General features: G+C 33.0%; 6 protein-coding genes and 1 non-coding gene across 9 annotated transcripts; 4 read left to right on the forward strand and 3 right to left on the reverse strand.

Moving 5' to 3' along the window:
• Positions 1 to 19,761: 19,761 nt before the first annotated feature.
• Positions 19,762 to 22,295, reverse strand: EDA40 (Zinc finger (C3HC4-type RING finger) family protein). The gene is made up of 2 exons (XM_047306962.2): positions 21,671 to 22,295; positions 19,762 to 21,508 (listed from the first exon to the last, which is right to left on the reverse strand). The coding sequence occupies exons 1-2, from the start codon at positions 22,010 to 22,012 to the stop codon at positions 19,847 to 19,849; spliced, it is 2,004 nt and encodes a 667-aa protein (XP_047162918.1). The 5' UTR covers positions 22,013 to 22,295; the 3' UTR covers positions 19,762 to 19,846.
• Positions 22,296 to 44,093: 21,798 nt separating this feature from the next.
• On the reverse strand, positions 44,094 to 48,762 carry LOC124832694 (auxin-responsive protein IAA8-like). 2 transcript variants are annotated; one of them, XM_047306963.2, is made up of 7 exons: positions 48,550 to 48,755; positions 47,483 to 47,941; positions 47,215 to 47,393; positions 46,857 to 47,086; positions 46,589 to 46,730; positions 45,006 to 45,067; positions 44,094 to 44,444 (listed from the first exon to the last, which is right to left on the reverse strand). In XM_047306963.2, exons 2-7 carry the CDS (start codon positions 47,903 to 47,905, stop codon positions 44,407 to 44,409), a joined length of 1,074 nt encoding a protein of 357 aa, XP_047162919.1. In that variant the 5' UTR covers positions 47,906 to 47,941; positions 48,550 to 48,755; the 3' UTR covers positions 44,094 to 44,406. The 2 variants fall into 2 exon arrangements, with proteins under 2 accessions (XP_047162919.1, XP_087950604.1); XM_088094478.1 differs by lacking the exons at positions 44,094 to 44,444; positions 45,006 to 45,067 and adding an exon at positions 45,267 to 45,560 and having other exon boundaries at positions 48,550 to 48,762.
• Positions 48,763 to 64,843: 16,081 nt separating this feature from the next.
• Positions 64,844 to 65,842, forward strand: LOC124832689 (uncharacterized protein At5g65660-like). Its single transcript, XM_047306957.2, has 2 exons — positions 64,844 to 65,143; positions 65,231 to 65,842. The coding sequence occupies exons 1-2, from the start codon at positions 64,934 to 64,936 to the stop codon at positions 65,396 to 65,398; spliced, it is 378 nt and encodes a 125-aa protein (XP_047162913.1). The 5' UTR covers positions 64,844 to 64,933; the 3' UTR covers positions 65,399 to 65,842.
• Positions 65,843 to 75,714: 9,872 nt separating this feature from the next.
• On the forward strand, positions 75,715 to 80,472 carry LOC124832695 (uncharacterized). The gene is made up of 2 exons (XM_047306967.2): positions 75,715 to 76,602; positions 79,654 to 80,472. The coding sequence occupies exons 1-2, from the start codon at positions 75,799 to 75,801 to the stop codon at positions 80,392 to 80,394; spliced, it is 1,545 nt and encodes a 514-aa protein (XP_047162923.1). The 5' UTR covers positions 75,715 to 75,798; the 3' UTR covers positions 80,395 to 80,472.
• A 1,720-nt stretch (positions 80,473 to 82,192) lies between these two features.
• Positions 82,193 to 83,131, forward strand: LOC148196109 (uncharacterized). Its single transcript, XM_088095369.1, has one exon. The coding sequence runs from the start codon at positions 82,193 to 82,195 to the stop codon at positions 83,129 to 83,131; it is 939 nt and encodes a 312-aa protein (XP_087951495.1).
• A 1,622-nt stretch (positions 83,132 to 84,753) lies between these two features.
• TRNAG-UCC (transfer RNA glycine (anticodon UCC)) lies at positions 84,754 to 84,825 on the forward strand. Its single transcript has one exon. It is a non-coding gene; the product is annotated as a tRNA-Gly (tRNA).
• Positions 84,826 to 85,562: 737 nt separating this feature from the next.
• Positions 85,563 to 87,397, reverse strand: LOC124832696 (transcription factor bHLH93-like). Of its 2 annotated transcripts, none has more exons than XM_047306969.2 (4): positions 86,679 to 87,397; positions 86,309 to 86,461; positions 86,025 to 86,192; positions 85,563 to 85,915 (listed from the first exon to the last, which is right to left on the reverse strand). In XM_047306969.2, the coding sequence occupies exons 1-4, from the start codon at positions 87,246 to 87,248 to the stop codon at positions 85,829 to 85,831; spliced, it is 978 nt and encodes a 325-aa protein (XP_047162925.1). In that variant the 5' UTR covers positions 87,249 to 87,397; the 3' UTR covers positions 85,563 to 85,828. The 2 variants fall into 2 exon arrangements, with proteins under 2 accessions (XP_047162925.1, XP_047162924.1); XM_047306968.2 differs by having other exon boundaries at positions 86,291 to 86,461; positions 86,679 to 87,391.
• Between the last annotated feature and the right edge of the window lie 34,292 nt (positions 87,398 to 121,689).

The following is a 121,689-nucleotide window of genomic DNA, read 5'->3' on the forward strand; positions in this document are numbered from 1 at the left end:
TACTTCCGGCTGTTGATTATTCTTTTTCCCTCAGGTAATAAATGGCGGTTGTCCATGTTGAGTCTTCTTTGGAGTCGTCGGGCAGAAGTGGCGGGGGTTTGACGGGCGGTAATGGCGGACATGGTTCTCCGAGCTCGGTGTCATCCTCCTTTCTGGAAGAGTCCGATCGATCTCTGGGGTTAAGCTCTCCTGTACATAATGAGGATCGATCCTCGGAGCCTACCTCCCCTGCGTATGCGGAGAAGAGGATCGTCTTCGGGATTCCCATCCATCTTCTCAAGGGTGGTATCCCCTTAGATGATGCGCCCTTACCACTGGTCGGTAATGTGTCCTCTATTCCAGGTTACGACTGGGCTCCGCACGATGCCAACTTATTTGCATCGGAATACGGTACTAAGAAGGCGTTGACGTGGAGGGTCGGCTTCCTCTACATTGTCAAAGATGTGGAGGACTCTCGACTAATACGGGCTGACGTGAGCATGAGGAACGAGCGGGTTTATCATGGGAAGGGGTCAAGCCCGGACGACTTCTTCTTCATGTACGCCAATTTTTTCGATCAGCTCTGCTTCTGGATACCTTTCACCATGTTTCAAATGGCCTTTCTCCGGGAGTTGAACGTTGCTCCTACCAACTACATCCAAATGCTTGGGCGACCGTCCAAGCGTTTACAACAATGTGTTTGGCCCTTGGGATAACTCCGACCATCCCAGTTTTCTTGCATTACTTTGAGGTTCGCCCGCTCCCCAAGGGTGGCTGGGTTTCTTTGACATCTATCAAAGACAGGACCCTCTTCCGTCCACATTCCAACTTGTACAAGAACTTCAAGAATCAATTCTTCAAAATCATCATTAATGAGGTTGGCCGTCACGAGTTTCACGACGCGGCAGGAAATCCCTTGTTCCCCTTTTATTGGACAAGGAAACCCAAGAAAATAAAAGCCTACCCGGTCGGTTCGATGAACCCGGTCGACTTGGAAGCCATTCGAGTTATCAACGCTCTCTCCCGCCGCCTTTCTGCCCGCAACTTAGTCGAATGTCTTCGTCATGAGGATTGTGAACGAATGGCGTTCGGTATGATATTTTATGTTCAATTTGTCTTTTTTAATAGGTCGGTGTTAACTTAGCTGAATTTTCGTGTTTTTGCCAAATATCATGTCTGCTCCTCCTCGCTGCAAATCCAACTTCATGGCTTCCAAGAAAGGAGTCTGTGCCAGCTCCTCGAGCGGGCGGGAAAAGGTCGCCCCGACTGCTCCTCGTCCACCCGTCGTCAAACGCGTCTCCTCCGCCAACCGGCTATCGGTGGCTTCTACGACCGGCGCTAAAACTTCTCCCGCCGTCAGTTTGGCGGCTCATAACAAAAGTTTTCCTTTTCAGTGATAAACACTGTCTTCTCCCGATCAGGTTCATACATGGGTATCTGGTTATACCCAGAGTAAGTGTCCAGGAAGCTTAACATCCGGTGGCCGGAGGCACCGTTCACCAATGCATCTGTGCTCGGCAAAGGATGAGAATCCTTAGGGCAGGCCTTGTTTAGGTCAGTGTAGTCGGTGCACATACGCCATTTCCCGCTGGCTTTCTTCACCATGACCACATTGGCGAGCCAAGTGGTGTACGTCACTTCCCTGACAAATCCAACCTCCTTCAACTTCCTCACCTCCTCTTCTACAGCTGTTCTCTTATCCTCCCCAATCCGCCGCTTCTTTTGCGCTACCGGCCGCGCCTCTTTGAACAATGCCAATTTATGTGACATGACTGAGTGATGGATCCCCGGCATATCGGCGACCGTCTAGGCGAATAGGTCTTGGTTCTTCCACAGAACGGACCAAATTTCTTTCTCCAATTCAGGCTCTAGCCCACGAGCCTTAGCGGTGGTCTGGGAAGCGCTTCTTCCTATCAAGACCGGCTGCGTCTCCCCTAGGAGCTCCAACCGGTCTTCGATGTTTGTTCGCGGGTCGAAGTCTGCCATAGCCACTTCAGATCCGCTTGGCCTCCTCTTCACCGTGCGGGTGTGAAGCTTCAGGCCTGCTACATAACATTCCCTAGCCGTCTTCTGATCTGCTCGGATAGTGTAGATTGTTCCTTTGTCAGAGGGATACTTCATCGTAAGGTGGGGGATCGATACAATTGCCCCAAAGGCGTTCAGACATGGTCGGCCCAGTAACACATTATAGGAGGTGTTGGCCTCCACGAGCAAGTATCTAACCCTTCGCTCCTCATTGTCCCGACCGGTCCCCAATCGAGTGCGTAAATTCACATACCCCCTAGTATCCACCCTTTCGCCTACGAAACCTACTATCTGCTCGTTGTACGGAACAACGACGTCGTTTGATATGTCCATCTGCTGGAAGGTTTTCAAGTAGAGGATGTTCACTGAAATTCCCTGGTCAACTAGCACCTTGCTCACACCGTAGCGAGCGATCTCTGCTGTTATCACCATTGGATCATCTTGATCGGGGTCGGGCGCATGAAAATCTTCGTCTGAAAATGTAATGGGCGGCATCGTCCTCCGGGGTTTGTCAACCGCGTGAACGGATCCTAAGGCCCGTAGATGACGCTTCCGGGCGGATGAAGAAGATCCTCCCCCGGCGAAACCGCTGGATATTGTGTTGATATGTCCCCGCAGAGGACGATCGTGGCTCCTACTACAGCTTCGGCTTCGCCGCCTCTCATATTGTGGGCGATCTATTTGGTCCCGTCGCGACCTTTCTTGTCTTTTCGGTCTTTTAGGACTGGTCCGCCGTGGACTTGGTCGATCCAAGGGTACATGGGGATGATCGATCCGCACATACTTCTTCAGGGCCCCTGCACAGATTAATTCTTTTATTTTATCCTTCAGGGTCACGCACTCCTCCGTGGTGTGGCCCATATTTTTATGATACAAATAGTGTTTATTATCGTCCGCCCCTAGCGGTGCGAGTCGTCTCTTTGCTTCTGGAATCAGCTCCGCACTTAGGGCTTCCTGGAAAATTTTTGCCCGAGGGGCGTTCAAGGGGGTGTATTGTTAGAATCGCGGTCCTCGGGGTGGTTCTCTTTGCTTAAACCCTCCGGACTTCCCAGCCTGACCGCTCGATTTCCCTCCGTCGGTTTTCTCTCCTTTGCTCTCCTGGTTTTACTTCTTGTATGATAGCTTCATCTCCTCTACCCTTATCTCATTAGTCACCCTCTCTCGCAGCGCTTCCATGGTTTTGGGCGCTCGTCGACAGACGCTGTCCTTGAATGGTCCGGGCTTGAGAGTAGGTAGGACGTACTGCACAGTGAGTTTCGGGCTTAAACCCTTCACCCGCCGGACGGTCTTCTGATAGCGATCCATGAATGCTCTCAAAGTTTCTTCTTTCCCCTGCTTCAGGGTGACCAACTAAAAAATGGTCAAGTCTTGAGTGCTACTGCCGTGCGAACTGATGATTGAACATGCGCTGCAATCCAGCGAAATTCTCGATGAAGTTTGGAGGAAGTGAGTTAAATCATTCAAGTGCCTCCCCCTCTAATGATAAAGAAAACGCTCGGCACCATATGGCGTCGTTGCCCGTATGGAACGCCATTGTGTTCGTAAAGGTCTTGATGTGGGCCTCCGAGTCCGTCGTCCTGTCGTATATCTTAAACTGGGGCGGGACGAACTACTCTAATATCTGGACGTCCATGATTACCTAGACAAAGGGGAGTAATGTTGACGAGGTCTCAGTTTTTACCACTAACTGCTTGTCCCCCGCGGCACTCTCCGCGTGTACTGATTTGACTTTACTTCCCTCGACCTCCGGTTTCGTGGGTTTCTACTTTTTGTCTGGCCCACTGCTATGTTCGGCTTGATCTTCCAATGTGGCCTTGTCACGTTCCTTAGCCTGCTCTCCTTCCCCCTTCTCTCCTGCCTCCTCTCGGGAAATCCGTGCCGAACATTAGTCCTTGACGACTATGAGTTTTGCCTCATGGCGTTGCTGCATCTCCTCCATTTTTTACTGTAGCATCCGGATCATCTCCACTGGGTCGTCAACGCTAATGTTTCTCATGGTCACCATTTGGCTTTGCAAGTAACTCGGCCCCACGGTAGGCGCCAAAATGTTTCGGTTATGGGACTGAGTCACCAAACTCCTTCACAATTTTGTCTTCTCGCCGTCCGATCTCACTCCAAGCTCCATTGTCTTGCTCTTCCGTCTGGGAGGGAACCTGTCAAAGATCCTCCGATGCCAAAGTCAGTATACGAATCGTTCGACAATTCAATAGAACAGTAATAAATGTGTAGAAAATGCAACCTATCTACTACTTACCTTTGACCTGTATTTATAGTTTTCGCCATGGGTGTCACAACCGGGATCGCGACGGGACGGCGAGCCGAAAACAAATGAGTTTGGGAAAAAGATTTTGGAGTCGCCACCATAATTTATTATGGAAAAACTATGGAAAACCAAAAAATAAGACATGGTCTGCGAAAAGTAGATTTTAGGTTCGGGAATCGGTTACGAGTAAGGAAGGTATTAGCACCCTACTGCGTCTGCCTAAAAGCAGTACCTTTAATTAAATGTATAAAGTTGACGTGGTTTTGATAAATGTTTAATTTTCCCTTAAAAAAAATAAAGAAACTATTAATAAACAAATTTTTTTTTTGTTTTATGAACCCGACAAGGATTGACCTTGCTCCTACGTATATCCATTCATGATGGACAATCAAGGATCGCGTAGTTCTTTATGTAGAAAAAAGTTTGTGAGTTTGTTTTAAAAATTATTATAGATTGATTTAAATTTTTGAAAAACGAACCCAACAAAGATTTGATTTAAAAAGATTGACATTTTTTTTGGTTTTAAAGATCTCGTCCTTTTTTATTATTTAAGAATGGTGGGAAAAAGAAAGAACCTGGCCATAAGTCGACACATACTTATAAAAAATTTATGATTTAAAAAAAAACATTAATTGTGTGTAGGAAAAATAATAACTTTAGGAAAAACTTCAGAGTACGATAAAAAAAAAAAGAATGGTGTAGAGGTGACATACCTTTTTAGCTTTCAGTACTCTCGTATCGTTGACAGAACCTCTCATGCGTGAGAACCTATTTTTCTCTATCCTCTCTTTCTCTCTTTTTATTATTTTTGCATGTTTCTGCTTCTCTTTTTTTCGTCCCCTTTTACTATGGCAAATGAACAAAACAGGGAAAGAAATGGTCTTGGTTGTCAGAAAACAAATTAAATAATATTCAAAGCATTAATTATCATTATTGTCAGAAAATCATATTTTCCTCTTTAAAAGCAACTGACGCAACAAATTATATTAATATACTATTTTAATTATTGTTTATAATTATTAGCATAATATTAATTCAAATTATTACCATATTAAACTAACATTTCAAAAAAATATGGTATTAAAGTTATTATTTTATCCCTTTTTACCGACCATTAATTATTATTATCTTATTTTTTATTATTTTTAAATATTTACTTACCCAGACGAAATTGAGTGTTGACAATGGGTTTGGGATTAGTGAAGAGTTAATCACAGCCCAATTTTAGTCTAATAACTATAATCGTTGTTTACCTTAATCATAGTCTTAATGATCGAGAAAACTTTCTAATCAGTCTTATTAATCTCAATAAGAGTTAACATTGTATACATTTAAATACTTTATTTTGAAATATTGAATTAGTATCTACATAAAAACATCATGAGAATCATTACATTTGGATAATAACAGTATTTGGTTGTTAATAATTGATTATATTAGGAAAGGTGAGTTAAGGATATAATATAAAAATATAACATTAAAATGGAGAAGAAAAAGAGAAGAAAGAGATAAGTTAAGAAAGTGCTCAGTGGAGATTCGGTAAGTTGAAATGAAGTTTCGTAGAGTAGTTGGAAGCTGGGGAAGGGAATATGTGGTAGAGGCCGTGTCTTGAGGAGTGTTGTGTTGTGAACTTCTGTCTTCTGTTCTTACTTTCTTTGGTTCTGTCTTTCACTCTGATTTTCCCATTCCCCTTGATGTTGATGAGTCAAATGAACATCTTAAAGTGCATTGGGGTTGGTAAGGCATCAGAATAATTTGTTCCAGGGGAGGTATATATATACACCTTGGGAGAGGTAGAGACTTAATACAAAGTACTAGTAAAATGTCATTTTTGTCTCTATCTTAATAAATATAACTGTTTAATAATTTTTCAGTCACGTCTTCTCCTAACAATCAGACTACTCGAAGGAAGTGACCATACATGTGTAAGTGAACATACAGAATGGAACACAAGATTTTAGTAATTTTAGATGTGAGAAATCTTATTTTTTATATAATTTTTTCATTGTAAATGAATGACAGCAACAAAAAGTAAAATTTGTACGAGATATGAGACACGCTTATTGCAAGTGTAACATATTTGTTGTTACAAGTGTAACATATTTGTGAGACATAAATTTTATAATAAAGAAAAAAAGTAATAGTTTATTTTTAAGCACTTTTATCTTATATTTTAAAAATAATTATGTCCTTTTCTCTGATCTTAATTTTTTATACATTCACAATTTTTATTTTTTATTAGTTATTTTAAAAAGTAGTAAATAATTTATATTCTTTACTAGTAGTAATTCCCGTTGGTTATATTCTAGTCAAAATACTAATAATTTGATACATCAAAATAATTAAAATAATAAAGATAAAATATTAAAATTTTATGTAAAAATCAATTTCACTAATATATTGTCTTTATTAATTATCATTGCACTAATATATTTTTAAAAGATATTTTTTGTATTAATTAAAATGGTGGTGGAGAAATGAACACAAAAAATCATGACTTTCAACTTACATGATACTACAAGAAAAAAATAAAAATAAAGTAGTAGCTTACTCTATAAGACAAGATTATCTAAAAATATTTTATTTTGAAGTTTAACAAAATGATTTATCAAAATAGTGTTTTTGCAAAAATCGTATAAGATACGTTATCTAAGTGTTATAGTAAATTGTTTATTGTTTACATCCAATGTTCTCAATCATTAGATGAATAGTTTTTTTTTGTCTTTAAGTAGTGTTTCTTGTTTGTGTAGATCCTACTAAGGAAAAGATATTTTATTAAAGTTTGTGTTGATCCAAAAAGACGTTAAGAGATATAGGGATATTCTAGGAATGTTTCCTCGTTGTTTTTTTCCTAATCATTTGTATAATAACACGATTTTTCTCTACAAAAGAACAAAATGTCTGACAATATACAAAAGACTACATCAACTTTATCAAAAGTCATTGGCTAAGTGTAACAGATAATTCTTGAAACTCTCTATAAATTGGAGACTACATGAAAAAGAGAAAAAAAGGATAACATTACAATACCCTTACGCTACTGAAATTCTTTCTGGTTATGCATCATCTACCATTGGTAGTACATTTATGTAACAAGTTTCTCAAATTTGTATTATTTTGATCATATCCTCTATAAGAGAGTTATTATTGTATTTGCTTTAAACAAACATTTTCTTTTTGGATACTCAAAAGTGATTCAAAACACTCTATTTGTTTAGCTTAGGGGGAGTTAAACGTATTTGGCTAATTGAGTTGTTGTAAACTAGGAGTGGTGAAACTCGTTTGTAACTTGTTGAAGTTTGTGGAATCCTTTAAGAGTTCTTAAAAGAGAATTGGATGTAACTCAAGTTGAGTGAACCAATATAAAATGAGCTTTTGTCTTTTCCCTCATTTTACTCTATTTCCAAATGCTTCTAAAATAAGTGTTCAAAACTGTATGCAGACCATCTAACCCCTACAAAAAATGACTAATACTTTTACGAGGAGTTTTCAAACTCTATTGAACCTCCTCTTTCTAAAGTTTGCCTGTTATTTTGATTGGTATCAGAGCGAAGCGAACCTCTCGGAGTTAGTTCTTCGTTAGACTAGAGAAAAGATCCTACTTGTAAATGGAAAACAAAGGATTCACTATCAACCACCATCTTCATTTTAAGGGGAAAAAGTTTAACTACTGAAAACAAAGAATGATAACATTATTTGAATCCTATCACATTAATATGTGGGATGTAGTCGAAAATGGAAACTACATACCCCTTGATAAAGAGGGTGAGCCCCTAAAAGAAGCTTATGGTCAGATGACAAAAAATAAAAGTAGCTTCTACACTCTAAAGCCATAAATTCATTAATGTGCTCTTTATATGAAGAGCATTACATAAAGGTATATGTGTACAAAGGCGCTAAAGAGATATGGGATACGCTGATGGTCACCAATGAAGGTTCAAACGAAGCTAAGAGAAACAAGCTCAATTTGCTTACCAGACAGTATGAGTTGTTCACCATGATAGACAATGAAGGTGTTCAAGCAATGTTCAACTGTTTTCAAACTATCCTGAACGAGTTGGTCTTCAGCCAAGACTTATGAAAACTTTAATCATACTGATAAAATTCTATGCAACCTTCCTCGTTATTGAAGACCTTAGGTTACAATGTTGAAAACGTATAAGAATATTGTCGGTCTCAACCTTTAAGAGCTGGTTGGCATCCTAAAGGTCCATGAGTTAGAGCTTTAGCACGTGGGCTAATCAGAAAAGAAAAGATTATAACTCTCAGAGCTCAACAACCCATAAGGAAAATGTTCATTAAAGCCCTCAAGTTTGAAGAACCTTTAGAGGAATCAAATGTTGACCATGACTTTGCAGATGAAGATGAATTGTCGTTCATCTCTAGAAATATTCATTCCTTGTGGAAGAAGAAGAAGAATATACCATTCAAAGGTAGATGTGTTGAATCCTCATCCAGAAACGAGAACAAGAATAAACACAAGGAATGACCCGCTATGTGCTATGAATGCATAAAGTCTGGACATTTTAGGTCAAAGTGCCCTGATATTGAGAAACTAAAAAAGAAAGTTGTCTTCCTTAAACGAGATAAGAAGAAAGTACTCATGAGTAATTCGGAAGACCTATACTAGTCTGAGTCAGAGGAAGAAGAAGCCAATATGTGTCTAATGACTGATTCTGTTGAATGCACGTCAAACGACTTTAATGAAGAGTTAGATTTTACTGATCTTCACTATGTTATTGAAGCATAAAATGAGTTGTTATCTAACTCCTCCAAACTTTTAGAAGCATTTAAAACTTTAAGAAAACGGTTTCAAAAATGCTCCAAAGAAAATGAGATTTTGAAAGAATATTTCTAGCATTGAAAGATGTCATAACTTTCATAAAATAGTAAAACAATGACCTTGACAAGAAGTTGTTCCAGTCTAACTGATGGAAGGGAAAACTATTTTCGAAAACTTAAATGTTGAAGAAAACACTAGTTACTGAAGATTTTAAATGTGTTAACCTTCTACAATGTGAAATTGACACCTTACTCAAGGTGTTAACAAGAACAATAATGAACGTCTAGGACTTCTAATAAAGTGTTTTAAATGTTCATTTGACAAAATAGGTCTAAGATTTAAAGGTAAATCAACACATTATATGCTCTCTTCAGAGTTTATGAAAGTTGAAGAGGAAGTCTCCAATACTACATCTACTTATGAAAAGAAAAAGATGCTAAAACTAATAAAGTAGGACCCAATGCGAAATTGGTACCTAAAGATAAGATCATCACTCTTGCAGATTTGCTTGATGACCAGAAGGAAACCCTGGTCATGGTACCTGGATAGTAGCTACTCGCAACACATGACAGGAGAAAGGCCTATGTTCCAAGACTTGAAGATGAAGAAGGGAGGAATAATGACTTTCGGAGGAAACCAAAAAGGCAAAATAATAGGTATTGGCAAGAAGTATAAACGCTTCCCTTTCCATTGAAAACGTTTTATTGGTTGAAGGCCTTAAATATAATTTAGTGAACATAAGTCAATTGTGTGCCAGCGGAAAAAAAAGTTTTGAAAAAGGCCAATTTAAAGTCTAGACGACTAATGACAAACAATATTTTGTTGATAGATAAGGGAATTTGTATAAAATACATCTTCATGAATTGTATGTTCAACGTGTTTAATCTCTAGTATGAATAAAAGATGAGATTAAAATCTCGCATAGTAAATGTGAATACGCAAACTTAAGATTAACCTCTAAGTTACAATGATTTCGTAAAAGGATTATGACAAGATATTTTGTAATTGAGACAATTTTACAACACATCTATATAAACTTTTTGAAAATGATTGAAAAGAAAATAAAAGATGAACTACTTTATAATAATTTCTATTAGAGAAAATTATCGTGTTTTAAGTCAGAACATGTGTGATGAACTCTAATTGTTTTCACTCACATTTTTGTAAAATTAGTTTTAAATATTTAAATATACGTAACGCATGTATCAAAATTAATTTAAACTACAAACTCGGGATCATGTAATTTAATAAAAACTGTTATATTTAATTTTAACTCAGTGAACAATTTACCACACAGGGATAAAGAACCAATTGTACATATATTTTCTTTTTTCTTTGCTTATATTTTTGTTTTCTGTTATATCCTGTATTTCCAATTTTCAAAAATAGTTTTAAGTATTATATTTTTTTTTATCAAATTTTATAATTTGATAAAAGATTTTTTCTTATCAAATTTTAAAATTTAATGATTTTTTTTATAAAATTTCAAAAGTTATTGAAAGTGTTGTTTTTATTGAATTTTGAAATTTAATGAAAGATTTTTCAAAAACTTTATTAAATTTTGAAAAAATAAATATTTTTATTGAGTTTCGAAATTTGATAAATGAAAAAATTCATGGAATTTCAAAATTTAATGAACTTTGAAATTTTTTTATCAAATTTTAAAATTTGATGAAAAAAATTCTTTAATATGAAACATTGAAAGAATTTGAAAGTACATAATGAAATGAATGATGAAAGATGCAAGATGATGATTCATTTGGTTGTAAAAGACTAGTAACAATTTAACCATTCAAAATTAATGCGCAGTATAATAAATGTGACTTGAAGAGAGATAAATGAGTCTTTTCTTTAAGCGCATAAGAGAGAAAAAAAAAAATATGACCACTATCAGTATGAATTTAAGGTCGTTGCTGTCAAGACAAAACCTTATTCATACACTTCTCATAACATAAAGATCCAATATTTTCATTTTTAAAACCGATACTAAACAGAAATTGACCTCTTAATATGAAGAAGTAAGCATTTTAAGTTTTTTTTTTTATCACGGATGTTGTCAAAAGTTGTTACATACCTTATGTCCACATTTTCATATAACCAACAATATGTAAGAATATCTCAAAGCTTGCCTTTAGATTAAACTTTTCATTTTTCACATTGGCGTGTCAAATTTGAAACCGGGTTGGAAATTTTCAAACAGATTTCGTGGACTTTTGAAGAAAAAATAGAAAAGAAAAAAAAAAGTTTAGCATCATTACTTCATCCGAAAATTCTTATTTTGAATTTTGTCATTCTTTATACTCTTTTACTGATTTGCAATAGTTTAGTACTCAATTATCCATATCATACTTCTTTTAATATATAATATCAAACTGTCAATTTTCTTTTCGTTCTAGTAACGGTGATATTTTTTAATTCATGCAAGTTAGTCAGGGAATTGAATATTTAATATCTTCAAAATTGACTCTATTACAAAATTTTTAAAAAATAATATATTCTTATACATAAAATTTTAAACATATATTTATTGAATTCTCAGAGTAGTTTTGTTAGTTTTGAATTAATAATTTCTATAGTGTTATATTTCAACAATATTACAAAAGAGATGGAACAAACTAATAGTCAAGACTAAAATAATTTCTTTATCAAATATTAAATATAAAAAAGATTAAATAAAATTCAAAGGTGTCATTCAATACACACCAAGTTTGAACATATAAATTATTAATTTAACTCATTTAAAGGAGGCTTATATGTGTGTGACTTTATGTAAGTTTGCTTTTATTTTCTTTTCCTAAATATCAATTTTATTTTTAAAATTTTCAGTTTCATTTTATTTTAGGATCATAATAATTATTTTTATTAATTATACTTTTTAATATTTAAATAACTTACAGATGTATTTTGTAAGACTATCTATACTTTTAATATAAAATTTCAAAATGAATTAGATATGACGTTTTTCACATTTACTTTAAAATTTGTAGTTTTCAAAGTCTCATCTTTTTCATCAAATCGAAGCCTTGAGAATGTGGTGAAGAATAAAATAGTTTGGACCAATTGAATTCTGGTTGTGGTAAGTATAGCCAATTTTATCTCAAGTTGTTCTTTTTTTTTTTTAGTTTATGCTAAGGGAAGATACTACCTATATATGGTTGATTTATTCAAAAGCCTACTTAGATAGCTCAAAAGATAATTATTGGATAAAATATGTTTCAAAAGGGGTTGATATTAATTTTTATCATGTTAGATTTTTTAGTGAGTGATATGTATATATATTAGTTAGTAAATCTTGTTTTTTTATATAATTTAAAATATTAAATATGTTTTTATCTTTTAATTTTAGATGAAAATTAAAATTAAATATTTTTAAAATTTTGGATCAATTTAGTTTTTCATCTTTATAAATATATAAATTTAATTTTTTTAAATTAATTTTCAAACACATTTCTCAGTTAATATTAAAACAAAAATATATCAAACCGTTTAAACATTCAAATATAATGTTAAATATATTTAAAACGTCAAATAAATTTAACAAAATTTAAATAACAAAATTTAAATTAATTTCAACTTTTACTTAAAGAATAAAAATATATTTAACATATACAAAATACTATAAGTTTAAACCAAACAATATAATTCATTGGCTTAAATAATGTGTATTTTTTCTTTCGTTCCTAAAGAGTATAATGAAACGTATCGTTGACAAAGAAAAAAGGATGGCTGAGGGAAAATCAAATTCATTCAAGTCAAAGCTAGAAATCAATAAGGAAGAAATTTCTCACGGAAGACATTTGGTTGATTTAAAATAAGTAGAGCAATGAATAACTTCATTCCTTAATTGAATTTTTTTATTATATTAATACATCTATTATTTGTGGTGCATATCTACTCCTATTTGATTTTCTGTTTAACAATTTCGATTATTTATTTTACTCAGTAATACTTCCTTACTTTCATAACTCAGACACCTTTATATTTTTGTGATCTATGCATTAAAAATAAAAAAAAATGTATTTTAATTCAAAGCATTTACTACGCAATAAATGAAACTTTACCGAGGGACTGATTGTTCTCTTCCTTGTCATTCAACCAAAAAAAAGTTCTCTTTCAACCGATATTTTCTCCATACACGACTCAAATGTCACTTAAATTAATTATAGTTGATTTTTAGTACTTCATTTTGGTTAAATGTTTTTTCTTCCTCCAACTTTCATTACACCTATCTATCTCGAAGGCTCCAAAATAAGCGTTATTATATATACTGTTAAAAATAATAAGTAGCATGGATAATTTTAAAAAGATTTAATAAATTGAAAAGAAAATGCATAAATAGTATTTTTTTTATTATTGATATGCATTAAGAAAATATGAAACTATATTCTAAGATGATATAAAATATCTTATTTATTCCTTGAATGTGCAGCAAATTGTTGATAATTTAGGGTGTGACGAAAGAAAAAGGAAACTCACAACTTGGTTGTTAGATACCCGTGAAAATGCAATATATGCTCATTGACAGCGGAAGAATGGTCACCTTTTTCATTCAATGCAAGCAAGATGCATGGTAACATCACCAATTTGCAAATGCAAATTTCGAATAAAAAATATATTTTTGAAAACTATAATTATTTAATAACTCATCTTTTATTAAGATAATAGCTAACACGATAATTTTGTAATTGTATTATTTAGAATTAATAGAATAGCATATAAGTAATTATAAATTAATTATATTTTTTAAAAGTGTAAAATTATCATTATTTTCTCCAATTCCTCACTAATTGGCAACATGCGTAATTACTCACACGTAACCAATTTGCGTGTGCAAAACTTTGGTCCAATATTATTGGAAATGTTTCATATATAGGTTTCTTTAAATAAAAAGTGTGTATATATATATATATATATATATATATATATATATATATATATATATATATATATATATATATATATATATATCATTATTTAATATATTTATAAAGTTCATATCCAAGTTGCATGCAAATTGATGTCTCACAGGTCAACACACCCCACATGAAAGTTGTGTGGAGTTTAGTTTAACTTTTTTTTAAAGTACAAGAATTGAACGAGTAATTGAAAAGCAGTACGGAGTTTTTATTTTTAGACGATTTTTTTAAAAATAAATTCGACAATTAATTTTACCAAATAATTTTTCTTAAAAGGATATTTGAGAAGAAGAAACACATGAAAACCTAAGACAGAAACCACTTCTCTCGTCAACATATATTTGTTTAGTCACGAAATCTTCGTGATCAATTTTGAAAATTTGACAAAATTGACATATTTTAAAATAAGTTTTAGTTAGTGATCTGATTTTAGCAAACGCGACATTAAAATTAGGATAATTTATAACTATTTAAAATGATGTTAATATAAAGCTAAAAATACATTAACATGTGTCATGCAAAGTTTATGAAGTTAATTTTTATTCATCGTTCTTTTTTTACAATATCAAAATTAAATTCAATTATTTCAAAATTTAAAGGAATAAAAAAATCGAAAAAATTGATAGTGAATGGAGGTAATCCAACAGATTTTCGGAGGTCTGTGAGGAATTGAGCGACCAAATATAAAGGACCAAGCTCACACTTCTTGCAATTAGCCCAAACAAATATCTACTCTGAGAAGTTTCTTCAAGCACCCCCATACATTTCTTTTTGCACCCTCATAAAGTTTTGTACTTCGGAAAAGTTTTGTACTACGCAGTCTGAAATGTAAATTTTACATTCTAAAATATATAATTTAGAAGTATTTTTTACTTTATATTATATAACATACAATGTGAAATACAATTTTTTTATTCTAAACAGCATGACCAAATATAAAATGGTATTCTAAATTATACAATTTAAATACATTTTTTTCATCGAATTATATAATTTCGAATGCAATTTTTATTTTATATTCTGAAATATGCTATTCAAAATATAAAAAAATGTATTTTCAACTGTACATTCCAAAATACATAAATTTACGGGGAATGTAGGTTAAAATTAAGGAGGTGCAGACTGATTGTATTTTTTGGGTCCTAAGCTATTGATAGGCCTAGCAGACTAAATAAATGGTCGGTGTTGCTCCCTCCACCGCTACCCCTTCTTCTTCTACCTTCCCATAAAATTTTTAATGACAAAATTACTCTTTAATTTTTAACCATTTTACTTTTAACCTTATATTATTCCTCACTTTTACTCTTGTGCAACCTCCCCTCAGCTTTCTTTGAGATCCATTTCTTTCCACCGTCGTCTCACTCTCTCATCTCTTTCGGTGAGATCTGTTTCTTCTCACCCCAACTCTCCCCTTCTCTCCGTTTGTGGTGGTGCGATGGTGTGGCAGTGGGTACGATTGTGGTTCGTTAGTAGTGACTGGTGCGTGTAGATCTTCGTTGGTCTACCCTCAAGTTGGTTTTCTTTAACCTATGTGCCCCAGTGCTCTCGAATTGTATAGCCGCGGCCTCCTCCCATCACATCACATCACACAAGCAAACCAAAGGATATGTAAGATATGCTATGGATAGGGTGTTCTCCTCAGTCGACGAAATCTCTGATCACTTCTAGCCATCGCCGCCGACCCCATCTCCTTCGCCGATAAGGCCTCCAAGATGAGACGCAATGCCTCCGAGAAGGCCTTCCAATGCTTCATCCAGAAAGCTCCCACTAACGCCGCTGTTACTACTCGCATTTTCCTCCGCAATTCCACTGTTAGTCGTCGTTGGATCGTCTTCTTCACGCGGGATGTTTGGCACACAGCGCTGCCGTCGCTCGCCGCATGATCTCCACCATCCTTAGCGGCCACCGCTCCATCTATTCTGACGCCTTCCATTCCCGCCATCATATCTCTCTATCACTTGTAAATCCTGGAAGAGGATAACCACCAACCCCGTGCCGGGATGAATCTCATCTACAAGTTGATGAAAAATGTAGTCTTTCGAAAGGTCGTAGTCATCATCAAATGCAATGTATACTCTTTCTCCAACTCACTTCATATCAATTCATATGAAGGAACCATCTGCAACTGATAACAAAGGTAAGCTCCCAAGGAACTCCTTCTCCAATCCGCAGGGAAGACCCAATTCAGAGTAGTGCCTCCATCTCCTTCGCAACAAACACAATGGGAGTACTCACCCCTGCAGAAACTTCAACTTCTGTTTCACCTTCCATCAAAGTTATTATTTTAATATATTTTGGTCAAAGAGAGAAAGAGATTTAAGGTTAAAAGTAAAATGGTTAAAAATTAAAGGATAATTTTGTCATTAAAAATTTTGTGGGGAGGTGGAGGGAGAAGGGGTGGTGGTTGAGGGAGCAACACCCATAAATGGCTTAGGAGTTTCTTCCTACAGTTCCACGTATTTCTTTCTGCACTCCAATTAATTTTTATAATTTGGTTTGTGTAATCTAAAATATAAAATTTTATTTTGGAATGTATGATCAAAAATTTATTTTTTAGTTCTTATTTCAAATTATATAATTCAAAATACAATTTTTAATATTCCAGAATACAGAGTCTTATGGAGGTACAGATAGAAATTATGGAGATGCAGGAAAAAGAAATTACCCATGCCTCATAGTCCCAATCGTGCATGGGTGTTGCTCCCTCCACCACCCCAAGTGCTCCTGCACCTCCCCACTATTTTCTTTTATTCCAAAAATACTCTACATCTCCCCACTATTTTCTTTTATTCCAAAAATACCCCACACCTTCCCACTATATTCAACAATCTTTCTCTTTCTCTCTCCACATTAATGGAGCATTCACATGGCTTAGATTTAAACTCATGATATATTGCAAAATAGTGGGGAGGTGCAGAGTATTTTTGAAATAAAAGAAAATAGTGAGGAGGTGCAGAAGCACTTGGGGTGGTGGAGGGAGCAACACCGATCGTGCATTGGTGTATGTGGTTTGGAGACTTTGGGCCAACCAAAAATCAAAACTGTGTTTTTGGGACTGGCAATTCATATCCAATAACCAAAGAGTGTCACTATAAATTTTAGCATAAAGACATTTTTCCAACCTTTGTAATTATGATTTTTGACTCTCAATTGGAGACTTAATCATCCTCAATATTTCTTGCCCCTTTTTAAAAGACGTGTTATGTGAAAATTGATCCAAATTCTTCCCAATCCCTTTCATACTTTTTAGCAAATTTGTCTTTTTTTCATACACTCTTTATCTATGCTAAAAAAGAAGAGGAAAACAGTTTCAATGTAACAAACAATCATGAGAAGGAAGGTTAAAACATAGAAGAACTAAAGTTAAAAAGAGTAGCATATATTTGCATGTAAAGTTTCCTCTTGAAAATTTTACAGCAGCATTTGGTAGAAGCAAATTTAGGCCAAGTTCACCTAGTTTTGGATCTGACGGGGTGAACAGGATTTGGCCACCAAAAGTAAAACCATGGAAGTTGGATGATTGGTGAGGAAGAAAAAAGTTATTATCCCCACAACGTTAGCTGTTGATTGTATGGTTAGATGCAGAAGCTAAGAACGTGGCCTTTTCGGGATTTACATAATAGAAAATTTAAGAAGGAAAGATTAAAGTAAGAAGTAACGGGAAGCACTCATGAGCAGCACTTAAAAAGGGTTCTAAAAGTGTGCGCAAATTAAGGAGTTCCTCAGTATCCTCCAAAAGTGAGAGGAAACGACCACTGGTCCAACCAAAAGACTAAAATTTTACCAAATGCATAGAAGGGGACCTCCCCCTAAGCTAAAATTCCTCTTCTTCATCATCAATTTTCTCATTCTCTTTTCTCTCTTTCACACACATTCAGACTTCATGTCTTGCCTAAAGGCCAAAACCTCTTTCTCCATACCTTTTACAACGCCTAGCACAGTCCAACTTTGTTGCACCCATGAGTGCCAATCACCATCAACTAAAAATTTCTGTTATGTAATAGGATAAAGATATTCGTTTAAGATAAGGACGCATCCAAAGTTTTTACCTTGCTCAATGAAGATACTCTCGGTTAAAACATGCACAAGTAAAAGCTTAGGATTACGGAGGAAATCATCGTTTTATCATGTTAATAATTCGTAGGTCCAATTATTGAATCCATGCAGCCACCCCATTGATTTATCATATAATATTTTGAGTAGATGAGGTAGTTAAAACGAAAAAATGGTGAAGGAATATTAATGAAATTAACATGGAGTTGTTTTTGTGTGGAAAAGATATAATATTCTTACTTTTTTTGGGTGTGGCTGAGCTAGTTTGGGATGGGGTTTGCAAGCACAGAGATCTAGGATCCCAAAAATCGCATATCAAGTCAGCAACATAAATTCGTTGCTGACAGAATAGCATTCATGATTTGACGCACCATCTTATGATTTGTCTGTTTCTATTCTTCAAAAAAGATAAAGTTCTCACACGTGCCACTACTCACAACAGGCCAAACCATTTTCATTCTAAAGTTACATGCTACATGTAAGCAAACTGAGAAATCCACACTTTGTATAAAATAAAAGGTTCAAGAGAAAAGAGAGAATACATACAAATTCTAATAACTTCTATATGTACCTCTGAAGAATTCCAAAGTATTCAAAGATTTGAGTTTGTTATTATTCCTCAAGCAAATGTGTTCATGTATTTCCTTTTGCAATCTCTTGCGATTTTCCAAAAAGAGGGGTTACTCTCTCACACAAGTCATGATCGTTGGTCGTGCACCATAACTTTTCATCTTGGAAGTGCTTGTTTGGCATGGCACCGTCATGATCCTGCTTGCAAAACATAACTTTGCATATTGGAAGTACTTGTTTGGCACCATGGAAGCAAAACCCCACCAGCTAGTGCTCTGCATATGAGAGCACCACGGTAAATCCAGACAAGGTTTTTCATCGATCCGCAATATGTTTCACATATTATTTCAATTACATCATTTCACATTTCAGAATATTTGTTTATTTTAAACCAAACATCATTTCTTTTCTGAAATGTCAAACGGAGCATGTTATAGTGTTATAAGATATATAGCCAGAGTTAGTGTAAAAGATTTTGCTTCATTAATTAATTAAGACATAATTTGAGTGTAACTACGTACCAAGGTAGCTGGTAATAACTTGTAGTTAAGTGTAAACGAAAATGACATGAGTGAAGATTTTTGTGTAGAAAGAATTTAGGGAAAAGCAGTGGAGAAAGAGTGAAGATTCCATAGAGTGTGAGATGGCACATGCATTGGGTTTGGATAGGCCGAAAGATTGATGCCAAATATTGCCAAGTTAAGTAAAGGGGAAGCACTTGCATGGCATTATCCATTGTATGGACATCTAAGCAGTAACGAGTACAGGGCCCCAACATTCTGCTTCTATAGACTTATTAATACACCTAACAGCTCATGCAACCAAACAAAGTGTACTATTAATTTTAACGTATTGGGTATGATTAGACCCACCAACTGTGAATATTATTATTATTTTGTGTTTTGAGAAGAAATAAGGAAGTATTTTTAAAAATGATTATTGTGTGGATAGTGTTTGGATGGAGGTGATAATTTGCATAGATGAGATTTGGGGTTATCGAAAATGAAAAGGGGAAGTAAGAGAGGACAGAAGAGAAGAAACACAGGCACAGTGGTGAAAGAACTAAAGTGGGTTCACTTTGCCATCGCTATCATCCTTTCTTACCCAGAAAGCCTCCACCCGTCTGCACCCGCTTGTCCCTATTATCATTGCCTGGGTCAGGATCGTTTCAATTTTTAACAAACAATTCTCTATTTAATATTTTTTTTTTATCTATGCACAATATTATATTTAAAAAAATTAAAATCAAAATTACAACTAAAATCTCGCATTCTCAAATCCATGCAAGTCGCTAACTCTGTTCATAGACTTCCTCATAATAGCAACCTTAGCCAGTCGCTCAGCGGCTCGCCAAGCCGAAGTCGGCGTCAGCGGCTCTATTTTTTCTTCGGCGCGACTGTTAGTACGCGTTGGTCTCTGTCTGCGCCGCTGAAGCTCCGCTTGCTCAGCTTCGAGCCACCGCAGGAACTCCTCATCCGGCTTACTGGATTGCATTAGAAGGGCTCGAGCCGAGGAGAGCAAGTGAAGAGCCCCAGAGAGATCGTTGTGTTCGGCCAGCCGCGTCGACTCGGCTACGGCTCTGGCGGTGACGTGGAGGTTTCGTAATCGTTCGATCTTGGGGCAGGAGGATCGTACGGTGTGGGGACGAGGAACAAGCATTGCCTGCTCAACGGGATTCAAATACTCTCGAGTGAGGGGGTCCCGATAAGAGGATCGTACGGTTAGAACGTGGTGGGACCCAGCGGAGGCGGCAGGCACCTTCAGTTCCACCAACAATTCTCTTTCCTCCTCCGCGTAGAGATCCCCAATTCGGATCCAACCAGAACCAAGCGAAACGGGTCGACCCGCTAATGAGTACACGCCAGCGATCTCCACTGCTCGCGATCGCGACACCACCTCTAACTGAATCCTAACGTCCTGAGCAACCACGCTCAACAAACCACCCACGAATTTCGCGAGCGCGTCGTCGGAGAGCGCGTGAGGAGAATCCCCCAGGCGCACCGCGTGGACAGGGACTTCGAGGTGCGAGAGGCGAGTGGTGGACACCAGCGAGGGCTTGTGAATACTGTTTCCGGCACGTGATTCGGGGATATCGGATAGGACTATGATGCTCGCGACACCGTTCTTCTCGCGGCGGTCCTCGAGCACCTTCGCGGCCTTTTTGACGGCGTCGTTCTTCACCGGAGTTCCTTCTCGGGACTGGTCGATGGAAGCAAGTGCGTCGACAATCCGACGCGCCGATCTCTGGCCGCCGCCAGTCATTCGCCGCAGCGGAAGCAACCGCTTGGATCCGGCGGAGAATGCAACGATTGAGAGACGATCCGTTGGGCGGAGCGATGAGATTACCTGTCGCATGGAGTTTTTCATCAGGCGGAGTTTGTTGCCGGACATGGCGCCGCCTACGTCGAGCACGGCGACGAGATCAATTGGAGCTCGACGAGGCGGTTTCGGAGCGTGAGGTGGCTTCAGCTTCAAAACGACAACGTATGTTTCGTAGTTTCGGTTGGCAGCGACAATGGCTGCCTCCGGCAGCAACGATAGCTCGAGGTTCCTCCGGATTACCGGTGAGGAAGGTAAATTGGGAAGCGGAGCAACGTTGAAGCCCTGAAATTCTGTTTTGTTGTTGTCATCTTCCTCCTCGTTATCGGACTCGGGAATGGGGTTGAAGCGAGACAGTGAAGTAGGAGACATGAGGGGTTCGTCATCGTTGTAAACCTTGAAGGTTTTCTTGTTGTTATCGTCATTGTGGTGGATGGAGAGTACTGGAAGTTCCTTCCAGCTAGTGTTGCACACGGGGCAGGTTAGGATCGGGTGCTTCTTCACTATGCAAGGGAAGTGGAACGTATGAGAGCATTCGGCCGTGAAAATTGCAGTTCCTTGCCCACTCCTCACACTCTGAGTACAGATTCCACATCGACTCTGCAAAAGACAAACCATTAAAATTCAACCGTAAGACGGTGATTGATTAGGATAACACGATTCGTTGGGTTTAAGAAACTACTTAAGAATTAAGGAATCGCGTATGAGAAGAAAAAGCTAAAAAGAAGAAACCAAACTTGGTATATTGATGTTGTTGCTTACTTTGGATAGGCGTAGAGTGGCTTTGAAAAGTGAGAAGCTGGATGGTGACTTGGGGGATGAGGGGTTTGAGTTATGGAACAACCTTGGAGTTTTGCATTGAAGTTTTGGACTGTTAGGGACTGAACAGGTGGTTCGACACCGGAGGGTAGGGGTGGGTGGAGGTTGAGATTCGCAGCGGGGGGTTGATGGGTTAGAGAAAAATCCAAACTTGGAAGTGATTTTGGGACTGTGATTGGTATCGTTGTTATTGTTCTGGCAATGTTGTTTTCTCTCAGCGAAGACTTTGGGTTCTGTATCTTTGGGGATGGATGTGCAGAAGGCTCTTCTCCACCCAGTAACCATTCTCACAGTGTTGTCAAAGCGACTTTAGGAATTGAAGTGATGATGAATTGGATTATAGTTATAGAGGAGAGAGGAGTTTGAACACGAAAGATGATTAGAAAGGGAAAAGGAGGAGAATAAGAAAATAAGAAAGAGGAAGAAGAAACGGATTAGATTGAGAGAGGGTTTTCATGTTCCTCTTTTCCTTCTTTCTATTTCCATTGAGCAGCATGTATTTATCCATGTCTTGACCAAGGTGAATTTTCTATTTTTCTGTTTGGAGAGTCTAAAAAAGACGACCTGAATGGAAAAAGGCTTGTGTGTTGCTTCTAAATTGAACACCCTATCTGTGGTTGTGTCCACAACAGTGTACAATAAAAAATGTGAAAATCACGTAAAATGGTAGAAAGACAAAAGGGTTTGGGTATAGTTGGGAATATTATTATCCGGGTAAAGTGAAAGTGGGGGTGGTGTTGGGATTAACATGTGCAACTGGCAAGTGGAGGTTTCTAACTACAGTAACAAGTCAACGGGTTCCCTCCTCGGAATCCTGCATCACTGTCTCATTCCCACGTTATGGTCACCGACCCATGCAATAGTGTGAGCTCCAGAAGCGTCTCCATCTCTCCATCTCTCTCCCTTTGCACGCACACACCTTCATTCATGGTTACTCCCATTCATCCCTTTCGCCTTAATCTTCGTCACTTTTCCCTTTTCCCACAAATCAAAACCCTCCAAACCAACCTTTTGATTTTTTACTTTTTTATAATACTAACAGAAAAAATATTATTGGTTGGTTGAAATGTGCAGGAATTAGAGAGTCTGATTGGGCATTAAGTTGCCGAGCCAACTTTGGTACCTATCATCTGGTTCCTCCGTAGTGGGCTCCATTTCGTTGGCCATCGATATTAATGGTGTGGGAAATTGTGATGTTCAGGACATAGACCACTCCTTCTCCGCAGAAGGGCCAATTCGTCATTTCATCTCTGCAATCCATTAATTACCATAACAATGCATTATTAGTTTGGGTTCTAGTCAATCAATTCAATACAATACCATAACGGCCATTGGCTGGCTGCATCGTATATATATTTTTTTGTCTTTTTTTAATTTCCTCATCAATCCCAAGAAAATGCCTAACCTAAAAGAATTATAATTTAAAAATGATACCCTCACTGTTTTCTTACACCAAGTTAATGCGTTATTGATGAGGATAATTGTGGACTAGTGTGGTTCCAACCACTAATGGCACAAAGTTACTTTAGAGAAGTTATTGTTGAGATTTGCAAATTGGGGCATGTCTTAATTACGCATAACTACTCTCTCACACTTGGTTTATGACTCATTTCATTATTCATAGATAAGATCAAACTGTGTTCCAACCAAGTACTGTGATCAGAACAAACTCACCTCAATGTCGTCAAGCATTTATTTATCAAAATTCTTCATCATTATTCTTATAATGCTAATAAATTATAAATTCAAAATTGCTTTCCACTTATTAATTATTTTGTACTATAAAAAGAGTATTTGATGAAAATTTTGTGTGGTAAAAATAGTTTGGACAAGATAAAATAAAAGTGAGACAGTGTTGAGATTTCACGAATAAGGAAATGCAGAGTTGGTTTGCTTATGTATGTTCTCTCGTAAAAAGGCAGGTCTAAGGGGGGCAGGTTTCACCTCACTGTGTAAAGTTCACACTCAGATTTCCCTGTAAAGTTCTCATCAACATCATCATTATCATCATAAAGGTTTTTTATAATTTTTTATTATAATTTAAACCCTTTCTCCTTCTCCCTTATCATCATCGTCACTCATATTTTTACCTTCTACAGTTCTGCAACATATGATGTCTGATCTAAATGCTGTAGGTGTAGTGTAGCTAATTACTTATAGCTCAATGAGTTGGCTATTATATTGTTATTTGTATCATTCCAACAGTTGAAAGTTATTGGTAATTGATTTATCAATGTCTACCAGTGCCCATGGTGGGACTATTATTCACAACTATATTTCATGCACCATTATTTCAAATCAAACCAAAGATTCCTGACAAAGGTTTGCTATTAGTCACAGATCAAAACACCCAATGGAGTTCGCTCAAAGGAATTGCATTATACTTTTTATTCATTCAACATAGAGTTTGCGGAAGGAGTAAAATGAAGGACTTACGAAGGTTACAAATTCATTGAATGTCTTGGTTCATTTTTTGTGTTGCCTGAATTTATCCCTTTTCATGATGAAAACTTTATTCTATTATTTGGTTCTCTAAAATGGAGAAACAAATAGAATCACATGAAGTGGAGTTTTCTTAAAATAGAAAACTCTCAAAGACACAGTTGAATTATTTCGCTGAACCAAACCAAAACAGTCGTAATATCCATTGCACTGCATCAATGAGCATAGCCTGTGAATCGGATTGCTTGGTCTCAATTATTGGCAGAGAACGACATCCTTGTGGAAACTCCTTTCTGTTTCAAAATATGCCTTTCTCCTGTCAAAGCTTAAAATACATAATTTGATAAATAATTGTGATATATAAAGTATACATTAAATAGGTTTATTTCATAAAATTCATTATATATATATATAGTTTCTAGACATATTCAAAAGTTACAATAATACCAAATACTTGCTTACTGTATAAACTTTAACAACATGCAAGATGTAAAGTTGTTAAGCTAATTTGCTTATTAAAAACATTATTTTAGGATTTTTATTTTCTTATTCTTTTTTGTTTCCTCTTCTATCTAAATAAAAAAGCATCGTAACGAGAATAAATAAGAATTTAGTATAAATGAACAGATATTTCTGTAACTAATATTAATATACATGCATTGTCTGAAACAAATATGTATTTATGTACATTAAATATAAATTGTCACATACGTTAAAAGTTTAACAATGTAATTTTCCAATGAATTTTAAATTTAACACTTTGTGGAATATAAGTTTTTACAGCAGTTTAAATTGAAGAGATAAAGACAAAAATAAAATTATGGATTTTTTTTGTATTTTGTTTTAATTGATTAAAAACGAAAACTAAAAGCATATTGAGTGTCTGAAAATGTGTTTTACTTTCACAAGTATCGAAGAAACTGAATAAAGTAGTGCAGTAGGGATTTGACGCCGTTAGGAAGAGTCATTTACGTACCATTGAGAAATGCACACATAAAGGACGGTGTCAGTTAGTCAACTCTCGTTGTTTAGCGAACTCACTCACCTGTCAACATTATCTCCGTACACCACTCACATCAACCTTATGCTACCAGTAATTCTTCAATTCAAAAATATAATATCACTTTTCGAGATTGCTTCATAATTTTTTTATTTCCATTGCAATTCATAATATAAGTATATCTTAATCCAAAGTTATCACTTTTAATTAAATTTAGGAAAATGATACTTGAACAACTATTTTTAACAACATTTAGACACGTGCACAGGTGTCAAAATCTGAGTGGTCCAGTTGGAAAAATTAAATGAAAATGGACCACTCAGATTTTGACACGTGTGCGCGTGTCTAAATGTTGTCAAAAATGGTTGTTCAAGTGTCATTTTCCTTAAATTTAACCGTCAACATAATTTTAAACTATGATTTTAATTTTAAAATAATGCTAAAGTGAGATAATATACAAAGAAAGAAATATACAATAGGAAAAGTGAGCTTAGATTCACAAAAAGAAAAGTTGGAAAATTGAGAAAATGTCTTGGTGAAAAGCTTTTTATATAAACATGAGCTAAAAATCATGAAAAAAATGTAATATCACAAATCATGCTAAAAGGAAAGAAAAAAAAAACAAATATAATTGATTATTTTTATATGAAATTTATTTTTATAATTTCTTTTAGGATAATTTGTTTCACGCATGTCATTCACCTCGTTTCTCTCTCATAGTTTTTACATGCATACATTCTCTTAACTTGATATACTAATTACTGAATATTAAATTAATTACAAATTTAGTCAAAATTCCTTTAGGGTTTGTTCTTTTGAGTCGATTTGAGAGGATTTGAAGGTAATTTTTTTTGTCGTTTTTTTGAGCGAATTTGGAGGTAAATGAGAGTGAATTTGAAAATATTTTTTTTTAATTTGTCACGTCAATACAATTCTATACTAATTCTCACAAATTTTATTTTCAAATTCACTCTCATTTACCTCCAAATTCACTCAAAAAAACGACAACAAAAATTATCTTCAAATCCTCTTAGATCCCCTCAAATCCATTCCCTCAAATCCACTCAAAAAAAACAAGGCCTTAGTTTTTCAACTGGTCTACCGTCTTTTTCCAATATAAATTATGTTGAATTGATTATTTTCATCAACATGTAACAATATTATTGAAACAATAACTTTAAAATTTTCTATAGAGTCTATTTTTAAAATCATAAAATTTGAAAAGACTATTAAAACAAAGGACACTTAGATTACAATACATTCACTATACGATTTGAAATAAAAAGGGGACTATTTTAAAACATTAAGATAAGAACATGATAAAATGTGTATTCCAAAATTTTGTGAATACAAAATTTAAAAATAAATAAACGCGTATTCAAAATAATAGATCTTAAATTTTTTATTTTAAATGAATAATTTTCTTTTCAATATTTCAGTATAAATTAATATTTTAATCATATTGTCTTTGCCGCATTGATGAAATGAAGAAAATATAACTCGTTCCGTTGATATCCATTTAACCGTTTCTATGTTTTAAGATTTTTTTTTAAAAACTTGATTGTGTATTAAATTATTGATTAGAAGAAAATAAACAAAGAAGAGTACACTACACTAATATGAAAATAAAAATCACATATTTATTGATGAAAATCAACTCGTAAGAACTTTGGTTTTATTATTTACATTAACTATTAATAAAGTTTAAAAAGCAAAAAATGAAAAACATTTTTATAAATAATATGACAACCAGTTTTACTTTATGTTGACAGCTCATTGACTAACTAGTAGCCAATCTCATCTTACAATCTAAAAGACTAATTAGTTAAAAATCTTAATCCGACACACTTTTTTTCTATAAGTTGACGAATTAGTTTGTCACTCCTATATAAAATTCACCTAACCTTTTCACATGTTTTTACACTTTTGTAAAATTATTAATTATGAAAAAAGATTTTTAAATTAATGATTACGATGAGATTGTTTTGAAATGACAAAAGTCACACAAAGAAGATAATAAATTATGGTAACTTGTGTTTTCATGATATTCATAAAATGAACCTTGAAACAAATATGTTTGTTTTCTTTCCCTCTTATCTTCAACATTTTCACATGTTCAATCTCAAATTTCATGAGCATTTAGTGGCTGTCCACGTTATTGATTGTTTCCTTTATTAATAATTGATTGAGATTAGATGTGCGTTAGTGAAAATTTATTTTAATTTTTGCTACTGCTTATGAGTTAGCTTTTGGTCAAGTAAATATTTCCTGTTTAAAACAGACTTTATTAATATATATATATATATATATATATATAATATATATATATATATATATATATTAATATTAGTTGTGGATACATATTTAATTAGATGATAATAAATCATTAAAAAAATATCAACTTTGTGTATTCAAGATTTTTGACGATCATAATTTTTTTAATGATGAACATTAATATTATAATTTAAAAAAAAGTTAAATATGTTTTTATTTTTTAAATTTGGATGAGAAATTAGAATTCAATACAAGTTCTAAATTTTCATATATTTTTGTTTTCAATTTCAAACAAATAAATCCTTTTAATTCATTTGTGTTAACTTTGTTTTATGTGCTAAATAATGTTTTAGGTTGATAATTAAGTTGGAACAAATTAAATGATGCAAACAACTTAATTTAAAATGTTAAAAAAATTACGAAATTGAATAAGTTTGAATGTATTTAAAATATAGGCAAATTTCAATTTTGCATTCAAATTTAGAGATTACAAACCTATTTAACCTATAAATAATAATTTGTTATATATCATATATATATATATATATATATATATATATATATTATTTATTAAATAAATTAAATTTTCATTTGAAAAAGAATAGGTATTTAGAAGTACTATATTATTAATCCATATTTTTTATGAGATTAAAAGTAATTTGTTTAAATATGAAAAATAATATCGTTAAAGTTAATTTAAAAGTATTTTCATAAATATTTAATAAAAATGTTAATTTAATATGAATATCACTGAAATATTATTAATGTAAATAATAAATTTGGTTTTAAAATGGAGAAATTAAATTGAAACAGAATAACAATGACGTGTGATTGATGGTGTCACATATCATTCCATAGACTTGACTTGTGGTAACGCATTTTTTTATTTGCAAAATAAATACAAAAATTAAAGTAAATAAATGAATAAATTTTTTAGAAAAAGAAAAAGACTATAAACATACACATTACATGTCTGTAATGTTATTGATATAATGCTAACAAAATAAGTTTTTGAATAATTGGACTTAATTACAGGAAAAATGGAAAAGGAAACCAAATTAAAAATTTTCATCCAAAATTGGGTCCAAATGTCTAAACAAGTTAAAATCTTAAGAATATGTGATGCAATTATGATTACTTACAATCTATTTGAAAATTTGCCAAAAGATAAAAGACCCACCAACGCTAAATTACTTTTATTTATTTTTTAAAATTGAGTTATATTTAACTATTCATGAATTATAATCATGATTCAGGAGGCAAAAATATGTCTCGATATTTATTGATAAAAATAACCGCTGTTATTTTTTTTCCCTTATTGCTCTAGTGATTAAGCATAACATTGACAAATCTTCCATTGAACATGTGATGCAATTCCTAGCTATAGTGACTGAAATGTTCAAACCATAATTGTCCTACACGGCACTGTTTTCAGCATACATGGTGTCTTAGAAATTCTAGTTGTTTTAAAAATAATAAGGTGAAATATGATGAAAAATAGAATCTACCGGTGCCAATTTTGCTGGAAATGTTTGAATGGATGAACCAGACTCATCTAATAAGTGATTAATGTTTTTACAAGCATGAATATTAAACTTTGAAGATAAAAAACTGTTGAATGAAAATGGATTTTGGTTTAAAATATAGGTAGGTATATAGAAAGCATAAAAATGAACAAGTTGGCATGTTATGTATCCGTTCCTTAAGCAAGTCTCATGATCATTTAGAGAACAGAAGGCTATGAGGCTACTTTGTTAACAGCCAAAATAGCATATTATAATGCACTTTAGATTCATTGACCTTTATCCCTCATCACAGATTCATTCAAATCATTCACTGTACATCACACAATTTCATCATTTTTTAAACGTTTTAGTTATTCAAACTTCTCTCACTCACCATTAAATCCTATCCTTTCCAACGTCACCACCAAACCTACCTCCACCTCTTTTTACGACTTCATATATAGTACTACATTATTTATCAATTTGAAAACTTCGTCTGAATAATGTACTTAATAAATATTTGCATTATAAAGCTGAGAAAACAAGGCCTATTGAAACCTAATATGAAGTTAAATAAGTTGGGGATCATAGGTTAGGATGATTTTGAATTGATAGAAAAATAAGAAAGCAAAAATTCCAAATTTCAATGCAGCTGAGATAATAAGACATGTTGTGGTAGCTAGTTTGATGGTCCTCATCATAATGGTAATGTGAAGGTGGGAGCACAGATGTTGGTACAACGTTTTTCAACGTTTTTATCTTTGATTTTTCATACAATACAAGACATATCACGAGTACACCAAGTTTTAAAATCTGAAGAGAATTAAAGAAACCTCTTTCCCCGAGAAATTTGGACAGCCCCATAAGGATACGACTGACCCACCACAGCACAAGGGCCTCCATATTATTTATTTACTTTCTCTTTTTCAAGACCAAGATTTTATTTTAAATTTGGAGTTAAACGTCATTGAAAGTTTGAATAAACTTCTCTGCCATCCCAGTAAGTAGCACTGAGAGAGGATCAAGCATGTTGCCACCCCTTAAGGGTTTTTTATTGTTTTTTTTCTCAGAGACAATTGGGAACACGAAATCTACTTGCTTTTATTTACTCCATCTCTGATATGTTATTAAATTTGACTAATTTACAGTGTTGTTTTGTTAGAACTTGTTGAAAACATTTTGGCAGCATTAGGAGTCTAAGAAGATTGGTTGAATGAATGAATAATAAGAATCCAATCATCCACGACATGGTTGCCGTGTGAGATCCGTTCACAAACGACAGAGTCACCAATGATAGGACTCAACAAATTGCTTGACCTGACATGTCTATGCACCAAACACACATAAACTAATTATAATCATAATAACATTAATTTAGAATCGTCTTCTTCCCTTCATCCTTTCTTTATTTTCCATTAGAACGCACATGATTAGCGGTTAGTGCTGTTAAATTGATATTCCCACCACAGACTACCATTTAAATATTACTATAGTATATACTAATTTGCACTCACATGCAGAAGATGGATAGAGAGCAACAGCAGAATTAATACCACAAATCTAATCATTTTATATTTTATGCAGAATGAGAGGCTTCTCTTTAGGACGGCGAATGCTGTGATTGTGTGACCACCATAATTGGGGCACATGCCATCACCCATTAGTGTTAGGATCCCCACCAACCAATTTTAATAAATCCCACACTGCATATAATGTAACATTCTAACAATTATCATACACGACATCACCATGAATTATATAAGAATGTTGTGTATATATAGTTTATAAAGCATATATAACAACAATTCTCAATAATCAAACACATTATTCTGGTTCCTACTTTCTACCCTTTTCATCATTCACTACGTTATGGGATGTGCAATTAAGAAATGAATCACTTATGAATGAGAAAGTCCAGATATGGTGGTGTCAAGTTGCTCTCAAGCATTTATATGTGTGACAGTATTTCTGTCCTATATACCATAATGATGTAAACAAGGAACTGTTTTCTCATCAAAGTTCAAACTACACCACGGTTGATTCAATCCCTACTAATTATGCCACATCAAAACGATGCATGTGTATAGAATGTTTGTATGGCTCTTTAATTTCTGATAATGATCACAACGTATCACAAGTGACACATGCCTTCTACAGTAGTGGCAGCTGAAGAAACACGTGGAGTCATTATTGAAGGACTAAAGGTACTAGAGAAAGAGAGATTTCGAGCCTTAGCTTAATTTACGCTTGGTGTTACGTAAAGCTGTAATGGCAATGTGGCTGCATGAGGTACATACACCAATGAAATATCAAATATACGTTTTGATGAATGTATATATATATATATAATATGTTTCTGTATGAATGATATTCTGATCCTAGAGAGAACAATACCTGAAGGGTCCAATGTTTTTTCAATTATTGTGACTTTGTTTAAGAAAAAGGTTGAAATTTTCTCAAGAGTGGGAATGGTAAATGAAGGAACATCACAGATTTTCAGCTCCTCTGTTAGATTTTTTTTCTTCTTAAATGACATTGAAATGAGGCTAGGATTTCAGAACTTGATTGAAAGAGATTGATGAAGCAACCTAACAAGTTTCCTTGTTGTCCTTTTGCACAGTTGCTTTTGATTCAGAAACATTATCGTCTTGTCATTTGAAACATGGACAAAAAAATGGGCATGCTATTGCCTACTGGGGTGTAGATATGATAACGTAACAATTGTTGCTAAGCACATGTATAATTTGTCGCCAGTAGATAAATAATTAGCAGTGACTCGAAAGGAAGATACAACCATTTCAAACCTATGGGGCCATTGTTCCTCAAATGAGAAGGTAAATGTCACGTACCAGATAAGCTGTTTCATCACCATTTCTCCTTCTGTCATTCTAATGTGAGGACTTATGCAGAACTTAAACAAATATATTCCATTAACATATAACTTTATCTAACCAAAATACATATATTTGGTGAATAATGCTATTTTATATTACCAAAAAATGGAAGCTCAACTTTAAAACAAAATTAAAATTAGAGAAAACTAAAAATACATGAACTCCGAGAGATATGTTTGTGTTTATAATCTACGTATTATTTTCAATAGTGCTCACTTGCTTATTTACACAAGTCCACTTTTTATCCTTTTCTTTCTTACTAAAGTATTTGATTTCATAAAAAAATATAGAAGAATACAAATTAACTAACGTAAAACTATAAATATAACCATTTTACATCTATAGACTAGTTCAAAAATTAACTTTTCTAAATAATTTTTTTTAGTAAATTAAGTGTTAGTTGTTTTTTTACTGAATCAACTATAATGCATGAACAAGTGTCGTATCCACATCTCTAATATGTCACCGACTTGCAATAAATTTGTAAAACAAATAATAACTAATATATTGTCTTCTTCAACTCTACTTCTATTGATTTAATAGACATTAATGCATTTATTTAGTATCATTAAAAGTTCATAACTCATTCTAAATCAATTTATTGAATTTAGAAAACAAGAATTTCAATATAGAATCCTCAAATAACTATGATTAAGTCTTTACTTTAAGTGTAAGACTTGATTAAACTAAAACATTCAAATCCATTCCTATCATTCAAATATATTAGATAATTTGATTATACTTCTTTATATTTAAGATTAGTTTTTCAATTCTCTCTAAATCAATTAAATAAGATGAGTAATCAATTTTTCCAAATATTCAAATACAAACTAAATCATTAATATTGAATAAAAGACTTTATATTTGAAAGGATTTTATTTGGACTCAACTCCTTATCTTGGTATAAGCTTCTCAGATTCAATTAATTTAGTTTCTCTTCATGGAGTCCTTAGCTCCACCCCAAGTCATGCTTAACTGTGACGATTAAATTTTTAATCTTGCTTAACCATTTTTAAAGTTAAGCTACTAATTTTGAACCAATAATTAATATTATTTATTCTCACTCCAATAAGATCATAGTCCTTTCCCACATGAAATTAAGTAGTGGATGTGTTTTTTCCTGCGGGTTTAGGATGGTGGGGGAGGTTATGAATTTGCATTCTATTATATGATGATTGAAATTTAAGGTTTTATATCAGTGCCAACTGGCATTATATTATTCCTTGCAACAATTTATATGAGGATTTATCAAAATCATAGTGCTTCTTTTTTATCAAAATCACACAATCTATCTCTTTCCAAACAGGCTCTATATATAGTGCTGTTATTAAATCACATATGGTGCTTTTGAATAAATGGAACTAGGTAATATATTTTGTCACTAAGTCCACACTATTAATAAAATCAAAGTAGGAATATGAACATTGTTTACCACTGAATTGCTCACTTTCTATGGTTCTCAAGCATCTTCAAACTTCTTTTTCCTTTTTTTTCCTGTTTTTCTCAGCATATTGAACTCCTAATATTCAAATAATCACTGCTGCTGCCATAGGACTTCAATACCTCAGTTATCATTGTCTACTTTTTCTTAGATATGAAGTTACAACCTTAATGACTATGACACTGTGTCACCATCCAAAAATTATAAAGATTGGCTCTACAATGCTTGCTTATTTATCAGAGCTAGGTTAATCAAACTGGTGGTTACTTGCCCTTGTCACCGCGGCAAGGAAGGAAATCTGATCTTACAATCTTGAACATGATCATGTGCATTTGGATTATTGCTTTTCCTTTTAATATTCTTTTTCACCTAATGAGCAAGTGGCATGCTAGCTTTTTCTATATATACACACATGTACAGTGAAGACAAATAAAAAAAAAATTAAACCTAAAATCTGGTATAGTGCATTTAGATAAACCTAAAATTTCTATATATACACACATATCTAAACCCTGATTATAGTGCATTTAGATAACACAAAAAAATATTAAGGTGATATCCTGAAACAAACGAAGCAACTATGAGTTGCTTTGTCTTCATCATTAAAAAATAAATAATGCTATCTTATCTTGAATCTAATCCAAAAACAGTGACAGATTTGGAGAGGTAACATGCTGGGGGACTATATTAAAACAGGGTTAAATAATCATAACAAGAAACTTACTAGTGTAACTTTATATCACATAAGGGTAAGAATATTCGAAACAAGTGACATCTAACTTCAATAAATCTATAATGGATACCAAACCTTACCACTACAGCTTTTCTCCACTATTAGGTAATGATTACACTTAATCCTTCCAACACTACTAATTTCCTTTTGAGATTCTGGATTTGGATTATTATATCTCTCTCTTAGACACTACTCCAATCTCCCAAAACAACAAAAATCAAGTTCAGTGAAAAAGGGGTATCTGGTTTTAACCAACCCAGTAACTTCAACTATAGAGAAATCAACCATTAAAGGAAATTTTTTTTACTCAAACCACAAAGTTGGGCGGTTTGACATACACTGAATTGTACCTATCTACCATTTTCTTCACGATTCAAGCTAACTCTAACAGGCTATGCGCACTAAGGTTTTAGCTTTATCATACATATGTTATGTTTCCTTTAGAGGAAACGCCATCATATTAGCATATGCCATTTAGCAGAGCATGATTAAATTCAAATGAACATTATAATCCATAGAATCTGGAAGAAATGACAAACTACCATAAGTGTACTTCTATTAATTATTTAATGCTTTTGGTCAATAATTATTCTTGCACTAACCTGGGAATATTATTACTAACAATGCTTAAACTAATAAATCATAAGATATGATCAATATTGACAACCATAAAGTTCAACGGTACTAATCAGAAGTCAAAAGAAGCTGATAAAATGAAGTTATGTATATGTACGTATATATATATATGTCTTGCAATAAGATGCAAAAACCTGCCTAAAGGTGGCAGTGCTCACCAACTCTAAATAAGACTGCTGCTTCTATTGCTAGAATCATCTTTAAAACAAAATAATGAAAGATGTGTAATAGGATTTGATTAGAATCATACCTTAAATCTATTTTCCCTATAAAAAAAGAAGCACAATTATTGCATCAACATATTTTTAGTTTTTATAGCATTTTCCTCGTTTTGCGTGGCTTGTCATGTTTGACCATATATCAAATTATCTCAGGTAAAGACAGAATTTTGACTATAACATTCATAGAGATCGATTTATTGTGTAAAGAATAATATATCAGGATTGCCGTTTTCGTAATAAAGAATGAAAATTATGCCACCCACTATCAATACAAAGTTTGAATTTTTCAATATTTTGGATAAATGTTTTTCTACTTTTGCCTCCCTTTCCAAATGCTCGCTAAATTAGTTTTCAAAAAACCATTCACTATGATTCTTTCAATAGACAACTAAAGATAATGAGAAACAAAAAAAAATTATGCCATCAAACCATTCAAGGAATGAACTCTCAACACCATTCAATGAATTCGATTAAGCAATTTGATTACCACCAAAGCATTGATGAGATTCTGGTTTCAAAATGAAAATCTGCAGTCATGATATATGGCAATTGGAAAACATCAACAGATGAAAACAGAAATTTCCTAGTGACCTCTGAAACTTTATCATTCAAATACAGACAAGCATAAATCCATTGCACATCTCCTTAAAGTATCGATATAAGCCCAGATCAGCTAAATTCTAGATCTGTTAAGCAACAACATTTAACTTAACGTTAGATTGTATTCTGGCCCAATATTTTAGACTGGAATTCTCAACAAGCACTGATTGTAATCTCCTAAATAACACAACGGAAAAAAAAAAACAGAAGATATCTTTGATTCTTAATGTCCCTCCGTTAATTGAATACATTATGTTCTTAGAGAAACCGTGTTAATGAAAGCTAGAAAGGTCACAGATCATATTCCGTGTTAAGGTAGATAACTAGAAGGAAGAATGAGCGATGAAGAGAAGAAAAATTAGAAGAAACTAGTATAATGTGAGTAAAGTGAAAAAATAAATAAAATTCGGTATAAGGATAAAGTAAACAGTTGAGCAGCATAATTATGTTGATGGTAATCATAGACCGAGATAGAGTAAACTACATTGCTCAAATCAAATGACAAAGCACAATATAGATTACTTAAACATGCAATGTCATTCCAGTAGGTGAAACTCAAATTTTCATTTTATTTGCTATCTTAAAACCTGCTGTTAATAGGAATCATAACATTATATCCTTTTAGCACCAAAATCAATATTTTGCAAATGCTATACGACACCAGGTTAAAAACTTCAATTTTTTTTTCTCAATTTTGTAGATGTTATTTTCTAATAGGACCACGAAATACCTGTGTTTTATGCTGATTGACTATTATTGACAACATAACTGATTGCACCGATAATCAATGTATGTTAACAAAAACACTCACATTGTGAATAAGATTATTTACATATCAACAAAACACTACAAATTATAAGAATTACATTTGGCTTTTCATCTCCAAGTCATAATCTTTCTAATTATTACAAAACATAATATTATAATGACCATTAACATTCAAAGTATAACACACTAAGACTAGTACAAAAATCGTGTACAACGTCGAATATTTTAGGCTTTTAACGACGAAATCGCGAACGATGTCATATCAGGAGACGTTAAATTTACGTCGAATTTAAAAAATTCGACGAATTTGATCAATATTCGACGATAAACTTAACGTCGAATTGAATTCAATATTGGACGTTAATAAGTTGTTTTTGTTTTTTTTAATTAATTGTAATCCTTTTTTACAACTCTACGAGACCTGAAAAGTAGAAAAATAACAAATTTCAGTCTTTGGTATTTTATAAAGCATGAACTATGAACGTGCAGTATCAACAATAAACAATAATAACCAACATCAAACAACAACAATAAACAAGTTCAATCAAACAACAACAACAAACAAGTTCAACTAAACAACAACCACAAACAAGTTCAACAAAAAAAACAACAAACAAGTTCTTCAAAATGAAAATGAAAACTAACCTTCAAAAGGTGGGTTCGTCAGAATAAAGTTTCGTCACAGTAAGAGAAAATAGAATGCGCCTACGAAGGACAAGGGCGCAAAAATAATCGGTTCAAACAAACAAAAATCATACATAAAGTAATTAATTAACATGCATTTGTATCAAATGAAAGAAAGATTACATGTGATGCTCGTCAAACTTCGTTCGAAAAAAGTTTGAGAAAAGAAAAAGGGTATCACGCGCTAAGATAAAGGGAACGAATTTTCAATCTCCCGCTCAAATTTTTATTGAATTCACTAACCTTTTGACGTCGAATTTAAAAGTCATTCGGCATTTTATATCCTTTTACGTCGAATTACAATTATAAACGACGTTTAATAATTGCATTTATTTACAAAAATGTCACCGCTCATTTTTAACGTTGGTAATTCAGTGGTTAGACGTTAAACACGTGACGTTATAAGTTGTTTTTGTACTAGTGCAAATTCCTAATAACTTTTGATCTCCTAAAACATAACTCATCATTTAAGTTTATCTTAACAAAACTCTCCGTAAATTTAAATACATATTTCATCCTTCATTGTAAACAAATTTGCAATTTGATCTTGACTTCCCACGTGCACCATCTCCACATTGCCTTCCTTCACTTATTCTCTAATGTGAAATGAAATTTCATATCAATGTGCTTGCTCCTCTTATGGTTGACAGGATTCTCTGCCAACTCACTATATGACTTGTTATCTACACGAATTATAGTCCTTCCTCCTTGTTTCATCTCTAGTTTTCTTAGAAGATTTCTATATACTCAATGATGTTGCAACATACTTAGCTTCACATGTAAACAATGTCATTATAAGTTGCTTCTTTGAGAGCCAAGTAAACGTCGTGTTGCTAATGAAGAATACATAGCCAAATGTGCTTGTCAAGTCATCTACATCTCCTTACCAATCATTGTTTGAGTACCCTACTAGTCGGTAGTTGTCCAACTTAGTTTAGTATAAGCCGAGTGATATTGTTCCCCGCACATACCTTAGTATCCTTTTCAGTGCTTTCCAATGTGTGTAGCACGACTCCTCCATATACCAACTACTATTCTAATGCTTAGTAGTAAGTCTGACATTGTACTTGTCAAGTAACGAAGATTTCCAACCATACTTCGACACTTGCTGGCATCTACTTAGTCTCCACCATTGAACTTTGAGAGTTTTGTACCCGATTGCAACTTGTCATCTTGAACTTGTTTAAGATCTCTTCGGCATACCTATCTTGAGACACAAAAATGCCAGTTTCAAGTTGTTTGACTCCCAATCCGAGGAAGTACTTCATGTGTCAGAAGTCGATCATTTCAAATACTTTCTCCATGACACTTTTGAACTCCTTAATCATCTATGCATTACTTTTAATGAAAATAAGATCATCAACATAAAAAGCAATGAATATCACATTATCTTCATGTTTCTTTATATATAGGGTATGTTATGTAGAAAATAACATGACAAACACTATGGTAGGACTCTACAATTCACTGTGATTATTTTCATTGAACATTGACACCCTTTAAATAGGTGCAAAGAGAGCTTTGAACCAAGTTCAAAGAATAAAAACTTAAAACAAAATATCAATTGACTCAAAATAAAAAAAATATTTAATCTATATCTACTTATATCAACAAAAAAAATAATATTGCACCTAAATAAATGAAAAACTAAAACTATCCATCCCTATTTAATCTTTATCACAATCAAACTAAATATTACTATACCCAAACTAATGAATAAGGCTAAAAAAAATTACTAATAAACCCCTTAGATTTAAGTTTATCCTAACAAAACTCTCCCATAAACTTAAATCTTTCCATCCTTCATTCTTGCACTCCAACTTTCCATCATCATCCCGCATCAAGCTTCCTTCTTTCAACCAAAAATTTGGATTCTTCATTTTGTTCATGTTCGCCGTGTTGTTTGTCACCTTAGCCGAACTCTCTAATGCTTTGGCCAACTTGTTCTTTGTTCTGTGCAACTTCTCAGTAACCTCGACCAACTCATTTCTAACTTTAGGCGACTTCTCAATAATCTTAGCTGAATTCTTCATCTTGTTTGAAACTTTACTTATAATATTTTTTCCTATCTCAGAATCTGAGTTTCTTATACCTTGGTTCTTCTCAACATCTTCATCTTCCTCTTTCCTGTTTTCATTTGGTTCAAGAACATTAGATGTTTCTTCCTTCTTTTCAATCACCTTCTTTATTTCCTTAAGCTCAGTCCTCTGTTTATTCATAATCTCATTAGCTTCATCTAGAAGTCTCCTTATCCGCTAAATCTCTTCATCTTTTTGTCTAAGTTTCTTCTTTAGGTTTGCCTTCTCCACATCTTTCGCTCCATTTACTGAGCTTACTTCATCCATTGTTGGGACCAAACTCTCCATGTCCACACTCTCTGCAAAGCTTTGTAAGTTATCCAAAAATCCCAGCAAGTTGGTCGGGCTTGTCACATACTCACCCGAGATCCCTTCATACTGCTCTGAGTTATGTAGAGGCACCACCAAGCTAATCTGGTTGTTCTCAAGTTCAATCGGGCTAATTAGTCTCCATACAGAAACATCTAGACTCTCAAATATATAGATCGAGCTTCCTACTGATCTCTTCTCAGTATCCGACATGTTCTTCACCATAGACCCTAGGTTGAACTCCACAGCCAGTCTCATGCTCGGCAGGTTAACATCCGAGCTCTTTGCCATCAACAAGATTCCATACTCTTCCTCTGCATCTTCAGTAAGGAGATTTGTCTTCCTCATTGTCTTAGTTTGGCAATAGTTTGTAATGTGGCCAACGTTACCACAGTTGTATCATTTACTTGATCGACACTCATTTTCTGCAACCCGGTTAAGAGGCATCTCTTCTCCGTTCATTCTGAGTTAGTTATTCATCTTCTATACTCAAGCTATAAACTTGGCAAATCCCTCCTCTTCATCCATCTCCACATGTTTTAATTCTCTTCTGAGAGCTTGTACTTAGACCTTCCTCACGTGAATATCTCCTTTGTACGCCACCTCCAAAATTTTTCAGGCTTCTTTTGCTGACTTCGAATTAACTATTTTCTCGAACACCGATTTATTCACTGCATTGTATAGAAAGTACAAAGTTAATATGTATTTCACTCGTGTCTTTTTCAATGCAGCAATCTTGGTCACTGTCGAATGTTCATCCTTTGTAGGTTCATTATACCCATCCTCCACTATGTCCCATACATCTTGGGATTCAAGAAGAACCTTCATCATCTGTAGACACCAATTGTGTAATTGATCTTTTTCGACAAGTGTGGCATACTCATTCCGTTGACTACCTTTGACATCTGTCCCACAAAACACTTAAGCACTCACTGTTTTCCTTACGGTGTTTGACTTTCCTCTCTCTCTTCTTTTTTTTCTCTCGGTACTCAGAGCATATAAAGCTTTGGTACCAATTTGTAGAAAATAACGTGACACACACTATGATAGGACTCTTAAATGCACTGTGGTTATTTCATTGAACCTTGTCACCCTTTAAATATGTGTAAATAGGGCCTTAGATACAAAGAATAAAACTAAAAACGAAATATCAACTGACTCAAAATGAGAAACTACTTAATCTATCTCTATCTTATATCAACAAAATAAAATAATATTACACCTAAATAAATGGAAAATTAAAACTATTTATCCATATTTTATCTCTATGAAAATCAAACTAAATATTACTAGACTCAAACTAATAAAATAAGACTCAAACAAAATTACTAATAAACCCCTTAGATTTAAGTTTATTCTAACATATTCATATGGACACTCTTCACATCTATTCTTCTTGAATTAAGTGTCAATGAGATGATTTCATGCTTGAAGAGCTTGTTTCAATCTATATAGTGTCTTCTTCAACCCCAACACTTTCTTTTCTTCTCCTATTCTCATACACTTGAGTGGTTGTTAATATAAACTTCTTCCTTCAAGACTCCATTCAAGAACGTCGACTTCACGTCCAATTGAAATATCAGCCACATGTGTTGAGTTGCTAATGAGTAGCCAAAGAGTTTCCATTCTTGTGGCTGGCGCAAACACCTCAGCATAGTCTATCCCCCCTTCTGTTTGTAGCCCCTTGGTACAAATTGGGCTTTGTGTCGCTCTATCTCACCTTGAGGGTCATCTTCTTTTTGTATACGCATTTTACACCTATGGGTCGAGCTCTTTTAAGAGGTTGGATAACTTCGATGTGTCATTGCACTTTATCATACTTATCTCCTCATCCATTGATATACACCACTTCTCTTAATTCTTTGAATTTGCCAAAAGACAAAGAATATGTACCTCTTTAATAGACTCATACATATCTTGCAAGGTTCACATTCTAGGCCGTCATGGTTCATATTTGTCATCGCTCTCTGAATTTGTTATAACTGGTGGTAAAACAATTGTCCTGCTAGTACTTTCATCGATCTCTTCTCCTGAGTTGTTGCATCTCCATTCACTTTCTTTATCTACTCAGATATCATGACTTGTTACCACCTTTTGGTTTATTATGTTAAAAAACTTGTAAGTTTTAACATTCTCATCATACCCAATAAACACAAATTTCTTTTGTCTTCAATTTTTGTCCTTTGTTGAACCGATACATGACCATATGCCATGCTACCAAATACCTTGAGATAAGATACACTCGACTTCTGTTCATACTTATTCTGCACATATTCTTCCCTTTTAGCATTATTCGAATCATATCTAGAATTGTTAGGTTCTTCCTCTCAATTATCCCATTTTGTTGTAGCGAGTAGGGTGTTTTTAAGAGTTTTCTTATGTCGTGCTCCTCATAGTACTTCATGAACATGGCTGATTTGAACTTGTATCCTCTATCAGACCGAACAACTTTAATATGTTTGTTTGTCTCCTTCTCAACCATCACTCTAAACTTCTTGAATATTTTGAACACTTAAGATTTTTCTTTCAAGAAGTATACCCATGACTTTCTTGAAAAATCATCAACAAACAAAACAAATACCACTCACCACTTACCACTAAATGATTCAGGGCTAATTAGTCTAAACACATCAGTATGTATCAAATCGAGTTGCTCCCCTGCTTAGTTCTTGGCACTACTTGAAAACGATGTCCTCGATTGTTTGTTAAGTACGCGTTCTTCACAAAACTTTCCATCAAACTCAATGCTCGACAATCCACGAACCATGCCTTTCCTCACCAAGTCGGTCAGTCCACCAAAATGTAAGTGACCAAACAAAAAATACCACAACATTGCTTCATCTTCCACATTAACTTAAAGCATCTCTCTTTAATAATCTTCAAGTCTAGTTTATACATCTTGGTTTTCCTCATTTATACTCGGACAATCAAATGTCCGAGTTTGTCCTTCGATTGTAATACTCAATCTTTCATTAAATTTGAGTGACCCTTCTTCATTAGTTATCACATGCTAAGAATATTGCTTTTGAAATCAGGTACATAGTACATGTCACAAATCTCCCCAACTTGATCAACCTTATGTGAGTACTAAATTGTTTTTATGCCTTTTACTACAACCTTTGAATCATATCTAAAAGACATGTGTCTGACATCAACTTTAGTAAGGCTTTGAAAAATTATTCGTCTCCACACATATGGTTGCTCGCTCCTGTGTCAAGGTACCACACTGAGTTGGTTGAATGGCTTGGTTGTACTATCGAGTTTAATAGTTCAATTGTTTTGTCTGAGATACTGATCAATATGAAATCAATTCCCAAGCTTTGTGACATCATCAACAGACCGACCTCATTCTCTTTGACTTTCTCTCTAAGAAAGTTGGTCAGCACATCCTTCCTATTTTGAGATTGACACTCTTTTGCAAAGTGAGTGACCTTGTCATAATTGTAACATTTGTTCAATTTACAATCATTTGCAGAATGATTGTGCTTATCACATTTGAAGCATTAAATGTTTGTTGTCTAGGTTGACATCTCTCTTCTTCATGTCTTCCTTGACCTTGCAACCATCTCCTTTACCTCTTGACTTTTTCGTTTGCTTCGAGTGTTTTAGATGTAATATTGCTTATCCTTTTTAATTGTTGCTTTTAATTAGAACGCATGTTAAGTGACTTCACCTTCTTCTTCTTCTTCCACTACTTATGAGTCTTAAAGGACTCGACAAATGTTTCAATAGTAAGCATTCATAGATCCTTAAACTCTTTAATCTCATATACCATATTTTCAAAGTCATCAACCAATAATCTCAAAATCTTCTTCACCACTCAATTAGATAACAACACCTTTATTATTGAGTTAGTTCGCCATAGTTTCGATTTGAGTAATGTTCTTGACTAGTTCCTTTCTCTCCTTCATTCTCATGCTCTTCAATTTTGAGTGTTTATAACCTCACCTACTTCAGTAGAACATTTGCCTTATACACATTTTCTATAATATCTCACAATTCTTTTTATATTATTTGCATTTACAATATTTTCAAAATCAAACTTGTTCACACCTTAGTATAAAATGTACAAAATTGTCTTGTACAAAATTGATATGCGATTATAATGTAATCATCCGAACATTCGATTAAGTTCACTTTTTTTTCTTCACAATACCACTTTTTACCCGCTCTCAATTTTCTTGGATGAGCCTCCAATTGTCATGAGACATGAACCCACAAAGAGAGGTCATATATTGTATATTTCATACAAGAAAAAAATAGTAATACGACACATTTTTACATTTATTTAACACATAATATAAAGATAAAATAACCATAAAAATATAAAGTTTTGTATTTTATTATGAAAGAAAAGTGAAAAAGGTAAGCAAAGATTGCGTTGAATGTAAAAAAATTTATGTGTGAAAAAATCATTTTTCTAATTTAAAACTTACATTTGACTTTTCATCTACAAGACCCAATGCCTCTTGTTATTACAAAACATATTATATTGTCCATTAACCTCCAAATCATAATGTACACATAATGACTTTTGCTCTCCAAACCCTCATTTAAGTTTACCAACCCATCATTTAAGTTTACCCTAATAATGTATTGAATATTTTGGTTCATACGTAACATAATAAAAAACAATAATAATAATAATAGTATAAATGCCAATGAGGTGTCAACAAATATCAGACCAGATTTTAAAAACTCTACCCATATCCATTTTCACATGGTAATAGGAGACACGAAAGAATGCTATTGAAGAAAATGGAAGAAAATGAATAGGCGAGTGAGACACAAATCACAAACATAGTGTTAGAACCGTATGATGGCTGCAACAGATATTCGATTCATCCAAACAAACAGATTCCTATATTGATTACAGACTCCACAAATACTAATCTTCCAAGTAGCTTCATATGATATTATAGTGGTAACAAACTAACACAAGACCAAGAAAGACTCTTAAGGGACTCGAAAACATAAAAACAACAGCTGAATCGCGTTAAACCATTGATCTCAGGGAATTCAGTCATCTTCCTTTTTTCCCACTCTGGATCCAGCAATAAAGCTTTGATTAGACAAAAGGCGGTCCCGAATACCTTAAGTCCTGCTTTTGGACTTTTCCATGGCCCTGGGAGCTGAGGCAAAAAAACTCCACTTAAGCAAACTGAGGCGTAATTATTTTATATAAGGTAAACAGTATTATTATTGTTGTTAATATTTAAATCGACATTGGCTGACGAGATAGATCATGCTATGGAACTAAACATCAAGTTATAGAGTTTCAAAACAAAAAGGTCTATATGCAGTTCCCTTGACAACAGAAATGATCCAACCACTAAAATTTTGTGGTAAAATTGCAATATGTTAGCAGACAAAAATTCCTTTTAAAACTGCACCCAAATATCCAATATATATTGACTTGCAGCATTTAGTTTAACGGTTAATCGACATAAGACCGAATTTTACAGTGACAGAACCACACGCAATTTTGCATAAATGAATATATGAAATATTCCTCAGAAAAGCATATACAGATATTCAAGTTATCTCTTAAGAACGTGTTAGAACACAATCTGCTGCAGGTATAGTTCATATGTCCGTCTCAAATTAAGTATGTCAATTTAATAGTTCACGTGAATCTTCCACATTAGGCATAGCGAGTGACGGTAAAATAAATCATTGGTGAGAATACACACCTAAGCCAATGGCATCAGAACCCTTCATAATTTTCAGCCTTTTGCAAGTATCAATGAACATTCTGCAACAATTTGTACAAATGAAGTTGAGTGGAAAAGGGATGTAAACCAGTAGAGGAAAGCAAAAATCTCAAGCCATTAGTCAGTTCATTTGTTGGTACAAATATTGACTAATTTGCACCAAGACCTGATGATGTCTACATAGACAGAACATAAAACATACGAACAAAGTATATGGCAGAATTAACAGTAAAAATCGTATTCAGCTGAAAAAGCCCTAGCCATGATAAATTCTTTAGATTGATACTACTGTTCAAGTCTATACATACATAAAAAATGGGAAAATAATAGAAACGGTGCTAGAAAAGATAAAAATAAATCCCTACAGACTAAACGAGGAGTATACGTATGCTTCATCACTTCCCAAAGGCCCCATACCTGAATTAACCATTACAATCCCCTACTTTCCCCTCCCACTCATTAGCCACTGCCACTCAGGCATTCTGTTAAGAAGCAAGTCATCCCTTCGCTATCCTCCATTTTACCCTTCCTCACCTGCATGAGCTAAACTTCACTTTCCAACCTCATCTCTATAGCAAACACCAAAGTAGCAGACTAGCAGTATATTCTATTTTATCAACTATATTTATATCTGTTAAACTAGTTCAAATTTGACTACAAATAGATCAATATGGTGCATGCTAAATGACTCTATCAAAGTATATATCGTTTCTGCAAAGAAAATGTTTTTAGAACATCTCAAAGAGTTGATATACCTACTTTCTTCTTCGGAAAAGGACTTTGCCCGTTAATTGAGTGTTGCTGTACTCGAGCTATATATCATTTTATATTTCAGTTCATATTTGTCATAAACGGCATATTTCGCATTTAAAATATGCTATGCACAAAAACTAGTTTTATAGCAAGCTCTCAGTTGCCATGCCCCTGAATAGCACATTAAAGGAATTTGGCTGTTATTTCATACAACTTACAACTATTTTGTATCCTTCTCTAGTGTATACTCTCCTAAAATTAGAAGAATTGGCTGAAAGAAGAAATAACAGGATATCATTGGTCATTAATTCTTGCACTCAACCATTTGTTATCATATTTCGAATCAAACTAAGTTGATTATCCTTCTAGATGATTGTAAAGTAAGCAAGATTCTGGAATTACTAATAAAACTTGACTTCGGGTCTTTTCAAAATACTGGAAAATAATAACGCCAGCATACTTGTTGCATGATTTGAACAAGAATGTGATTGATCACTAGACTCAGCGTTCAAGGCATATACACAAACAATTAATCAGACTCTTGCTCTAATTTTTTATCACCTCAACGACTAGTAACCAAAATGATCTCCAATTAATTTTTCAATTTCCAAATTGTTTGATAATTGAAAATTTGCAAGAAATTACATATGTGCCCAATAATAATTATTACCCTTTACACCTTTTTAGGTTATATAATTGCTAAATCACCCAACCACATAATCAAAGAAACATCTATAATTACTATAACTCGGAAAATATAATGAGAACAAAAAAATGACAAAGGACACGAAGAATTTAGGTGTACTTACTCCCAGGGTACATCCCCTACAAGCATCCAGTCTCCATCTTTATCTTCATAAGTGACGACATACTCTGAACCGTGCAGAAGATCCCTCAGCTTACTCTCACTCAACATTTCTCTTCCTGGAGCTCCATGGGAACCACACTGACCTGATTGTAAACAAGTACCAAAGACACAATCCAGAATAAAATTAAAATAACCATCAAATAATTTTTAAAACAAATCATTAGTAGAAACCAATTTACTGCTAAGTAAATAGAGCTGCAAAAGCTCACCTAAGGTAAAACAGCTGAACATTTTCTCAAGTGCAGAAGATAGCTCCTGATATGTTGAATAACTTCTTAGATCTACTTTCCTAAGATAGGGAGCACCATCCATGCTGACCTTCACAAAGAGTGCGCCACCACCGGGTTTTCCATCCACTTCATCATTGTTCTTGTTGGATGTAGTGGCCATGGAGTTTTTCCTAAATGATCTTATAGGAGGCCAACCGACAACCTGTGCCCTGCAAAACGGATTTTACGTAATTAGCATACCTAGAACACAAGGAAAATCCAATTTATGGAGTTCGTTTGTCCAACTTCTAAAATCACGTGAAAGCTATGATTCCTTGAGTAGATAGATTCCACTTACTTAGAAGCCGGTGCACTGCCACTTATAGAAGCACCTGTATGGTTATGACCAGTTCCATTATTAGCTGAACAAGGCCGTTCTTGCAACTTGCTTGGAATTTCTTTCATTGCAGAAGGCTGAGCACAAGAAGGCCTAGGTGACAGCATTGCGTTCATCCCCGTATTACCAGTAAACTTCCCCTGCACGAAAGATTGCGACAGCAAATCTCAGACACAGAAAAAAAAAATCATTTCTCACAATATTAAGAACTTCAAGCATCTCTTCTAACCTGAGAAAACCCATCCATGGTATCAGCAAAACCTCTCTTGTTGCCGGAAACAACAGTTTTCTGGGACGACAAGCAAATCCCGTCTTTAGTAGGAACTAATGGGAACAGTGGCTTCTCGTCGAGCTTTGCTGAGCTTAAAGAGAAAAGATCAGGATCTCTTTCAGGTGACTGTGACCCGGGAAGACCCAGCCTCAACTCCGTAGCCTTCAAATTCATGTTCTCCTTTTTCTCATCACCCAAGCCTGGCACAGTAGATGCACAGCTATCCACTGATGAGCAATCAGACAACCCTAAGTAATTCCTTTCTTTCAATCCAGCCCCATTCTGAGAGAAACAATCCAAGGACTGCGAAGAACCAGACGCTACAGTCGACGACACCTTGCTCAGCCCATCCTCCTCCGTTACCACCGCCGGCGGCGACATCACACTCCAAACACAATCAAACCAAACTGCCAAAAACTGAAACAGTAAAAGTCAAATCCATCGTTCACTCCAAATTAACAGCAACCCAAAAAGCCCTATGCTAACAACAAAACACCATTTATGAGAAAATCACGCTTCAGCATGATGAAAAAAAGGTCCAATCATAACGATCACGCCATTAACTAGCAACTCAGCCAACAACCAATCACAGTGAAAAACAAATAAGTAAAAGTAAATAATTAGCATGCATGGGTTTTACTGTTACAGAGTTAAGCATAAAAAAAAAGATAATTATAACAGAATCACAACATTAAGACACATAAACAACCTTGCGAGTAAGTAATTAAAGGAAGACTTAGCAAAATAGGACGCCCTACTACTCCCTTCCTATTTCTAGTTCACTCTTCTTCGCAACCTCAGCCTCTACAGCAAATAATAAGCAAACACAAAGCTCAAAAGCTAAGTAGATCCGCGCTCGCGCAAATTCCTCAGCAGTTTTTTTCAGAAAAGAAGAAGAAGAAGAAGAAGAAACAGAATAGGAGTACATTCTACCTGAAAGTGCCGAGAAAGATAATCGATGAAGAAATCTTTGAAAAAAGAGGAACAGTTACAAGTAAGAGAAGAGAATTTGAAGTAGTACGCACCTAAGGAAGCGAGTTTTGGTATATCAGAGACCGAAAAAAACTGCTACTGATTTTGTGGAAATATTTCGCAAGAAAATGCTAAAGGGAGAAAGTGAAGCAGAGTGAGAAAGTTTAAGGGCCTTCCATAAGCAGAAAGAAACAAAAGCTTTTGGGGAGATATGAGTGGAGAAGCTGAATGAATGAAGCCTTAAGACAGAAAAACCAAACAAAAGCGATTAAACGCAATTATAGTACTGAGGGGCAAAACGGAGAATAAATGGCGGAGGCTGTGTCCATTTGTTAGTTTGATAACAATGATATGGACTCCGGATTTTGCGTTGGACGGTAGCGATGCATTCTGACGGAGAAATCAAAACCGTCCATTCCCTCACCACATGGAGACACGAAATTAAATATCTTGTCGCTGTTAACAGGTGCTACAACGTTGCCGTTTGGAATTTCGAAATGTCGCATTTACCCTTGTGTGGTTTGTGAACGAAAACGTATAACCATAAATTGTTGACACATGCACTATTACACTGTTTGTATTGTGAATGTGATTAACTGAGTGGAGATAGTTATGAATGAATGAATTTTCAATACCAAATACATGTTAGTCAACATGGTTATCATTGAATAAATTCAGCGTCAAGGAATCTGATTATTATGTTTTTTATGCATTTGTTTAACTTAAACATGGTGTACTACAAATTGTTTAGAAAATACAGGAGAGGAAAATATAATTAACTCCTTTGATAAACATCAAATAATGATAGTGATGTCTCTTTCTTCGAAAAAAAAACATGTCAGCATGGAATGTTTAATTATATGCATTACAAGAAGATAAGAAGTGTGAGAAAAAATTAAAACTATGGATGGAAGCTAAAATCGTTAATAAAGTTGTATTACATCTGTAATATTAATTGACTAATTGATTTGGATAGGTTGATTATAAAACAAAATCAAATAAAAGAAATCAAACTTATAAAATATCAAAGTTTACACTTTAAAATTTTCAATTTAAAAATGAAAAAATACACTAGTAGATTAGTGGTGATGAATTATTTGCACAAATAAGATTAGGCAGGGAAGGAAAAGAATCCATTGGGAGTCGCATGCGCAAATTCAAAAGGTAAAGTTGATTTTCACTGTCAGTGTATTTTTCTTTGACTTATTTTTGAGCTGAGCTGAGCTGAAAATAAGAGGATCAAAGATCCCATCTGAATGCGCATGAATGAATGAATGCGGTGCAGAAATACTGCCAGTACAATTGTTGAATACTTCATTAATGGTCTTGGATCCTAGCTTACTGAATTGAATAAACTAATCTTATACGAAATAGTTAATAGAAAAGCGTTATGATTATTGGATGTGGGACTTACTGTGTAGCATGGGAAAGGTATCCAAGGGCATAGGTGAAGGTTTTACGGACATAAATAATGAGTGCAGGGGAATCATGGCATAATCCTCTGATTCACACACAATTTTCAGATCTCTGCTTGTGGTACAAGTCAACCATACCATCATCTTCTGTCTCGCACATTCAATTCAATGTCGGGATTGCTCTAATGACCTAATAAATCATCATGAAAGCTTCAGATGCAACAAAAGACGAGTAAAATAGAGTGGGGAAATGAAAGTTTTAATAATATTTGACAGATGTTTTTATTAGAATGGCGCCACTTGATTGATTATGGAGTGGTTTGGGATGTGGAAAAGCATATAGATATATATATTTTTGAAGATGGTTTGATGAAAATATTGTTAGATAAGTGGAAGGAAGAATGGGAAAAAGGTAAAGGGAGACAAGAATGCGGCAATTGAAATGGGTTTGCCGGGTGTTGAGGAGGACAGATAACACCCTCCACCCTCATCACCCATCTTTTTTCATCATTACCAATTTCTCTTTCTCTATGCCTATTCTCTAGACTCTACCCATAGCCACACTCCTTATTCCTAATAGTCATGTTTCTTTGTTTTTATGTTTCATACCTCTCCTACCCTACCCTACTACCCTCCCTATCATCACCATACGTCACTCCTCACTAATTTCAATTCCTAATCACCTTTTTCTTTTTACTTCAAAAATTACTACTACTGTCAAATTTTATTTTAAAATACAACTAAAACATGATAAACTATATTTAAATTTAATTACGGGTATTCATTAATCTTATTTGTGACTGAATTCGTGTGCGTTAGGTATGTGATTGATAAGAATGGGAAAGGAAGAAGAACCCAAAAACCTGACTCTTACAATATACTATTGCTACAACATTGATTTTTGGAATCTAAATAGACATATAATAAGATTGAAAGGAAGGAAATAAATGTTTGATTGGGTTGAGAGGGTCAGGTTTTGCGGGGCTCTGCTACGACACAGGGACCCAATGCCGGAACCACTCCGCTTTTGCCGCTATCCACTCTTTTTATTTTCTCTATTTTTTAGTTACTTCAATCTGAGACGTTGGATGAAAGCTGAATAGTGGATTAATGGCGTTGGAGTTATAGACGGAGTTTGAGAGAGAGAGAGAGTGGCACGTGTGTGGCTCGTGACTGACAGAGAAAGCAACAACGCAGTAGGGTCAAACCACTTTTTTATGTTTTGTGGCGAATGAAACAGGTGGGGCCCATCCTAAATTCCTACTCTACACTCACGTGTGAACCCTTTAATTGGTGACCGAGACTCTGCGTGCGTGCGTGCGTGCGTTGTGAGTTTATGTTACTCTGCTTAAGAGACCAACCACACCTTAGCGTGCACCACTCTTAACAAGGTACAATCCACCGTGAACCATTAACCTTCTCATTTTCGATGGATTTTCTTTTATTTCTAAAAGAATGTTATAATATGTAAAATAATATAATGAATTTTCACTTATAATAATCTTTTGGATCAGGTTCTGGGTTACACGTTCGACGTTTGCCTTTGCTCTTGAAAGTGGCCCAAGCTCATACCCGTGGCCCATTAGTATTTAAAAAAGACCCAATTCCGTTACGTGATTCGGTCCGTTAGCGTCTGAGAACTAACAAGATGTTATGATTGTCATTCTAACCCTAAAGCCATCTTTGCATCCAAAACCAAGAAAAACACCACCAGTGGATACAAGCATTTTATCTGTATTAACCACCAGTGAATCATTTTATCTCCATTTCATCTTTTTTTTTTATGCAATCATATTTTCCTGAAGTCAAGCTTGTTTTTATTTACTAGATTTATTTCTTATTCACTCATTTCAAACACTTAAAAGATATTAAATGTAAAATAAACACAAAATAACTAAATTATAAGAAAACTCACAAACAAGATAAATTCAAAGATTAAAGTGATTGGAAAAGGACCAAAAAATATAAACTTATCACATAGTATAAGTGTGATTATCATGCAGAGATTTCATCTCATCCTGCATTGCATCCAACCACTTTTGTTTTTCTTCACTTTTAATGGCCTCCTCATAACATTCAGGTTCTTCGTCATCAATCAAAATTACATATTCATTGGTAGAGTACTTCTTAGAAGGTTGTTTTGGCCTATCAGATCTTTGGGGTTGAGCTTCTAGTGACTTAGGTACATCACCAAGACTGTCAACTAGTGACATATCATGTTCCTCTTCATCAACATTATCAATAGGAACATCCAAGTCATCTCCAATTTGCTGATTATCAATATCACCATGTTGTTCATCATCATAAACATCAATATCCAAATCATTAATAGACAACCGAATTGGATCAAAATCAGCCACATTACCATCTTCCTTAGGTGTAGACTTTTCCACCTTATCAATATCTTCAATGGTTTGATCTTCCATGAATTGCACATCACGACTTCTAACAACTTTCTTTTCAACGGGATCATACAACTTGTAGCCAAATTCATCCTGACCAAAGCCAATGAAGATGCATTACCTTGTCTTCACATCCAACTTGGATCTTTCATCCTTTGGAACATGAACAAATGCTTTACAACCGAAGACACGCAAATGATCATAAGTAACATTCTTGCCAAACCAAATCTTGTCTGGCACCTCAGAATTCAAAGCAACTGCAAGACTTAGATTAATAACATGCACTACTGTAAACAATGTCTCACCCCATAAATGCTTAGGCAATTTTGCTTCAGAAAGCATACACTTAACTCTTTCAATCAATGTCTTATTCATCCTCTCTGCTAAACCATTCAACTGAGGAGTTTTGGGAGGAGTCTTCTCATGTGCAATATCATACTGTCTACAATAAGCATCAAATGGTCCACAATATTCACCATCATTGTCAATACGAATGTGCTTTAGCTTATTGGTTGACTGTCTCTCAACCAAAGCATGGAATTGTTTAAACTTGTCCAACACTTGGTCATTTCTCTGTAAAGCATAAACCCAAAGCTTCCTGGAACAATCATCAATAAAAGTAACAAAGTAGAGTGCACCACTAAAATACTTTACCTTTAATGGGCCACAAACATCAGAATGCATCAATTCAAGCAACTTTGACTTCTTGGAAAGAGGATGCTTCTTGAAGGATACTCTGGTTTGTTTACCAGCCATGCAATGAGAACATTTCTCCAACTCTACACTATTCAATCCTGAGAGAACATCCTTTTTAACTAAGCAGTTAAGTCCTTTTTCACTGATATGCCCAAGCCTTCTATGCCACAAAGATGACTCCATATACATGGCATTCACATTATCTTTAGCAACCAAAGCTTTTGTCCAGTAAAGCTTAGAGTTTTTCTCCCGCTTAGCCACAATCAAGTTACCTTTGGTGAGCTTCCACTTTCCAGAACCAAAGTGGTTATCAAATCCACCATCATCAAGTACCTGCACAAAAATCAAGTTAAAGCGAACATCTGGAGCATGTTTAACTCCTCTAAGCAACAACTGCATCCCCATGTTGGTTTGCAAGTGAATATCACCAACACCAATAGCCTTAGACACTGTAGCACTACCCATCTTCAATACTCCAAAATCACTAGGTGTATAAGATGTGAAGAACTCCTTCCTGGATGTAATATGCAGTGTAACACCACTATCAATTATCCACATGCTCTCATCAGATACAAGATTAATAGTGTCATAATCACGAAGACAAATAAGGTCACCACATGTAGTAGTAGTAGTAACACGATCACCATCATCGATATCTTTTTCTCTTTACTTACCCTTTTTGTCTTTGTTCTCTTTCTTCAACAAAAAATAGTTCTTCTTTATATGTCCTGTTTTGTGACAATAGTGACACTTCATATTCTTGTATCGAGACCTGGACTTGCTCCTTCTTTTATCTATACCACTATTTTGTTCTTTCTTCTGGCTTCTCCCCCTATTCTCTGTAATAAGCACTTCTGAATGAGATGAAAATTTTTCACAAATAACAAATCCTTCATCTTGTCTTTCCATAGGTGATAAGTTTCTTCATTCAAAGGAATCAATTTTGTATGCGCCTCCATCATTCACGCAAACTAAACAGTCCCTTAACTAAAGAGCTCTCATGCCACTCTGATGGGAAATGGCCAAAAAATATAACAACTTATCAAACAGTAATAACGCAACGGAAATTCAATCGCCCTTTCTTGCGAGAATCTGTCAGGAGCACCAAACAAATGGAACAAAAATAGAATCCAAAGCACAAAGAGACACCAACAGTTTTTAGCGTGGAAAACCCCTCAATGCAAGGGTAAAAACCACGAGTCGTCCAGACCAAAGAAAAATCCACTATGATCAGTAATAGGGTACAAAAGAGTCTCCAGTAATAACACCGAATGATGTGTTTAATAAGCCAATTTAAATGAGCACAAATGCTTACAAATGAGAACAAAGAAGATGAAAAATCTCCAAAACAGGACTGCTGGTGCGGGACCGATTTCTCCCAATCTACAACTTCGACATACGATCCGAACGGTCAGAATGAAGAACCATATGTCTGGAACCTACTATCCAAAATCAGCTCGATCCAACGGTGAACGACTTCACAACGACAAAAAGAACCAGTACAGGTTTAGGGTCATGCGGGAATGGCTTTCTCTCTTTCTTTTTCTCTTACTTTGGCTTTTTCCTCTCTTCAAATGACTCTAATGTGCCCAACTAATCTGACCCATCTCTATTTGACCTAGTGAGACCTAAAGCATAACATCCCAAAATATATAGTATAGATTATATTACAGAAAAGTTAAATGAATGATAAAATAATACAATTATCCATCTAAAGTATAAAGTGATATCTTTACAGTCATCCAAAAAAAACTATAAATTTAAAACTTTATATACAGACTGAAGATTGTTCAAAACTATACACAAGGCCCTACTGAACTAAATCAACTACTCAGCAGCATCACCTCCATCCAATGCTTGCTCCAGAGAGACATCTTCTTCCGCTGCTCACATCCAAAGGATGGTCATTATAGAAGAAGAACACCAGAACATACAAAATACAAGCACACAATAGGGTAAACTAGTTTAAACAAAGATTAATCATACATCAATTTATTTAACTTCATACAAGCATATTATTCATTCACATCACTTATACCCTTCACACATAACGCCACACTGCATCCATTCTAAACTTACTTGAATCTCAACTAGAGATTTCACTTTAATCACAACATAGGACACCACCATGTCTCCTTTCCTTGAGGATCATGGAATTACGTCCATTAACCATACTTGAACTTTAAACTTTTAAATACAACACACATCAATAACTACTGATATTACATGATACAACTTCAAATTACTTCATACAACACTCAATGTTCATTTAAAACAACTTAAGATCACAAGAGAAATGAACTAGAACTGAACCCTTCGCATAGCGCACACCTTCACACAGTGAAGTTATAAGCTTCTCGCACAGCGACCTAACTCGCCTTGCGAAATCCTTAAACAGAGACCAACTCTTATTAACCCTCGCATAACGTCCCAACTCGCTATGCGAGAACCTTAGACAGAGACTCAGGCTTCCTAAACACTCGCAGAGCGAGACCCACTCGTTGTTCGAATAAAAAGAATAATGGTTCCAAACCCCAATCAGTCGCATAGCGATTTGATTCGCTATGCGAATTTTCAAACAGAGAGCAACCCTCTCAAACCGCTCACACAACGCATCCATCGCTATGCGAGTGCCTTGGCAGAGAGCACCTCGCCAAGGTGACTCGCTATGCGAGTGCCTTGGCAAAGAGCACCTCGCCAAGGTGACTCGCTATGCGAATCCATTCGCACAACGAGTCTACATAATCTGCATAACGAAATTCTACAGAATTATGCAACTCAACCACTCTTTACCAATTCCACTCAACTTTCCCAACTTCTAACACTCCTAATTCGTTTTATATTGTTAATTAGACTTGACTAAGTGATTCTAGACCTTCCTAATCTCAATCTAAAGTGTTTATGCATCAAATCCCACTCCAAAACCTCAATTTCATCAACTTACAGACCCAAATCCTAATTTACCACTTTGAACCTGATTTTAACCAGTTTGATGACTCAAACAAGTCACAAATGACCTGTCTAAACTACCCCAGCAGCCTCTAACAACACTTGACCTCTAATACTCAAATTCACTACCTCACTTCCTCTAAATTGACTCTAAACAAGCTCAAACCACTTCACTTCATACCTACTCACTACCACAACAGATTACTCACATTAATCCAACTTGCCAATTACAACACTTAGATTCATCCAAAACAGTTCATCAACCACACATTACAGTTTCATAATTTCACCCTTTCAACACATTCAATTCAGATTACCCTAAAACTGACAATTTAGTCCTAAGCAGTAAAATACTACCACATTCAACATATATACAAGTCATAAAACAATTTAATACAGTAGCTAGCTCCCCTTACCTCAGAGATACCAGTCCTGCTCATAGAGATACACTGACAATTGACTTGCAACACAAGGAAACTCAATAGAAACCTCCAACTCACCAATTGGTGATAGAGAACAACACTTAGAACCTAAATTGAGCTAGAAAATGGAAGGAAGAACTGTTAACCACATGCAATACAGAAACATTGCATGCTCACAGTCCAATGAAGAACGAACAACAATGGAAACCACTTACCAGCTGAAGAACACTAAATTGATTGGTCCAAAACGAAGCCCTCAACGCCAGGATCACCTAGACACCTCCTGATCGTCGAACAAATAACTCAACAGAGAGAAATTGTAGAGAGAAGTCAAATAACTCTGAGGAATAGAGTTCTAGACAGATGAAGTGTTCTTAGAATAATGAGAAGTGTTTATAAAATTCTATTTATATTATAAGATTATTTTAAAGTAAAATAATCTCTCTCATTATTTTAACACACCTATATGCTCTATAACACTCTATTTTTAGGTTTTTACATAAAGGTCCACGTTATTTGGACCTATTCTCCACATAGAAAGGGAGCCCAATAACCCAACATAAACAAGATAAAAGTTAAGAGATGATTGATTTTATTCACATAAACAAATACATAAAGTAGATAAAAATTAATATTATAGTCATAACGACTTTAGAATATGAAAATCAATTTATATCAAAGTTTATAAAGTTTAAAATATAGATGAATTTTAATTTTACATAAAAGCTTAAAACTAAAAGCATATTTAAATTTTTATTTTATTTCAAAAGTCTCCTATATCTCTCGTTAACTTTGTTGCGGATTGCATATTGATCAATTTAAAACACGAGATAAAATATGAGAAAAATTATCGAAAAGTTCGATGGACAATACGCAGCAGAAAGAAAAAAGATTTGTAATTAACATGATGAAAAAGCGCACACATATAAAATTTGATTTGAGTTGTAGTGTATTGATAGGTATAAAGAAATAAAAGAATGAAAAGAATAATTATATAAAGTAGCATAATGAATAGCATATTTAGGTGGGTGTTGATATTAAAGAGTTAGGGGAAGTGGAAGCAGCATCATATACTGCTTGGATTCCATGGATTTGGCACTGAAGTGAAATGGTCCCAACATTAAGATATACAAAAAAAAATCTCATAGATGCTCATCTAATCTCATCCAAATAGCTCTCTGGATCCAAAAACTGTTACATAAACCATCCTTTATTTAGTCCCAAATCCAATTATCAATAATCACTTACAGAGGATAACCATACTCCATTGTTGTTTCTTTTCCCTAGTCCACTTGTACTCCTCGCTTCTGGATAACACTAATTATTACACACTGAGAAACAAAATAACAAGTGACTTACGTATTTCTGGCATGACAACTTGTGTAGTTGCAACTTATTATGTTAAGAATTAACAAAATTATTTTATTTTAATTTTACCCATTTAAATATATGTACTCTTTGGATATAAGAAATATAGCACGTGCTGATTATATCTTACCATTAAAAAAATAATATAATGGTAAAGTTTTGAGCAATGAAAATGAAAGGCGGCTCTTTTGTAAAGTGAGAAAATAGATGAAGGAGGCAAAAGGAAGTAAGAAAGTATTTGAAGTTGAGACGGCATATATCGTATCTATGGAGATGGTGACAGTGATGCTATCAGTGTTACTAACACATCTCCATCCATTCCATGTCTTCTTCTACCATATTTATTCATTCATTCAATGCATAACTTTCTTCTTCTTCTACTACTTCTTTTTACTTCTTCCCTACCACTCAAGTTGCAAATGTATATGATAGGGTTCACTTTAATGTAATTTTTCATTAAATGAAATTAGGCTGTACTCATTTTTTTCCTCCAAAATTAATAACTTAATTAAGTTGGATCGTCCATTGACTAATTTTTAGAATATTATATATTTAGAAAATTACTTTAAAATAATTGTTTTCTATATTTTTGAAAAAAAAATAGTAAGTATTTAAATTATTTATAATACGTATAAACTTGTATGATAAAATATAATTTTTTAATAAATCATTATAACAATGTTAAATATGTTATTATTTATGCAAAATTGAAATTCATGTTTATCTCAATTTAAAACATGACTTTATAAATTTAGGAACTTGCCAAATTTTCATTATCTTCCTTCACGACGAATGTTCTTATCACTATCTTCATAATTTTATACAATATATATTGTGCTTGGTATTTTTCACGGTGTTATTTTAAATTAATCATAACAATAATAATAATTAACGATGTTTAAGAATAATAATATTTTTTAAAAATTAAAAAACATAACTTTTACAATTATTATTAATATAAAAAATTAATACAAAATGTCAACAAACTTTTTTTCATAATAATAACTCATCTAAATATTTATTTTTTTAATACCAAAAATGAGATGTAGTCTTTATTTATTACTATTATTAATTTTTTTCTCAAATTTATTGAATAAATTTTTAAATAAATTCCAGTTATCTAAAAATCATTTTATATTGTTTTTATCATGAAGGATTATTTGGTAATTTTCATTTTATATTGTTTTCATAACGGTTTATCGAGTATACCTACACAAGACATTCTAATGTAAAAATAGGTTCAAGGTTTCACAATTTAGATATTAATTATGTAATGAATGCAATCATCAATCTCTCTACCTCAAACCTATATTTATTGATTTTGAAATGAATTTATGATTAATAACGACCTAATTATGTTTCTATTATTACTAAGGTTTAATAGGTTCGGAAGTCCCTATATTTGCGAGTTAGTTTCAATTGGGTCCTCCAATTTTGGAAGTGATCAATTGGCTCCCTGTTTTGATAAAATTGAATCCATAATGTCCTTGCCGTTAATCTTAGTAAACGGCGTTAATTTTCTAGCAAGGTGACATGCTGAGGTGGCTTTTAATTAGCACGTGGCACGATGTGTGGAAACCTTCTCCCCTTCCCCTTTCCCGAAACCTTCTCCCCTTCCCCTTTTCCTGAAACCTTCTCCCCTTTCCTTTCCCCTTCCACTTCCCCTTCCCCACCAACTCCAACCTCACCTTCTCCCATCTTTGGGAAACTTTCTTCTCGTCCTCCCACATCCACGCCATCTCCCTGTCGCCGCTACGCCCCTCCTCCGCCCCCTCTACCTCGGTGACATGAAAACTGAAAACCAGTTAAAAAAACTGTAATTAGCTCTATGGGACATTTTCTTTAAGCTGATTTATCCTACTGTTGAATGATTGAGAATCCTTGACAGTGGATTGAATTGAAGAATAGAAATGAATGTAATTGATTTAGGTCATGTGATTTAATGATGGAAATGATTGAATTTGGTTTGCATTTGATAGAATAGAAAAAGAAGAAATTTAAAAGTGAAAAAAATGTAATATATGTTTAAATAAAAGGGGAGAGGAGAAGAATGTCTCTCTTTCTCTAAAAATAGCAACTCAAAATTCCAATCTCTTGAATTTTCTATTCCAGTTGAGTAAATCATCTTTCCCCTTCACTTCACTCCACTTTACTTCCATCTTCCACTGTTTGCAAACTCTCTCTCAAACACTGCCTTTCCTTTTCTCGCTCCCTCTTTCTCTTTCAGTATACTTTTCCCGATTCTCTATTTTTCCCTCCTTCGACTCTGCTTCAGCAACCTTACACCCTCTCTGTCTTCACCATATTCACCTATTTGTTGCGGATGCCCCAAGTGGCTTTTCTCAAAGAGGGGACTCAAATTCTAAGCTTTCAAACTCAAATTCCCTCATTGATTTGAAATTGGGTCGATTTGCTGACCATGGAGATGCTATTGATGCGAGGTTTTCCAAAGTTTTGTCTTCTTCTGAGTCATCAACGCCTCCAAAGAGAGAGGGAGGAGAAGGTTTCCACACATTGTGCCACGTGATAATTAAAAGCCACCTCAACATGCCATCTCGCTAAAAAATTAACGCCATTTACTAAGATTAACGGCAAGGACATTATTGATTCAATTTTATCAAAACAGGGAGTCAATTGATCACTTTCAAAATTGGAGGACCTAATTGAAACTAACCCGCAAATATAGGGACTTCCAAACCTATTAAACCTATTAGTAATCATACTTTATATTTAAATCATTCAAAATTAAAGTTAATTATCCTGATCATTGATTAATTAGTCAAACTTTTCTATCATTTGATGATAGTTTCTTTACGCGTTTCATTCGTAATTGATCGTCCAATTATACTATCCTAATCATAAATCTATCTAAGAAATTTTCACTTGAACACAATTATGCTTCCTTCACATGTGAGGATTTGTGGGAGATGATTTGGGAGAGAGTAATTGAATGAATTTGAGGGTAAATTTTTTGTTATTTGTTTGAGTGGATTTGAAGGTAATTGAGAGTGGATTTAGAAGTAAAGTTTGTAAGTAAAGTTTGTGAGAATTAGTGTAGGATTTGATTGATGTGACATATTTAAAAAATTTGTATAATTGGTAGACTTGAGACAATGATTTTGGCGTCAAAACAACATTTAAAACTTGCTCAAAGTAGCAGAACAATGTATTGGATGGTTAGCAAGATCTAAGTGCTCACACCAGATTTAAAACATAAAAATTAACCCAACAATGAAGCTATAGATCGGTCTACTGCAGATTTAGGTTCTGCTGTAATTTCTCAATGCATCCAAGCTATGCTTAAGCATTTTATGGCTTATGTGGTATGCAATTGATGTTAACCAGCAAAAACAACTCACAGATTTGCTTCAAATCAATGAAACATTACCAGATTTTTTTTTCAAATAGATGCAATGCAAGTGAGTTTAAAATTCGAAATCTGATTGCACACTTGCCATCGAGCTCATTCCAATGAATTCCACGGCTCTTTTGATGATGGACAAAATGTTCTTACAATTCCATATTCACTTGAGCCACAAAACAAAGCAATAAGCAGCTGATTACTAAGAATTAATGACAATCAACATAGTATTGCACATGACTTGACAAAACTGGACAGACTAATCAAACAAAAATGACTCAAATATGAAGTGGTCCGATTGAAAAATGAAAAGCATCAACAAAGCAAAGAAAGATGGACAAAAAACAATGAAATCAACAGAATCCTAAAAACAACAACAACCAGTGATGGCAGATTTGATGGAACAGACAGAACACGTTCAAAACAAAACAAAAAAAAGGAATTAAATGACAGTGAAGTAAGTCAAAACAACTGGACTTAGCTCTCAACAGCAGCTTGAACCTGGGTTTGAATACCACTTGATAGCTTCGTCCAGATGCAACAACCTAGTACAGACCAGCGTGAGATTGGATCAGCGGAAGTAAGGTGGAAGCTGGCAGCGGAAATGGTGTGATTTGGTGGCTGTTTGGAATGGATGAAGCGCTATGAACCAAATGCACAGCTTGGGAATGCTTCTATCTCCACAATGGGGAACCGAATACAGCTTTCATTCTTCTTCTTCATAAGCGTGGAATCGAATACCAATCAATGGGAACCGAATACAGTTTCCCTTTGTTCTTCTTCATACGGTTGGAACCGAATATGGGTTCCTTGGAACTGAATACGGTTTCATCTTCTTGATCTTCAGCTTCAAACAGTCGTTATCTTCATCAACCACTTTCTTCTTCATCTTCCATCAACCTTATCTTCTTCATCTACCACCAACCCTGCAACGAAAAAACAACAAATACTTGCCCAAACAACAATATACTCATACTAACATCACCTCATCTTTCTATTCGTCAGCACTCAAGACATAAAACATTACACTTGCAGAATACAATGCTCCTTCAATTGCACAATATATTGGAAGTGGAATTATTTCCATATACATGGACACTTTAGACTTTTTCAATTGGATCCCTCCAAATCTCACCACATCCACAGATGTAAAAAGTATAACATCCCGCATTTCCTTTCAAATTCGTCTGTGCGTTTCTCTGCACGTGAATACAAAATTCACTTCAAATCATCGCTAATAAAATTGCTTAAACAATACTTTCCCTCTAAGCGAACACGCGTTAGTGAGATCATTATCACATGTTCACTTACTCTTTCTTTTTTGGAATATTCATCATAAGACGTGACATCTTTTCACATCGTTTGCAATTTGAATCTCTCTTCCATTAGACATAGGTGTATAATTTTTACGTTGTTTTCTATCAAATCATATAATCTTCTTGATAGATTTTCAAGAAATTTTTTCACTTTTGAAGTGTGGTCGGAATGTAATTTCAATACAAGGAAACAATCTCATCGACATTGTGATAAATAAAACTGGTGTACGTTTAAAAAAAAAAAATCTAACCAATATTAAAATTGTTGTCTTTTCTTCTTTAACTTTTTATTTTAAATTATTTATATTTTATTGTTTTGTATGTGACGTTTGAAATATTTTCTTTTATCCCTCTCAATAGTGTGACATATTTTTCTTTAGATAATTTGTTCCAGAGACAATAATAATATTTATATTTATTATCTTGTTAATACTATTATTTTTATTTCTGAATTTGAAGATTGAAAATACTATTAACAATAATATATCGATCAATATTAGACTAAAGATAAATCCATTTATATTTTTTCTAATATTATATATTTATCCTTTTCACATTGATTAATTTAACGAAATATCATTTCTAATTGTATATCATTTTTTATATATTTATTAAGTGACATGTTCATGATAAATTACCAACACTTTGAAATGTTTAATATATAGAATTACAACATAATTTTTGGTAAACTCGCGTATGAAAACTGCATAAAAAGATCTCTTTATGAATATATTCTAGTAATATATATATATATATATATATATATATATATGCACAATTTTTATATAAATTAAAATAAATTTATTTTAAAAGACGCTATATTTATTGCCTATACAGTTTAGTTTGTTTTGTATGCATAAGTTATGATTTTTCTTTTAAATTAAACTAACTGCGTAAAAATTTCAGAAGAAATATTTATATAGATTTTGTTTTTCAAATCTGATAACTTTCATTCAAGACTTATTAATAATAATGAAATATAGAAACTATAAACTGACATATAATATAAGTTGTTTCGATTGTTTTTTTGGAGCAAGACAAAAAAATCAGAGAATGCTAATTTAAAATAAAAGAACAGTTTAATTATAATTTTTTGTATTTACTTTTACTTTGTTTACATAGACATTGTAGTTTGTTATATTTGATGAATCTTCGTATTGGTTTGAAAACATTAATAGTAAACGACATACTTGAAATGTTGTACATTCAAAGTAATAAAACACAAATATATAAATATTTTAAATAAATCAAATTCAACTAAACTGTCTCACAACTTGTAGAAAACTGTACCTTAGACTTGAAAAAAAAAGTAATTATGTCTTAATAGCTATATAGAAATTTTGAAAGACCACGTTAGAAAAGAAGTGGCGAGGTGTATGTAATGTAACCCTCCATGCCTCCCAATAGTTGCATTGGTTTGATTTACTTTTTCATAAATATTCATATTTGCTTGCAACCATGAATATGTTTTTGTTTTTCTTCGTCACACCCTTGCAAGCAACGAGCATGTTGACGTTGAAACTTAACTCTCTGCTTGCCACAATTATTATTTTATTAAAAAAATATATATGTTTCAGGTCAAATATCTATCAAATAGCATTATTTTACAAATTAAAACCATAGTATTTATTGGACAAAAACTTCACATGATTTTTTGCACTTTACTCTATTTATAGGGACAACCGACACAACGTCTGCAGTTACTTTCACGTTTATTCTCTATTAGAATAGGTCGCAATATTGAGCAGATGTTTTTTTAGTAAATTTGAGAAAATTTGAAGATAATTTTTTTTTATTTTTTTTGAGCGAATTTAAAGATAAATAAGAGTGAATTTAAAAGTAATTTTTTTAATTTGTCACGTTAATATAATTCTATACTAATTTTTACAAATTTTATTTTCAAATTCACTCTCATTTACTTCCAAATTCACTCATAAAAATAACAAAAAAATTATCCTTAAATCCTCTCAAATTCTCTCCAATTCATTCCCTCAAATTCACTTAAAAGAAGAAGACTTTATTTTCTAAAATCAGTCTTTGATTAGAAGATAATTAACAGTTGTTAAAAGAGTTGTAAAAAAATATCTTACACTATGTGAAAAAATATCCAAAATTTCCTAATTATTAGAAGCAATAAAGCTGTTGTCTTGTCATTGAATTTAAGGCAGGGGGTCTGAGATATTTATTTGCATAGGATATTATATTATAATTTTGTTGGAAATTTGAGAAGTTTTTTTTTATTTTGAAGAAAATAAAAAATAAAATGATATATAGGAAAAGCACGATAAAGCAGCTTTTGGTAACGCTCATCGCTGTCAGTGACGCCCTGGGTCACCAAACCAAACCAAACCCACAGATAGCTATCTCTTCCGTACCTCACTCTTTATACTATATAACTCTCCGCAACGCATTTCACATTTTCATTTCTCTTCTTCTAGTATTCGCCTCTTACCTCAATGGTATCAGGTCCACTGCTACTCCAAACAACCACATCAACAACAACACACGATGGAGGGCCAAGATCTCTCCCCATCCCACATCGACACATCTCGACCGTCCCTCGGCTTCCCCTTGGGCACTGCCCTCCTCTTGATCATAATCTTCAGCCTCAGCGGCATGTTCTCCTGCTGCTACCACTGGGACAAGCTACGCTCTTTTCGCCAATCTCTCTCTCCTCCACACCCTCAACCCTCCCTCACCCAATCCCAACCCTCCATGGTAACTTTTTACAATTTCATTTCAACCATGCCGCAAATATATACATATAATTTTTTTATTATTTTAATTTCTTCGTTGTGATTGCAGGTTAAGCAAAACAAAGGTCAGAGCTTGCCAGTGTTGATGCCTGGAGATGAACTGCCCAAGTTCATAGCCATGCCTTGCCCGCGTCAACCTTCGCGCCCGGATACCATTGTTGTCACCGTCGACACCCCGCCCCTCAAACCGCCGCAGCCGGCGGCTCCTTTCTGTTAGTTATTGCCAACAAAGCCATGTTAACCACCGTTGGTCGGTGCTGTGTGTAAATATGTTTATATATATGCATGATGTTGCCGCCATTTGTTCTATACCACCCGGTGAAGATGCAGGATAAAAACAAAAAACAACGTGGGTACCAGGTCAATTCCGAGATCGTGACCGCTTCATTTGATTCCGTATATCTGTTGCTCTTGTATGTGGTGATTAATTAGTAAATTTAAGTGACTTAATTGATTAAACCGGTTCTATTAATTGAAAAATGCAAAAAAAGTTCAATTAGTTTGAGAAAACCAGAAATCATTAAACTTTTTCTTTTTATCTTTTTATCTATTTATCATTACACTCAGTTATGACAAATATTTGTGGTAGAAGAATAGGTTGGTTGTGTGTAAATTTCAACTTTCAATTTATTGAAAATGATAAAAGAGTAGCTGGCAAGAATAGGAGTTGATTCGATTTGTGAACAAGTGCGATTGTACTATAGTCTCATTAATCACGGCAACTAAACCAATGACACCAAAAGAAAACAAAAATCTGCATTAATATTGATACTATTGCTCGCTTGGGTGATATGGATATGATAAGAATTAAGCTTAACTCACCAGTAGAAACATTAAAAAAAAGGAGGAAGCGTGTAAAAGAACGATTCGAGGAAGTGGGGAATGTTGGCCACTGTCCCCGTTTGGTCCAAATTTTAAACATGGGAGAGGAAAATGATAGATTGGATAGTCGTAAAACTATGATGTCGGATAGAAAGTATTCGCAGTGGCTTCTTTTCATGACCTAATTTTAATTTAATTTCACTCTGGAACTTCTTTTTATCTTTAGATGCAGACAGTATCAGATGTGTACCTTCCGTGATTATTGTTAGTACTTGACCCTTTTTTCATTTTAGCGTTTCTATTCTCACTAGTGGCCAAGTGGTTCTGTCACTGTGTATCGTCCTACAACTTGTCTTGTGCCCACACTCCATTCTTCATCATCAAATTTTGAAATCTTCCATCCATTATTTGTTTTCAATTCAAAATACGTCATGTCTAACACTGTTGCGTTCTCGTTTAGATGAAACGGTTAAAAAATAATATATTAACATCCAAATTTAACACAATTTTACCACAACTAAATGTGACAATGTCTATACGGATTTATAATTTTTTTCAAGCTACTAACCTCAAAAACATTAGATTAAAAAACAAAAATTGAAGAAATTGAATTATGTGACTTCTTCCTTCATTCTTAGTTTTTCGTGCGACTTGAAGTCAAGAAATCTAGTTTTTGTCTAGCTTGTTTTTTCGTTTTGCTTGCTCCATTGAAATCTATTACTCTCCTGTTTTCTTTGTTGTTTTTTATCTTCAGTTAAACCAAGTAGAGGAAAAACTAAAGGATCTTCTGCGAGCAAAAATATAAATCAATTTAAAAATGTCACATAAAAGGTGTCAAAATTACTGAAATTTTATTATTAATATATTATTTCTAGTTGGAAAATCCTACCTGAATAAAAAATATTAATTTATATTGTAAATACATATATTGCCACATCAACTGTGTGAAATTTTAGTGTTAATATATCATTTCCCGCTAAAAAACCTACCTGAATAAAAAATATTAATATATATTGTAAATACATATATTATTTTCCAGGCTGAGTCATTATTATGCAGGAGTATATATTTATATGTTATCATGGGGCCTCAAACAAAATGATTAAAAAAAATAGAATACAAAACTGAACTCGGTCGTTTCTTCTTGGCCTTATTATGAAAGGTGGTATCATACATACATGGTGACTGATGATGATGGAGTGGGTAATTTGCATTCTTTTTAAGCACAAAATATATTCTCTCCCCATTACATACTTTGTGTTATGATGAAGAGATTAATGCTTTTCAATTATATATTGGAATTCCTTGTAAGGAAATTGGGTATAAATGTAACGTCCCGGCAACTCACAGGGACCGTTGACTGCCCCCACAGACCACCACCAGGCTCCTCACTCGCACACTTTCCGGGAAAACTTCCCAGAAGGTCACCCATCCCAGAATTGCTCCAGGCTAAGCACGCTTAACCATGGAGTTCTTATGAGTCAGGCTACCGAAAAGCAAATGCATTTTGGTGATATGAGTAGTCAAATCAATTCCTTTAAGCTATCCTTCAACTGTATAGTCCCATACCTACACAGTCTCCAGATCCCTCTCATTCCGGTGTATGTTCGATTCATCCATGTACCCCTTCCACCCGAAGCTGCCAGGAGCCGCTCCTTGTCTGTGCCCCCTGCACCATGCCTCTTGCACCGGCGTCACTCCCCGCCCTCGTCAGTGCCCGGATGTCACAATAAATCATATACCGTATGTTGAAATATTATATTTTTATATGTATTGTAAATCAATGATTGATTTAAGACTAGAGATAATTTGTTTTTCAAGGTGAATGTTATACATTTTTAACTACACACAACTCTATCATAAAAGAACGGCTAAACAAATTCAAATATACAAGATTATTAGGATAAAATAAATTCTTTCCAAACACTTTTTAATAATTTTAACAAAATAATATATATATATATATATATATATATATATATATATATATATATATATATATATATATATATATATATATATATATATATATATATATATATATATGAGTTTGTTAACGCGTGTACATCTATTTTTCAGTTGGTACATTTTAGCAATGTGTACCGGATTTTAGTAAACAAACATAAAAAAAAAAACCGAAAACCCTTATTCACCTCTCTCATTCCTCTCAACTCTTTCTCTTTCATCTCTCTCACTTCAATCTGTCATCCCTACTCTAGCCCTAATTGAAAAAATCAGAAACATTTGTCGTTAAACAATTTTCCTTTGTAAAGAGTTGAGTCATTGACATATTCACCTTCAGGCAAAGGTTCATTTAAGATCTCTTCAATTTCACCATCTTTACTAACCTCTCTAATTTCATCCTCTGCATAGGTTGAATCATCATCTCTAAATAAAACCCTCCAGGCCAATTACCAATTCCTTCATATGTCATTATGCTTGTGAAAATTAGATAAAATTATATACGATAAAAATTATAAAATGAAAATTCATTATAAAATCATTTTTTTAAAGAAATTGTTTAATTTTCTGATTTTTTTTTCCAGGCCAATTACCAATTTCTTTGATGTCATTATGCTTGTTAAATTAGATAAGACAAAAATTATAAAATGAAAACTCATTATAAAATCATTTTTTGTAAGAAATGGTTTAACAACGAGTATTTCTAATTTTTTTCAGGTCAATTACCAATTTCTTTATGCTTGTGAAAATTGGATAAAATTAGATAAGACAAAAATTATAAAATGAAAACTCATTATAAAATCATATTTTGTAAGATTGTTTAACCGCCAGCATTTCTGATTTTTTTTCAGTTGGGACTATCATAGGATGACAGAGAAAATGTAATATTGGAGTTTAAGAGCAGAGGAATAAGAGACTGAGCAAGGTTTTTTGAGAATAAAAATTATTAAAATACCTTTAACCTTAAACCTAGAATCCATGATATATAAGGATATTTTTGTCTACTAAAACTCGGTACACATTGCTAAAATGTATCAACTGAAAATAGGCGTACGCGCGTTAACAAACCCCACACACACACACACACATATATATATATATATATATATATATATATATATATATATATATATATATATATATATATATATATATATATATATATATATATATAATTAATTAATATGTCCTCCATGTTGTACACACTTCCATTTCCATATATTATGTTTTTCTAGCTATCATGCAATAGCGCAAAATTCCCTTTTCATTATTTTGTTTTCTACATGATTTGATTTTATTGTGTATTGTACTTCCCATGTCATTTATATTATTGTAATTTATTATTGTCTCTCGTCTGTTTTCATGAAGTGGAAGAAATAAAAAAAAGGTTAAATATGGCCAATGTTTGCTTTAAAAAAACTCCATTATTTCTCCAAAAAAAAATTGATTCTTTTTGTGCTTACAATTCTTAAGTTAAAAACTAAAAAAATAAAGAATTTTTATTTATTTATTTGGGTAATTATTTTTAAAGAATAAATAAATTATACTTCCAGAAAACAAATTTTATTGTTTGATAATACTAATTTAAAAAGTCTGTATAATAATTTTCACGTGTAATAAAATAATATTTGTAATGTTTTTTTTAGTATTGTTATAATATAAATTCTCAACATATAATAACTATAAGGTTTTATTTGTTCTTTTTTCTCCTCCAAAAAAGGAAAATAATATCACTATTATCCTGCTTCCCTCACTTTACTTTATCACATAACTAAAGTGTTGGCCTATTGTAAGCATCTTAAAAATCTAATTAAAAAACTATTACATGATTTTATATATTGTAGAATGGCTTTTTTGTTATCTCGGTACCTTTTTACTAATAATTTTCTTGACATTGAGATTTAAGCTAAACAATATTTACAAAGTCAAAATCTGAAATGAAAATTTTGAAAAAATAATAATCAAAATCATTGACACGTGTGATCTTTTGTTTAACTTGATTTTGATACTTCAAAAACTGATTAACTAGTCATTCAACTTCAGTGAAATATAAATCTAATTCATCTATCAACGTGGAAATAAAAATGGTGAAATTTAAGTATAAAAGATTTGGAATCTTATATAAGTTAGATTCATGAAACTAAAAGTATAAAATCAACAAAAAAGTTTGAAAAAAACAGTACAGAAAAAAAACATAGATTTTCTAAAACTTATCCATTAAAACTGCACACAATAGTAATCCTTTAGTACTAAACTCCACCTATTAGATCCTTAAAGAGGTTGGTTTAAGAAAAGAGTGGGAGGCATAGCACCCAAAAATTAGGTTACGTTGCACTATTAGTTTGTTTATGGATAGCCAATAACATTAAACAATTTGCATGAATGCGCTTCGTACATCAGCTTTACACATTAATCATATAATTTTTTGTCATTCGGTTTTCTTTTTTATGCTTTATTATTAACCTATCTTTGTTATGTATATATATTCGATTCGATTCGTATTATATCATTAATTAAACATTATGCTATTTGCTGACAAATAAAGCATTGTTGAGAAATATATCATCGTCAGCGTACATAATAATGAGAGTTATTTACCTTTTCTAATTTCGCAAAACCCATGAACCGAACGTTGTTATTTAAAATGTAATGGGATTAATGCTTTATGATAATGAGATAATGTTGTTTAACACATTGCAAGGGATAGGGAAGTGAATCTTTCACAGCAGCTTGGTGTGAGATTAAATTTAAGAGTGCGAGTTAATCAGCTGTTTGAGTTAGATAGAAATTAAAGTGAGAAGAAGACAAATTGAAGATCAACACAACTTAAAACAATTCCATCATACCCACATCCAATCGATCAATATTTCAATAAATTAATTTCATCATACCATTTAATATTTAATAATGTAATTATAGATTTCAAGATGTCTATAACATTGAAAATAATGTATTTTTTTTTTTTAATTTTAGAGACAAACGAACTTTTAAAAAAAAATCAAACTCATTTCAAACTTAAAAAATGTTTTATCTACAACTAGAAAAATCACATACAATTATAGCACACTATTAGAATTACTAATTAATAGAGATTTATATAAAAAAAATAAAAAGATACATACAAGTAGGAATGACAAAAAAATTCGCGCCAGCGGATATTCACGGATAAAATCCGTGACGAATAGTTGATACCCGCGAATATTTACTATTCGCGGGTTGTGGGTTGCGAGTAACGGGTATTTTAATAATTGTTTATAAACGGGTCGGGTGCGGATAGTATACTATCCGTACCCGCGAATATCCGCTACCCGCCAAAAATAAAAATAAAAATATAATTATATTTAGTAAGTTAAATTTAATTAAAATTAACATCAATTTATATTTTATAAGGTTAAATTTAATTAAAATTAAATTTTAATTTATATTATATTTTATATATTTTTTGTAAATTTATTTAAATTTTATTTTAATAATTTATAAAAATATATTTTTTTATATATTTGCGGGTATCCATAGATATCCGTTGGTTTTAAAATACCCGCGGATACTTTTTAAGCGGAAATCCGTGCGGGTAGCGGGTGAATTTTTTTTGTTGGGTCGGGTTGCGGGTAGGCATTATCCGTGCCCGACCCGATCCGTTGTCATCCCTACATACAATTGATCGAAAGAAGACTCACATGCAACATTTCACATAAAAGGACCTGAAAAAATATTAAAACTCAATTTACGTGAACTGGGAAATTTATCGGTCCAAGTTAAAGAGCTTGAAAAAAATTAACGGTCCTTCTTTTTTAAGTAATAAAGAGATTACTATATGTAACATTCCATTTAATTAGTATCACTACTAACAGGAAACATCACATGATCAATAAAATAGAACAATTAAACTTTAAAAAAATATAAAATATTCATACACTTATCCAAAATAACCATAAGACTATTACGTATAAACAATACAAAAAGACAAGAAACTAGATAATTACATAAGGCTTTACTCAAACTGTATCTATAACAAAGATCTATACTAAGAAACTACACATCTACACCATCACCCTCCAAAGCTTGCTCTAATAGAACGTCATCACCCTCTACTCACACCCACCAGATGATCATTGCCACAAGAATCAAACATATACCAATAGACAAACACAAAAACACAAAAAAATAGGATAAGCTAATGTGAAAAGAAACAAACATCGCATATCAAGATTTCATTATACATTCTATTCTAACCAAATCAAACCAATCATCCTAATCATGTCATTGAGCTAGATAAAACCATCAAGATAGATGTATTGATGTCAGACTATGACAAGTTTTGCACTTGTAGTGGTGAAACAACTGGCTCCCCCAAGCTACCACACAATATTAATTTGTCTATTACCTATGAACAAAGAATACCAGACCATAGACTAAGACCTCCTGCTACTCCTCACCACATAATCTCCTTCTCTATCCATAATCCCCTTCTCTATCTAAGATGACGCTATTATTGGAGTGTTAGAATAACTTCCAAGACTGAGTTCGTACATCAATACATCACTTACTTGAAACCATCATTAAAAATTGGGTTAAATATGTTTTTAGTCCCTAAACTATTGGCCGTTTCTGGTTTTCGTCCCTGTTTCAAAGTAAGGTACAATTTGGTCCTCATTCTTTTCGAAACGTTCGTTTTAGTCCTCGGAATTTTGGTTTTAGTCCTCATTTGTTGCTAAATGAGGACCAAATTTTTAAGCAGTGTTTAGTTTTCGAGGACTAAAACGAACGTTTTCAAAAAGAATGAGGACCAAATTGTACCTTACTTTGAAACAGGGACGAAAACCAGAAACGACCAATAGTTTAGGGACTAAAAATATATTTAACCCTTAAAAATTTCACTATAGAAATTCTTTCCAAACCATACTTGAGTTCAATCACAAAATTTCCATACCATCATATATTTCAAATCATATCACTAAGTATTAAATATAACATCACACCATTTAAATCCAAGCACAAAAGAGAAGAGAAAAACAAAACAACCAAGACAACTCAAACACACTTGCCCAACGCCAAATTCACGGCACCTAGCAAGCACAAGCTCGCCCAACGAGCACTATCCACTTGTCGAGCAAGAGTCCAAATAAAGGACTTCTCCAGCCCAACGAGCTTACTCTCATAGCCGTTGAAACTCACTATCAAAACCCCATAATACTCGCCCAGTGAGTCACTAGCTCGCCCATCCACTCTGCATAATTATGCAAAATACCAATTCTAAATAATTTGCATCCTCTCAACCTGCCCTGACCTATCTTAGGAATTTCTACCAACTTCTAACACTCTTAAATGGTATTCTAAACCACAATAGACCTATCCAGTGTATATGATCCAACCTAAACTAAGTTTAAACTCATTTTACTATGAAATTCCAACTTACAACAACTAAAACACCACTTTATAGACCATAAATCAATTCTACCTAATTTAACTCTTAACTAAGCAATTTAGGGGTCAGAACAAGTTACAAATAACTCAAAAACATATCCCAACCACTCCAAATTGCCTTAGATCTTTCAAATCAAAATTTCACTCTCCATAACCTCTAAAATTGCACCTAAAAGTCATTCAAACACAATCTCGTGTCTACCATCCATTTATAGACCATCTTTCTACTAACTTACCACCCAAACAAATCTTAAATGACCACACAACAGATCCTAAATCACCATTTCTCCCTTTAAACCTTTGCTTCCAAAACTCACCTATAAAAAACATCTCTTTTTGACAAAGAATGACCTATAATCCTACTAACTCATTTCTCTTCCACATTTTCAATCCAAAATAATATTACCAACTTCAAAATAATAATATTCATACGATTACTACAATCCAACACATGCTCAAACAAGCCATTAAATAACATACAATTAATTTCACTCGTCAAAACACAATTACCATCAAAACAAGCTCAATTACAACAAAATCATCATATTATCATGTCAACAATCAATCATACTTGAAATAAAGAGTTTAAGCATAAGCACTAGCTTCCCTTACCTTATCAGAAAATCTATTAAGCTCTACACAGTACTCTACTTTTGCTTTGAGCTTAAGAAACTGTAAAAAAAACCAACAAACCACATAAACATGACTAAAACAAGTTCTTAGGACCTCTCGTCAATGAAGATCTAGAAAAGGAAGCTAAAAGACACATGCGAAGGAACCCTTATGCATAACCTCAAACTAAGAGGTAAAGGAAAAAATGAGCAGAAACTTACTTGTTCTAGAAGGAAAATTGATCTAATAATGATGGAGAGTACACTATCATGATCTCCTAGAAGATTTCTGATAATCATACAGATGATTTAAGAGTCAAAGATTCTAGAGAGAAAAAAAAAGGAACTCAAAGAAATAGTTATAAAGAGATGACGAGTGTTTTAGATAATGAGACGAATTTATAAAATTTTATTTATATTATTAAATTATTTTAACTTTAAAATATTCGATCTCATTATTTTAAAACACTTATTAACTTTAATATTTTATTTTCTAGGTTTCACAATATTTACTTGATTACATAATAAGAATTAATATGTAATTTGATTAACTGCAAAGTATAATTAACATTTTATATACTTTTTTTTTGCAAATTCATACAAATTCTATATTTAAAGTTATTGTTATTGTAGGCAAAATATGCATGCGATAAAGTTTTTCTTTTTCTTTTAAATCCAGATGTAATTTTTCACCTACTGATGATGTTCAAATTAGATAGTCTGATTTCTGAAATTAGATATTCTAACATTCAAATTAAATATATATATATATATATATATATATATATATATATTTATAAACAGTAATATATACTAAAATGAATATAAAAAAATTACCTAATTATCTGATTTGATGAATAATATTATTTATAATATTTTCATGAATTTTTATTTAAATTAATACATTAAGATTTTGCTTATCTATCTTTTTCTCCAATCTTTTAATCAATCGTCCTAACCTTCAATCTAATCAAAGTGTACGTTGTTACTATGATCAATATGTTTATTCCTATAAGATGTCGTCTTGAGCTGATGACATTATTTCGGTCCTAAATAAATGTTATAAATAAAATTTTCAAATATCAATTATAGCGATGAATATAGAAGCTGACAAAAAAAAAATATACTCCATGGAAAAGAAACTGTACAGAGGCAATTGAAAATAGAATACCAAAAACATACGAACAAAACTGCAAGTACTAGAAGAAAAAATAAAAGGAATACGGGAGGATCAGTAATAATTTATAAGAATAATTCTTTAAGGAAAAATACAATAAATAAAATTGAAAGTGAAAGAAATAGGATTAAGGAATTGAAGCAAAATAAAATTTTATATTGATTGTAAGAGTAACCACCAAAAAAAGGAAAGAAAAAAAATCAATCTGAGAAGGGAGTTGGGAGAAGTGGTTGGAAGAACCACTGAAAAGGAAAAGGGTTTGAAGAGACGTATATAGGATATAATTAAGATTAGAATTTTTAACCATAATAGTGTAATTTTCTTTCAAAATTATTAGAATGAACAGAAATTTAAAATTTATAAAAATGGAAAAGTTGTGTTTGATAAAATCAGCTTTATAAATTAGGTTTTATAGTAACTTCCATTAGATTGATATTAAGATACCTAAGGCATAGGCAAAGAAGAAGAACGAAGGGTAAGACTGTCATTTCATTATACATGTGGTGTAGAAAACATGGGGTGCGTGACGCAATTGCCTCAATTCAATTCGAGTTTGAATTCAAAAAATGCACATCTAATCTTTGTTCACTGTAGAAGCGACGCCTTCAAGTGTTTGTGAAAATGCCAGACAAAAACTCTTATGTAGACCGTCAATTCCTCACCCCACGAAGGTCACCCAGGTTCCTCCCACAACTAAACCACACTATTGCCAACCCCAAATCTGCCACCGTTTCCGTAAAGAAATCCAATGATTCTACAGTCGGGTCGAGAATATCTCCGAGGCTTAACAATGGGGACGTTGGGTTTTCATCTCTTCGACGATCTCCCAGGTTCAACAACGAGCCAAGCGATAAGAAAGTGAACGGCACGAGGGTGAAGGGCGGTGAAGCTGAAACGAAAGAAAAGTGTGTCGTTTTGGATGAGGGGTTTGGTGGAGGAAGAAAGAAAGAGAGAAAGGAGAAGAGGAATGAAGTTAGAACGCACGATAATCATGGCGTTTCGGATGAAGGGTGTCGTCAACGAAGGAAGAAGGAGAGAAACAGGGGGAGTAGGGATGGAGTTAACACCCAAGGAAATCGTGTCATTTCAGATGAAGGGACTGGTGGGGGAGAAAAGAAGGGGGTAAAAGGGAAGAGGGTTGGAGTTGAAACGACCAGAAATGGTGTCGTTTCGGATGAGGGTGCTGGTGGGGGAAGAAAGAAGGGTGGAAATAGAGAGATCGTTGGAGTTAAAACAGAAGAAAATCGTGTTGTTTGTGATGAGGGTTTTGGCGGAGAAAGAAAGAAGAGGGGAAATGGAGAGAAGAGAAAGCGCAATGACGATGAAATAAGGAAAGGATGGACCAAGGAACAAGATTTGGCTCTCCAAAGAGCATATCTTACTGCAAAGCCTAGCCCCCATTTCTGGAAGAACGTTTCCAAACTGGTATGCATCCCTCTCTGTGTGTATGCAGTAGAAAAAATTGACTTTTGGTTTGACATCAACTTGGAACAAAGTTTGTGATTCATGCTGTTGCTATTTAACTGAAGTTGAATGTTTGGGATTGGCTTGTGTAACCCTTGGAAGCTGACTGTTATGTGGTTGGTTTACGGTTTAAAGAGTTTTGATATGATTGTTGATAATGGGAAAATGGATTCAGAAAATGAAGCAGTTTGCTATACTTTGAAAACTTAGTTGATGATTGTCTTGTTTTGCCTTTGTTTTGTTGTCTGCTGAAATGTTACAAAACAGATATGGTGCTTCAAGTGTGTGCTCAGAACTTGCATGCTATTTTCAGCTAAGAATTACAGTGAATAAGTTATAATGTACTCTTTTAGGGCAAAACAATAATTCTGAAAGGTGACAGATGTTTCTGTTTGAATGCAATGCTGTAGAATGAAGTGATACTAGGTTTCATCTTGTTGTATCCTATCATGGTGCAGTAACTCAAGTAATAGGAATTCCAATGAATTCCAAGAACACAGAAGGTACAGGAAACTCTGAACAAGAAAGACTTTGGAGGATCTTTATTGATATAGAGAATAAGATAAAGAAGAAAAGTTTTACAATTGCATCAGCAATCCCCCCTTTCAGCCACAACAGATATTGTTTAGAGTTAGTGAACTACTCAACTAACTCATCAACGAACTCGACCAACTCTGCTAAAAACCAGTGGAAAGACTCTGATCCAGAATGTAGACTCCTGTGATTAGTTTTGTCACAAAGTGTCTATGAGTAGGTGTGTCTCCATTTTTGGACTGCAAAAAAACCCCAATCAGTTCCTTTTCATAAGTGGAAAGAGTTTGGTGTTGAGTAAAAATTCTACTAATGAAAGCCAAAGGATGATATTCTTGCTTTAACACTGAACCAATTTCATATCAGGAAGCATCCACTTATACTATGGAAGTTTTATTGAAATATGGTAGAGCTAGAACAGGAGCTGATATCAATCCCCTTCTAACTAAAATTAGAGTGACTCCAAGTGGAACTAAAATTATCTTTCCTGAACATATCAGTTAATGGCCTTGCTATTGTGTCATATCCTTTAACAAACCTCCTATTATAGTTAGTAAGACCACCTAAAAAACTTTTAGTTGTTTAACAGTTTGAGGAAAAGGCCAATCTTTGACAGCCTGAATCTTTTCAGGATCAGTAGAGATTCTGATTTTTTTTAAAGGAAATTACCATTATAATCCACTTTATTCATTTCAAAGTAGCATTTAGTTCTTGGCAAACAGATTATTTCCCTTCATGACTGACAACACCTTGCTCAAATGTGGTATATGTTTAGATTCACTGGTGCTATAAATCAGTATATCATCAAAGAAAACTTACAAAAAAGTTTCCTAGAAATTTCCTGAAAACAGCATTCATCAAACTTTGAAAAGTTGCACGAACATTTAGAAGTCCAAACGATGTGACCAAATATTCATAATGCCCACTGTGTCTTGGATGCAGTTTTGTGTAAGGATCCATCCTCTCTTGATGGAAACCTGCCCTCAGGTCAATTTTGGACAAAATAACGGAACCATTCAATTCATCCATCGAGTCTTCTACCAAAAGAATTAGAAACCTGGCTTTAACTCTACACTTGTTAAGCTACCTATAATCAACACACAATCTCCAAAAGCCATCTTTTTTTTCAATTAAAACATCAGGACTAGCATAATAATTGAGCTGTTCTGAATAAAACAGGAATCCAAATCTCCTGAACAACTTTATGAATAATGTCCTTTTCATTCCCTGCATATTTGTTAGGTCTTTTATTTAATGTGTCAGCCCCTTGCAACGGTAAAGGCTTTCATCACTCTTGTGGGCTGAAACATCCTAACCATCATCTGAATATCATGTTTAAGCCCTCCTAGGAAACAACTATTCTTCAGAAAGGTCCAATCGATTAATTATGGCACCAAATTCTTCATGATAGGACGTAACAGTGGAATGTTTCCTCAAATCCATCAGTTCTACCATTGGATCTTCCCCAATTTTACCAAATCTATCCATTAACAATTCGCATATGCAATCTAAGATGGCCAATGATTATGATTAATAGATTTAACAAAAGCCTGATGCCACTGCAAAGTTTTACAACTTCAAAATGCACAACTGCCAGACGTATCTTAAATTCTTCAGGAGTAAAATCAATGGCAAAGTACATTTCGCATTGGCAAATCCATTGATTCACGTTCTCACCATTGAATCTTGGAGATTCTATCTAAACCAAGGTCCACATGAATAAGGAGCAGCAGAATGTGAACGAATGTTACCAGAACCAGATTCTTGGACGTCATCTGGAACGTGATTTTGTCTATGTCCTGAATTGTTAGCTCATGGTAACTTTTCCGAATCTTCGGATTTTTTTGGAGTAGTTCAGTAATGGTGCCTTTCAAGTGTGTTCATGTAATTTCTTTTGCACAGCACCTACCAATTCCCCAATTTTTGCTTCAATCTTCTCAGAAATGCAATTTTCTAACCGTTCTTCCATTTTGTGTAAATACGCTTGCGTTCTTGTTGATTCCACCACTTCTGAAGGAGTGTGTTCAGGAACGTGACAGCTGATACCAGTTAATACAATTGCATTCAGAACCTCCCCTTCAGTCACAAACAACAACTAATTAACTAACTCAAAAAATGGCTACTTTAACATATCAAATAGGAGGAAGGAATGGAATGTAACACTTTGCTTCCCCTAGAAAATAGGGATATGATATGAGATGGTTTCCATTTCATCCTAAAAATATACAGAACAATGGCATGTTAACTTTATTCCATCCGATATCATTTTATTTAACGTCAATCATGTATCCAGACATTGAGGAACTGTTGTTGAAAGTTTTAGACAATTTTATTTCTTTATGTACATTTCTTAAAGAACAAATTTAGTTTTGTAGTCTGTCCGTAGTCAATTGCTTGTCAGGTACATGCGGATGCAGCTAGCTTATAGATATGTTTTATTCTTGTATTGGTTGAACCATTGCCATTCAAAATATGTTGCAGGTGCCTGGAAAGTCTCAACAGGAATGCTTTGATAGAATTCACATTGACCATGTGACTCCAGTTCAATTGCAGCCTCGATCAAGGGCAAAGACATTAAAATCATCACCCATTCAGGAATTTTCTTTATCTGCAAGTAAACTTCTCAACCCTATTGACATAAAAGTTAGAAGATCTAATGTTCTAAAACCAAAGAACATTATTACCCAGAAGTCTGTTGAGAAGCAGTTACAGCGCAGGCTTGCAGGTGATCTAGACCGTGCAGGGGACATATTTTCCGTTCTTGAACCAAACATAGATTTGTCCACTAATGCTTTACAGCCTAGTGAATCCCTTTCTACTCCAAAGCAGCTAAAGGAAAACAAAGGGTTCCTGCAAAGTTACACTGAAACATCATCTTCAAGTGGTAATAAGGTACTTTCAAGATTTAGTGGCTCGCACAATACAGATCTTGTTAGTCCACCGGTACTAAAGAAAGTAAAGAACAGGGTATTGCATGAAAAATATGTCAATAAATTGCGCTGTAGGGAATCTAGGAGAAGAGCAGCCTCTACGAATATAATTGGTGAAGGAAGAAGCATAAAGAAAAAGGATGCAGTTAAAGCTGCAAAAGTTGCCTTGGTTTCTGAAGCTAGAGATGCTATCAACAAATTTCGACAATCGCAAGTCAATGTCATGGACAACGGCTGCAGTTCTGATGAAGTTAACGATGATGACATTCAATATGAAGATGAAAGTCAATAGGTTCTAGTGAAATTGTAGTCCATAGCCTAGTCATAAACTGATTTTTTCTATGCTTCTATTATACCCATCTTTTCAAAATTTGAGATGAATTTGTTTTGACAGATAATACTTCTAAAAGAAGAAAAGAACAATAAACTGATTAAGGATATTTTAGAAAAATTCATTAATGTATTATTTATTTAATTAATTACAAACGAATCTTATAAAAAGATATAACTAGTTCTTTTGAAAGGGTGTAAGAAATAGTAATGGATGAATTTTTATGGATTTGACATTGCAGTGCCTTTACGACTACTTTTCCCCGCCACGGCAAATTTATTAGAGTTGAGTTCAATTGCAAATTTATTAGAGTTGAGTTCAATTGCTCCTCAAATCTTGACTTCTACCATATCTATATACATTAACAATAATTCTGATGAGAACTGTATTTAATTGTTGAGAGTGATTATTTTAAAAGCATAAAAAAAATTGAGAATATATCTCTTTTCACTTTCGATAGAAAGAAATTAAGAAGATATGCAAGCATAAAAAAAGAGGGGAAGATCGAAAGATAGAAGTATGAAAACAAAATTAAAACATATTTTTTTTTTGTTTCTTGATAACGTGGATGCAAGAAGAATAAATAGTTTTAAAAAATTAATTTTCATTTTTATTATTGAGTTCAGTGTTTCATTTTAATCTTTGTTTTTTTTTTAGCCTGACTACCATGGACACTGGGATAAAAGGTTAGAAAAAGAAAATAATATTCATCATGTAGCTTTTGAATTACAGGTAACTCCACAATTTTATTCTATCCTTAATTTAATTTGATTATGAAAGTAATTATTTACCTGAATAAGATTTACATGAAGATAAGATAAATATGACCTAATCTTTTGGTATGACTTAAAGTTGATTTTGATATTTTTAAACTTAAAAATAAATATCACATATTTCTTTTAGTATAAGTTCTGGTTGTATTTTGAATTGTCTCATTGATATTATTTTAATATTATTTAATAGAAGAACCTTATAATTTTGGTTTAAATACAACGTAATTAGCATAACAGAATGGTAGCACAATAGATTAATCTTTTCTGTTTTAACAACAGATTAATCTTTTCTGTTTTAATGGGCATTCTAAAATAACAATGAGCTAGATAATACATAATATGCCTTTATCCTTCAAGGTTTTAGGTCACACCCATTCTTTTTGTTCAGACTATATATATGATGTAATCATTGAGAATCAATAGACTGAAATTTATGTAAATTGCCTTTTCTTCTATTTTATGTTATGGTATCAGAGCCTAGTTAAGAGTTTATCCTAGCGAGTTCTATGTGGGTATTCTATTCTTCTATTTCACCCGCTATCGGACCACCCATTAATTTCTACTATCACGCTCGAGATGTTTATACCTCGGCGTGAAGGGGGTGTGTTGGAAGTCCTACATCAATTAGAGATAAGGCCAAATTATAATATCTAAGTGAGGTGCAAACCTCACCTTACAAGCTGGTTTTATGGGGTTAAGTTAGGCTTAAAAACCCACTTTCTAATATGGTATCAAGAGCCCTCTAAAGGTTCAAGCTTTTTCTAGCTTACTCTCTCATGGCCTATTTAGGCTCCTCTGGAAATGAGGAGGAAGACATTCCACCACCTCCTCCTCCCTTTGTTGATCCTAACCAAAATCCTTCAAGCCCCTTCTACATACACCGAAGTGAGAGCCCTTCATCTGTTGTGGTTTCTCCACCTCTCTCTACCAACAACTTCCAGTCATGGTCCCATTCCTTCTGAATGACCCTTATTTCTAAAAACAAGATGGGCTTTCTCAATGGCGCCATCCCCATACCAACAACCATCGATCCCTTATACCCCTCTTGGGAAAGATGTAACACTCTGTTAATGTCATGGATTCTTAATTCCTTTTCTCCTTCAATCGCTCAAAGTGTTGTGTTTTTTGAGCGAGCCACTAATGTCTGGACTAACCTTCGCGAACATTTTTCTCAAGGAGATTTTCTTGGTGTCGCTAAGTTACAGGAAGAAATCTATTCTCTCAAACAAGGTGCGCTCTCCATCACCGACTTCTACACCAATCTGAAATCACCGTGGGAAGAGTTGGACAACTACCGAACTCTAACCCCTTGTTCTTGCTCTGCTCGCACCTACCATTCACAGGATTTCATCATCCATTTTCTAAAAGGGCTTGACGATCGATTTGCCATGGTTCGCTCACAAATCTTATTACTTGACCTTCTTCCCTCTACTAATCGTGTTTTCTCCATGATCATCCAACATGAGCGCCGACAACATAACCCATCTTCTTCCACGGAAACCAATCCCTTCATCAATGCTGTCTCTAGTAAAGGCCGAGGCCATCCACAACCAAGGGGGACAAAACAAACTCGTAAATGTGATTTTTGTGGCCGCCTCGGACACACTATTGATTCGTGCTTCCAGAAAAACAACATCACTACAACAAAGTGCATCCATTGCGATCGTGTTGGACATAACAGTGATGTGTGTTATACCAAGTTTGGCTATCCTCCTGGACATCACAAATATCCAGGAAAGCCACGCCCTTTCAACAACAAGAACACTTTTGGTGGCAGCGGCACAACTGCTAGAGGCACCGTGAATAATGTTACTGCCTCTTCCTCTTCAGATGTTGCACCGACCCTAACTCATGAAGGAGAAAGGAAAGATATTTCAACTCTAGCCAAGGTCTTCACATTACTACGACCCAATTCCAACAACTAATGAGTCTTCTAAACAAAGCTTCTGGATCAGGCGGGGGAAACTCAGAAATCCCTTTAAGGGCCAATCTCTCTCACTCAAACCCAAACCAATCTCACAACTCTGGTCTTGGCAGTAAGTTTATTTCCATTAACACCGCACACACAATTAATAATTTTTCACACACCATACCATGGGTAATTGATTCCGAAGCCACTGATCACATCACAACTTCATTAGATCATTTTTTTAAATATTCTGAAATCAAGCCATGAAACGCCAATTTACCAAATGGGTCTACTATTCGGGCCCATATATCTGGAAGCATACAATTCTCTCCGGATTTCATTATCCATGACGTTTTTTTTGTTTCAAACTTTACTTTTAATTTATTATCTCTTCCTAAATTATTAACTACTGCTCCTTGCCGTATAATTTTTTTAAATGAGTTCTCTAATATCCTTTGTCAAATACAGGACATGAACACATTGAGGATGATTGGTTCAGCTAACTTAAAGGAAGGACTTTTTCATTTGACAATCGGAAATGAAAGGAGCCCATATACTAATAATGTTACTGCCACCACCATCAATAACTCCAACCTTTGGTACTTTAGATTAGGACATTTATCTAGTAGCCGTCTTAATGTCTTGAATCAACAATTTCCTTTTATTTCAAAGGATTCTAATGAAATTTATAACATTTGTCATTTAGCTAAACAAAAGAAGTTGCCTTATTCTCCTAGCTCTAGTAGAGGTTCTAAAATTTTTGATTTGATTCATATGGATATTTGGGCCCCTTTTTCAAAACATCTATTCATGGACACAAATATTTTCTCACTATACTTGACGATTTTAGTAGATACACATGGATTGTTATGTTAAAATCAAAAAGTGAAGTGATAACGCATATACAAAATTTTATTAACTTAGTTGAAAATCAATTTGAAACCATAATCAAAATGTATCTGATCCGACAATGGACTGTAATTTTTTCTAAAAGACCTTTTCAATTCTAAAGGAATAATACATCAAACTAGTTGTGTTTACACACCTCAACAAAATGGGAGAGTGGAATGCAAACATCAACACATTCTCAGTGTTGCTAGGACCCTCATGTTTCAATCCAAAATTGCATCAAACTTTTGGTCCTATGCTATCAAACATGTTATTTTTCTCATTAACCGCATTCCCTCACCCATCATTTCATATAAAACGCCTTTTGAACTTCTAAATAAAGTTACACTTGATTTTTCCATGATCAAAATCTTTGGTTGTTTATGTTATGCATCTACTTACAATCAAATTCATAAATTTTAACCTCGATATAGAAAATGTGTTTTTTTTATAAGTCATTCGAAACTATTTTATTCAAATAATAAAATTTTATAATTTATAAAAAGAAATTGGTATAATGTGGTATTCTTTTAAATAAATTTGCTAATTTTAAAATATATATATATGTAAAATAAAACTTAATCTAAATTTATTTTTGTTTTATTCCAAGATTTAATTATATATAATGTAAAATTAATGCCATATAAATTATCCCTATAGGAAACTTCAAAAATACGAGTGAGCATTATTTATTTATTCTATAATAAATACTTAATATTATAATTACGTTTAATTCTTCATTTGTCGGTAGCGTCAGTAGTCCAACGGTTAGGATAATTGCCTTCCAAGCAATAGACCCGGGTTCGACTCCCGGCTAACGCATTCTTCTGCTAATTTTAAGTTTCTTTTTACCCTTTTAATGTTGATTGATCCTTGAAGATGAGCTTTAATGCAATGTTGAATTTTGTCATCATCTAGTTAGAACTCAATTCATATGTCATTGAAAAGGGATGATTTTATGGGACTTTATTAGTATCACTGTAAAAAGTGAACGAAGCTATATTTCTTGTCATGCCAGTGCCGTCTGTTTCCACCAGCTTTATGTGATTTACTATTTAGTTTCTGAGGTAAAATGAAGAGTAATTTTTCTGAGTCACAAATGGTAGCTCATTATTGTTGTTGTACTTTGGAAATTAGAAATTCTCAAGTTATCTTGCCTTAGCAGTAAGTTTAGCTCTTCAAATCAAAAGCCACCATCAAGCTGAAACTTTCCCTATCTAGAACTAAAGAGGATAGTATTCATTTCAACAGTAATGTTCTAATAATGGAGCTTATATATACCACGTCCTGAAATTATTGAGAAATGATAAAGCAACTTGCCAGATTTTAAATCCTTTTATAAGTGGTTGTTATCCAATTCACTTAGCTACCTTACTTCTCATAAAGTGTTAGGTTTCTGACAGATGAGAACCCTTTTAAAATCGTGTCATCCACTTGGTATGTGGCCACGACATCAGTATACAGGTGACACAAAAATTATGTGTTTAATAATGTCCCAGAAAAGAAATTTTTGAAGCAACCGCATATTCAGGATTCTATTAAAATCAGGTTGATTCCACTTATTGTTTGGCAACAAGCCTTTTTCATTACTATAAAATTGGATATTCATCACAAGTTGAAAGTGAGGCTTCAACTGAACATACCCCTATAGTATGTTAAAATACAGGGTAAAGTTGAAACTTGTAAGAATCAAACCATCAATCAAAGCCAACTTATTGGGAAATCTCATTAAACTTTCTAATACCCTAATCTAGAATTACAAAAGGGAGAACTTTGCTTCTCTTTCAACATCAGCAAATTGTTATTTCAGCTTTCCATCTTTCTCTTACAGACATCTTCCACCATAACCTGCATTTCTGAATAATGCTTGCTTTATATCTTCCGGGCTCGTACAATTTCTCTGCTCAGCTGCCTAAGACCATTAGAACAATAAGGTAAAAAAGTAACACATTTGATTTCAGTCATCATGTAAATCAATGGAGACCACTAAAATAAGTTACAGAATGCAACTTCGTACAAACCTCAGAGCAGGTTGCTTGCATTGAAAAATCATTGAAGTTGCTTATAACACACTGATGAATCTCAAGGCCTAATGCTTCTAGGGTATTCACTGTGGACAGGAGTAATCCCAGCTTTGTAGCACAGCAGATGCTAATCCTTGTGTCATGCTGTCTTCTCTCAACATCAAACTGCAAAAGCATTACAACACATACATTGTTTCAGGAACTTGCTGTGTTATTGTGGATCAGTTTAGAGGTTTGACTCAGTGACAAGAACTAGCCCATACCTTGGGGGAATTTCTTACCATTGCTTCATTTGGCTTTAGTTCCTTAGAATTGCCCAAGAGGTTTATATGATTTGTTCCCTCCTCCATTTCTTCTTCTTGCAACTTACCTATCCTTTCTAGAAGCTCTTTCATGTAATCAATGGTGTCTCCGAGAATGGAGGTCCTGTCCATCTGTCATTGTTTGTATTCTCATGTTAGTTCAAAAGGGTAAAGAGAAAATCAAACAGTAAATGCAAGTGTTGGTAGAAAACAATCATGAAAAGACCACCTACTTAAGAAAGCCAATTTCATTTCCATTGATTGAGACATTTATAAAAAGGCAATGACAAGGTAAAACGAGGTTGGAAAAAAGAGATGAAAAAGAATTATATTGTATCTGTTGAATCACCTTGCTAATCTTCGGGACTATTGACCTTAGCATGGAAAGACGGTCATTCAAACGCTTTCTTCTCCTTCTTTCTGCCATGAGATTCTTTGAGGGCTGCCCTTCCAGCTTTTTGGATTTGAGCTTTTTCTCTGCACACAAACCCATGTTGAAGACTGGAATCTCTGTCAATTGTTCCTCAATTTTGCAGCCATTTTTTGCTTGCTCCAAACTCTGGTTATCACTTCCCAGAAAGCCAAACTCTTCATCCTCCAATGATGGGTTATCTTCTTGTGGGAGAACTGGTGCTGACTCATCATTTCTGGTGTATAATGATTCAAGCTCAGGCAATGAGAACTCATCAACAAAAGGGTGGGTTGCTTCACTTCCATAAGGACATTCAAACCTGTGGTCTAGTGGGGTTGAAAATGCAGCAAATGAAGGATTCAAAGTTGCTAAACCCTGGTTCTCATCAAAAGAGTCAAAGCTCCAAGCACTAGGAAGTAACTCATTCAACCCAGTAGACAAAGCACTCCAAGTGTCTTTTCTTGGAGCAAGCAGCTCATCCAGAAAACCAAGTTGAGAAAGCTCCATCTTTGTGCTATTTTTCTCCCTCTCTCTCTCACTCTCTCTCTATTCCTCTCCCCTTCTCTCTAGAATAGAAGGAAGTGAATTGTGAAAAAAGCAAACAGGGAAGGGTTGATAAGATGAAGTTGAAGCAAGTGGGAGAAGTTTGTTTAAATAATAGTGTAACAAGTAAACATGTAATAGGCTAAAATAGGGTCCATTCTTCATCAAACATCTATGATTACAGAATGTATTACAGTGAAAAGTCTAGTGAAATAGCACCTAGAGGTAGCCTCAGATTAAAATGGAATCTCTTTCTCTTTCCTTCTTTCCCCTTTCTCTCTCACTCTCAAGGTGAATTGATGTCCTTTTCACCGAAATAATCACCCAGCCAGAATTTTTATTTAATTACCATTCCTTGAAAACTTTGACCCACAATTCTGTCTTTAACGAAAGTGGGTGGAATTAGCATCATAGATTGTCAGTACTTCTTCCATTTTTAGTGCAAGCCCCTCTCTCTTTCACGTTCAAAGAGAAATAATGCATCTCTCCTTCCCATTATGGTTTAGAGTTTAGACTCCACCCTATACACAATATTCAATACTTTTCATCATTCAATACAATATCAAAAAACAGTTAAAAAATATTCATCTATGCACTATTTAGAACTGTGACAATTTGGAACATTGTTCATTTTTCATTAACTACCATTCCATGCCTTTTTTTAATCTCTCCATGCTAATCAGTTTCCTTCCATGCCAGCCTGTTTTAACTTCAATTATGGACAAGTGTTTATAATTAACAAGGGCTAATTAAAGTGGGCCAAGTATTAGCACACAAAGACTTTCAAATACTTTGCATTAGAAAGTTACAAATTTGAGCTCCTTTTCTGGTTTGTTTGTTTTCCTTTCTTTCAAATACTTTATATATCTTTAACTTAGAAAAGACTAATGAAAAACAGTTTGTCTTTTCTTTTGCTACATTTAGTGATTCCTTTAATCAGTTAAGATTTATATCTGTAACTAGATTAAGTATCTGTACCCCCACCGGGTATAAAATAAAATACAGCTTCCAATCATTCATTGTTCTATCATTGCATCCTAAAGAGCACATAAAGTTTCAAGAGTTGTACGGAAATCTAGTTTTTTTGATCGGTGTAGGTCCAGTAAATAACTTCACAGGTCTCAGAAATTTGCCCTTAAAAATCTTCAATTGCCAACGATTTTGAACAGAGATATGAAGTGTGTGATCACGTTGGTAGAACCAGAAGTACTGATACACACTGCTAGCAGACAATTTATACATAGAATAAGCAAGCATGGGTCTGGATTTTGTGAAATCACCATACAGTCAGTGAGAGAACACGGTAATGAGCAAAACCATGTTCAGAAAATGATGAGTTGTTTTTATATATTTATAAACTGTTCAGTTGTCCTAGTTCTGTAATGGCAACAATGAGGCAAACATTGAACAGTGAGCGATCGCGTGACCAAATTGCTTTCTCAATCAGATGGCTAATCTAATCAAATTTTAACTGGTTTATTAATTACTTTGCACGTTCATATCCACATTAGGTGACCACATTGCACCCTCGATTAAATTTATATGCATACCCAATTGGCCAATAAGCAAATACACTTTCATATTTCACTACTACTACATGCATCTTTTTGTTTTGGGTCCATACTATTATCAACTATGTAGGTTGTCATATAAAGTTAAAATTGCTCATCTGTCAGTATCAGCTAGGATGCACCAGAATTGTCACTAGGCCCCTCCACTGATTATTTAATAGTATTGCGTAAATGTAATGGCAGTTTTTTTGTATTTTGTTCTCTGCTAGCCCTGTAATTAGAACAACAACAACAAGGAGAATTAGGTCGTATCTGATGATCATTAATTCATATGCATTTAATGTGCACAGTGACCGCCATGCCCATATTTTGCATGCTTGACTGAAAGCCATTCATCAGTTCTGAATGTCTGGTATCACATTATTATACACTTCTTCTTGATGGAATTCTTGTTCTTCAAAGTCTCACATCACACTAAAAGATAAAATTGATTTCCGTATATACGTATATAAATATAAAATATAACTAATTTCCGTATATACGTATATGCATGCTTGTTCTCTCATTTGTACGCTTACTTGAGCTTTTTATACTCTTTGTTATGATCACTAGTTCATTATTTATCTAAATAAATAATAAAGTATTTTAGTATTACAATAAATAGTAGCGCCAATGTATTTATTTTTAAAGAATTAGAGTTTGTATTCCAACTTGATTAAAAGGATCATTTATGATCGAAAGATGTTGTTTTAAATTTAGATGGGAAGTAAGTATATATACGAACCGTGTTAACCTTTTCTTTCATTGCTAAGTCAAATTACTCCTTAATGATTGCATCACTTTATTCATTACACCCCACCACCGTTTTATGTAATTCACAAAATCACATTCACACGTATATTTGATTGTGACTTTGAGATTGATATTTGATACCACACTTTCGGTTTTTCACCCTCCATTTTTCCATAAACTAACCAAGGGTCACATTATTTTCTCCTTTCTTTGTCCTCCTCTTTCTATTGATTTCACTCTTTTCTAATTTGTAAACTTAAGAATACTTAGAGTACTTCAGTTTGATTACAAGAAAACATATACAGTTTAAATATATTATAAATTACAAAGAATAATGTTAACACTTAAATTATCACATAATCTTTTGATGGTAAACATAGGACATAGGCAGAAAATTCTCTTCTTATGGTGTGAAATCCTAATTGATAAATTTCCATTTTTTAATATTTTCTTTGTTGTTTAAGTTGAATTGGTACCACGTCGACTGAATAGCTAAAAATTAAAGGGTCAGCAGTGATTAATACTGTCTCTTTGCAATAGAAATTCAAAAAAGTAGCATACAATAAGAGAATTCACTTCTATATGCTTATAGTGTAGGTGTTCCGTAGTGCAAAGCTTTCGAACTCGTTTTATATGTTTTGTTTACAAAAATCTAAGTGTTTAAAAACATAGTATGCTTTTTGAAAATATGGAAAGATTTAAGGTTTCGTAGAACTGAAGCCTACTTTCTGTTTAAGATTAAATTTTACACTCTAATTAAATTTTTGTATCTCATTTACACTTGCGAAAACCCATTCTTTCATTTCTCCATTGCAAGTGAATAAGTCATTGTTGGTTTTCTCTTCATGCAAAATCATTCTCCATGGTCATTGTTACTCACCGCGAAATATCTTGTTCTCCTCTTCACTCCATTTCCATTCTCAGTCGCCATAAACTATCTATTGTTATTTGGAGGTTAGTTTCCTTTGTATTTCGTTTGGTCTATTTAATGTTTGTTTGGAATAAGAAGACATGTGACACATTTGGGTCTTCGTCATAGGTTCCTCAAGGTCGCACCTTGCTTCATTGTTGATGTCTTAGTCCATTGTTTAAGTATTCTCCTTTTGTTGTTTAGACATTGTCCACACCTTCTTCTTCCATTTGGCTGCCTATCCCGTACACATTTCACCTCCCATTTCTACATTTAAATAATTTCAAATTTTTACTTTATGTATACAGGTTTCGGTTGCTTCCAAAGCAAAGTCTATCTTTGAAAAATATGTTTCGATTAAGAATAAAAACCTAAAATCCTCATTTTTACCAAATCTTGATGCACTACAAAAATTCTTAGAATTACCCACGAAATTTTATTGATGAAATTTTACCAACAAAAATAAATTCGTTGATAAATTTAAATTATAGATGAATTTTACAGATAAATTTTTGAAATTTTAATTACTAACTAATTTTACTGATGGATTTATTTCGTCAATAAAATTCATCGGTAATACATATTTCATTTATCCACAAATTTTTTCGTCGAAAAATGAAATTTCTCTTATTGACAATCTTTTTTGTTGGCAAAATCTATCGATAAAAAAAAAAGACAAATTTTTCACTCACTATCTCACTCTTGGCGAGCCACCCATTATCACTCTCTCTTGTGGGAACCATATATTGTGAAACATAGGTGTATCGTGAACCATCGATTGAGTGGACTACAAAACCATGAACCACCAACGAGACATAGTGGAGGCTATAAAAACTCTTAAAATCATCACAGCCAAAGACACACCTCGTGCGAAGCCCCTAATGAGCCATAACCATTGACTTTGAAAGAGGCAACCCACCGTGACGAGAGTCGTTTGGCCTCCATCACAAATGACAAACTAGATTGCATCACAAAGAGACCATTATGACAAGGGCACCACTATTGCAAGAGCTCTGCTGCCTGGGAAGAAGAATCCTCCGTTGTCGACGTTGTCGATGCACTCTAATGAAAATTTCCAGTTTGGTTTTCATTTTTTTCGTAGGTATTTTATTCTGTGTTAGATGAAAGTGCAATTTTGGTTATGGAGGATTCAGTTTGACTGAAGATGGATTGTCCATTTCATTTGTAATGTTTTGATTTTTCTGAGTTGAGAAATCTAAAAGATAGAAGAAGAAAGAGATAAGAGAAAGAATAACTAGATCGTAATATTTATTAACAAAATTTACTGACATATTTTTTTTCGATAATTACTAAGGGATTTTTCTTTTGATAATTATGGATGAATATAAAATTTCATTAACAAATGTTATATATGTTATCAACTGCACTATTACTGACGAATTGTCATCTATCAAAAAGAAATATGATTATCGACAAAGTTTTAACATTCGACAAATTTTGAAGTTAATAGTACCTTAAATGATATGTTTTTGATAAGAGAAAAAAGTAAAATCCTGATGTCAATTTTTATTTTCTATACTAGTTGAACATATACATTAATAAAAGAAAAAAAAACTTCTTTTTGTTTTTTATTTATTTCAATGTATGACCAAGTTTTCAATTGAGTAATTCCTCAATAACTTATTTCTATGTCAGTAAAAACTATTTTAATAGTTATTACGTCAGGGACTTTCTATGTAAATTGTTTTTATAATTATAGATATTTTTTATTTTGAATAAAATAAATTTAATATATGATTTAAATAAAATTACATGTAAATAAATTTAACTTTTCTTAATTTTTGTTAAATAAATTAATCATTTATTCAGAAATATAATCTTTTTGAAGATATAACTTTAATTTTTTCAGTCCAAATAAAAAATATATTTAATTTTAATTTTAATTTTAAATAATTCTTTAATAAAAATATTATTAATAACTTTATTTTAATGATTTTAATTTTCTGACATTGAAATAAAATTCAATAACAATAATTAATAAAATTCAATAGTAATAATTAATGAGAAGTGGATATTAATCTACTTTATACTATGGTATTTGTATTTATGGATAATTAAATATTTTACTTACAGATTTATACAATATTTTTTTCATCCCGATCACCATGCCTTATATGCTTATAAAATGAAAAGCAAAATATAATAACAGTGAGGATACGCCTGTTTAATAAGAGCAACTATCTGATTGGAAACTTATGAAATAATTAGAAGCTTCTGAAAATTCAAAGTTTTTAACAGTTGAAATATCTTTCTTGAGGAAGAGACATTCCACATAAACACCATGTTATATTTGTAGGATCTAAGTACTAATAATAATTATATCAAGCATTATATTACTTTTAAATCAAAATTTTAAAATAATAAATTTATAAATTTTGATAATTAAATAGTATTTAATCATCATTTAAATTTATTTTTAAAAAAATCCAAATTTATTTAAATTAATATTTTTATTATGCAATTCTATTTGAGTTATAATATTAAAATTAATTAATTTTATCTAAGTATATTTTAAGAACTTATTTTTAAATAGTTTATTTAAAATTAATATATATGAGTAATTTTTCATGAATACCCCGATAACAAAGTGAACTATTTTAGATGGGATAAATATTTTAATAGATATTACCCAAATAAATCTAACAAGTTTATTAATTAATCGTTTTAGAAGATAGAGAGTAAAGTGAATGAAAAAATTGTTAATTTATATATTTTTAATTTTAATTATTATTGAACAGCAGTATATGATGTAGCTTTTATATATATATATATATATATTGTATTGTATAATAATATGATCAATTTAGGATTTGACAATTTTACTAATTAGAAATATTTGATAAATTAGTTGGTTGGATAACATATTTCTAATAGGTAGTTTTAAATAACAATTAAAATTGATGATAATTAATTTAAATTAAAATTAATTATTATTCGTTGCGTTATAATTAGGTCGACACTAATTTAAAGCTTCAAAATTTATAAAAATATACGATAAGTTAATTATATTTATTACTAATAAAACTTTCGTCTTAAAGTGACTTTTATAAATAAATTTTTGAACGAAGGACAAACGATAACCAATATAAATAATTCGATAATTAAAAAATTATTAACCTCGATCCTACCAACCAAAACATATATAAAATATTTTATGACAATTTTGAAGTATGTTGCTTATAAACATCTCTAGTTGAAAAAAATATATTACAACTCTATGGTTAAAATAGTAGTTGAATAATGTAAAAGAGAGGGAGAGAGTGATAATTAGGGATGATAAAAACACATTAAACGTGGGAAGTTGTGAATTATTGAGATGTTTTGTGAGGTAAATGTGAGATTAGATATGTGATTGATGAGAAAATGAGAAACGGTGATGAAAAAGAAGGTGATGGTGATTGCAAAATGAATACATAGGTTGTTTTGTTTTGTTGAGTTCACGTAACGTAACACAAGAAAGACAGATGAAATCAGCAGGTTGCGCCCACAATATTCAATACCCCTTTAAAACCGCCAACTTTTGTCCATTTCCTATTATTTTTGGTCCCACCCTCTTCTGTCTTTTTTGCCTGCATCTTCTCCGTTTTACTAACTCTTTTTTTATATTTCATCATATTTTTTTAATTTATACTTACCATGTTACATGTTTTTAATTATTTTTTTCTTTTTATATAAATTAATATATTTTTAATTAATTTTTTCTATCATATTAATTAATATAATTACTTTTCACAAATTATTAATAGCAAGTTATCACATTATACATTAATTATATAATTTGTTAGGGATCATTATCGTATATAAACAAACGCAAATTTATTTTATAAATCAATTTTAGAAAAACGAATTATATTTAAAAATTACTTCTTAATCTATTTATAGTCATTTAATTTATTGTTATGGAATTATCCATAATATTGTTGTTAATATTTATTTATTATTTAAACGAGTAAATGATAGAAATGGAATTGTTGATATATAGGTGTATTTGTAATACTTGTTTTATTTAATTATTAGTATAAAGTTATTTGTTTTTTAAAAATATTTATTAATATAACATGAGATAGTGTTATTATTATTATTTTTAACCAGATTATTATCTATATTAATTGATCATCTACTTGTTAATGATTAGTTTTAATAAACAAAATTCGAGTATTTATTAGAATGCAAGACTTTGTTTAACAAAATTCAATTCACTGGCTATGATATTATAATTTTAATAAAAACTCACAATATATATTAATATATAGTTTTTGTAAGTAAAAGTTATGCTATCAGTTTGTACAGTTGATTTAATGTCTCTTAGTTAACAAATGACACTTTTGTTTTAGTAAATATTCTTATATCATAATTTTGTACCGTCTTCTTTAGAATATATTGCCTTTCACGTTTCTTTTAATTAATCTTTATGAAGTTTCTCTTATGATTATGATGACCAATACGTTTTATACTTTCGAATTTTTTGTACACATTTTTTTCTTCTTTTTCTCTCTTTTTTATCATCGGCAAAATATAAGCATATATTATAATAAAAAAAACATTTGGAGTGTTTTTCATTTTTTACCAAACTTTTATACGAGAACGTGCATGTAGCACTACAAAAATATGTGATAATACTGTATGTTTATTTTTGCATTACCGACAGTTTTAATTCCTGATAAATGCATTTCTTGTGATTGATAAAACTATTGGAAAAATCATCGTTAATTTTCGACGATTTCATTCAAAATCATCGCTATTTGCGAGTTTTCGTAAAAACTGTCGTCATTTATCGGGATTTCTGAAACCGCAACCAGTTGCATTTGAGGGAAATGTAAGAAAGAAGACGAAACCTAAAAGCCAAATAATAAGCACACTCGCATTGCCTTCAAGATTAGGAGTTATGGATTTGCATAAGAGTAACTAAAAAATTCCAATAACCTAGGTTCCCTAATTTTTAGGGTTTTTGAAAGAGAATAGAGACATAAAAAATAGATTTCATACAAGAGGAAAAACCATTAGGATTGCAAAAGAAGAGAGCTTACCAGTAAGGGGCCAACAATGATGGAAGGGTATTGTCACATACTCAATAATGAATCATGAAGAAGAAGCGCAAGTCCATAAGTCAAGAAGTGGAGGGAAGAACAAAATCCTTAATAGTGAATGTGAAATGGAGAACAAGATAACAACTGGGCAACTGGTGTAGCAAGAGATGATCAACTTGAAGACAAAGTGAAGAGCAAATGAGAAAGAAGAAGCATAAGAAAGTTTGAAGAGGAAGAAGAAAATAGAAGGAAACCTAAATAAGTAGGATGCGAGGAATTTTGTTTTAACAATTTTTGTGCAGTTTCGTATAAAACCGCTGGAAATATAATTGAAAAGAAAATAAATTAACTAATGGATTTTATAAAAAACTGTCATAAATATATGCAATTTTGGAAAAAAATCACTTGAAATTACCTGAGGTTATTAAAATCGTTGGAAATAAATCTCTCCTATACAAAAAAACAAGGGCATTACTGAAGGGCATAATCCCTCGGAAACAGCCATAAGCCATCGGTAATTACCTTTTACCGACGGCTTATCAATGGTCAAAACACCGTCGGTAAATCTCTTGTCGCTAACTTTTTTAGGTTCTACATACTCAAACTTTGAGTTTGAGGTAATTCTTTGCTTTTGGCAAGTTCCCTAGCTTCATTTCACTAGTTTAGACTTGTTAGGATGTTAAATTTAGTACTCTTTTTAGGTTTTAGGTAGTCAAATTTTGAGATTTTGCTACTTGATCCAATTTGACATCTCTCTTAGCTTCATTTAAGTACTTTAAACTTGTTAGGATAAGAACATTATACTTTCTTTGGTTATATTAGGTGAATTTCTAAATTGTCACCTATTTAGAACAATTTTTAGGTTTTAAGTACTTCAATTTTGAGATTTAGGTACTTCTTCCTATTTGACATGTTTCTTAGCTTCATTTAAGTACTTTAAACTTGTTAGGATATGAATATTTCACGTTATTAGGTTACTTTAGGTGAATTACCATTTTCTCACTTATTTAGTACACTTTTTAGGTTTTAAGTAGCCAAAATTTGATATTTAGCTACTTCATACAATATGACATTTTTCTTAGCTTCATGTAACTACTTTACTCTTGTTAGGATAAGAACATTGCACATTCTTAGGTTACTTTAGTGCAGTTTCCAATTTTTGACCTTTCTAATGCATCTTTCTGGTTTTCATAAGCAGATTTTGATTTCTTTCCTATTTTCATTAGTTACCATAGTTTTCAATAGTCTTATACCATTTAAAACATGTTTAGGTAGTTACATTATAGTTTCATTCGTTAGTTTAGAACAATTTTCATGATTTGAGAGTTCTAGCATAATTTTAGGTTCTCATTAGTGAATTTTTTAGTTTTTGTAGAGGTAGGTTTTAGGTTGTTTCTTAACTTTCTTTTAACATTTAAAACTTGTTTACAAAGCTGCACTACATTTTACTGCATTACATTTAATGCAGTCCTCATTTCTATACTAGTTTTAATGTACTTTTAGACTTTCATTAGTGAGTTTTAGAATCTCTTAGAATTAGTGACTTTTGAAGTGTTCTTTAGTCATTTAAGACTTGCTTACGAAGTTTCTTTACAAGTTTCTTTCTATTTTAGTTCAGTTCTTACTTTTAACTTGTTTAGTATAGTTTTATAGTGCTTTGGTAGGTTTTGAGTATTGAAAATTTGAGTTTCTTGAAGATTTTAATTTTTAAGTTAATTTCTAGCTTTCTTTAGTCATTCAAAATTTGTTTAAATAGATTTTACCTCTGTTTTTGAATGATTTTTAAAGATTTGTCTTTGAATTAATCTTAACAACAATTAACTATCTCAATATAAACTTTCATTCTCTTATTAAATAGTCCAAACAAATTAACAAATAGCTTTAACCTCGTTATCCCAATATGATACATTCATGCATCAGTATTTAACATTCCTACATATTAACTTAGTCCCCAAAACCACATGCTCATGACCATATTACAGAAACTTCTCTACATCAAAGAAATTTCCTAAATATCCCTTGCAACTACAACATTTGCACTACTTAGTTACATTCAATCTTTTCAGCACAACAACTAAGAGTAAAACCAAATTCAATAATCACTAGCCATCATACAATATTCTAAACTCAAAAGATACAAATTTTAACTTTATTTCCATCCAACTCTAACCAGATTTCCATCATCAATTAATAGAGCCTAGCTCTCAATTAGTTCAAACAGTACATCTAGAAAAAACATTCCAAATGTCAAACCATTATAAATTATCCTAACCTGGTTTTATCTAACAAACATAGATATGGCAAAATATATACAAGATTTCACTAACTCTTTAAGACTTGCACTCTATCACACAATTATAGGTGCATAAATTACTATCTTTAATTCATTTCACATTCCAGACCAAACAATATCCTTAATTTAACACTTATATCATCATTCTTTTCCACCCTTAATCCAATTTCAAAATTCATCATTAATTTCAAGCAATACCCAATCCCCAATTTGACCCAACCACCTTTCATTCTTCTTCATCGAAACCAACCATATCATTTACATCCTTAAACCACAACATTCCATACCATAAAACATTTCAGTTAGCACATACTTGGAAAATGTGTTCGCCCTCACGCGTCTCGCACTCAACTCGAAATGCTTCCTAGCTTGCACTTGCACCTTTCTTTACTCTTTACTTTCTACAATCACTTGCTTTAGTGTATCTCTGACCCTTTCTTCATGATTGAACTCTAATGGAGCCTCCCTACCCACCACGTCGCGATACGTACCCCAAAACCACACCGACAACCCCTAAATTGGCTTCGCCCTCCGATAGTGGAAGCCCTGGTCAGGCCGCCACAACACTATCGTCACGCCGCCACAAAATTGTCGTCACGCCACCACAACAACGTCAACACGCCGACACAACAACCACGTCAAGAAACACCTTCCAACAGCCCCCTCGCAACATTGTAATCCGTGAATGACCACCCTCCTCACCAGCACTCTCCTCACGTTGACACAACGATTAAAGAAAAGAGAGGTTAGGGTTCTGAACAAGGGAGTAGGTGAAGTCTGCGAAGTTGCGTGAAAACAATTTGGGAGAATGGGAGAGGGAAATCCCAAATTCTCATTTCATTAAGTTGATACTTATACCGACGGTCATAATCCTTCGGTAAATTCACTACGCCATTACCGACGGTCACACTCCTTCGATAATCACCACCTCAACATGCCCTTCGGTAAATCCTTCGGTAAATCGATATTACCGACGACCAAAAGACCGTCGGTAAATGGCCTTCGATAATTAGCGCATTTCCTGTAGTGATAATACTTTATTTTTGTAGTGTAGTAGTACGTACCAATAGTTTTAAATGGAAGTGATTTTTAGAGATGGATAATTTTTTACATAGATATATTATAATGTATATTTTTGTTGTTCTCTTATATTGTATTTTATAAAATATTTTAATTTTTTACAATAAGATAAATGGAGAGTTGTACTTAGGTTTATTACATATATAATATATTTAATTTGGTTATTATACTTAGGTTTTTTATTAAGTTCCAAAGGCCAATAGATAGGTTATTATTAGTGGGAATGGAGCATTATTTCATCAGTGGGTACTTTAAATTCTTCATACAATTCTACATGAATAATATAGAATGACAAACTTATTAATATGCCTTATTAAAAACCTTATAGATAAACACTTCTTTACTATGATTAAAAAAACCTATAAAAGAAGTAGTACATACACACTAAATGCATTCTATGTTCCATGTTCTTAGAATACTTTTTCCAAGATAACTTTAATGTATTTTTAAAAAATAATAAATAAAATTACGGAGACATAAAATGTAGTGTTATCAAAATGATTCCCTTATCTGACCTGGTTTAGCTTACTACGGGTTGGTCACTTAATGAACTAACCCAACCCAGTTCATTTATTAGCTAACTGAAAAAATTCGAACCTAATCTGTCCCATCACAGGTTGACGGGTTAAACGGGTTGGCTCACTGACTTATTTAATTACAAGTTTTTGTTAAATAAAAAGAGTTACAATTTTTTTTGGAATTCAAATTTAAATAAATTTCACTCTAAAATGATGTTAAACTTCAAAGACAACTCAAAATAAAAAAACTAATATACAACTCAAATGTAATCCAAAAATAAACTCAAAGGACGAATAAATAAGTTTATAATATTGATAATTTTTGTATCACTTATTCATTTATAAGATTAAAGTCTCGAATGGATAAATTTATAATATTTTACTGAAACATCTTTTTCTTTATTTCCGTTTACAATACAATAAAAAAATGTTAACAAATTCTATTGAAAAAAATAAAAAATAATTAAATTAAATTAGGTGGGTTGGTGAACCAATCCGATTCACCACGGATTCAACCTAGATGAGTCGAGTTGAAAATTAGCCTGTATAAAAGAAATTCATTTTTTTAAATCCAATCCGACCCAATCCTATGACAACCCACAAGTTCTAACTCATTTTGAAAACACTAATAAAATGTATATGTTACACTACTTGTAAAAAAATATTTTTATATTTTTATTGACTTTTATTAAAATAAAATATATTATAATTTTATTTTCCTACTAATACATATATTTTAATAAAAAATAAGTTTTAAAACTTTTCTTGACCATATATAAAATATATTATGATTATTTCAATTATATTTTATAATAAATATATGTTTAAACAAAATAACTACTATCCGAAGGAAACAAACATAAATCACTAAGAGTAAAATATTTTTTATTTTGTAATTTCAGAGAAAAACTCTTCCCATAACAATTTTTTTAAAAAAATGATAGAAATACACGAACAGATACTACATGTATAACATAAAATATTGAATATAAATGTGTTAAACTAAATGTCAAATTTATTTAGAGAAAAACTAATTTTATGCGCACAAAATACTCTATAAAAATATAAAAATGTGTTGAATAAATGTATATAAAAAAAAGTAATAGGAGAATGATAGTTTAAAATAATACTAGGAGAACACATTTTAATTGAAAAAAAAGGAGATATCACTACCTATTTAAATAGGATACAGGTGTTATATCATAATATTGCAGTTATTACTTTGCCTAATGCTTACAGCTTTTTTCTAAAGAAAAGGTGTCAGAAAAATCTCACCAAATTCTTCAAAAGATGCCAAAATATTCTAATTAAAGAATTTTAAAACTAAATACCAGAATATTCATCCTATTTTTTTATAAGAATAATTTAAATATCTTGATAAAACTATCGAAATTTGCTAATTAAATATATATTAATGTGAATAGAATAAGGACATGATAAAAATAGACTAAAAGATAGGATCCAATCTCAAATATATTATTTATTATTAGTTGAAATGAAGAAATTAAATCCATTAAAATTTATAAAATGAATTTATTTTTGGGTTAAATATGTTTTTAGTCCTAAACTATTGGTCGTTTCTGGTTTTCGTCCCTCTTTCAACATAAGGTACAATTTGGTCCTCATTCTTTTCGAAACTCTAGTTTTAGTCCTCGAAACTTTGGTTTTAGTCATCGAAAACTAACCTCAAAAACTATCACATTTTTAACGGTGTTAGTTTTGGAGGACTAAAACCAAAATTTTGAAAAGAATGAGGACCAAATTGTACCTTATTTTGATAAAGGGACGAAAACTAGAAAGGACCAATAATTTAGGGACTAAAAACTTATTTTAACCTTTTATTTTTTATTAAATAAATCTCACTCATGATTCAAAATTTGTCTCTAATAATATAAACAATCTGCCAGTAATATATTAATGGAAACAGTTGTAGTGGATAAAAATAAAATTATTTGTAAGTGAGAATCAATATTACTTAATTAGTAACAAATATATTATTATTTACAAAATTGTGTAACCACGAATATGTTTTCTAAATTTATTTATATCCACAAAATATATTTTGTTATATTTATAAAATAAAATGAAATAAAGAAGAATAATGCACCAAAATTTCTTAAATTAAAATTGACTCCTATGCATATATTTTGTTATGTATTTTTTTTAATTTAACGTACACGTCTATTATTTTATTTTGAGTTATATATATTTTTATTTTTTAAATTATCATATAAAATGTTGTATTTTATCTTTAAATCAAATTATATATTATTTTTTTATATTCTATGACATTAACATAAAAGTAACACGTGAAAATTATATATTTAGTTTAAAAATAAAAAATATTATAATAATTTAAAAATAAAAAACATATTTAAATATAATATTTTATTTTAATATATGGTCATATGATTTTTAAAGTTAAAGGGTCTAACATAGGATTGCATTGCAGTCCATGATATGATATGAAAGAGAGGGTAGAGGAGATAGATTAAGGTCAGAATTTGTACTTTTTCCTACTGTGTCTTAGTATTCAAACTCATAATGCTTCTTGCAATTTCCGATTGCTGAGAACACTCATGGTCATTTATTGAGAGATTTAAAAAAAAAAAATCATTCATCTTAACAGACATATTTATCTGAAAAAAAATTTCAATACGATATTATTAGTTGTATAAAAAAATTAACATTATTTTCAACTGAAAATTTTAAAATAATAAATTTATTAATCTTCGTCCTTACATAATGTTTTATTTATTTTTATTTATATCTAATATAAGATTTAAATTCATATTTAAATTTTCACCAACAACGACAGCAGTGTTATTCCCAAATAATGAGTCCAAAAAGTGCCATCAAAAGACGATAATTTTAACTAACATTGCAGAAAGTAACACCCCTCCTCTTCACTTTCAAACGTTTTTGTTCAAATCATCAACCTCTTTTTTTCACTCAACAGTGTTTTGGCACAATGATAAAGTTTCACTTTTATGTCAGCGGAAACAATTTCTTCCTACATAATATATGAAAAGATAAAACTGTACATATATGATAACTCACTTCAGTTAAAAGTATAGGTGAGAGCTTCTTTCACCAATCAGTTGAACAAGGTTTTGTTTAATTTAGCATTCAGTAATGTTGGTGTCTGTATTTAATTTGTAGGATATGATGTTTCCTTTTGGCCTTTTACTGTATACTGAAAGTAGCTTTGGTGATCAAAGTATATTCCTTGACATGCAATATTAATTGCCTTCCATGGAACATTTCTCAGGTAAAATTGCAGTAATGAAGAGATGGAATGGGAAAGAGAACAGTAGTTTATAGTACATAATAAGAATAAGAAAAAAAATGTGATGTGCAGAATAAAAACATTTGGAGTCAATAATGTTGTTGTATAGTGTATATAATTCGATATACTAACAACAAACAGATAGGGACAAGTATATGTCTATTCAATTTTCCTTAGCAGAATTTGCGGAGTGGACAAAGTTACGAGGTCTTGCCTGGTCGGTCTGCAGCTATAATGCATCAATGTTGCATGTCGGTAAAGTAATATATAGGGGGATATGATCCTTTAACAATATTTTTTTTATAATATTTTAATATAATTTATGGGTTATTTTGTGATTGATTCAAAATAAATCTACAATCAATAATAATAATCATAAACACCAACATAAACCAATTACAGGATGACACATAGATAATGTTAAAATATTGTCAAAGTATCATTATCCAAATATTTGCCTTCTGTCTTAAAATGAGTTATGCAATTTATACTTTTAGAGAAAATTATACTTGATTCACTAGTACAAAATAGGCTTTTTAAGTATGTTATTTTGAGTTTTTTAAATTTATTTTAGAACAGACTTAGATTTGGCAGACTTAATTTTTAAATCTGTTATTAAGCAAGAGACTTAAATTTTAACTCTGTTGTGAATCAACATACTTAAATATTTTTTCAGTAAAAAAATAATAAATGACAGAGAAATATGTTATAAAAGAATTAATGTGATGGAGACATATATTAAGAAATAATAATACTAAAACTCTATCGAGAATTATCATATTGTGAGAATAAGTTAGTCAAATTAATGATGCGGAATTTGAGTAATTTATGTAAATATTTAAACTCAAATCTTATTGTAGTTAAAATAAAACTGGCGTATTCCATCTATTTCAAGCAAATGATCTTTGATGGTGTGACATGCTAAATATTTAATTGATATAAAATTAGATAAAATTATTAATTTCCATGTTCAGATAGAAAACACAGAATTATAGGACAAGGTAACCATTCTACAACCTTCCTAATATTTTTTTGAAACTCTTTTTTTATCAGTTGATCCATCCATATAAATTAAGTATTATCAATCAATATAAAATTTAGTATATTTCGATTAAAATATTCTTATGCTATGTGCAGTGCAGTGTTTCACAAACCCTCCCTTTTCGTTTCATTTTATAGGCAGTTTAAGTTTTTTTAACTTTTAAATTAATTTTTATTTATTCATTTGAATATAATAATTACAATTTAATTCTATTATTAGTAAATACTCATACTAATATAATTTCTTTAACTGTTCTTAGGTGAAAAAAGAAAACATTGCTTGATAATTATTTATATATTATAAACTTCCAAACCAATTAGATGGAAGAATAGCGTTATCTTATGTTTCATAGAAGATTTTAGAAGTGTATATAATAAAACCAAATTATATATTTAAATGCACAGTAATTACGAAGAACTATGGAATAGGAAAGAATATAAAGACATTGTAGAAATAAAAATTCAATTCAATGACTAATATATTTCTAATATAATAATAGTAGTAGTTTTCTTTAGGTCACATATATATTTTGTCACCTCTCTTAAGTTCAGAGTTAAGTTAGAATTAGTATATATGAGTGGCAGAACTTTTATATAGATATTTAACATATTTATATGAGCTTAAAGTTAAATAATTAAATTGAAATATTTTAGGCCTTTGGTGATAATCTAAAAGAACAATACTTTTAGAACAGTGTGAATAAATATCAATATAATCATTTTGAACTTCACATGTGAATAACATAAATTTTTACGCTTCAGATGTTTATTATTTGTTCCAGTTTACTCCATGGTTTGCTTCAAAATTAATTTTGTTGAATTTAAATTTTAAACATAGGCTCGTCGTATTCTAAAACGAATTTGAGTTTTACTTTAAATAATTCTTTTCAGCTTTATCTATAGCCTTTAAAAACAAATATTTTAAAATATTTATGTATTAGAAAGATTAGAACTTTTTGAAAATAAGCGAGTATTATTTTGTGTAAAATTCAAAAAATACAGTGTAAAACCATACGAGAGTCATCACATGTGAATAATAATACAGATCAGTTCTACACAAAAACGATATACTATTATGGCCGAACGACCTTACTTAATAGCAGGGAATTAAAAACTAAGGCTTGTTACTACTAGACCGAACGTTTTACAAAATACACTAATACTGCATGGTCTTTACAAAAGAGAAAGCCAACACCAGACCGAACGCTCTCAAGGTTCGGCCTTCACTTCCGTTATGTCTTCCAACATTTCTTCCAGCAGCTTTTTTCCCTCTGCTCACATCCACACTGATGATCATTGCAACAGGACAACGACAAGACGTACAACATAGACAAAGATGATAAACGGGTAAGCTTATGTAATTTAATTTCTTCCATAACAACAGACAACATTCATAAATAAACCAACGACACTCAAATCATCATTCATACATTCAAGGCATGCAAAAACGACCACTTGACTCTGACTGTCCGGACTGTATGAATCATGTGTAGCTACGACGTTCGTGTACCCAGGTGATGTAGTAACTGGGATACCCTCAACAACTGCCACCCGAGGTTGATCCGTTCCGTCCAAGTTAACCTTATGGACTAGGACCTCATGCCATTCCCACACGTGACTTACTCCTCTCTACATGAGAACGAGTAATCATGGAATATCAGGATGAACGCCCGCTAAGCTTTGCCCACATTCATACTTTACCAATCAATAACCACTTTCTGAGATATTTCTCCCTGGAATACTCGTTCATAATCAACTATTTCATACACATCACATCTCAATTTTTCCTCATACTTAATCATCCATACATTCAAATGAAATAAGATCATACGCTCTTATCATAGCCCAAGTACGACTGGAATAACGCTTCTTAGAAACTAACGAGACTGAGCGCTACTCATCTACTTTAATAAACAGACTCCTAAGAGTTCAAACCGGACGCCACGAAGCCTAGGCCGAGTACTAAGACTTTAGGCCGAACACCTTTTAAAGACCAACACTGACTTATTCTAAATAATAATACTGATGAGAAACTATGAATTAACGAACGCTATCTAGTTTGAATAAAGACTCTGATTATAAGCACAGTAATACTATATTACCGAAAACAAGACCCAGCGCTTGGTTTAAGACCGAGCCCTGTAGAAACCGAACACTATTGAACGAGCGCTGGTCCAAGACCAAGTGCTTATCAGGAACGAGCGCTACTAAGACTAAAGATTGGTCCAAGACCGATCGCTAATAAACTCACAGAAAGCGAATGAATATATATATATATATATATATACACACACACACACAATTGAGCCACCACTTATTCTGAATGAAAAGAACGATAACGTCTACGACCTTGAGTAGTATATGACACGTTAACTAAACTGTTCAGGAAGTCTAAAGGAGAACCACACTTAGGCTGATCACTCATACTTACATTCTAATATTATAACACGCTCGTTATTACCGTAATTCCTTGTATAAGAGAACCTAATATAAACGGACGCTCGACCAGATTACCACTATTACTCAGAATACTACAATTGACGATCAATTCCTATCTCAACTCAATTCACCACATGCATCATTCATCCATCCACACGTCCAAACAAGCAGTGAACACATATCTCATATTTATCAAATAATCAAACAATGTATCATGCAAACATGCCAACTTTCAAACAAGAATTTAAATCAAATTATAAGCTTCTCTTACCTCTATACGTAACTGAACGCTCAACGAAGTAGAATAGAGCTCCCATCTACCAAAGAACTAACGTTCGACACTCCCATTTTAGGAGCATTGGACCAACAGAAAATTAGAAACGCTTAGAATTATACTATCTACTCAGGCAACCAGAAATAAAGGGTTGCATGCAAGACTTAAACGAACGCACTAGAGAGAAAGAGACTCGCCGGCTCAGAATCATAAACCGATCGGTTTAAATCGGAAGAAGAAATGGTGAGGTTTTCTTAGAGAGAAGGAGGAGATTTTAGAGAGAAGGAGGAGAAAATGTTTTCAGCAGTTTGGAGAAGAAGAAAGACATGCAGAGAAGTGGCATGACATTTTAAATTTGGCCTTGAATACTGCCGTCACCCAAAACGAACGGTCACTCTCTTGCAGCCACCTGTTTTCCACTACTGAAACGCTCACTCACTTCTTGGCACATGGATCCCACTACTTGGCGGTTTTGAGTGTGTTTAAAATGGGGTCTGACAATTTTTTGTAATATGATATTATATTCATGTTAAAATAATTTTTTTAAAGCATATATTATAAAACAAAATTTAGTTTGTGGTCTAATATCAAATGTTAGGATTTCATTATATAATATTATGTTAAAATTTAGAATGACATTGTCTAACCTAAACTGGGTATTGTTTTTAAAATTCAAATTTAGATAAAAAAAAAACTTGTTTAAATATATAAACTACTTTCAACATAAAATTTTAAGACTTAATATTTATAAATTTTATTTTTTATATACTAGGCAATTTTTTTACTTTTACTCATTTAAATTTTTAATAATGATTATAATTTACAATCCTCAAAATGGTGCATTTAGTCACGAAAACAATATAAAGCAATGGACACGTATATGCTATCAATCATGGAAGTAAGTTTGTTTGAATAAATAAAATTACTTTCAACTTTTAACTAAAGCACACACAACGACACTGAAATTCATGGCTACAACAATCATATAATGCAAGTTAGATCCGAATAACCCAGACAGAGGGCTTATTTCTCTTTTAAGAGTACGTATAAGTAATTAACTGCAACTTGCCACTCTCGAATTCATATCTAACGACATGAAAGAAAAATAAAAAGGTGAAAGAAAGTAGCAAACTAAAGTTAGCTGCATTAAATGACAACGATAATGGAATGTCAAAGTGATAGTATCAGAAACATCATAGGAAAAGGCTACCTATGACGGTAGCTAATGATGAGAGTAATATATATGATATTAAAGTTGTAAGCATAACATCATCATATTGAGGTGACTACCAAGCAAAAAGTTTAGTAGAATTGAAGTTGAATATCACACACCATTCCATTAATTAATATAAGTCAAGATAAACATGTTAATATTTGTACATGTACTATTTCCTCAACTTTGTACAAGTCCACGTTACCACTATTCTTTTCCACCAACCTACCTTGTTGAAAATGCTCCTAAAACGTGGTAATCATATCATTTCCATTTGCTTAATACCTCAAACTGAGATCTTGTATTTAGTTATCATTTCCATTTGTTTTGTTTACATGAAGATATCGGCAATATTGCATGATAAGTCTCCGATCACTGTCAGCATCAAGTGATATACTCATGGTTTGAAACTTTATAGGCTTCTAGCTACTAATGAAAAACATAGCTTCATGTGGATCCAACTATTCACATTCCTCGCTTTATATCACATCCAATTGAAACTTCTATCTCTCACCTTTTATACTTGTCTGCTTTTACCTGTCACTAAATCACCGTATCAAACCAAGATATCATTGCTGTAACTTTTGTCAAAACTCACATGCTACATTATTTTCGACACATAATGTGTGTAAAATGGGATGCTTTTTAGTGACTAAATTCCAAAATTCAGATCGTCATAATTAGATTCATGCAGCTTACTTGCATTTGCATCAACAAAACAAATTATACTGAACTTCTGTTTACAGCCACAGATTCATACGTGTTTGTTTTTATCACAGTTCAAGTTCAACCGATTGCAGACTTGCAGTGCAGCAGCAATGTCAAATGCAAGATAATGAAGCTTGTATTAAATTCATACCCACATTAGCTTTATGCTAGATCACCAATTAATACGACATGTTATAATACGACAAATAATGAAAAACGTGATCTAGACTTTCTTGTCTTAGTTAATCCAATTTGTCTTGGACTCATTCTATTTTTTGTTATTTTGGTGTCTGGAAGAACCAGTATGCATCAAACTATATAAACTATATGAAATTGAAAGATTCCAGGACAAACGCTAAAGAATCTTTGAATAATCGTCCAAATGAGACAGGGACCACCCAGATAAAACTTTATTCACAAATTTTTCTGACTGAATTGGCGTTAGTTAATTTGGGTACACAAACTAGAATAATGGAGTTGTTTCCATTTATAGAGAGGCTTTGTTTTTTCTTTTGATGTAGGATAATACATTCTAACTTCATCCTAATACCTTGTTCATATCTTCAACATGTTTATTAAGATTTCAGACAAACATAAAACACAGATTGAGACAAAGTTTACTTGTTTTTGTCGAAACAGATTTTCTATTCGGGGAGGGGGAGCTATATACTATCATGTACGGTGCATGTGGCTTGTCTGGGCCTACTACCCAGTGTTTATTTGGGCCACCCAGTTAAGTTTAAGCCCAATTAGAGCAGTCGGCCCAAATAAAAGTAGAATTTTGCTGACCAATAAAAAAGAGTAAAGAATTTAACTGTGTCAGTCATGTTTCACGGATAGGTTTCAATGATGTGTTAGATTCTTTTTTGTTATAATTTATATATATTTTTGGTATCATGAAATAAAAACTTTACATTTGTCTCGGTTCTTTTAGAATGAAAACGTCTCATCATACCCAATGTAAATTCCTTAATAAGAATTGCTCGAAGTAACAACATTTCTATATTATTGTTAAAACTTCAGACCTTTCATTATTTTAAGAAAAACGTGTCAATCCACCTTATCTTCTTAATCTAAGAGACAGCGAGTTTGATATTTTAAAACATAGCCTCAAATTCAAGTATTAAAAATAAAAAAAGTAGGCGTAGATATAGTATACTGTTTTTATATTCGTTCATATATAATATTCCTAAAAATTTGAATTCCAATTTTTTAATAGGATTTAATAGAAATATGTTGATTATGTGCAGAAAAAGTCACTTTCTTATTTAATAATATATGTTGTCATATAAAAATATTAACTTTTGTAATAATTATTTGAAAACTTTAATTGGAACACACTGTCTTGTACATGATTGATTTTCGTAACTACTACTTAAACACGTGTGAATGATAAATGTTTGTTTTATGCTGCCAAAATTTATAATAACTAAATATTTTTAACATATAAAATATATTTTACATATAAAATATATTTTAATTCGTGCTTAACAATTTTTATTATAGTGCAAGGTCATTATTAACTATTAGTAGACTCTTCATTTACAAAAAAAAATACTGAAGTTTATTTATAAATAAAGGTGATAATAATTGATTAAATGAGATAAAAAAAAGTTAAGAGCAACTCCCTTTAACAAAAATGAAGGAACAACTATACTGACATGAAGATGCTTAGAAATAAATAAGAAAATTTTATATGAGGATCTCTTTGAACTATGAATGTAAATAAATTGGATGTGATCAAACGGATTAATCTTTGCTTCGTTAAAAATAGAATAATGTAAATTAACTCGTCATGATTATGTAAGTTGAAAGTTCAAACCTGTGTTATTAAAGGATAAAAATATTTTTTAATTTTTTAATTTGATAAATAGAAACAGTTATTTCCTTTACATTAAACAATTATTATGTATGATATCATGATAATCTCTTTAGATAATAATATTTTGATCCATTTGTTAATTTTCTATCCTATTCATTTCCCTTATAGTGTAAATTTAAGTTAATTGATAACTTTTACTTTAATAAAAAGAAAGGAGGTCTTTTTGTTTTCAAAAACGAGAAAGGAGTTACGGCCCAAACAAAAAGAGAAAGAGCAAAAAATGTTATGCTATTACATTTTGATCCATGATCAGGTTTACAAGAAACTATTTATGTTGAAATAAATTTATCAAAAAGGCGATTTTGGCAAAATAATATTTGGATCAGTGGTTAAAAATGAATGGAATAAAAAAATATGTGTATTGTAATTGGTGTCAATAGAGCGTATATTGAATTAAAGAGGTTATTAGTAACAATAATATAATACATGGAAGTGGTAAAACTAAAAACAAAATGTGTCTAAAAACTAGATTTTATTTAAGAGAAATCAAATATTTTCATCTTCATTTTGAGTTTCTAAAATGATTTAAGTTTTAAAATCTTGGTCATTAGATCTGCATACTATTCCTTAGTTTCACAATACACTAACTCATTTTGTCTTTCTTGCAAAAGATCTCTTAAAAAATAAAAATGCATTCTAATATACTCTTGCCATATATTACTGGATTTTTTAAAAGTTTATTAATTGTTGAATTATTCACAATAATAACATAATTACTATCCTAAATATGAATTAAGTTTCTCAAAACTCTTCTCATCCACATCGTTTGATAGACACTAACAACAATAACTACAAGCTTTGTTACTTTACTTAAGAAAATAACAATATTTCTTGGAAATACTTGATATTGCTCCTGAACTTAGAAAAAATGTCTAGCCAGAAGTGCTTTTATAATCATCTTCATCTCCTACAAAATCAGAATTTGTGAAAGGAAACAAATTTTCTTCTCCTCCCTTGTAAAATATCCCATAACTAGTAGTCTCTCTTAAACACCTCAATATTCTTTTAGTAGTTTAGACATATACTTGCTAATTAAGCTTATACTAAACATGATATCGGGTCATGTAACGATGATATAGTAAACTTCCTACAATTTGCTTGAAGTTTCATCTATGGTTGTACCCTTAACATCTTTGTTAATTTTACTACCTGAAACAATTGGACTTTTCACTGGTTTACTTCTAACATTATAAATTTCTTCAACCCATCATTGACATATCTTTGTTGACAGAAAAAAATTCCACCTGGTTTATGTAAGACCTCAATGCCAAGGGAGAATCTCATCTTTCCTAAATCAATTATATGAAAGAGTTGCATCATGACTTCTTCAATTTAAGAATCACACCCATGTCATTGCTAGTATAAATCAAATCATCAATGTATATGCTGATAATTAATATGTTTTCTCTAGTACTTCTTTTGATGAATAAAGTTTGCTCACTTTGACATTTTTGAAAGCTCTCTTGCATGAAATGTGCTTTTATATGGTTGAACCAAGCCCTTGGTGCTTGCCTTAGAACATACAAGGCTTTACGTAACTTGTAAACCTTATGCTCTTTCCCTTTTTTTGACATAGCCCTTTGGTTATTCTATATACATATATTCACTTAAATTTCCATGTAAGAATGCAGATTTTACATCTAGCTAAAATATGTCCCATCCTTTGCATGTCGCAAGTTCCATGATCAATTGTAGTGTATCCATATGTGCAACAAGAGCAATACCCCTTAGTTACAAATCTTTCCTATATTTATCAACTTCTCCTAACTTATTCAATTTTGTCTTGTAAATCCATTTGACTCCGATGGTTCTAATTCCAACTCACAGTTCCATTAGTTCCCATGTTTGATTCTTTCAATTGAGTTTATTTTGCTATTTATAGCCTTTCATCATTTCTCGTGTTTAACAACTTCCTCGAATAAAATTGGATCTTCACTTGTGACATCTTGTACCATGTAGACTTGATGGCAACCCCTTTAGGGACTTCCCATCCAAAGAAGTATCAACTTAACACTAAGACTAATGTTGTGTTCACTTGGGGTGATTGGGGGAGATGATTTGGGGGAGAGTGATTGAATGGATTTAAGGGGATTTGAGGGTAAATTTTTTTGTGCTTACTTGAGTGAATTTAGAGGTAAAGTTTGTGAGAATTAGTGTAGGATTTGATTGATGTGACAGATAAAAAAATTGTTTAATGGGTAGAAATTAAATATTACCAAAATGTCCCTCGTTATTAAAGTAATATAAAATTATAATTGTTAATGTTATATTTAATTATAAAAATGTTTATAAAGAATAAAAAATTAACATTAATTATTTAATCATTAAAATTTAAATTTAAGAGCCTATTTAATATTATTAAATTGTTTTTTATTTATTTAAAGATTAAATTAGAAGGTTTCTAAGGCAAAATCTTAATTAGTTTTTAAGATAATATTAGATGATGTTAAATATTTATATATTAGAATTTAAATTTAAGAGGCAATTTAATACATCAAATGTAGGTTATAATAATACATTACAATAGAAGAATAAAAATACTGCAGTAAAATTGAAGAATAAAAGAAAGATTAAAAAGAAAACATAAAGAAAGCTTCTTCTTTCTTCCACATGTCCTTTGGAAAAACAGACTGCACAGGCAATGCTATTCAATGATGTTAAAGCAGTTGTTGAGTTTTTGTTTAACTCAGAAGAGAAAAGGGTGTGTTTGGGCCTTCACCTGAGCCAATATTTTTTCCAATTTTTGTTTGGGCCTTTATCCTCTCGCAGGCCTAGCTTTGGGCTGCTTGGTGAAGCTTCTTCACTCCCTTTCTCTTTGTCTCACACGAAAAGGTAGCTAGGGTATCACCTTTCTTCTTCTCCAACTAAGAACTCCAGCAATGGGACTCTTGCAGCGCGCACGGGAAAATTTTTTCCCTTTCTCTTTGGTTCGTGCAATCTCTTTTTCTTCATGGACAAACCTAGTGTTGGGGTCTTTTTGTCGCGTCGCTGATGAGCTATTTCTCTCCTTCTCCGTTCCAGGGAGGTCACGGGGCAGAAAGCGAGATACCCTTCTCTTTTCTCTTTCTGTTTTGGACTGCTTGTAGGGGAACCACTTTTCTCCTTCGTCTTTGCTCCAGATCGTGCATGCAACCGAATACGAAGCTCGTTGAGAAGTATGTGAACCAAATATCACCCTGGGAACCGAATACGGGTTCTTCAAAAATTATTCACACTCTTGAAACCGAATATGGGTGGAAGGTAACCGAATACACCTCCACTATTCTTCTCTCTTTAGCTTTGAACTCGTCTTCATCTTCAACCATCATCTTAAAATCAATTATTATGTTAGCTTTAGGAGTTGGAATTATACAATGTGCAAGGGTAAATTAGACATTAGATGGTAAATCCCTTCAAATCTCTGTACTCCAGCGAGTGATGAAAAATTCCCCAATCCCGCAAATCCGCACATTTCGTTCCTCGCATTTCGGTTAAAGTGAACATGCATTTCTTCGCATTTCATCGCCCTTAAACACGTGTGAACAGTTCTTTCTGCTCAAGTGAACACAGGCTAAGAAAGGAAAGTTGAATAAGGACTTTTAAACAAAAGGATCTTTTCTATCTAAGTCTTAGAATGTTTACTTTACTAAATACATTTACATTGTTTTATAGGACAAAAATAAGGCTTGGAAACCATAGCCAATCAGCCAAAGAAGCTTGGTAAGCTAAGGGAAGCAAAGGAGGCAAAGAAAGGAAGCCAACCAAACAGCTGCTGCCACTCACCAACGTCCAAGTTTTAAAGCACATTTTTAATGTTTTCCTTGTATGGAACGTGTACCTCATGCTTGGTAGCATTTCCAGCACATGTATCTTGCCATTTTCATAGCTTGCTAGGCACTTCAGAGTCATCTCTTCCTCTATAAAAGAGATACTCTCGTATTTATAAATGGAACTTGAATGCCTTAGTGAAATGTTGCTGAGATTTGTCCAGCCATTTCTTGCTTCGAGTTCAACGTTTGTGCCTCTTTAGCACATTTTCCTCTAGCTTCCTTCCCCTTTGGAAGGTTGTCTGAGCTTGAGACTCAACACACACACACACTTCCAATCCTTCTCCAAACCATTCACCGAACACCTTTCGTGCACTGCCTCCACCAATCATCTCTTCATTCTGCTGCCACCTTTTAGATCCGTGGAGAGCTCTATTGTGACCAGGAGAGCTCTATTGTGACCAGTGGAGCTGCTTCCATCAAGACTGCTACCTCAACTTCTTCTTTTTCACTTAATCCTTCTCCAATGACAAATTCTTCCATCCAGCTTGGTTTCCTTCTTCCTCTCCCTTGAGTAATGTATTATTGTGAACTCAATGTTGCTTCATTTCTAACTTTATTGTCCTCATTATGCTCACTATTCGCACCATTAGTATCAACTTCAATGTCTTCCTCAGATTCATCATCATGTAACTCATCATCACCCCACAACAACTTAGTTTCTATTTGCTCTTTATAAGTTAGACCTCAATCCCAACTCTCATCTTATTCAAATATAACATCTTGAATAACAACAATCCTCTTTGTATTAAGATTAAATAGACGATAACCCTTTGACTCTTCACTAACACCTAATAAAATACAAGGAAAACTTTTATCATCAAGCTTACCTCTTTTATCAGCAAGCTAAGCATCCCCAAACTCAAAGATGTTTTATTAAAGGTTTGATTCCACTTCAAGATTCTTATGGAGTGACGTTCCTCATAGCATGAGTTGGTCACCCAAATAAAAGGTCCAATTTATCGCTTCAGGCTAAAAAACTTGGGAACCCTTTTTGTAGAGAGCAAACAACGTACCATATTCATAACAATTTTGTTTTTGTGTTTTGCGACTCCATTTTGATGCTGTGAATAAGTTGTGGTAAGCAACCTTTTTATTCCATGTTCTTCATAAAACAACTTGAACTAGAGAGAGTTAAACTCTCCTCCTCTATCTGTTCGTAAGCATTTGATAAATGCTTCAACTTTCTTTTCCATCATTTTCTTGAAGAATTTTAAACACTCAAAAGCTTCAGATTTTTCGAAGAGCAAATACACCCAAACTTTACGATTATAATCATCAACAAAGCTTAAAAAATATTTTTTTCCACTATTTGAAATGGGTTATATTGGAGTACAAATATATGCATGTATAAGTTCCAAGACCTTGCTAACACGCCATTTACTTGACTTAGCACTTGAATTATAATGTTGGCTAGTGAAGCACTCAACACACATGATACCGGAGTTGTTGAGTTTAGGTAGTCCATGAACCATTTGTTGTGTTTGTAGTGTCTTCAAGCCTTTGTAGTTTAAGGGGCCAAACCTTTGATGCCAAGGTAAGTGAGCTTAGAAGAGATATGTAGACATTCTTCAATGGGAGAGGTGATATATCTATTACCAATGAGGAGCATTGGTGTCTTGAAGATAATGATTTTGATGATGTTACAAAGTGAAGAATGTGAAGACCCCTGTTGTATGAAGTTTAAAAGCATTTCTGTATAACAGAAGATACCAGGATCGAGCAGTTAAGACTAAATGGTAGAAGGCATGACCAAGACCAAGCGGGGCATGAACGAGACCGAGCGGTTGGACGGTGAAGTGGTGGTAGAAAGAATTGAACCTGGCAACCGAGCAGAGGCATGACTAAGACTGAACGGTCACAAACAGTTGAATGCCGAACATAGGACAAAGACTGGCCAAACACAGTTCAAGGCTGAACGGTCACTAACAAACGATGACCAAGACTAAGCAGTCGGGGTTGAGCAATCAGGACACGAGCAATCAGGATCGAGTAGTTCGAACCGTGCGGCAGAGGGCATGACCGAGACCACGTGAGGTATGACCGAGACCGAGCAGTTAGCGCTGAACGATGGAAGGTAGTGAGGAATCAAACCGAACACTAGAAAGCTATAAGAAACCAAGTCGAACAACAAAAAGTGATAAGGACTTGAGCCGAACGACAGAAGGCGATTAGGGCTCAAGCCGAACGGTAAAAGAAGTTGAAGAACTGAAGCCGATTGGTTTGAAGATTCAATATTCAAACTGTTCCAAGTCTCGCAGATAATCGATTATCACTTACAATAATCGATTATCACTAGCAATTGCAATATGTCGTTTCAATTTCAGACCAGTAGGCTATATATACACTCTCCTTCAAATCCTTCAAAAGTAACTTTGCGAATTTAAGAATATAATAAAATATGAGGAAGTTCTCAAGTGCTAGTTCTTGCTTTTGCCAAGTCTTGAGAATAGGAGAAGCTCGCGCTTTGTGTGTCAAAGGTCAGAGTAGTTCTCTTCAAGTTGGATGAGTGTTCTTGCTTTCGGTTCGTTTGTCGAAGGAAGCTGCTTCCAGTTCGTTTGTCGAAGGAAGATTTGTTCAATTCGTTTGTCGAACGAAAGGTGTTCTCGTTTCTTAATCTCCATTCACTATCTTGTGATCTGTACAAACTGTAAAACCATTTTTTTAGTGAAAAATGTTAATCACTATTCATAGTGACTAACGACTGGACGTAGAATCTTTTGATTCGAACCAGGATAAAAATCATTTGTGTGATTTTTCTACTCCCTATACTCTTTACATTTTCTGCACATCAACTATTTGTTAAAAAGTTTATAAGAAAATTAAAGGAACCATTTTTTAAATTGACCAAACACGCTTTACGCTATTTTATTCCGCTGCGCGACTCAACGATACTTTTTATCGGTACCAACAATTGGTATCAGAGCCTTAGTCCATGAACCATTTGTTGTTTTTGTAGTGCCTTCAAGCCTTTGTAGTTTAAGGGGACAAACCTTTGATGCCAAGGTAAGTGAGCTTAGAGGAGATGTGTAGATATTCTTCAATGGGAGAGGTGTAGATCTTTTATTGAAGAGATTAAACATACGGTTGCTACTCATTTTTCTATGTGCAATCAAACTTTTAGATGAATGATAGGTGTTGCATGTTCCATTTTGTATAAGAATAGCAAGTTCATTTTCTTGTAATTGTCCCATGCTCAACAAATTTTTTTAAGCTTTAGGACATAGTATACATCACAAATAAGTAAGGTTGTGCCATTAACGCCAATTGGACATTATTTGTTCCAACAATAGTCATTCGAGAATTTTTTCCAAATTTGACAAAGTATTGATCTCTAAATAAGAATAGCAAGTCCTTTTCTTGCAATTTTCCCATGCTCAACAATTATTTTTAAGCTCTAGGACATAGTATACATCACGAATAAGGAAGATTATGCCATTAAACACTAACCGAACACTTCATGTTCCAACAACAATCATTCGAGAATTGTTTCCACATTTAACAAAGTGTTGATCTCTAGATACCATTTTACAAACATACCTTTATTGCCACACATATGATTAAAACACCTTGAATATGAAAACTATGATAATTCCTTTTGGACTCCTTTTCCACAGTAGCCATCAGAAGAAGCTTTTATGTTTCATCTAACTCTACATAATTTGGTTCTCCTTTACTCCATTGAGGACATTCATCCTGAAAATGTCCCAAGTTGTGGAACTTGAAGCATTCCATGGTGTCTTTTGAAGAAAATTTTCTTCCTCTTTCCCATCCACGACCTTGATGTGTTCCTCTTCCTCGACTACTCTTCGATGTGAATACTTGTTCATTATCCTGGTCGAACTTTCTAAACTTTTACTCATGTACCACCAAAGAGCTATGAAGTTCGTCAATAGACATTTCTTATGTGTCATTTGACTCTTCGATTGAAATCACAACATAGTGTTGGGACTATCGAGGAAGAGGTTCACCGGGGAGACACAAACACCGCTTACATCTGAGTCCAACCATATAAGGGATTGACACCACTCTTTACCCAAAACCTTAAGGCAATGAGTTAATGGGTCTTTCATATTTATATAATGCTTACTTTCTCATTTCTATCCAATGTGGCACTTAGACTCACACTTGGATTCCAAACAATCTCCCCCTCAAGGGTGAGTCCCTTCCACATAGGTACATTCTCCATCTAGCAGAAGCATTCCCAATCAACCACAACCACGAGTAGCCCTTTGTACAATCGTTCATTTTAACAGGACTTGCTTAGTTGAATACCTTTTGCAAGGAAAACTTTCGATATAGGGACCATTATACTCGTCTGAACCAATCACCAAGACAAACCATCGACTCTGATACCACTGTTGGGTCTATCGAGGAGGAGGTTCACCGGAGAGACACAAACACCAGTTACATCTGAGCCCAACCATATAAGGGATTGACACACTCTTTATCCAAAACCTTAATGCAATGGGTTAATGGGTCTTTCATCTTTATATAGTGCTCTACTTTCTCATTTCTATCCAATGTGGCACTTAAACTCACACTTGGATTCCTAACACATAGGTGAACCGTGCTGTCAACGTTTGAAGTATTTTTTTCAACCATCTTTACATCAGGCATAACTCTCCATTGCTTCTCATTTTGTTTGCCACTGCCATGATTCTAACAAAATACTTTGTGATGGTTTTTGTTCCTATAATTTCAAGCACCTCAAATTCCCTTCTTAATACATTAAGAATTGATTTCTCCACACAATCATTTCCTCCAAATTTTCTTTTCAAGGAATCCCAAACAATCTGGGATGAGCTCCTATCCAAAATTTGTTCTAAAACTGATCTAATAATGGCATTGGAAAGGTAATGCTTGAATTTATGATATTCAATTCTACATTTCTCCAATTGTTCACGAGTCAAGGCAGTACCTTCCACAGGCTCCTCAACACCTTTATTGATCAAATTCTAGAGACCCTTAGCATGTAGAAGATTCTCCATCAATTCACTTTAATGGTTAATGTTGACCATCAAAGTAAGAAGTTTTTGTAGAGAGTTTGTCATTGTTCATCTTCATAAAGTTCTTTCCTCACAAGTAAGCCTTATGTAGCAGACTACACTAGTGCAAAAATAGCGTATAACGTCACGCGTTCAATGTCCAACCACTGAATAGTCAACGTTAAAAAATGACCGGTAACATTTTTGTAAATAAATACAATTATTAGACTTCATTTAGAATTGTAATTCTACGTTAATTTGTTATATTGGGTAAATTTTGCAAAAATGTTTGGCGTGAAGGTGAAAATGTATTTACGTATGACGTCGAATTCCCTAGAGTTAGACGTCAAAAGGATATAAAACGTTGAATGTTAAAAGGTTAGTGAATTCAATAAAAATTTGAACTGGAGATTGAAAATTCATTCACTTTATCTTAGTGCGCGATACCCTCTTCTATTCTCAAACTTTTCTGGAACGAAGTTTGACGACCATCACATGTAATATTTCTTTCATTTGTTACAAATGCATGTTAATTAACTAATTTAGGTATGATTTTCGTTTGTTTTGACCGATTATTTTCGTGTTTTTGTCCTTCATAGGCGCATTCTGCTTTCTCTCTCACTGGTGGCAACACTTTATTTCGACGAACCCACATTTTGAAGGTTAGTTTTTCGTTTTCGTTTTGAAGAACTTATTTACTGTTTTTTTTTGTTGTTTGTTGGTTGAACCTGTTTTTTGTTGTTGTTTGATTGAACTTGTTTGTTGTTTGTTATTATTGTTTACTATTGTTGTTTGTTGTTGATATTACACTACACGTTCATAGTTCATGCTTTATAAAATACCTAAAACTGAAATTTATTATTTTTCTGCTTTTTAAGTTTCGTAGAGTTGTAATAAAGATCACAATTAATTAAAAAAAATAAAAAAATTGATTAACGTCGAATATTGACAAAATTCGACGTTAATTTGCTTTATTATGAACGTCGAATTGTTCTATGTTCGACGTCAATTTAACGTCTCCTGATATTACGTCGAACTCGAATTCGACGTGAAAGGCCGAAAAAGACTAACGTTATACGGGTGTTTTTCTACTAATACTACTGGAGGCTCATATACCCATTTGAAAAGAATAAAATAATATATGTATTGAAATTAGTGTCAGCTGAGTGTGTTTAATGAATTAAAGAGACTATTAAATAATCAATAAAAAATATATGAAAATGGTAAGGGCTAAAAAGAAAATGTGACTCAAAATTAGACTTTATTATACTTTAAAAAAAAACAAATTATAAAGATCTTAAATAAAAAACACATTGTTGTAGTTCACTAGTAAAAATTGGCTTAAGTACACTGTTGGATAAAAAATGCCTTTAGGAACTCAAGTGATTTTTTTACGAGATCAGTTAACCCTATCATCCTTTTGAGGGACTCGTTGGGTAGTTCATTAAATCATTTTAATCAATACAAAAAATTATTTGAAAACCATGTAAAAAATGTTTTCAAATTGATTAATGTAAAATAAGAATTAATGCAAAAACTTTTAAATGTAATTTAAAAAGAGTAGACGCAAACCACTTACATATTTTAACAATTTGTCATATAGAATCTTCATTTAAGAATAAACAAAAATTAAAGATAAAACACGCAAAGTCTAATTTTAAGAATAAGGCACGTAAACAGCTAAATAACTTAGTGCATAAATGGTGAAAAGTCTCTGTATAGAAGTAAGTGATGTCTAACTAAATCCATCTTCAATGAGTAAATCTATACTTGCTTCTTCTTTTTCATATACTTGTAAATGGGTATTTTTCTTCTTTCTAGTATATTTTTCTTTGTACTTAAAAAGTATATTATTCTCCTAGCCTGATAGAAAATGTAAATAGGAAATTTAGGAAAGTGTGAATAGGAGTCAAAAAAATGTCTGTATTTTAGATGAATTTGTTGGAAGTAGTACCGGAATAGGAAGAACATAAGGAGTTACATGCCACAAAAGCTTTTCAACACTTTAAATCGATTCCATTTATGGAAATAAGAAATGAACTTTAACCAATGAAATCAAAAAGAGCTAGGAAGTTCATCGATAGACATTACCCCTATGTCTTTTGACTCTTCGATCGAAACAACAACATAAGTGAATTGTATTGTCAATGTTCGAAGTATTTTTTCAACCATTTTTGCGTCAGGTATAAGCTCTCTATTGCATCTCATTTTGTTTGCCACTGTCATGACTCTAGCAAAATACGATAGTTTTTGTTCCTATCATTTCAAGCACCTCAAACTCTCTTCTCAATGCATTAAGCATTGATTTCTTCACATGATCATTTCCTCCAATTTTTCTTTTCAAGGAATCCCAAACAATCTAGGATGTGCTCTTATCCAAAAATTTTTTTGAAAACTAATGGCTTGGAAAGATAATGCTTTAGATTTCTTCAATTGCTCCAATTGTTCACAAGTCGAGATAATATTACCTTTCATAGACTCCTCAACATCTTTTTTTTTTTATCAAATTCCTCTTACTCTTGGCGCGTAGAAGATTCTACATCAATTTACTCTAATGGTCATAATGTTGACCATTAAGGGATTTTTGTAGAGTTTGTTGTTATTATTATTCGT

This window comes from Vigna umbellata, chromosome 7, assembly GCF_029865625.1.
Source record: "Vigna umbellata cultivar VRB3 chromosome 7, Vumbellata_1.0, whole genome shotgun sequence".
NCBI lineage: Eukaryota > Viridiplantae > Streptophyta > Magnoliopsida > Fabales > Fabaceae > Vigna > Vigna umbellata.

Excerpts from the sequence above, each read along its gene's own strand:
- EDA40 (XM_047306962.2), bottom strand. The coding sequence starts at position 22,012 with ATGGTTACTGGGTGGAGAAGAGCCTTCTGCACATCCATCCCCAAAGAT. Across the intron at positions 21,509-21,670 it reads CCACTCTACGCCTATCCAAA|AGTCGATGTGGAATCTGTAC; the intron begins GTAAGCAACAAC and ends TGTCTTTTGCAG.
- LOC124832694 (XM_047306963.2), bottom strand. The coding sequence starts at position 47,905 with ATGTCGCCGCCGGCGGTGGTAACGGAGGAGGATGGGCTGAGCAAGGTG. Across the intron at positions 47,087-47,214 it reads GGCAGTGCACCGGCTTCTAA|GGCACAGGTTGTCGGTTGGC; the intron begins GTAAGTGGAATC and ends TCCGTTTTGCAG. Across the intron at positions 45,068-46,588 it reads GTAGGGGATGTACCCTGGGA|AATGTTCATTGATACTTGCA; the intron begins GTAAGTACACCT and ends AAATTGTTGCAG.
- LOC124832689 (XM_047306957.2), top strand. The coding sequence starts at position 64,934 with ATGGAGGGCCAAGATCTCTCCCCATCCCACATCGACACATCTCGACCG. Across the intron at positions 65,144-65,230 it reads CCCAATCCCAACCCTCCATG|GTTAAGCAAAACAAAGGTCA; the intron begins GTAACTTTTTAC and ends TTGTGATTGCAG.
- LOC124832695 (XM_047306967.2), top strand. The coding sequence starts at position 75,799 with ATGCCAGACAAAAACTCTTATGTAGACCGTCAATTCCTCACCCCACGA. Across the intron at positions 76,603-79,653 it reads GGAAGAACGTTTCCAAACTG|GTGCCTGGAAAGTCTCAACA; the intron begins GTATGCATCCCT and ends AATATGTTGCAG.
- LOC148196109 (XM_088095369.1), top strand. The coding sequence starts at position 82,193 with ATGGGCTTTCTCAATGGCGCCATCCCCATACCAACAACCATCGATCCC.
- LOC124832696 (XM_047306968.2), bottom strand. The coding sequence starts at position 87,248 with ATGGAGCTTTCTCAACTTGGTTTTCTGGATGAGCTGCTTGCTCCAAGA. Across the intron at positions 86,193-86,290 it reads TGGTAAGAAATTCCCCCAAG|TTTGATGTTGAGAGAAGACA; the intron begins GTATGGGCTAGT and ends ATGCTTTTGCAG. Across the intron at positions 85,916-86,024 it reads TGCAAGCAACCTGCTCTGAG|GCAGCTGAGCAGAGAAATTG; the intron begins GTTTGTACGAAG and ends TAATGGTCTTAG.